Here is a 121,933-nt window from a genome sequence, read left to right as displayed (position 1 = left end):
TGACTATGAAAATGAAATAGCTTTACTACAGCAAGTTCATACTAGAAAGTAACACTCAGCACCCCTGACGTGTTTGGTGTGTGCGTGTGTGTTCGACTCCTCTGTGTATCAGGGGACTTTGTATGTTACTGATTAACATATCTGTTTTTAATGGTGGTTTTTTAGTGCATGCTAACTTTGCATACAATTCTGTCTACGGGCGTGTGCGTGTTTGTGTGTGTTTGCTTCGGTTTATAAGCGCATCTGTGTTTGCCTGGCTGATGCGCAGCACACAGTATGTCTTTGTTCACACTGATAAACAGACTCACCAGATGTATCAGGTGTTCTGAAAATATTTTCAGATTTATTTATTCATCTTAAAAAAAGATATGTTAAGGCAGATCACACACAGATCATGTTTACACAATCTAGTTTTGTTAAGAAGTTTATAAAATGATGTTGCATCTTTGCTGAATATCACAAAAAAACAGAAAACCACAACTTTTATCTTAAGAATGACTTAAGCTCTACTTATAAAGTAGATATTATGTGATAACCTTTTAGATTTACAGAATTTTTTATGCCAGCTGACTTTTCACACATTGCCTATCCAGTGAGTTTGCTTCCTTGCATCACCATCCACATTTCCTGGTCGTCCCTGATGCCATCTCCAGAATGCTCCTGTATCTGCAGAGCACTCTGACCTACAGTGTTTCATCTTCTGGCTTCTCAAATACTCAGTATTTATTTGTTTCTACAGACCACAGAAATAGAATCAGCAGAAAGGAACATTGATGGGACAATGCTTTTCTTTCAATATCCATTGTGCTTATTCTATTTCTCTGCTTATATACACTCTACATCATGCTCCTCACGCAGTGCTACAGTGTCCTTGTAGGCCTCTCAGCGTCTTCTCATCGAAGCGGTAGGTGAGCTTCCTCTTCACCTTCTGAATCTCCCCAGTGCGGGAGTAATTCCTCAGCGCCCGCGCCATCTTCTGGTACGTCATGGTCTTGCGATTACCCTTTCGCCGGCCCCACAGCTGCGCCAGGCGCTCCTTGTTCTGGGACGAGAACTGGAACGTGCCAGCGGAAGACTGGACCCACCAGATGCAGCTCCGCATCGATGGCGTCTGGAGCATCTCAAAGAGGAACTGGAACAGCCGCTCCTTCCTCTTTCCTGCAAAGGAGGAAGGGGATGTAAATACAAATATGAGACGCCTATGACGCACACATGTGTCCGTGTGAACATGCAGGTTTTTTCACTAAATACATAGAAGTTTGGTTTTTAGATATGTCGAAGCTTTGTATTGTTGAGAGTCTTGGTGCTCAAAGTGAAACCTGAAAGTGGGGCGAGAGGCAGGGAGTCTTTCCTGCCCCCTCTGTCAGATGATGGTGAGGGGGAATCTCGGTATTCCTGGTACTGGGAGCTACTGGACTGGGAGTCTGAGTCAGTGTACGCAGGCGCCTCGTAGGAATATGCAATGTGGTCCTGAAGCAGACAGATATAAAAACATATGAATAATTCACAAATTTCTCAAAAATCATGAATAGAATCAATCAGAAGTCAAAATTCAGCCTCAGGATGCTGAAATGAGTCACGCAGTGACGTGTTGTCGTATTCAGACATGAACAAAGTAATTCAGCTTTAATTTACGAAGAGACTGACATCCTTGAACTCACCCATTGGTTGTCATGGGGACTCGGCCAGGCTGGATGCAGGGCTTGATCTTTGTATTCCTCGTTTGGAGTGTGAGAGCGACACTGCCACTCATACGGATGCTGACCTGACCAGCTATTCTCTATGGAGAAGCAGGCAGAAGACACAGTCAGATAAAAGAAATAGAAATATACAAGCTCCTGCATCATTACATTATCATTTTTTATCATCATCATCATCACCATTACTGTCACATTCACACTAACCTATGATTCTGGTGCCCTGGTGGGAGTGTGTGTGCGTTTGTTGCCCGATGGCAGATGAATGTGTGTGTGCAGGCTGGACCTCCAGCGAGTGCTCCTGCAGGTACTCCTCGATGACCTCCAGATCCACCTCGGGGCAGGAGGGGGGAGCCGCTCCGCTCCAGGCCCCCCGATCTCCACTCAGCCTGATCTCGGTCACATACGCCATCTGACAGACACAGGGCAGGACAGCGGCTTTCAGACGTCATACACACTCTGTGTTTTTGTGTGTTGCTGACAAACAGAAAACAAGTTGTGCGATGGGTAGCGTTTGTCTCGTGTCAGCTGTAGCCTCAGGTGTTGTTATCATCAGACTGCACACCTGCTGTTCTTTTTCAGGAGAACCCAACGATGTTCTGATGCACACTATTGTGCCGTGGTGCATCATACAGTGACTAATTTCGCTCTGGGATACTCTCATTCATCAATTTTAAAAGAGCTGTGATCCATCTATGAATCATTCATTTTCGACATAATATTAAACAGCAGTGATCATTCTTGGAAAATGATTAATTTTTTCCATTTATGGTTTGGCGTAGATTTCCAAAATGACACAAACTGATGACGTCCGCATGCAGCGGTGAACTGTTTGATATTCAGCCTGATCGGAGCTGTGTGCTGTTGTGTTTGTGTCTTGAAAGGTCATGTGTGAGCGTGTGTGTTTTAGTTTGACTGGCAAATTTATGCAAGTGTTTGTGCCTTCACCAGCAACGGCTAACAGTCAGGTAACAGTGACGTGCGGCTTACTGTAGCTGCTATTCTTACAAATAACCTTTTGCCCTCAGCCGACACAGTTACAGGTAACAAGATGATATTTCAGAGCACATACAGAGTTGGATAAATGTAAACACTTTTCTCTGCCATTCATCGGCTGACTTGCAAAAACAAACAGCTAATTATAAGAAAATAATATCCAACTCACAGTCTCCATTTCTGCCAACATTAAGGACAATCTGGAAAGAGAAAACACATTTGTGAGACACCAGAACCAAAGCTCCAAACTCACATCATGAACAGAGAAGTGAAAGCAGCTGTCACACACACTTCTCTAACTCATAAAGAGACTGATACACAGTCATATGACAGCAAATGACAAACAGTCAGAACCTGGATGAATGAACACAAGGAAGAGGACATCTGTACCTTGTTAAGTCAGAGGTGTACTCCTGTTTCTGCTTCAGTGAAGAAGTATCCTCAGGCACGAGAGGGTGGAGACATGAGCATGTGAACGTTCACCTGAATGATGCTCCACCTGAACATCCCCTCTCTTATAAGTCTTTGCACACTTTTGGCCAAGCCCCTTTGGAGTGGGAGTGGTTTACAAAATAAAGCTTGTCTTTCTTGTCACATTGTTTGTCTATTTAATATCGCAGCTTTCTGTTTCTAGCTCGTGGAGTTTTATTCCGTGGAATCAGAACGTCTGTGGTTTCTTATCATTTTGATTTGCCGAAGCAGAGGTGCCATGGAAGATAATGATGTGGCTTTACATCCAGGCGGAATCAAACATGGCACACTTTTACACAAAATAATAATGCAGTGATAAGAGAGCGATCTGGAACAATTCCCATACATACTCCACTTGCTCACATATTTGCATGCATCTCACAATCCATTGTAATGTGCCACTTATTTACCCATACCCACCCTTTGTTTCGGCCTCTGTGCTCATCAAATGTGCTGCAGCTCATGAACCTTTCTCCACACATGGGGCACGTGGAGATAACAATTAACCATCTGTAAGCATGATAAAAGCACGTCATAAATAGCTTACATTAGCATTACACTATAATTAACAAGCAGATGGAAGGAAAAGTTGAAGCTGGCGTTTGTTATAATAATCTACAGTATTTTCAATAATTACAACTCCTCCCATTACAACATACCTTATATAATTATAGCTTTGTGAGAGTATATTGTTCATTCATCATCTGTTAATATACTAACATCCAGTTAAAAATGCTTCGCAGGAGGAGTTGAAGTTGATGACACCTGCTTACAGCTACAAAGCATTAATGACACATTTATATACTGCTTGTAATTGCTGAATAAGGGGGGTTAAAATACCGTTAAATCTCCTGCATCAGTTAGTGGTGATGTTTTTTCTTTTTTTTTTTTTCACCCCCCTGGCTATAATGACAAGCTCATTCATCATCAACTTGGCTTGACACGCCACGGCTATAAACCCATCTGACTCACAGATAATCCACAACACTTCTGAAATATTGATTTAGACAATGGCTCAACTAACTGACTAGTTAGTGAGTAAAAGTCACACACAGTAACTCTCTCCCCCCATTAAAAAAATCTCCCAGGCTTAATTCTGTTTTTAATTTTGAAAGTTTTTAGTTCAGTTTCAAAGGCTGCTACGTTAAAATGACATTTGTCTCCATAAACCATTGTGGGGAAGCGAACAACCAGCAACAGGTGTTGCATCACAACCCACATTAGGAACACATGATGTCATTCATAGTTCACTTCTGAGATGAGCTACATTGTGAGCTGCGAGCGAGCATGTTCCTTTTTGCTGCTGTTGCGTGTTTTATTATTTCAGACGTAGATTCCAGGACACTACTGGTAGTGCAACATGTCTTTTTCACAGGGTGTGTGTAGCTGAGGGATTTCCCCAAACCCGTCTAGCTCTGGAACAGACAGGCTCTGGTAGTGAAGTGGAAGAAGAAGTTGCCCACCTGATGTCAAAGAACCTGCTGTATAAACACGGGGTTGGACTGAAATGGAGTCAAAGTTTTTGCCAGTAGCAAAATCTACACCGCATCCAACTGCAACTCCTATATCAACTGTTCTCTCCTGATCAGAGAGCGTATTACGAAAAGCGATGGTTGGAACTGACAGTTTCCTGTCCACTGGTACTTTTTTTGTTTGCTTACTGTCCTTTTTGTGTTTTTGACCTTTTTCAGCTGTTTCTCTGCAATTCATGCTGGGATGAATCATGTACATAGTGACAGATTTAACCTCAAGAAATAAACAAAACAGCAGTGAATATTGTTACAAATGCCTCTTACACAGGTATTTATGGCCTGATAAGCGGCGTTGTAATAAATCTAAATGCAATGCCAGGATAGCCTGCGACCTCCTTGGACTGATGATATATGATGTACATGTAGTAGGAGGTGGGTATTTACACAATGTGTTTTATTCCTCGTCTCAACATGATAAAAATTCAAACTGTGCTTACAGGAATGGCATCGCTAACTTTACGACTTGTAATGCTTTAATGCAGAGATTCATAAGACTGAAAAATTACCACGTATCACAGGAACAATTCAGGGTCATGGGAGGTCCGGATGTCAGCAATTACTCGTTGCTTTCCAGGCTTGAGGAAAACATGGCTCATATGGTTTTCGTGCCACTTAAATACTGCTGATTTCTTTCTCTCTGGTTGTGGATGGTATTCAGAAAAATGTGCAAACATGTACTTGTGCATGTGTCCAATCAAACATGCTACTGTGTTAAACCCTCAGAAAGTTGACTGAAACAGCGCAGCAGCTGAGCAAATAGTGCCAGTGATTTCCCCCAGTGACAGGCTGACCACCTGGAATATTGTGGTCATTATGAACATCTCTCTCTCTCTCTCTCTCTCTCTCTCTCTCTCTCTCTCTCTCTCTGTCTCTCTCTCTCTCTCTCACACACACACTCATACACTTACATGAACTGCCATGCACTGTGAAATGTTAATACTCTTCTTGTATGCACAGTTTTGTTTACCCTGTGCATGTTTGCTCATGTGCAGGCACAAACAATCAGAACCTCCCGCACACAAACATTTTGATTCAGATTCGTCTGATAAATCTCATCATGAATTGATCGTTTCACACAACTTGTTTGTTTTTATCTTACAGCGCGCTGAGCGTTTATAAAGCCAAGTCAGATGCAGTCGGGGGAACCTGTTCTGCAAGGTGGAAAAGTAGCTTCCGTGAAATATCAGGAGAGTTTCCCGTACTTGATGCGCATGATGTCATACACCCTCTTTAACCCTCAGGATGCTAACTGTATTTTTAAAACAGATGAAAGCACATCCATAAGTACCAATTTATTATCATTTAGTGCATCTAACGTTTGCTTACACTGCAAAAGTTGTAAATATAATTCCCAACAAGTTAGATATAACCATCAATCACCATCCCCACAATATGTACGCATGATAATCCTCAGTGACACAAACACAGCAGCCTCTGCAGATTGTTTCCGCATGAAATCATCATGTCAAACATGTTACAAGTGTAATTTCCTTGACACGTCTGTAAACTGAAGTAATTTGTAGCATCTTTTACATCACTTAGCATTTTCACTGGGTCAGCACTAATATGTTTCTCCAGTAGCCCAGAACGGACAAACCAAAAACTGGCTCTGAACGGGCCCTTCACGTTTTTCCCATTTTTAGCAGCCACCATAGGGGAGGGTGGGGCGAGGGGATTTCAGTTGGTCCCACTCTGTAACCTCACCGCTGGATGCCACTACATCCTGCACACTGGACCTTTAAAGGAAAAGTTAGACTTTTTGGAAAACATGCTTAATTTGCTCTCTTGCTGAGAGTTAGACGAGAAGATGAACACCATTCTCATTTCTTTCTGTCGAATATAAGGCTATAGCCAGCAGCCAGTTAGCTTATCTTAGCACAAACACTGGAAATTGGGGGAAGCAGCTAGCTTTGTCTGAAGGTAACAAAATTGTGCCTACCGGCACTTCTAAAGCTCATTAGCTAATATGTCATATCTCGTTTGCCTAATCTCTACAAATATCAGAGTGTAACAATGACATATTGCAGCTTTATGGGAGGTTATGTGCCAAACTATTTCTTGGCTGGGTTCAATAACTTTCTGGAGTCTCTGCTGATTGCTTGGCGACCACACTGCAATGGTAAGACTCCAGTTTCAGTGCTAAGCTAGGCTAAGTGTGTGCTCGGGCTAGCTTCACATTGATCATACAGAGATGAGAGTGATATTGATGTTCTCATCCAGCAAGAAAGCAAATAAAGTGCATGTGTCAAACTATGGTCAGGTCAAAAGTCTGGGAGGAAAGCCCATCTCGATCAATAACAACGTATACAGGTAATAAAAACAGGGGCAGGAGCGACTGTAATGGAAATCAGAGGCAGACTTTACCATTAGGCAACTGTCTGAGCATCCCAAAATTCATCCCAGCAGTAGTAGTGGCAGCGTGAGTAGTAGTGCAGTAGTAGTAATTATAGTATTTACAGTAGCACTTGTAGTATTTGTAGGAGTAGTGGTGCTAGTAGTGGAAACAGTTGAAAAAGCAGCAGTAGAAGTTATTAGGTGTCAGACACTTTTCAAGAGCTTCATAAAAAGACTTGATAAACGTGTTCGGAAAAACCCTCAGTGTTCAGTGAAATGGGTGACCGTTAGGATTCCTATAACTCAGCCTGCACCTGGAGGAGTCAGACAGGGTGATAAGACCAGAGAGACATTGGACCCTCGCAGTGGGAAAGACACAGAGTGAGGCAGGTGAAACCTGAGAACAGCTTTACCCGGACATGCAGGTATTAAACTTATCTGATTGGTGTTTTTGGAACTGTCTAAAAAAATGTTGTCATTCCTCTTTTTTAAGAATGAAAGAGGGAGTTTGAGATAAAAATAAGAGTTTACATCTAAAAATAAACTCGGGACACTGAAGGGATTTACAGAGGGAGAGATTTTGAATCTGAGGCTGATTTCGAGGAATGTGCAGCCATTTGGACCAAACAAATGTCAAAGGTCACTCTTTCTTTCACGCATGAGGCACCGCTACTATCACTGGAGTGAAAGCTACATCACAATATTTCACTATATTACTGTCTTGACAGAAATGATTTACAATATTTTACTGTCTACAGGCCTTGCCGAAAGGACTGCAGTCATTTTGTTGCAATTACTGTCAATTTTAATTACATTTGCGTAATTCTTATGTTGCTGAGCATGTGTAACAGTGTGTGTGTGTGTGTGTGTGTGTGTGCGCGCGCCAGAGAGAGAGAGAGCGATTTGATCATCTGTCTGTCTGCATTACGTCTGAGTCCCCTGTGATGTTTAACGGTCACAGAATGGCAGGTGATTTGGAAAACTGACTTGCGAACGGGCGCACGCACACACACAAACAAAGGTGACCATTAGCACGTCAGGCCGTGCAGCGCTTAAGAAAGGTTTGTACTGGGCTTATCAACATGGTCATCAGTTACTGATGAGTGAGGGGACAAGTGTGTGTGTGTGTGTGTGCGTTTGTGTGTCCATGTGAGTGTGTCCAGGTGTAGTGGGTTTACAGTTATAGCCAAACCCTCTAGATTAGTGAACATACGCAAATCACCTGTACACATGCAGGTTACTGGGAATTCCCCTGACGCCTAGACAAAAAGGTGTGTGTTGGGGTGTGCGTGTGTGCGTGTTTGTCAAGTGATAAAGCCATAATCAGCCCCATGAGCAATCACCAACATGTATCACATGCAGTGGAAAGAAACATGTTAAATATTCAGCGGCGAACACTGCACACATATCTGACTTCATCACACTAAATCTGGGGACACGGATTCATGCAAAGTGTTTTACTCCAATTAATGTGTGTGTTTGTGTGGGCTTGATGGTGAGACCTGCCGATGATTTTAATAATTTGTGAGGAGTAACAGCTTTTTAAAATTCTGTTTGATGTTCACACCCATGGGCAGGGCCCCAGCGGAGGACAGGTGAGCCGGGTGAACAATGTGGCAGGTGAGGAGGCAGTTGGACATGCCGTGGTGTTGGCATATGTGCTGCATATTAGAGAGACTGACAAGTATGCAAAACCTGAGGTTGGCCCCCCAACATTACCACCTCTTTATCACTCTCACACACTTCTGTCTCATTCTTTTTTCTGTTTTTTTTTTTTACCGTCTCTGTCTTATATTTTTGGTGCCAAGCTGTTCCTCATTTTTTATTCCATTACTTTAGTTTTATATTTATTATGAATTATCATTATTTGTTAAATGTGCATTACTCTCTGCAGCTTTATTATTACAGCTATTTTATTAACTGAATATTCTTGAAGTGTGCACATAAATATATGTCATTTGTTATGGTTACTAGCAGTGCAGCAGTCAAGTGGTCCAGGAGGATAATATACATCACTCATATGGGAATGCTGGAGATAAGGAATGGGATTGGGAACTGGTGGGACTTTGCATTCCCACGCGAGATTGTTTGTGTCCTGCAGTAGGCAGTCCTGCAATCTGTGGTCTCAATAAACGCTCATAAACCACACAGACACAGACATGCACACAAACCCACTAGCCTTATCGGAACAACACATAAACTCGAGTGCGAACGCTGTACATAAATCATCTGTTTTCACAGCGAGATAAGCGACAGACAAAGAGAGCCAGAGCGAGAGAGTGAAATTTTATCTGAGCTCAGAGGACAAAATAAAACTTCTCCGTGAGATTTTCCATGCCTCTTCCAAAGAACACAATAAAGGGCCTGAGGGTCACTGATGAGCTATTTTAAAACCAGTCCCTGTTGCACCAAGGAAAGCCCACACACACCACACTCAGCGAAGCCATGCATATTTGTCTGTATTTGTCACAGCTTGACCAGATCATAGTGTATTCCCCTGCTGGAGGCCCGCACCTCCACTCCACAGCTGTTGCCATGAAGGGGGAGTGGATGAAAACAATAGCTGTCTTTTTTTATCAAACTCCCACATCTGAACTTGTTGCCTCATTAGCAACAAACTCACACGTAACATCTGTCTGTTGTCCTGCTTTACAAAGTGCATGAGTCTCTCATAAGGTGATGGTGCTTGATCTTCTTACCATGTTACAGATCACAGAGCATAATGTTTGACTGTCCTCTGCCCTTTGCTGCAGTAATTGATAGTGCCACATGAAAACAACATCTCACACAGTACCACGCTACCAAGTAGTACATCTTGACCCACTCAAGTCCAAAGTCAATTCCCAACAGAGAAATAACGCGGTTTGTAGTGTGTATTTTTTCCGTTGAATGCATGGGCAGCCTTGACAGGGAAACTGGCGTGGAACAAAAACCAAAAACATGTGCGGTTACACATGAATTTGATTGATTTTAAATGTAACAATAAACAAGACTAAGACTCTGCAGCCACGCTAGCAGCTCTGTGAGGCTGTGCTCAGGCAAATTCTGCTGTCAGCATGTTAACACGCTCACAGTGACAATGCCAAGATGCTGATGTTTAGCAGTATGATGTTTACCATGCTCACCATCTTGTGTGCTAGCATGCTAACATTTTCTTATTAGCATTAAACACAATGTGCAGCTGAAGACCATGATGGGAATGTGATTAGTTTCTCAGTATTTAGTCATAAACTAAAATATTGGACAAATTTGGCCTGATGATGACACTAGATTAAAAGTCAGGGGTTGATCCCCTGACTTTAAGGTGATTACAATTCATCCAGAAGATCCTCTGGGCACCATGAATATACTGGTTTATGGCAATCCATCCACTAGTTGTTGAGATATTTCAGGGAACCAAATGGTGAACTGACTGACAGACACTGTCATCCTTAAAGCCACACTGCTAATGTGCTTAAAAAGTCCAGTAGAACAAACACATAGAGGAATCTAACAGAACAAAACAAAAAAACCCCCAGTGTTTTATGCAAAGGTCATCAATCCAAACTATCATCCCATGATCAACACCTTTACCAGTGACCTTTTACCTTAAAGTTACAGTCATACCTTTTAAGGAACATTAAAACAGGTGCTACACTGACCATCAGGCCTTCAGGATATTACAGTATAACACCGCCTGTGAATGTTTCATCATGGCACAGACTGTGAGATTCTTCCACTTTGGGCATAGTGAGGATATCAAGTCTCTCAAGTCAAGTTGATTTGCAGATCTTAAGTCAAACATACACCTTCAGGCTGACACAAGTCCACATCTCTACTTTACGATGTTCTCAAGAGAAACAAAACATTGAACGCAAAGTCAATCTTGGGAAAAAGTCATCAGAAAGGGAAGGAGAAATTCCAAAAGGGACATATCACAACAGAGCACTCATGATTTTATCTGATTAAAGATGAAGCTATGGAAACTACATCCAGTCTGGGTTTTTCTTTGTCTTTTTCTTTTTGGGCTGTGATTTTTGCACCTTTAGAGTTGTCCAGTGGAGTCAAGTGGGGTAAATTAACGTGCATGCGCTGCACTTTGTGGTTAGCCTAGACTGAAAGAGCTTGCGATATTATGGCAGAGGAAAGGCTTCCTCTTTCCACAGAAAACCACGTCATTGTCTGAGTGACTATTGGATATTTATCACTTCTGCTTTGCTAAAATCTTCAAAGGCCAGAGTGTGGTCAGCAGAATGGATGACGGAGCAGTTTGTGCTGTGGAGGGTGATGAGTTCCTGTGGCGTGAGACTTTGTGCAGTGCAATAACACAACCATCACGTCAAAGCTGGAACAATAGTGCTTAAAAAAGTATCAACCCCACTCGGACTTGATCACGTTTCACTGTTTTACAACACTGAATCGCATAATTGGGATTTAGAATTATTAATTTTAAGATTATTGATTCAAATGAAAAACTCCTCAGCTAAAAAAAAAACCTTTTAAAGGACATGTATATAAAGTACACTTGAGGTTGGACTGCCACAATTTCACAACATCTGCTGCAATCTGATAGACTGGAACTCAGAAGGGGCTCCCCACTGGCACAATAGAGTATATCAACTTCTGTCTACGATGCTTCCGAAGGAAAGACCCTGATCACGCAGCACATTAAAACACCTCATCAGCAGAAAGAGATTCAAGCCAACGACAATGAGGATTGTGACCAGAGGGATGCATGAACCACAAACACGCTCTTTGTGAGGAAGGCGTGGACTCGGACACGTTGCAATAGGCTGTTGATCCAAGAGGAGGATACAAAGGCGAGCCAGCCTCTACAGCCTCTACTGTCAAGCTCATCATGGTGGTAAACATCAGCAAGGTTTGTTTTGTCTGCGGTTATAAATTGGATTTATTTCAGAGGCAAGTAGCGCTATTAATGTTTAAGAGTTTAAATAATCTGACAGCAATACAGACAGATATTCTTTTTTTTCCCCCACACAGAGTGACCAGTATCTGCCTTATATATGGTACCTGGCTTCTCCACCTTCTTACAGCATCTTGACACATGTAAAGAGGCAGGTCTCCTTTGAGCTGTTGCACTCACACTGACGATCACTGTGTTTTCCTCTGATGCCGCTCTAATGGACACGCTTATGAAGATCTCTGAGATTCTCTTTGTAGGGACTAACTAACTTTGGCTGAACCTGATTTTTTTCTCTGGTTAAGCGTCTGGGTGTCCTCCTGGACAGCACATTGTCTCTCAAAGCGCACATCAACAATGTTACTCGGTCTGCATCCGTTCATCTATGCAATATTAATAGACTATTGCAATTCTATTCTAAATGCCAGCTGGTCCAGAATCCAAGCTGCCTGTATCATTAACAGGACTCCCTCCACAGATCATGTCCCTCCTGTTAATCAACAACTTCACTGGCTCTCTGTTAAATATCAAATCGATTCAGCTTCTCACCTTTAAGGCCCTTCATAACTTAGTCCCTTTATATTTTTTTGAGCTCCTTCATCTACATATATATATAGCTGCATACATGCTCTCAGACTCTTCTGCTTTTCAACTCACTGCATCATGTGTCTGCTCGACTACTGCGAGGTCTAGAGCCTTCAGACGTTCCCAAGCTGACCACATAGAATTTCTTCCCTGATGATTTTATAGCTAGTTTATGTGTTAACTTGTCATTGTATATTACTGCTTTGTATGATTTTATGATGTCTTGATACATTGCTGCCTGTTTTAGCTTTGTCTTGTAGGGATGTGTGTATGTACGAAACATTTGAGATGGCAGAAAACTTCAAGTTCAAGGAGCTTCTGTATCTGTCAGTGTCTAACCTGATTGTGCTGCCTGTGAATTCAACAGTACATTTGCAAACACTAATCTCATGCTGTACAACTGCAGGCAGTGTGAGACTAGAGGGTTGTCGCCATCAGCTGGTCGTTCATGTTCCTGACCTGCTGCAGTGATGCTGTTACGTCTTTTAGCTGAAGATGGCGCCATTTCATCAGCTAATTCAAACGCCAACTCCGGAGCCCACAGAGAGGAGCTCAGACGATATAATTGTACGATTTAATAAGATTATTGTAATCGTGCTCTCAGTGATGATAAGTTTCACACTTTCCAGGTGCCTATTTTTGTGTTTATACCTGTAATCTTTCAACTGCTGCTATATACTTTTCAGATGACTGGAATTCACTGAGGCTTGTGTGAAACCTGCAATAATAAGGCTCCTCTCTTCACCTCTCACTGCATTGAGTCTCCTGTGAGTCCTATCTCGGTTCTGCATGGATGGGACTCTATGGAAACAGTCCAATACTTTCAGTCACTGTTAACATTCCACATCAGTCTCCCTCCACACTGACACGGCTGATAGTATCACGCAGAGCTGGGTACGACGGCACAAACATTCATCAGTCACACACATGCATGCACAAAGTAGTCTTTCCCACAGCGATCATGACTTTATTTCTAGGTCAATCAACTTTTTATAGGTGGTATTTACAGGTGTAACAGTCACACAGACAAACACACGCACCTATAAACTCACTGGAAAACACACACCCTCTGATTGCAGCGCCACTGGCGTCGCTCAGAATAGCATCAAACAGAGTGCAGCGTCTCTCTCTTTGGCAGTGTGCAGGTGCAGACCTGTCTGCTTTAGTCAGCCTATTTCACCATATTAACCCTCGTATATCACACTGACACTGCAGAGAAAACAAGCAGAGTGGAGATCAAAACACAAGACAGCTTTGTCTTTGTATGACAGAGACACCTTCACGTAAGGGAAAGTGTTTGGGGGTTTAAAGAAATCTACCATCTTAATATCAAGTGGAATTGTTTAGCTTAATGGGCAGATGTATTGTTTGATGTGTGCCAATGAACATTTCACAGCATAATAATCTTGGCTGATACTATGTCAAAATGATCTTAATGATTAATAAGGTGAAAAGAGAGAAAGCTTCACTGTGCAGCTTGTGCTTGCTTACTTCGATTCTGAGTCTCTCCACACTTGCTATAGACTAAATGCTCGCTGATGGGAGAAATAAGTTGTCTCTTTTTTCTGTCACTGCTGATAAGACTTTACCTTCGCTACCTGAAGTTATCTCCTGTGCACAGCTCACAGTGAAGTGTTGGATGGACGCCCTCTTATGTTTTATGTTAGTAATTGCACCCATGACAGGAAAAAAAAATACTCAAGCAGCACTATTACGTTTTTTGTATTTTTCATTGAGATGCTTAGTTACACTGGTAACTTTTGTCGGCATTTCTTTCTGTCAGTAGGGCGATGCTATTAATACTGCTTCTATTTTATCCTTTCGCACTTATAATACTTTTACCATGTGTTATGCAAATATACCTAAATATTAAGGTATGCTAAGATAAAAACATAATCTTCTGAACTTTTTACATTATATGGATGACCATCAAGTCAGAACACTCCCATGAGCCTCAGCTGTGTGTTTAATGCCAATTAGCAAATGTTGTCATGCTAACATGCTAAACTGAGATGGCAAACGCAGTAAACATTCTACCTCTTAAACATCAGCGTGTTAGCGTTGTCATTATGTAGTTTAGCATGCTGACGTTAGCATTTAGCTCAAAGCACCGCTGCGCCTGTAAGCCGCACAGAGCTGCTACCATGGCTGGAGACTCGTTTCTTTGTGCACAAACATCCTTCCTTTAAACTTGTTCAACGTGCACGTCTTGCTGACATGGTGTGTGTGATGTACTGTCCTGTCCTGTTTGTTAAATGCTGCTGACTGCAAATCAAAATTAGCTTTAAGATAATTAAATGAAACAAATAAATAAACAAATTATTCCCACTGAATATTACGGGACATCACGGCTGTTTTCGGTTGCCATTTTAAAGGTTATACAAGGTAACTTTAACCTGTGATATAATTGCAAGTTTATCTGGATTATTATAAAGGAAACAATGCTGACATGCATATGTAAACTATGAAAGCCCAACTGAGCTGTACAACAGCTGCTAACTTTTAATTTGACACGAAGCATCAAAATACAAATGCTGTATCAATAACAATTCTGGAAATGTTTTACAGAATGACACAAACCTCTGACCCCCCCAGCTGAGGTGAGGAGCGCTTACCAGCCTGTGATGGAGTGCTTTGCTAAACTCCATGACTAACCACTTCCCCTCGTCCACTATTCTCCCATAACACAGGGGAAAATACCTCCACCCCTGTTTTGCCCAGTGGCCAGCACCCCCTCCTCTCCACCCACCCTGCCCCACCCTTGCATCCCCATCCCCTTACCTCATCCCCCTTCCTCCGCTGCTCTTTCTTTCATTCATTTCTTTCCTTTGTACTGTGAGATGCAGAGAGGAAGAGAGGGATGGGGGGAGGGACGGAGGGAAGGAGAGGGACCTTTTGTTGGCTTTCAGGTGGTTTCACATGAAAAGCCAGAGTACACACCTAGGTTGCCGCCACTGGCGACTCACAGCGTCTCGCTTGCTTCCGCTGAGTATACCTGAGTTAGCCTTAAATTGCCTCTGCACAGCCCAGGCATGCACAAATACACACACAGACACATTTGTAAGCACATGCGTCCATAGACATCCGCATACAAGTGTGCACAAATACACACACACTTCTGTTGATACCGGTAGGTGTTGGATGTGCAGGGCTAAGGTGGGGAAGAGGCTTTTGCAAGGGGGGCAGTGTGTTTATGGGACAGGGGATGTGGGTGAGGAGGATGGAGTGTGTGTGTGTGTGTGTGTGTGTGTGTGTGTGTGTGTGTGTGTGTGTGTGTGTGTGTGCGTTGGGGGGGTTTGCTGCATGGCGACTTTGTCTGTTCTCCAACTGAATGGACTCCTCTGGCTGCAAGGAGCTCAGGTAGCCTTGTGTGTGTGTGTGTGTGTGTGTGTGTGTTTTATTCCCAGGTAGACCACGGTGAGTGCTCTCAAGTTAGTGTCAGGTGTCAGGCAGCTACTTGTCTTTGTGTCTTCAAGGCTGCCGTCGCTTGGATAGTGTTTACAGCCCAGAGAGCACAGCGGAGAGAGGGAGGCTGGGGGAGGAGATGGGAGGGAGCACCGGCTTTGATCTGATGCAGACTGTTTGATAGCGTGTGTGAGTGAGAGCGTGAGTGTGAGAAAGAAGGAGGCAGAGGGAGACTACGAGTGCACGCATACTTTTTCAGTGGCACGTACAAACGTGGGCACACATGCTAACAGCTGTATGTTTGAGCCATTCAGTCAGCCCAGGGCCGGACGAGCTCTGAGAAGAATCTGATTCCTCCAATCGAAAGCAAACAAACAAACAAACCAAAAAACACGTGAATGGAATATTATTGACACTCAGAGCTCATTATTAAAGTGACACTGAAGTATAACACACCAAATGTGTCATAAATACAGAAGTAGGAGTCAAATAGCTGAGATGTGCCAATCTGGGAGCGAATGTGATAAAAGGAATTGTCAGATGCTGACAAGGCGTGTTGCCGTTAGCACTACTGGCACTGAAAAGCACTGAAAAGAGAGTGGTTTTAAGATACCAATCTGTGCTGACAACTAAATCACATCACACATTATCTATCTAATCATATATAGAGCTATAGATATATACAACTGAGCATCGGCAGACAAAACCACAACATCAACACAGCATATAATCACAATATCCAAAAAGTATTAACCTCAGCAAATAACACCTTGAAGGTGTTTGGACTAGATGAGCCGCTTTTCTTCTTTTTTTAAAGAACTTTAAAGATGCCATGTTTATGTGTCTGTGTGAAGCAAGAAGGCATGCTGAACGTGAGATTAGCTTAGTTCAATTACTCATGCTAACGGATCAGTAGCAGCTCTGCTCAACAATACACCTCCACTGCTTATCTTTAACACGTGAACGTTTACACAAATGCATACAGATATACAGTGTGTATTGGCACTGTGCCTTATCCAGCTAACTACTTTATAAACTAATTCCCCTCTTTGTGAAATCAGCTGCTGCAGTGTTGTATGCAGACACAGGAATTCTCATTCTCCCCCCCACAGGAGAAAACTGGATTACATGGATTCACATTTGACCTCGCACACATTCATCAGAACTGCCAGGACAGGTGCAATCTGAACACATTCGTAGCTTATGTTTCTGACAGCGTAGAGCGCCATGCGTGGCTGTTTGCATGTTTGTGACTGAAGGGGGAGAAGAACAAGAGAGAAGAAGACAGAGAGACCAATGTAAGAGAGACAGAACGACAGCGAGACAGGCAGGAGACCAGACATGCAGGTTTTTACAGTTTGTGTGTTCTAGGGCTTCCCCGGGGCCAGACAATTAAAGAGCATTTAAAAAGATGACAGAGCTCTGCGCCCAAGAAGGGGAGAGGTGGAGTTTGCAGGTGTATGAAGAACATGTGCCTGTGTTTCTGTACGTGCGTGTGTGCCTGTGGGAATGTGCGCGTGTGTGCTGTACGTGGGTGTACTGTAAGATCACATAAGGTGTTCCTCTGAAAAGTATGCGTATCTGTCCATTTGCAGCTCGGGAGTGAACGTTCGAGCAAAGCAAAAAGGACAGGACGAAACATCACTTGAAAACAATTCAGACATTTTTAAACTAACAACAGACACAGAGAGCAGCAGCGGACGTTTCGCTACAAAGAGGGAATAGAGAGAGAGAGAGAGAGAGAGAGAGAGAGACTATGTGAAGAACAGCTCTGAAAGACTTTTTGTGGGGCCATAACAAAGGCCCCTCAGAAAACACAGTGGCATAGGAATGTTAATTAATTAATGAGAAACTATTCAGCCTACAGAGAATGGTGGAGAAAGAAAGACAGAGGAGAGAAATGGAGAGACAGACAGACCGACTGGAGTAGACAAACTCAAACTGGGTGCAAAGACTTTCAGAAGTGTATAATCTTATATTTCAAATAGCATGGGGGGGGGGGGGGGGTCCAGGTCCTATGCAACATTTTTCAAGGCCTGTTCAGGGGATTTGTACGTTGGTAATTTAGATGTTGCATCTTTGCTCCTTGCTTGGCGTGTGTGCGTTTAACAAACTGCCGCTGTCAAGTGAAAGCTCCTCAAGCCTCAGCTTTCCAGGACCTGAGAAAAAGCCCCGTTTTCCACATTTAGTACCAAGTATTTCTGAGTTAATCCAGTGGGGTTTGAAAAGATTTTATGAGCCCAAGTGGTTGTCAGATTTTATCAATTCAAGGAAAACCATGTAATCCCTCTAGTAAAACATGAAAATCATCAAAACTGGAGTTATGGGGTGTGATTTAATGCTAACCCCATTAAGGACTTCCTCTGAATTGCTCAAATGTATCGCAATTATGAATCCGTGCAGTGTTTTATTGTAATATTTTCTTCTGATGGAAAAAATTCATGATCGCCCCTCCCTACTGCAGCTTTTTTACTGCTTGCCGCTGGGAGAATTAGCCTGAAATTTAACAAAAGGACAGAATAAAGTTGGCGCTGCTTTGAATTTCTTTCTTTGATTTGTTATAATTATCGAACGTGTCATTCGGTGGTTTTACAACATCCTGTATTTACAGGTGCACAGCACGTAAAGATTAACTGTGTAACATATGAAGCAGAATCTAATTCGAGAGCATTCTTCTGCAGCTGTATGCAGCTCTCATTTGTCCTCAGTGGATCCGTTTTAATTTCAATACTAAGTCTACACAAGCAAGAACTATGTGTAGTAATAAAAGAAAGGGAGGCCGGATGAGATTATTTTCAAGATTCTGTGGAAAACCTGCAAGTGAGCACAGATAGACTGTGAAATACAGACAGGCTTTAGCCCGAGGCAGCTGACACTTCTTCGCAAATCCACACTCTTCTCTCTATAGACTGGAGTGTGTGTATGTGAAACAGATATGTAAGCTCCTTTGCGCCGGTCGCTCATAATCTGTTATTTTCTATGGGTGGCCGTGTGCGTGTGTGTGCTTGCGAGCGTGTGTGTGTGTGTGTGTGTTTCTGTGACATTCCAGCAGCAGAAACCTGAGAAGGTGTGACTTACGAGACACTGGATTCTGCTCTTTCTGGGGACTGAGGGGTGCTGAAGTGTCAGAATTCCAATTTCCTCCAAACAGTCACTCCCAGTCACACACTCTGACCCTCTGCATCTCTCTCACACCGCCAAACACACGCTGCTGCCTTCGTTCTTATCCTCAAGAGCTTGCTTTCTTCCCTAATCTCTCTTTCAGCTATAAACACTGTCTCTCCTTTTCTCTCAGTTCCATTCAGAAGGTGCCACAAGGAGAAACCTTGTCTCACACCACTGTACTGTACTGCCACCCCCCCCCCCCCCCTCCTCTTTGCTCCCTTCCTCAAATTAAACACTCACTCTTTCTCTTCACATTGAGCTTCCAGGCAAAGTAAAGCAGGGGGAAAGGAAGCGAGGGAGTAAGAGGGGGAAAAGTTTGAGAATCGCGGGCCCCTCCTACTTTCCGGAGATGCTCCAGCCCATCCCTAAATTGTGGGCCAATGAGGGTGGCTCATTCACAACTCATGCGCTCCTTCTACAATAGGTAAGGAGAGAGAGACAGAGAGAGCAAGAGATATATAGAAGAAGAGAGAGAGAGGGAGAGGGAGAAAGAGTGACTGTGTTTGGGGGAGAAAGACGGTGAGAAAGGAGAGGGCAGAGTGAGAGGGAAGACAGGGAAGAGAGGAAAGAAGCAACAACAAAGTTAATGGGATGAAGTGGTGACTGAGAGGCAGGCAGACAGAGAGGAGAGATGAAGAGATAGAGCTTGTGACAGGGACAGATTTGCAGTGTGGACAACCTGCACAGGAGAAAAAGGCAGTAAGAGGGCTTTTGAACAGAGCCAGGAGCCAGGAGAAGAGACTCTGGAACAGCAAAGAAACACTGGATCCTCCTCACTTCACCAAAGCTGCCTCTTCAAACACCAGAGAGGACGAAAGACAGTGTGACAAGACAGAAATCCCTACAGGTGTAGATGCAGACAGGTGGACAGTCAGACATGCTGCCTGTGCTTCTGCTTCTGTGTGTGGCTGCAGGAGTTTGGGGGTCCGCCCCCGGAGTGTGGGGGTACGGACGGGTCCAGGACAGGCAGGGGCCGGCGGCACCACTGTGCCCTCCTCCGTGCCAGTGTGAAGAAGATGGGATCTTCATCATGGTGGACTGCTCGGAGTTGGGACTATCTTCTGTGCCGACCAACCTCAGCCCTCTCACCACTTTCCTGTGAGTTACACAGATAACACACACATTTCCTGTGTGTGTTATCTTGTCATATTTCACCTCCAGGCCTCTCACTGTCTCCTGTCATCCTTTTCTTGTGTTTCCACATCGTATCTCATCCCAAACGTCTTCACTTCCCCTCTCACTCATCATGGTTCGGTGCCAATTTGTTGTATACGAAAACCAAAAAAACTGCCTGCCGATTGTAGAGTCCCAACTGTTAGCCTTGAGCACTCATTTCTACTAAAACTTTAAATTCATGCTGCTTGAATTGCAGCTGGGATTCCTCAGCCAGATGGATGTGTGAGCAGAAAGAGCAGCAGAACCTGCATGTGGATAAAAACGGACAGGGCCGAGTGGGAACATGTGTGTGAGACAGTGTGTGTGTTGACCACTATGGCAAAATTACTGGACCACTTCTTTCAGTATCAGGTTTCTGAGCGCCAACTGGAGACCCAGCGTGAGAGTGTGTGTGTCTATGTGTGCGTATGCGTGTGCCTTCGTGTACATGTATGCAAGTGAGCTTGTGTGTGTGCGCAAGACCATGACACATGCGTGTGTCTGAAAGAGTGTTTGAACGCAGATGTCTAAATGTGTGTCAGATTTAATGAGCAGTTTTATGCCACTAATCTGCGTCTTACTGTTCCCTGGTGTCAAAACTTTAAGGTAAACAGAAAATTCTTGGCATGTGACCCCACAAAAAAGAAATTCTCTATTTTCTTTTCTGAGGTTATTTAATGACCTCGGAAAAGTTCTTTTTTGAAGTCCTTTTTAAATATGATTTGTGAGTATATGTTTGAAAGGCTGGTTGGAGAAGTGACATATGCTGTAAATACAATTTAAAAACATGATCGTTAATATTGCTAATCAAGAGTTTTTACCATAATGAGTTGCAGGATTAAGCTCAGTTCATCACTGGGAATTTTTAAGGGCAATAAGAGAAGCTTTAGACACATATTTCTGAAAAAGAGAAGGAGATCTGAGCGGGTTCTTACACCACCCTGCCGTGGCGTACGGCCAGATCTTACAAATTGCTTCACTGCGTAAGCCTCTGAGGACAGATTAGAGATACTTTGTGATAACTGATATTGAAGTGATAGAAGTCAAATCCAGGAAACAGGGTGTGATAGAGCAGTTGCTCACTAGGGGCTCTACAAGTATTACAAGAGTGGTGGGACAGAATTCAGAGGGAGTGAGGAAAGATCAACAGTTTATGCAGCAGAGGACTCTACGAGACACATAAAAGACAAGTCCACTTGAATGATGCTCAGCTCTTTGGCTGTCATGGGAGCCTGCGGCGGCCAGAGTTCACCATGTGTTTATGGAGGTGAAGAACTGTTTCTAATTCCATCTAAGAATCACTCTACCTATGAGAGCATCGGGCGGTTGGCTCACCAACGCGGCGCGTCACACAGCTAAGCCAGCACACTGACACATACTCACACGCAGGGAGGGATGAACCTGAGAGGCAGAGTGTTGAGCCTGTCAGTCCTCCTCTAAAACGAAAACAGTGACGACCCGAGACTCCCGCTGTGAGAGTCTACACTGCTCTTAACTGCTCCACCACAGCCACACACACACACATGAACAAACACACATCATTCCCTACAAACACAAGAGTAATTGTTCATTTCCCCTCGTTACCTAACAGTGGAACTGGACCAATTAGTGAGTTTGAGGGCTGATTTAGAATAAGATAAATAAACTCGACGACCAACCACACACGCCCACACACACAGTGCGGCGCTGCGGCGGGGAGAGGACGGGAATGTGGGACAGCAGGAGATGCCGCAACAAATTAAGACAGAAGATAGAGAATCACAGATTTCTCTTTTGCCTCGCTGATAGAAATCATCAAACACAAACAAAACAACCTCTCCTTTCCTAACCCTGCCCACATGCATACATACACACACATAACCCAGAGCGCGGCACAACGGGCTACAGTTTCTCATTTTGTTTGGGGGTATAAAAGGTTACAACAGCGGAGAGCTGGTCCAATCCTCACCATGATCTGTCGAACTGTCCAGCACGCCCCGCTGTGCTGTGCAGGCTGGATTAGCCTCCCAGCACATACTGTAGGCTGCTGAGGTCACAGGGATTTGCTTGGGAACCGTCCACATTACAAACCACATCCACACAATGCTGTGAAAGTATATGACATCATTCACCCGTGTCATCTGAGAGCTCTTCAAAGTGAGCGCAACTGTACGTGCTACAGTGGCCGAGAGGGCAATCCAGGCTACGCATGATTCACTCGGTTTTCTAGAGTTTTATTTGCACATTTGGACGACCTCGCCGCGTATAGTTGGAAACGGAATGGAATATGAATCAATGAAAACAATTATATGACAACTCAGAGGAGTACACAGGTTGACTTTGCAAAGGAATTTACAGAAGATGCTCCGAGCAACTCAGAGCAGAGTGGGTAGAGATTTATGACAATAATCATTTCCGTGGGCAATGTATGAAATGAGCTGTCATGTGAGATGCTTTGAAGGACCTTCTCTTTGATATCAGATTAGAGAGGAAAGACAGTGCCCAAGGGTGCGAGTCAGCGTGTGTGTGTGTGCATGTGTGCTAATGTGTGTTGAGTTTGAGAACACTGTGTACAGTACATGCATAGCGGCTCTGTGCCATTTAGCTGCATAAGAGGTAACTTGTCATAAGAGACGTCTTCACAGTGACACAGTAAGTAGCTTGTCTGTCACAAATGCTAGCTGGGAGCAGATGAATTAGCCAGCTGTCCCAGTGACAGACTTCTACATATTTAAATCAAATATCCAATCAAGTTAAAAATACTGTGTTCATGACCTGGCTGGTGTAATACAATATATGTCCATAGACTGTTTCTGAGGTTGTCAGGTTCTGATGTTTACACATCTTGCATCAGCGGTCTTCACTGTGTGCATGTGTGTAAAAGGAGAAGAGTGTGTGTGCAGTGTATGTGGGTCTGGGGCTGGTCTGCGACTGGAGTTGAGCAGCGATTAGGTGATGCTTTGTGGTAGCGGTGAGTGCGGTGAACTTCTAACGGTGTTTTGGCCGAGGCCAGGAAACCACAGCTAGCGCATTACCAGACAGAGGAAAACCAAGCAGTGTGTGAGTGTGTGTGTGAAGACCACCCAGACTGCAGAGGGAATTTTTTTTTTTTTCGAGCCAGTGGAGGTGAAGCAAGAGTGTAAGACAAATGGAGAGGGAAGATGAAGAAAATGGGTGAAAACTGTCAAGGAGAAAGTAAAGGATTAGAAATTGGTGACAGAGAAAAATGTGAATTGGACGACTTTGGAAGACTCAGCTTAGGTTAAACAGGCACACACACAACCACACGCACACACACTGGACGTACACACGCAGGAGACAACATCCTGTCCCTGTACGGTGACCGTGACTGTAACAGTCGTGTGCGTGTCATTTAGCCATTATGTTGATGGAATGATTCCTATCATGAGCGACCGGGGGTCACACTGTAAACATCATGTCTGAGGGGGAGAGAGACAGAAAGAAAGAGAGATAGAAAGAGAGAGAGAAATTGTAAGGGATGGAGGGGGGAGGAGGATTTGAGGAGAAAAAAATGAACAAAAATAGTGTGTTTGTATGTGTGTGTGTGTGTGTGTGTGTGTGTGTGTGTGTGTGTGTGTGTACTGTCAGCGGAGGGTCCTCTATACAGCAGCTATCAGCTCCAGCATCAGTGTCCTGGCTCCAGACGTCTATGGTAGCCCCCCGCCTCAACTGCACTCCCCTCCCTCGCTCTCTCTGTCCATACTTGCTCCCCCACCTATTCTCCTTTCCTCACCTGTTTCCTCTGGCCTCCCTCACATACAACAAGAATCCATACATTAAGTGCTTCAGCTTGTGTGTGTGTGTGTGTGTGTGTGTGTGTGTCTTGGGAGCAGGTGTTGAAGGTAGTCATGCAGGATGAAGTGCAAATGTACTATCACTGATGTGCAATGTGCTTCTTAGAAAATCAAAATGAATGCATATAGCTCAGGGCAGCGGAGGGAGGAAAGTGAAGGGTGTATACCCAAGCCAAACGGTGTAAATGTTTTCAAGGTGTGTGTGTGTGTCAGTTTGGGGAGGAGGTGCTTTGGCTACAAGCCAACTAACTGATTATATAGAGGAAAAAGCAGTGACATGTCATCATAGATAATCTGTTCTGCTAAAAAAAGTTGCATAAAGATGATTTTACTGCACTTCCATTCCTTTCTTTATTCTGTCCGCCCTTCCCTCCCACAAAATTTGAAGTGTTTGCCTCAAAGTGTCAGTTCCTCGGCTCTCTCGTAGATTCTCTGGAGGCCCCATGGTGAGCTCCAGCAGAAAAAAAAGCCACTTGGGCCTGCTACAAAAGTGATATTTATGCCAGAAGGGTGTTGGAGAGAAGGGATAGGCAGTTAGCTTTGGACAGTGCAGTGGTTTGTGGTTTCCTGAGAGCAACCTGGGAGGCTTTTAAATGTCGCTCAGGGACAGACAGCAGGTAGGCAGGTAAAGGACAACAATGGAAACAATGGCAATCCCTCGGGAGCGGCAGGCAGAGAAGACACAGAGGCCATAGTGTGCTCCACTGCTCCATATCCTGTCCTTTAGAAAAAAGTAGAAAGCAATCACGACACAAGATCTTGAGGGGAACTAGAGTGGAGGAGGTGGGGATCAGGGAAGTAAAGTGGAGAATGTGTTTGGAGTGTATGGTGCACATGAGCCTGCATGTGGACAACAGTGGCTGGTATTTGTTGGGGTCAGACCTGTGCCCGCTGACGGATATGTAGATCAGCATGTTTCGTGTGATAGTAGTGTGATGCAAGTATGACACTGGGGCGAGGAATGTGCTCCCTGTGACGTCCGGTTGAGGGGTGAAGGGCTTCTTCTGATTGAGAGGATTCAGAATGCCTGCATGGCCCAGATTCCTATTCAGCCCCTTTTCAACCCTGGGAATCCATGGGAATGTTTGTGTGTGTGAGTGTGTGTGCATGAATCTGTGCAAGTGCACTAGCCCTCTCATTCCACTACAGAGAAGGCATTGTCTAATCCTGGGCCAGGCCATGACAAATGTCCCTAACTGTTCTAGTGCGTGTACATGCATATGTGTAGATCCGCATGTGCATCTGTGACCTGTGACTGTCATCTGTGTCTGTGTCAGTGCTTATGTTAAGATAACACATAGACAAGGCTGATCCTTTTTTTAGTTTCTTCATAAAAGGAGCAGATTTGTTAAAATCAAATATAGGATTTGATTTCTGCACAAATGTTCAGTTCACTGCTGCAAGAAGACATAGTTCACTGTAGCTTTCAGCAAACGAGATCCTTGTTCGCTTTTGTTGCTTGAATTATAGATCTGAACTTAAGATTACAAAGTCACTAGTTTCTTTAGCTTTCTCTCAGTCTTATAACTTAATATACAATGCTGACTCCCAAAAAGTTGAGACACTGTGTAAAATATAAAAAAACCCCCAAAATCAATCATTTGCAAACAAACGGTGTTCACTGACAAAGGTAGTAATATCCTTTATTCAATCATGTGTTCACAAAGTGGTGAACCTCGCTCCATCCTGGCTTGTGAATGACTGATCCTTTCCAGGATGCCCCTTTCACATCCAATCATGATACTATCACCTGTTACCAATGAACCTGTTTACCTGTGGAATGTTCCAAACAGGTGTTTTTGGAGAATTGCACAACTTTCCCAGTCTGTCGTTGCTCCTGTCACAACCTCTTGATGGAGTAAAACATGAAATTTACTGTCTTTGTACTGTTTTCAACTGAGTATCTGTCAAAAAGGATTAGCAAATTATCACATCTGTTTTATATTTTACACAGCGTCCCAACTTCTTGAAATTGGACTTAGGGTTTACATCTCATCTCTTCTTTGTCTTCTTTTTCAGTATTTCACTTTCTCCTTTCTTGCTAATGCTTGTGGTTTAAGTTTAATTAGTTGTTAGTCATGAAAACGACTCTGAAAACATTTATTTATAAAACAGATTCGATGTGCCGATTATGTGCGAGGTCATGTAAGTACAAAAAAAAGTGCAAAGTGGTATTTCTAAAATTAGATTATAGCACTATTGGCCTTTTTTTTATGTGTCCCACCCATCTCTACAATATTCCAAAAAAGACAACAAACCCATTTGTTTTGAATGAACAAAAATACTGAACTGTAGAAATAACAGAGAATGTTTACATGAGTGTTGACAGAAGTGCGTGTAGGACATAGCTCTCCGAGTTCCCCCCAAACCTCAACATGAGTCTGTCTATCTCTGTCTGCCTATCTGTGTGATCGCTGGCCAGGCCTGCTGACTAAAGTGGCTCAGTGTGCAGGTGATGACTAGTAAGAGGTAATGATACTTAATGCCCTTTCCAACAATACACACACACACACACACACACACACACACACACACACACACACACACACACACACGCACAAACCCACAAGACCCCCATGTGCACATTATACACACAAGGAAGCACGTTGCTCAAGCATGGATGTACAGTGCAGTATGTAATGCTTGCTTGTGCGCACACACACACACACACACACACGCACATGCTGACTTAATGATGGTTAATGCCCTATCCAATCCCCCTGTGAAGCATCAAAGCGTCCCACAGAGCAGTGCTGATACAGCGATGCTAGCAGGGATTAGGTCAGGAGAATGGACTACTGGGGCAGGAGTTAGGTAAAGCGAACAAAGAAGCAATCGTAGACACACTTCAATGTCACACACATGTGCACACACCTCAGGGCACACACACACACACACACACAGCACAGCAAAACGGGGGCACTGCACAGGAAAGTCCAGGAAGTGGAAGAGGGGATGTAGAAAACAGAAGGTGGAGAGATGAATGAAGCAGAGAGAGGAAGAATGGAAATGAAACTTAATTTTGGAGGGTTAGGTCAACTGAATGCAGAAACAGCAGTCAGGTCACTATGATGGCATCAGGCAACAGTATAAGTCTGGCTAAGACCGGACACTTCACAGGTGTATTTTCCATCTGCCGTAAAGGGAGGCTGCAGGGAATTCTGCCACTGCAGAGCCTCTGCAACTGCAGCCAGACTTACTCACATCTCTATTACATGTCTGAGAAGGAGCAAAAGAGGAAATCTGGACTTTTTACATGCATGGCAGGAGGCCAAACTAAATCTCTTTAAACCAACAGCAGCCACATGTCCTCATTGGTATGGGGTTAGATTTCATCAAGTGCTGATCTAAGTTCAGGTCTAGATGTTATCCATGGGTACTGTTAAATATATGGAGCAGATGAGCAGATCATAGATCTGTGAATGCAGCAGTAAAGGAGGAGTGAGCCAGCAGTGGATTTGAGCAGTCTTCTAACTAGATCCAGTGTCCTCCTGTTTCTGCCATTCAACCAAATGAAGTCATAATAGAGCCTGACACTAATACTCATCGGGTTTCATTTACTGTTGTATCCACTGCTGAGAATCTGCCTCGAATCAGCGTGCAGGAAAGAACACCTCTCTGTAAGAGATACCTTTTCAGGATGTGTGGAAAAGTGGTGAAATTTGTAACCCTTTTCCACACACCTTTGCCATTACTGCAACAGACTTTAGTGACATGTGTTTGTCCTTTGCTCGTGAAACGTTTCCTTCGTGGAGCATAAAGCGTTAGTTTCATTTTAGAAAGAAACACAAAATGCTCTCTCCGGCACGTGTCATGTAATGTACATATATAAAAGCCAGACAAAATATACATGCCAAAACAACAGATTAGTGGAGTACGGGCAGGGCTGCGAATGCCTCTCCGCCTTCCAAAGCTATATCCTACCCACAACAGCTGCCTGTCAGTTGTGTCCACATGTTGGAGGCAGTTGTATGTTGTGTAGTGCCGACTGTTCCAACACTTCCTGTTCCATTACTGAAGTGCTTGACCTTTCACCCCCCTCCCCTCTGTCTCATGACAGGGTGTGTGTGTGTGTGTGTGTGTGTGTGTGTGTGGGAGGACAAGGAGCGGACATAGAGTGTGCACGCGCACGTGTGTATGTGTGTGCGCAGTATACCGGGGTATGAATAGGTCCCAGAGGGCATGAATATGTTTCCCATGACATGGCCTCAGACTAAACAGCCGCTCTCTCCACCCAGACATCCGCCTGTCATTCTCTCCTAAACCGCAGCGAGCGGAAAAGAGCACAAAACATGGGAACACAAATACACAGACGCATCTCCCTTTTCTGTCTTGTTATCTCCTCTTTTCTCCTCCTGCCCCCTCTCTGTTTCTCTGCTCTTTTGTAGCAGAGTCCTCCCCGTGGCCCTCCTTGTCCAGGTGAAAGACTTCTCCTCGCCCTCTCCCTCGCTCTTTGTGCCCCGTGAATGAGAGAAAGAGAGAATAAGAGAGGGAAAGATAAAGAGAGAGTGCCTTCGGACACAAAGGGCAGTGTACCCCTCCCAGGAAGTCTGGGAGAGAGAGAGAAAAAAAACACATCTTTAGCGGAAGGAGGAGGGGAGGACAGCATTGTACCCTCCTTCCTGACTCTTTGTGTGTGTGTGTGTGTGTGTGTGTGTGTGTGTGTGTGTGTGTGTGTATGCGCAAGCTCATGTGTGACCACGAGAAACTGAATGCCAAAGCAGTCAGTCTATTCAGACAGAAAAAAGCTAACACACTTAGACCTTGCACACAGTATGTATACACACATACACACACACACACACACTCACACACACACAGATTCTACTCTCTGTCATACACACACACACAGACACACGCAGTTATGCACACAACCATTTAGGCCCTCTTTAAGGCGGCGCCCAAGCATTGACTACCAGTTGCATTGTGTGGAATAAAAGATCCCCTTTCATCGTGGCCTTAACTGTTTCAAAGAACTAAGCGGAGAGGATCAGACTGGTTGAATCCGACTGAAGACATTACTGTCATAGTTACAGTAAAAGACAGCCAAGGTGTGGCTCAAGCACCGCTAATGCAGAACTCCTGCACCCCGGGCAAGGCTCAGGTTGTTGATTTCCACTAAAGATCTATTACTCTAATGTTCCTCACAGATAAGCCACCTTCAAAGGCGCAGACTTAGCGCCATTATTGGCTGTTTGTTTGGTAAGAGCCTCCACCTGAGTGAGGGAGAAAGGGATTGGCAGGGAGGCAAGAAGAAAGAGAGTGAGCAGAGGCGGAAGTGAGAGGGAAGACCTCCTGAGGGGATGACTCTTGTGAAGTGATTTTTTTCTGCGTGTGTGTGTGTGTGTGTGTGTGTGTGTCCATATGTATAAGAGACAGAGTCATGAAAAGCATCCCTCTTAAGAGTAACAATGGAAGCCTGCTTGTTTACATGCTTTTGCCTGCTTTGTTATGTGCTCTACCTGCATGCAGTTTCATGCTTGAGCAACATGCCAGAAACTTTTCCATACAAGTTTTTTTTTTTTTTTTAACTCTCAGATAATGAGAGTTCTCCAGAGTGAAATGTATCAAGTCATCTCCACTCAGCCTGCTCCTGCACAGCTTTGTCTGACTGACACATTTCACCAATGATGATAGAAACAGACACCTGACTGCTGATCGCATCTGTCCCGCTCTGAGGGCACATTCACTCCTCAGGGTGGTCCCTCACCCACCCCACACAAGCCACCCGGAGCCTGGAGTGTGTACGTGTGCCTGTGGGTGTAGCGTGGGGGTGTGTGTGTGTGTGTGTGCGCTCCTCTGAACATAAACAGGGGTGCTTCTCATATGATGTGGCCAGTTGTTTTGCTGCGCTAAATCACCAGCTCTTGTCAGAAATGCTTCCAGTTTGAAATTCGCTACAACGGAGCTGGGGGCACATTGACACCCACACACACACACTGCCTTTGATCACAGGGTCGATAACATACTTCAGCAGTTCTGTCGACGGCGAAGAGGAAATATGATAAATCACATTATTGTAACTACTGGGCTGTGTAATCCCATGCTCCAGTTGAAATTTGAACCAGAGATGGGGAGAGAAAGAGTGAGTGTGAGCAATAGAGTGGCATAAGAGAGAGGGGGAGAAAGGGCCGCGGCCGATGAATGGAAATGTACCTCTGCTTCTTCATGCTTCCGTTCCCCCCTTAAGACAAGCTCCTTGCCATGGTTACTCTATCAATCACAGCATAAAGCAGTCAAATATCCAGTGCTTTACCTTTCTTCCTGTGCCAAACCTCCCCCTCTTACATTCACATGCACACAAGTGTACACACAACACACTTCGGAGAGGAAGGACTAAATGAATGATCAGAGCACATTGTGTATCTGCAACTCACGGAACGATGCAGGGAACAGGGATGGAAAAATGTCTTTTCACTCCTCCAGTCGCAGCGATATTAGCTACAATTTCACACACGCCACTGCACTTGAACACGCAAAATTACATGCACGCACATGAAAATCTGACTCCTCTCCAGGGAAGCAGAAAGAGATCACTGGGGGCTTTGTCAGTCAGTCTGCAGGTTCAGAGCGGAGGGGGGATAAAAAGAACAGTTAAGAGGCACATTTGTGAGTGTGTTTGTTGAGGGATGAGCGTGGGTCTCCGTGTCTGCATCCTCTGCGCCTAATACTATTCGGGAGTCCTTAGTTCGTCACTCAGCGGCAGACGGAGATCTGAGGGGAAGAGATGGCCTGTGTGCCTCTGGCGGTTGTCCTGTGAGCAATATCAGGCTGCTTTCTTGACGCCGTGATGGCCAAGATAGCGCAGGACGGTTCCCTACTGAATACTCACATGAAAAATAAAGAAACCACATGAACCTCCATTCTGTCCCTCAGACACACAGACCCACACAGCAATCTGTTTCCATGTCTCGGCAGCGTCCATGTATGATGTGGTGAAAGCGTAACCAGGGACTGTACCCACCACATCTGCAGGCACACTGGAAAACAATAGGGGTGTGAAAATGAGCGACAGACATCTTACCACACATACCGCAGTCACCTATAAATGGGAAAAAAAATACCGTAGCGCACACACAGACGCAGATACTGACACACACACTTGCACTCAGTCTGCCTCTCTCCCACACAGCACTCGCGCGTTAGAGATGCCTGTAAAATGTGGACACAGAAACCCCAATTCTAATTGTGAAACGACCCTACGCTGCAGAGCCTGCAAAATCTTTAAGCGCTCTCTTTCTCATTTCTTCTGCGACCGTTTATTTGCGCTGAAAATATCTGCACGTCGCAGCGCCAGCCGACACAATGCACATGTGGTAGTCATCAATCATAATTATCATGGTTTAAAAAAGCCACAGCTGTTATTTGATTTTAAAAACAAGCCATAGCGGAGCGCCTTCCAACGATACGTCAAGTTGTCAGCGGAGGCCTTGGCCTGCACAGCAGAAATGTCTCTCTCTCTCTCCGGCTTCCCAATGAGCTCGTTGGAGAGCACAGCCGAGCTGAGCTGCATTCAACCTTTCCCCATGACTCACCACTGTGTGTCTTTATTTTTAAACATTTTCTCTCTCCATTGCTGTGTGTTTATTCTGTCTGAGTGAGGCCGCTGTTATGGACTTCACACAACGTTTGTTTATGGCTTCTTTAATCAGGACCAGATAATGGAGAGTTGTCTCCATCCATGGGCGCATCCCCAGAAGCTGGGTGATGTATGTGCGTGTGTGGCTACGTGTGTGTTGCTAAGCTTTAATGATCCCCCCCGAATGTTCCAATACATATTTTTCTCGGTAGAAAATTAGTGCACAGACACTGAAACGGATTAAGGTGTGTATGTGTATTGTTCATGAGGCCCCATGAGGTGATTGTGTGCTTCCTGTGTTGTACGTGATGTCACCCAGTCTTGATTATGTCAGCTGGTTTATTGTTACTGCTGCTTGTGTCATCTCCATGGCAACTTTATTATCACTTATATTTACTTCTGACTACAATCAAGCAGTATAGTGAATTAAACTTGTATGAATCCCCAAATTACGGCCTGAAGCCAGAGCAAAAAATGGGACGAACATGAAGTATCTGATTCACATGACATCATCACAATAATGTTGTTGAGAGGGGGTCTCAGGAAGGCATCCAATCTCAGCAAGAAGTTAGAAATTACACATTATTTGTTAAAGTGCTGAAATTCACTGAATTGTTTTGCTTGTTACCAAGTAATTGGTACTAAATTTTTGAATTAGATTACACCATGTCACTGATATTTTCAATATAAACTGAAGGCTGGATGGAAGAAGAAGATTATATGGACTTATAATTAGGCTATAATATTTAAAGGCATGTACCCTTAAAGTCTGATACCTCCTAAAAATCTGCAGTCTTTTCTTTGAATGTTTTGACACCTGCATTATATACTCTGGCTTGTGGTCTCCTTCTCCTCCTCTTTTACTGGCTCATTGCTACCTTTCACGGTGCATTACCACCAGCAGCTGTCAATATGCAAATGTGCACAGAGGGCTGTCAGAACACAAGAAACAAACAATACACGGACCTGCTTGTGATTAATGAAATTAGAAGATTAATGCCCTACTTTGCTGTTACAGCAATATTATTAGAGAATCACCCCCCCCCCCCACCCCCCCACCCCCAATCAAAAGCGTCTCTGCAGTCAGACCTCCCAGGAGGGGGGATCTGTAATAGGAAATTCCTATGCAGGGAAATTCACATGCCATTATTATGCTTTCGTAAGAATAATATAATCAGTGCCAGCTGAGGCTGTAAAGACGCTACACAAGGATCTGACCTACTCATGGTGAAAGGACACAGCTAACGTTGCAAGCTCATCACACGGTGAAGACACAGCTCCTTCACCCAAAGTGACAGAGGGAGTCCACATCCAAGCGCCCGATGTTAAATATCATACCAGTGTCGGTATACTGAATTTGTCACAACTCCTACATATGACAGCCTACTCAAATAGCCAAACTGAGTATTGCTATGCAGTGTTTTTTTCCAAATCTCCCCTGAATATAGATCATGCCTGCGGATAAAATCATCCAGCCCCCCGTCAGCTTGGCTCACTTGACAAACAAACAGCGAGTGTGTCAAAACTCCCAATTGCAAAGGGCTTCTGAGAGCACAGTTTACACTTGCTAGCCCGGTGGTCTGGCTTTATGAGCAATGGTTAGTGTCATACACACACACACAGACACACACGCACATACAAGCCTCACTCTTGAAGACTCATGCGAGACCCCAAGGGCTGTGAAAGCAAAGAAGGGGTGACGTAACACTTCTTTGCTTTCATTGTGTTTATCAAAGAGATGACCTTACATGACTGAGGCCACGAGGTTATGTATGTTTTCTACCAGAGGCTGACACATAAGCTGTCCTCTTATTATCCCCAGTGTTAAAAAAGTAGGTTAAGTGTGTGTGTTGAATGAGTGTGCGTGTGTGTGTGTGTGTGTGTGTGTACATGCATGCATGTATCCGAGCATCCTGCACCTCTCCCTCTTTGACCGCAACGCAGCTGCGTCAACACTCACCCCCCAACACACCCTCTCACGTCAGAGTGTGTGTCAGAGACGCGGAGGAATGGAGTGTGTCTATGCTACAGCAACGAACAAAGGGGGAGAGGAGGTGGTCTCCTGAGAAACCTGAGGAAGAAAAAAAGAAGAGGAGAAGACAGAGGGGGAGAAACAGTGTGTGAGAGAGAGAGATATGGAGGGAGACTGAGGGGTCAGATCTCAGGGAAGGTAGAGTGAGACATCTGGAAAAGAGAAAGAGTCACTGGGACGAGGAGGAAATTACAGCTGCCCAACAATGATTCATTGGGGAAAATTCTCCTCTACATCTTCCTCTCCTCCCTCCCGTCCTCCAACCTCTTTACCTACCCCTCTAACCTCTCTCTGCACTCCCCGCTCTGGATGATTGATCGAGATGTGAAAAAAAGCATTCAAAACAAATTACCTTCAAACAACGTTGATAAGGAATACACTGATTGCACTTCGATACTGATGCTAGCCTCCTTTTCTCTCTCCAGGGATCTGAGCATGAACAACATCAGTGAGATCCAGCCCAGAGCCTTCCACCGACTGCACCTGTTATCAGAACTGTGAGTACAAAAATCATTCAGCTCACATTCAATTAATAAATCTCCATCGTCACAGCTCACTCATGACAAGAAACAGCCATTCCCCGAGCCGCTGATACGCGCAGACCTCATGATGGGGATTGATGACTCTGGCCTGCCTCTGATCTCTCCTACCAAGAAAATGCCTGCAGCAACAGGCTCGTGGATCCCGGGACTGCTGCACAAAAGAGGGAAGCAAAGGGAACCTGATATTCACTCAGAGAGTGACTATATGGTCGAGTGTTTAGAGAGCAGGTTCTATGCTCGGCATCCAAGCCGCCGCTTTCTTGCCCTCCTTGACTTTGTTTCAGCTGGACGGCTCAGCAGGAGCAGTGCACACACAGACACAAGCTTTTGCCAAGACAAACATACACTATAGGAGAACTTCAGGTCAGGATTGGGGAGAATGAAAAGAGCAAAGATCTATGTTTTTCTTGTTTATCACATTAAGTATAGGTACGACTGGGTATTGTGTTTGATACAAAATCTTTTGACAGAGGTGCCAATGCACTAAGTGAATTAAATGGTGACATAAACAGATATGAGTTATGCTTTTCTGGGCTGGGAACTGTTTTTCTTTTTTGGCAAAAAAATTGAATTCAACAAACTAAACAATATGTTTAAGTAAGCAAACAAGATTAGGAATTCAGTCTCTGCCCCGAATTTCTTCACTGCTACACTCTGAGCAACAGACACACTTCACAAAGTCGACAGTATTGGTTTCATTCTCACAGGGCTGATGAAAGCGCACACGCTGCAGCAAAATCCCCAACTTTTTTCGGTTGACCTGGCTGATATCTGATTTGACCACTCAGCAGAATTCAGCTAAGTCTCAGTTTTACAAAGGCTGCCCACAGATATGCCCTGAGGGTTTGAATGTGTGTGTACGTGTGTAGTTATTCGTAGGGGCTTATGTGTGTATGTCTGCCTTCACCTGATTCTTTTACTTCTGAAGCCTGCAGTGTGTGTGTGTGTGTGTGTGTGTGTGTGTGCGTGTGTCTGCATGGGGTGTTTGAACAGTCCGCTGTTTTCTTTGCTAATTCTTGCAGCTGCGGCTTGTGAGGCATGAGCTAATGATGATGAAAGTAAAAGGTTAACTGGAAAACCATTCAGTTGGTTTTGACTCACAGTCAGGCTGGATCTGAAGAGTAGAATGAAGCTGAACAATGAAGTTTTGTGACACCTTGAAGCTCGGGACTTAAATTCAAGACTTTGATTTATTGTCGTTATTGAGTTGCTGATCTGAACTTTCGCTGTCGTAAAAAAGAACAGAAAAGCTCAGATATTGCTGATGGCGTAATAATCAGAACCACACAGTGCAGAGTGATGCTTAACATCGATGCTGACATTTGCCTGCGTTGGGGAAAAGGGGGGTGGGGGTCTTGGATGCAGCTCCACCTGCAGTGTTTGTCCAGAGACAATCCTCCCAATGTTTTACAGCCCCGTTGATCTTGCTTCCTCTGTATCGCTCTCATGTTCTGACACTTTATGGAGACGTTCTGTTGCTTTGTAACTCGTCCAAGGAGGATGTTCCTGCCCTAAAGCCAATTTTTATAGCCTGCTGACCATTTCTGGAGACATGCTGAGACGACGATAATGTTCCAAGGCACGGAGAAGCACATTTCTGACATCCACTCCCGGCTTAGGGAGATGAGGCATAGAAGGTCATGGTAAACACATTATAATTACAACAAGTTATGACACTTAGAAAAACAAACGGAGGCTCTAAACACAAACACGGTCGGTTTGAGAGCAAGAGCGTTTGATGTGGGTACACAGCACTTGTTGGTAGCGCTAGGAGAGGCAAGGGCTCAGGCAGGTTGTGACTGGTAGAGTGATAAATTGTTTGATGTTGGGCTCTACCTCCCTGCCTGCCCTCCCTCATCTCCCTCCTTTTCAATTCACTTCTACACAGTCCCCCATCTCCATTTTACTGCAGGCAATTGCAAGCTGTAGTCAGTGCCTTTGGTCGTTTTTCTACTCCCCCCCTTTTTTTTTTTTTGGCTCTCTCCACGTTCCTGCGAACCAAAACAAATGTGCTTATGGCAATAACTCCAGCTTTCATCCTGTTTTACACTATGGGGAGGAGAAGGAATAAAATCTTATGAGCCACATACAGAGTGTCCTTCTGAGGAACTGCTCATAAACTGTATCATGCTGCCTCATATCTCTCTGCTCAGTTCCATAGTGTCAAAGTGAAAACAGCTAATCCCTTTGAACTTCAATTGAGGTGATTAAATGTATTCACAAAGCAGGTATCAAACCTCCCTTTGATTCACTGCGGCACTAATATTGATAATAAGATGTAAGTGTAATTGCCCGTCCCTCAAGCCCTTTCTCTACCTCTAACTCCTTATTTCTTAAATCTCACTCTATTGATCTCAAATCCCTCTCATTAAGCCTTCATTTAGGGCTTTGATCAGTAAATCGTCTCTTAATTCAAACACACAAACATGCACGCAACTGACAGCCAGACGGAGCATGAAGAGAGGCAACTCAGAGGCAGACTGCATGTCTATAGATTAATGAGAGGGCAGCAATGCCCACATTCTGGTATACACTCCAAGACTGGTTACTCATCTACCTGACATATCAAAGACATCCTTTCTCTTCAAATGTTCCGCTCTAATATCAAAGATGCACCATCTATTCCTGATCTAATTGCACCTTGGAACGAGCAGAGGGTGGTTTTAGGTGAAGCTGTCCCCCTGAAAGCCTTTCCTGAAAACCACTTTAGAAGGCGACAGTCCCGTCTGCCTATCATCAGTGTCAAAGTCCATGCTGCTCGTACCTCTGGAGATCACATTTCGTTCTGCCTTTTTCCTTTGACTTCCTTCATAATCACCCGTTTAGGTCGAGTCTCTCATGCTCATCTTATCATTATCTGTAGCCATCACTCACCTCCTAAATACAGAGCTGAACTCTGCCCATTCAACATGGCCTGACAAGTAAAACAATCATTGGTTTTATTTAAACCCTCTGTCAATGTTGGCTTTTGCCTCTTTTGACGCACACTATTAGAAGCTTAAGTGAAAGTGTGTGGAATATGGTGCAATCCCCTGCTACCTGTGCAAGACTGAAGTCTGAATCAATATAAGCTCGCCTTCGACAGTATTCTCCAAACCTGGAATATCCATCGAGCCGAGCGCTCTGAGGTACTCTCCGACTATCACGCAAATGAAATCCAAATGTAAGAGGAGGGAAGTGTTGAGTGGAGGCCAGCGCTGCCCTGCTTGTCTTCCTTTTGGTGATAAGATTGTCTGCTGATAGACCAGGAGTATGACGTAGGTGAGGGTTAAGGGGTTACAATATTGGCTGTCTTGGTACTCCAGGTGCACCACACAGCTGGGACTATCTAGGTCAATTAAAACTTTTCCTTTAACTATTGCCAACATTGGTTTTGCTTGCTGCTTGTCTCTTTCTCGCCCACAAACATGTACCCGTACACACACACACACACACACACACACACACACACACACACACACACACACACACACACACACACACACACACACACACACACACACACACAGAGTTTTCCGCGTCTATATTTTACTCCAATAATTTCAGAGGTTAACGCCGGGTTAAGTGGTTGACCCTCAGGCTGGACCTTGGAACAGAAGGAGGGATAACATTTCTATTGATGGACCAGGGGTGAAAAAGGCCATACATGCATATGTACTGACAGACACACCCCCACACAAACTGCCCTCGCTCTGATAAGACCTGTTTATCCTCTCCTTCTTCTTTCATCATCCACTCCAATCAACCATCCTGGTCCTGCTGCCACTATGACGTCCTATCACTACCTGAGATATTATCCCGAAATATGATGCTGTCTAGGTCTTTAATCTGTCTTTTTATTTATTTCTTTGAGGCAATAGAACATGGTGATACATAGGATAATCAGCAGTTGGTATGCTTCAGTAAAACCCTCACTGATCGGCTCTGATATCAGGGTGGTCTCACCTTTGCTATCATCCATCCCACTTCTCTCCTACTCGTTTGAACTACACTGGGCTCTGTTATTTTATCTATGAATCACTTCAATAGAGCTGAATTATGCTGAGGTGGAATTTTTATCTACACAATCCAGGGGCCAAGAAAAATTCTAACCATCCCCAAATCAAATTAACAGAAAAAACAGTTGGAGCCGTGGTTTGACAAGAGCAAGGCGCCTTTCATTAGAATGAGATTGATGTGGAACAACTAGCAGGCTAAGTACGGAACATTCACTCATACGTACGATCATTTACACACACGTACACACATAAATACACACACTGATATCATGGAAACACTTGGTCAATGGCAACTGCCGGTGTTCTGTTGATGTCTATCAAGAATGTCTGAACATTTCTTTCCTTTTTCAATATCCATCTTCACTTTCGAAGTAATTATCCATTTGACAAATGAAGTCGGCAAAAAAAGCATGATTCCACTCTAATGCTGTTTTGGCTCCAATGGAGCAGCTAATAGAGAAAGGCTGGTTGGCAGTAGGACATGGACATCATACCATGGCCTTAACTACAATGTTTGTTTTCTAAAACTCTAAATTACTGCCCTCATCATCCCCCCAGTGAAAAGACATTTATTTTTCTTTGGTGCTACCCATATCTTTTTTCCGTCCAAAGCGTCTGTAACTAATCATTGTGTTTGAACAGGAACCAAAAGAAGGCACTTAGGGGTCTTTGCAGAAAGAAGCTTAGATCTGCTTTACTGGTGTCAGGACCTCAGAAAGGCCTATTGAAACAGTTACCCCTGGAAAAGTAGCTCTTGAAATGGTCCCCGGTGACCAGCTTGTGCAATAGCAAAAACTGAAATGGTATTGAAGTAGCAGGCCTATCATCCTCTAAGGGACAACAAATGGACTTTATACAGGTTTATGAGTGAAAATCATATCTAAGAGCCAACTGAACTCCTTTATCTTGAAATAAGAATGTGGAATTTGCAGAGCATAACAGAAACCTGTATACCGCTGATCACCTCTCTATATTCAGACATTGTGTGGCGCAGTGGAAATGTGAATGAGTTTTAACTGTGGTTTGAGAGGCATGACGAAATGGCACCACAATAGCCTGGATAATGATCAGTCAATTTTGTATTCCAAAATACCGACGGGCATATGCATCTGTGTATACGTGTGGGTGTGTGTGTTTGATAAACACGAGCCCTATAAGAGTTCTAAACTGGGCTGAGTGTGAGATTTGGCAGGCGTGGGTGGGGTCGTGTGGTTTGCCACTGCACAGTAATAAGACTGAGACATGTTGACATGAGTATCAGATGTCAGAGGGAGTTTGCCGGGAGCCCTTGGCCATTACCATCTGGATGATAGTGGCTTGGAAAGGCAGGCAGAGCTCTTTATCAATATTTCAATATCCTGGCACCAATGGAACAACTCAGGGGGAGGCAGGCTGCTTAGCATAAGGCTGAAATGTCAGGCAAATGTCACCTGTAGAGCAACGGTGCGAGGATGCCAATGAGTGACTTTTAACTTGTGTGTGTTTAATAAAAGTGGGTGGTCTCGAGCTGTGAAGACCAAATCTGTGTTTAAACTGTGCTTCCAGCTCATGACCTTGGGAGTTACTCTGTTGGACTGAATGTTATTTATTTGGACATCTTATACACACTCACAAATGACCATTAGGTGCTGTGTTTGATAAACAAACTGATTGGATTGCTTGAGTGAATGTGTGTGGTTTCTCTCCCTCGCTGTCCTCAAGGCCCCTCAGAACGGGCCCAATTTACCTCAAGGTCATGGAAAATAGCACATGCACATTCACACTGCACACACATGCGCTGGTGTGCACATACATGGTATACACCTTATTATACACATAGACATAAACACACTAATTTGCGCACAAGCAAGTATACTTTGACGCTGCACTTGTTGACCCAGTCTCAGTCTCATTCAATTCACTCTTTACTCACTCATCAGGACTCCCAGGATTGGTTAAGGTTTCAGGGTGTGCTTTGGGCCAATAGCAACCACATTGAAGGGAATAGAATATTGTTATTTGCATACTGCCCCAAGAGTAACCCCGAAGCAGGAACTGAAGGCTGAAGGCATATCACAGCTCAATCCAAAAACGTAGGATAAGGCAAAAGGCAAAACTTCTCTTATGAGACTTGTAAAGTTTTTAGCGCATGTGCTTATATTTCATTTTTCACTTTTATATTTCGCTTTCTCCCGTTTGATCTCTGTGTTTCTCTCCTAGGCGTATCTCAGGGAATCAGCTGAGGTATATCCCAGGCCACGCTCTCCAGGGTCTCCACAACCTCAAAGTTCTGTAAGTAACCTCCTCCTCCCTCCCTCCTTCCCTATCACACTCGGGTGGTTCAGTCCTCATCCCAGGTGGGTTGTTCCACTCCAGCATTCTGGAGGGATGGAGTTGTGCTCCTGCCTTGAATAAAACACACAGGCCATGCATCATTAACTGTAGTTAAAGTTTATGGGCTGGGGGAGACCTGCCCTGCTTGCAGTTCCTTCATTCCCAAACAAGCCCTGTTTCAGTTGTAAGCATGCACACACACACATACACACACAAATACACACAGGTGTAATGCAGGGACCTCCCAGTCACACCACCCACCGAGATTACAGCAAGTGACAGAAGAAAATCACTTAAAAAACGCCATTCGAAGCTGTTCTCTTAACACCCCATTTCTCAGACTGTGTGCATAGCCTTATGATCCATGGCCACCAACTGTTAGCACTGCCGTCAAGTATTAAATCACAAAAAGGTGCAAAGCAACCATAAAAACCATGGTACTTTCTGACTTGTGACGCATCTAATGAGTTGCGGCCATATTTCTATTGGGTGCAAGACAAGGGTATTAAGGAGGTTTTCATAAGCCTTGGCAACCATCTCAATTCCTTTTGGACCCTGGCTGACAAGAGTTTGAGAAGCGCTGCCACAGAATATAAATTTAGCTGGAGAATTGCGGTTTGTAATTTGAGGGAATCTGTGGGATTACCAGGCACACAAGTTGATCTTCTTTCACCTTGTGTTGTGAAACTCACCGACACAGAATGAGCGATCCAGCCATGAATCTTGGGCTATTATGTCATTACTGCAGAAGGACACACGTACGCTGAATTCATATCCTGAAGTCTGCAAGCATTCACGCTTCTCACTATAACGCCCTAGCAAACATTGGACAGTCTCTTTGACCTCAGAGCAGCTGAGCTGTTGGCTTCCTTCCTCTATATATTAGTTAAAGTCAGGCTGTGTTAAACACAAATGGGTAACCTCAAGGTCCCTGCTGATACAAACACACACACACACATAGAAGGTTATGAACCCAGAGTGGAGTACAGCGAAGCTCCCCGTAGGGAATTTCTTTGAAACAGGAAAAGGCTGAATTTGATGTATTTATCATGGCATCATCATCCCAATGGAAACATTCTCCTGATCCCCTCGAACCTGAGCAGCATTTCTCCTACACTGAAGCAATCATTGTATCTTACACTTGAGACTATTGTGAAATACGTGAGTGCGAAAGCATGAGACACACTGAGTTATGTAAATAAATACAGCGAACTACGCATCTTGAGACATCTTATGCCAACAGTATAATCATCACTTGTGGCCAAATAAGTGAAAAAAACAGCATTGCAGCTGGCATAAAGGTTATTTCACACTCAAATAAAAAGACAGAAAACTCTTAGAATAATTGTGAGCTCAGATGTTTAACTGTTACGAGCACAAGGCCTTACACTCACAAAGACTGAATACTGTGGTACTATGATGCCACGATAAAGGCGTCACACTGAAGACTATACTCCTGATATTGTCAGACGACTGGTCACGATAAAAACTTTAAAGAAAGAGGGAGAGAAAGACAGAGAAAGCAAAGGAGGGAGAGGAAAGAGAGAGGGCTATTGTTTGCTGCCCACTTCCTCCTCGCTTTTTGCTCCATTCTTCTGAGAATGACATCAGCAGCCCACCCAAGGAGCTTCTCTTTCTCTTTTCTTCATTCTCTGTTTCTCCTCAAGCTTTCACTGGCCCTTTCCTTCTTGTGTCAAATTTCGCTCACGATGGAATTATTTGTTCTGCTTGATGTGCCCTCACGCACACCATATACACTCCATCATGTACAGACCTATTACACCTACAACGCAATAACTGGTATGTCTTTCAGGATGCTACAGAACAACCAACTTGAGAGACTTCCTGATGATGGTCCATGGGACCTACCCAACCTACTGTCCCTGTGAGTCTCTCCCTCATATACACACACGCACGCGCACACACACACACACACACTAATTATGCTGCTCTACCTCATCCTCTGGCCACCCACCCACACATCTCAGCTCTAACCGCAATGCAGGTATAGAGTACCACTGACATATTACAGACCATATCCCAATAGTTCTGCATTCAGTGCTGTACTGCCTGACGTCGGGAGTCACAGCCTGACTGTGTCAGTGTAGTTCATGGTAGCATCTGGAAGCCATGAGGGAAACAGCAGACACTGCAGGCCAGGGAGAGCATCTCCAATGAGCTGTGAAACAACCCCATTTTCCATCAATTCCCCTCTCTTCCTCCTCCGCTCCTCTCCTCCGTTCTTCTCCCACCACCCACACTGCTATCCCCCTGGCTAATGAGAGTGTTTTGTGGCATAATTGTCTCATCTGTGGGGTCAGTGTACTTGTGTGTGTGTGTGTGTGTGTGTGTCAGCGTGAATGTTTGGGCCGGTGCTTGCGGACCACCTCATCTGTAATTCCTCAACCTTAGCCTTCTCTCCCAACTTTGTACCGCACACATACTCCTCTGCTTTCCAAATTAATAATTTTTTGTAAATATCCGTAAAGCCATTTCCTTCATCACACACTCACATTGCTGGGGTTTGAACTGTGGGGGTGGGGGGGCATGCACAAGTAACTATTCTACCACCTACAGCGTTTCCCTGTCTGGTATTAAGCAGTCCTGCTCTTCCTCAACACCAAGCCTGTGCACACACTCACACATCTGTGCACACATGTATAGCACTATGGCTCAGGGTGTCCTTGTGAGAGTGTATGTTCAACCTCACAATTTTCTGTCACGATGATGTCTCTGTCTATGTCTTTAGTCTATGTATGTGTGTGTTTGTGTGCACACAAGCGTGTGAGTGTGTGGTCTCTCAATTTCTTCACACAGAGATAGTCTCAAGTAATGAAAAAACACATGCACACACACACGCATGCACGCACACACACACATACACACACACACACACACACACACACACACACACACACACAATACACACACAGTGCCAGTGTATAGAGACGCACCTTGTCATTACAGTAATGATAAGCCCAGCGGAGAAAGATTACTGGAAAGGCTTTGGAGAGTGAAGCTTGTCGGCGCCTCTCACTGACATAAAACACGCCAGGTAAAAAGAAAGAGAGACAGCATCTCAGACAACACACAGGCTTTGAATTGGTATAAATGTATCAAGGAGGCTTTCATCTGAAATAAATCGCGTCTTAATCTCGGACAAGAATCCTTTTGTCAGCAGAGAACTGAGACTGAGTCAGGAAATTTGTCTCACCATTCTGAAAAGGCTAATTACAACACAGCGCGAGTGCTGTTGTTTAGTTCGGTGCCATCAGAAGCAGACAGACGTGTTTTGGGTCCCAACCCACAGGTTAAGCTGTGTAATCACTACTGAGGAGTTCCACAATTCACGTTAATCAGCTTAACCCTGTTTTTAGAGATTTGACTCGATGCTAGTGAAACATGCTCCTCCAAGTTCTCCCTTGTATAAAGATTTTGGCCATCTGGAGAATTGAACAAGTGGAGGCAGGTTCCACAGATCTCCTGGATCACTTAGGAGAACTTTCTCTTTCTGTCTCTATTTCTCTTTGCCGTAATCGTACCTCAGACTTTGATGTGATGGACAGGAAATAGTTGCTGCTTTATTGGCTTCCGTGGAACATTCCTGGTTCTGTCTGGGCCTTCTGGAGACCTGGCAGGTCCACCCAGAGGAGCAATTATTTTGCCCTAGAGAACAACCAGAAAGTTGAAGGGTCTTCCGCAGCTTTCATCCTGCGATTAAGGTCAGGGACAAACAATGTCCACAGTTGGAGGGCACAGGACGGAAAAGGACGGGGTTTAACACTGGGAGGGGGACAAAAAAACAACAACAAAAAAATGTGAGCTCAGGAAGTAGACAAGATGAAAATTTCTTGAAGCTGTGTGTGCACGTATGCACATTCATGTATATAAACATGTACGCTGGAGGGTGTTTCCCTGCCTGCCTGTGTGTGAGCATCTGCCAGTGTATACAGTGCCTCTGCTGATGGAAAAATTCCCTGGGGAGAAAAGCCCAGAGTTCAGAGTTCAAGTTCAGATTTCACTTTGATGATGCTGTTTGTTTGGCGAAGCCTCTGATGGGTGAGGAGGCTGAGGAGGAGTTGTAGCGCGAGAATCAAAGAACCGCAGTGGAAGATTGATAAGGGAGGATGTTTGAAAGACGAACAAGAGTTAAGGAGTGAGACGGAAAGGGGTTCGCAGCGGCTGGGACTGCATCAATGAAGATGTACGAAACAAAATGTGAGTGCGAGAGGGGCCGGAGGGAGGAAAAGGAGATTAATGAACGAGTGTGAAGGGCCAAAGAAAGAAGAATAGCAGGAGGAAGTGGTCTCAACTTGTCAACTCTGCCCTGAGGGGATCATTCATCACAATGGACAGTGTGTATGCATGTGTGCATTTACGTGGGGTGTGTGTGTGTCACTGTCCACACTCACTGTCTGTAGGGTGAGGGACACAGAGGGAGAGTGAGGACAAAAATTTGTTTGGTTGAAGAGATGAAAGTGCATGTGTGAGAGTATAAATATATATATATATATACATATATGTGTGTGAGTGTGTGTCCGGTGTCATAAATTCATCAGCTGAAAGGAGCGTTTGTGTCTCAGTGGTTGAAACGTCAGGGACTGATGGCGACAGCGGGACTCCAACGGAAAGAGTCAAGGAGGGAGGAACAGCTGAAGACGCATCTTTAAATATTCCTCCCTCCTTCACTTTTTCCCCTTTTCCAGACACTGAGGGAAGTTGGCTTTACACAACATAAATAAAGTGAGGTAGAATAAAACAGACTGGCCGCAACTGTTCCTACACGTTTGTGTCTGTGTTTTTCTCATCTTACATTTCATACGTGTCTGTGCTGGTGAAGTTTGACATGGCTTATTTAGCATGGGAATAAATCATAAATGAGGAGCTTCTAAGAAGCTGCAGCAAAGATGAAAGAAGGAGAATTAAGGATGTGTAATTCTCATAATAACCTTCCTGTAAGCCAAAGTGATTCAGTGGCACAACACACAACCTCTAATGCACACACAAGCACAGATACACATGCACATAAGCAAACATACTGTTCTTAGACTTAGTGATTATCTCACCCTGCAGGCGTCTTGATGCTAACCTGTTGTCTGAGGTTCCGGCTGGGGCCTTCAGAGGGGTTCGCTCTCTAAGACACCTGTGGTTGGACGACAACTCCCTAACAGAGATCCCGGTGACGGCCCTGGACTCTCTGCCATCCCTGCAGGCCATGACCCTGGCCCTCAACCAGATCACACACATCCCAGATTATGCATTCACCAACCTCTCCGCCCTTGTCGTACTGTAAGTGACATCTTGATTTGTTTACTTAAAACTCTCCTGAGTCTGGCTTTCTCAGCTTACCAGGGAAATTATTTGTTCCGTTGACTTAGAACAGGGCGGTGATGACTGCAGTGTGGAAACGTTTTTGAGGAGGTAATTTCTGATTTGTTGAAAAATATTTGTGGCCTTTTTCCAGGCATCTCCATAACAACCAGATCCAGAGCATGGGCGCGAGATGTTTTGAAGGTTTACACAGTCTGGAGACACTGTGAGTATCACACACACAATCACATGCAGGCGCACATGCTTTTTGGGCAGCAGTTACTACAAATCGAATGGAAGACATTTTCACTATTTCATTCACACACACACACACACACATGCATGCACGCACACACGCAAGCACGCATCTTGAAGTGATTTCATATCATAGGCCCAAATGAGTACCTCCTCTGTTTCCCCCAAACACCGATGCAGCCCCTGTGATGACAAAGTATCCACAAGTATCAACATTCATTCAGTACGGTGATGTTTACAACAATCGCATTGCCTTAGAATAACTCTAAGATATATGAAGCACTCCCTGAAATATAACCTCAAAAAAGCAATAGACAGGCAATAGTAAAAGTCATCATCATTCACTCACAGCATGTGCATGACTGCAGCCTTATTTCTTTCTGTGTGTGAAAGCATACTTGGAACAAGCGAAATCAATGTGTTTTTATAAATCAAATGCACCGAATGTGCCAAAGAATAATGAAGTGTAGCGCTAAATCATGCAGTCATAATGATTAATATCCTGGTAATTTCAGCAGGTGCTTGAACGTTTTCAAAACCGCAACCAACAAATGAGCGACAGGAATGCGAGGATGAAAAGTTCCTCTCTGATTACCTTGAAGTAACATCAACAGATCCCTCTGTGTTTCGTAAAAGTAATTGCTAAGCAGCGCTGAGGTCAAATATTATATGGCTCAGCGTGGCCACAGGAGAGTTGTTTGAGCGTACGTGCCGTAGCGTCGATAACTAGATCCTAACCACACACCAATATGGAAACCGCAGGAAACTGACACAGTCTTAGGAAGGAGGTGGAGAAAGAAAGCGAGCGAAATGGTGTCTCCTGCAAAATTCATGGTGGTCTGATGAAAACACCATTTCTGGCATGCTACTTAACAACCTGTTGAGGTGCAAAAAAAATTATGCGTTCCTTTTTATGAGCATGTGTGTGGGCACATGCATGCGTGTGCAGATAAGCAAGCACTTCTGCCTGTGCACCCACAAGCTTAACGCTCGACTTGAAAGCCATTATCCATGCTGGGAAACGTGAGGGAACAGGGTGCAAGTCAGAGGAGCCGTGGTTAAGGGGATGAAGGGAAACTAGAGAATGAGAAAAAGAGGGATGGAGCTTTCTGGACCAGAATAGTGTGTGTTAAAGTGTTTGGGCCGTCAGCGGCGAGGAGAGACAGATGATTCAGCGGGATAAGATGACAGGTGTCATTGACGTGGGGATTGCGCTGGTATGAGGGGTTAATCTCTCACAGCGGCCTCGCTTATGAGAAATACGAGAGACCATCTGCATCACCACCACCCTCCCCAACCCCTAGTGTGCATTATAAAATCATTACTACGAGGAGCCGTCCAGGGGACTGCTGGAAAACGTGACAGCATATGCAAACAAGACAGAGCAGACACAGACAGACAGACAAACATTTCACAACATCCACTGCTGCTCGGGGAAAAACACACATATATATCTTGAAGTACTTCATCAAAGGCATTTTTTTGTTGTCTTATACTTGAAAAGAATAAAAATAAATCCAGTTGACAATGACTTAGTACTGCTAGATATCCTTTGACCTGGACGGCTAAGAATTATCACAGACAGCACACATAGATGCACGCATACCCCGGCACATGTCTTAATATGGTAAAAGACATACCATGTATATACAAACATGCACTCTACACACTTTTTCCCATGTACACCAGCAAATCCACAGTGCATACTCATGTACAGACAAGAAATACAATAAAACCCCTGTTCCTGCCACCTGCGTGATTAGCGGTGTTTTGATACAGCGTTTCCTGGGAAACTAATCAGAGACAGACTCAAATAATCAGGTCAGAGCAGCAAAGGTCAAGGGTCACAACCAGACTTCACACTCTACAGCTGTCAGCCTCTGACAGAGCAGAGGAAATGACTACGTATACATATGCAATAAGACACACTTTCTTGCACACAGAATATCACATGTCATAGTCGATGGTGCTAAATATATACATATATACAGTATAGATATATATACATAATTATGACTGTTTATCTTACTGTCTCGCTGTCAGGGATTTAAACTACAATGATCTGCAGGAGTTCCCTGTGGCCATCAGGACACTCAGCAAGCTTCAGGAACTGTGAGTACACACACAGAGAGAAACACACCTGCCCGACATGACTATCATGGTTGCGTTATCCCAAGTAATCCCGTTAAGTGATTTTAATGTGGCACTCGGATACAATCTCTCTCGCCCTAAGCAGGTGCTGCCTACACACCCACGCACCGGCTTGCCTGCACGTACACACAAACACACACACACACACACACACACACACACACACACACACACACACACACACACACACACACACACACATACACTGTTTTCCCTCAGCTTCAGCAGATGTTCCGCAGCGTGCATATGTGTCACAGATACAGTGTATGTGTGCGTGTTTACATCTCATTTATCCAAAAATGTTTTTCAGCTGTGCAATGGCAGGTGCAACATGAGGACATATGACTTGCCTCTCGCTCACAAGCACACTCTGTCTCTCCTCCAAACACACACACACACACACACACACACACACACACACACACACACACACACACACACACAAAATCAGAAACATATTGACAGACTGCCTGAGTAACAGTACGTTTTTATATTTGCAGGGGCTTCCATAACAACAATATCAAAGCCATCCCTGAGAGAGCCTTCGTGGGAAACCCTCAGCTCCAAACCATGTGAGCTTCATGCTTTATGCTACACTGGTCACATACTGTATTAGATAAACACGTAATTGCTATTTCTTGTCAACATCGTGTACAACACAACTCATTCCCACAAACAAATTAATCAGAATATGTCCAAATATTTTTTTTCCTCTTTCTTTTCTTGCAGTCATTTCTATGAGAACCCCATCCAGTTTGTGGGAAAATCCGCTTTCCAGTTCTTACCTAAGTTGCACACACTGTAAGTATGTGGTCAGTAGAAACCATTCCAGTGAGTTAGCCCAAACACTGTTTAAATCATCTTCTGTCCCCAGCAGTGAGAGTTGAGTGGACATGTGTAATGGCCTACTGAATGATGTTGTGTTAGCGTATTGCTGTGCCGTGTGTTGATGTGGTAAGAGAGAGTGTGTTGTAAGAACATGTTGAATGGTGTGACTTATGATGTCTAGTGAGACGGCCAAAACAGCCTGTGTTGATGTTGGAGGAAAGTTTGATGGCTGAAATGAGCTGTTAGACAAGGTCTGTGTGCACACGCATATGTGTGTGTGTGTGTGTGTGTGTGTGTGTGTGTGTGTGTGAGAGAGAGAGAGAGAGAGGGAAAGAAAGAGAGCGTTTTCTGACACTTTTCTTCCTGTTTGACTGCAGTTCCCTGAACGGAGCAACCCAGATCCAAGAGTTTCCCGATCTGAAAGGAACCACCAGCCTGGAAATTTTGTGAGTGTCTTATACACACACACACACATACACACACAAACACACACAGTATTAAGTCACCTAGCAGGGCATCCCCATGTACAAAAACAAAGAATGCGAAAAGACATAGTGGCTGAGGACAGACATACAATCCCACGGGTTCAAGGACATAAGAGATAAAAGGATGGAGGGAGATACGGATAAGCAGGAGGGAGGCACACACAGAAAGCCAGGAGAAACAAAAAGAGAGCATATGTGTGTTTTAGGATTCAAGGAGAGAAAGGGACAGAACAGGAGACTCAGACAAGGGATAGGGAGGTGTGAGCTAGTTATGCCAGCCAGTGACAGGTTTGGCGAACCTACACAGCTCCCTGTCTGACCGAGTTAGACTCACAGAACTGGGGGATCCTTTCGCTTGCTTGCACTTCAACAATGATCAGAGGATTCTCTTTTTCTTTATAGGACGCTGACTCGGGCCGGTCTCTCAGCTCTCCCTCTGGATCTATGTGAGCAGCTGCCTCGCCTCAGAGTGCTGTGAGTACACACACACATGGGGGGGGGGGGGCGTGTTAAAGAGTGAGAGGTAGAAAAACTGATACACAAAACCCAACTGTGGAGAGTTGTGGCCTCAAGCAATCATTTGTACAATCACTGTGCTATGAAATCCAATCACCCCCCCCCCCCCCCCCCCAAAAAAAAAAAAAAAAAATATTGTCCTGCTATATCGCCTTGCTAACAGAGCGCACTGTTCACCCAAATAATCCTGTCACCCCCATAATTTCCCACGCTATAAATCCACAGCTGGTCACTGTGTTTATGTGTGCTTTGTGTGTGTGCTTCGTGTATTGTTGTAGGGAGCTGTCTTACAATCAGATAGAGGAACTGCCCAGCTTTTACCACTGCTCTGCACTGCAGGAGATGTGAGTAGTTCAAGGCCCGACACAACTGCATGCACATATGCATCAAAATCAATATTTTTATCTGTTCTCCTGCAGATTTTACACTGTATTAATCTATATCTGTATGTGTTTTTTTCAACAGAGGGCTACAGCATAACCAAATCAGGAGGATAGAGTCAAACACGTTCCAGCAGCTCGCCTCTCTCAGAGCACTGTAAGTCAGCCGGCATTGTACATGTTCATTTTCTGGTTCCCAACCTTGGGGGTCAAGACATATCTGAGGTTTCATCAGATGATTAACAGGATGGGAAAAACAAAACATAATTCTGCTGCACACAATTTTGTATATTTTTTTTTCTAAATAAAACAATGTGTGGAGAAATCACTCATAGTATGATGAGGTGTCATGCGTAGCCTTCATTTCAAGTGGTCATAAACCAAAAAGGTTGGGAAGCATTGGTCAAGATCAAACTAGGCCGACTCGTGACCTATTACTGACACCTAGTGGTGATCGAGATGCAACATTTTGTGTGTCGTCACGATTCTTTTTGGCCCATTTAATTTCGCTTTGATTCTTTTCTCCGTCAGTGATCTCAGCTGGAACGTGATCGAGTGGATCCACCCAGATGCCTTCACCTCGCTTCACTCTTTGATCAAACTGTGAGTACGCACAGATACACAACTGTCACTGAGCCTCTTCTCCCTTTCATTTGGTCTTTCTGTAGTGTCACTCTTCTCCCCTTGAAGGAACTCTGAATTTGTGAATCTTTAATTAAAGTTAAGTGTTGTCTTTGGCTGAGTGTACAGAGAGCTCTGATATGCATTTATTGTTTGAAAAACCCCTCTGTGTGGCCGGGAGACTCATTTCAGGTCATGCCAATACAAACTGCTTCTTTGTGTGAAGACTGGCTGCAAGCAGTTAAACAAGCAGAAATACTACATCTGACAGGAAGTGTTATCTGCAGGGAATCTGATAGGGATCCTTGTTTGAGCAGTTTAAAATATCTAAGAGACAAGGCCTTTTTGTTACCAAGGATGACCCACGGCAATATCTGTAATGAAATCACATTTTAAAAACCTGGCCTGATTTGACACCCACCCCCCTCTGTGCCTTTCTCTATGTTTCTCAGGGATCTGACTGAGAACCATCTCAGCTCAGTACCTGTTGCAGGTTTGGGGGGTCTCACCCATCTAAAGCTGAGAGGCAACACAGAATTATATGAGGCCTTCAGTCCTGATCACTTCCCCCGCATGAGGTAACACACACACACTCAAACACACAGCATCATACACTCTGTTATTCTTTCTTCACGCAGTCCTCATTGTGAACTTTGCATCTTAGTTTCTTGCCAAACACTGATTTCAGGTAATAACTTACCCAGGTGTGTATCCTGTGGCTGTAAGGAACAATGCACCACTTCCCTTCCCTTCAATTATCCTTCCTCTCACAATTTTCTATTTATATCACCAATTTACCAAAAGCAGCCAAGGTTGACAATCAACTAATTACACTGTTTCCCTGCAAGCTATCCCTGAACTGAGCTAAAAAATGAGCAAGCATTTGTCAGCAGCAAGTTAATTCTTGAAAAGATGCCTGAAGGCCTGGAAAGGTGCAGTGCAGTAAAAAAAACTGGAGAGTGAGTTTCAAAGACACACTGTGGGAGATGGCAGGTGATCAAGAGGCAACGTCGGCATAACTGTAGTCCAAAACAAAACTCCTGGCAGAAAGCCATTTCAAAAGCATTGTACATGTACAGTAAATGTTTGCATACAACCATCCATACCAAGGTTAGCTGATCTTCAAACTTCAGAAAACTGACAGTTTCACCTACGTTTTCGCTTTTGATGAATAAAGAGATGGGTAATTTTGCTTGATTCATAAGCACTTAAGGTTTGCTTTGAAATGTTAATGTGAATATACCATTGTAATGTGAATCCTATCCTAATGTGAATATCCAATATTGTATCTAAAGGCTAAGCTGGTAATGGTCAAACATTACCACACTGAAATGACCATTTATTGGTGCATTATTTTTCCTGGTATATTGTCAATGCTTTTGCATCTGTTTTCATCTGTTTGCTACAGGGTAATAGAGATGCCTTATGCCTACCAGTGCTGTGTGTATGGTTCCTGTGATAGCTACAAGCCAGCCAGCCAGTGGGACACAGAGCAGAGCAACACTGACGAGGACCTACACAAGAGGACTGTAGCCATGTACCCGATCCACGCTGACACACACTGTAAGAAAGCACGCAATTACAATATCTGTGGTAGCATATATAAAATATATAACACACATGGTATACAGCCGGGATGAAGGGTAAAGCAACGCATGGAAATCTGAGGCCCATATGTCTGAGCTCATTGCCGAATAACTGACACAAGCCCAACTGAAACAAGTCAGAGCCTCGATGAAACCACAGCTACCTGGCAGCTGACACGCACGAGTGTGTTGACCCTTTGACGCATTCCTGCGGCAGGCATAAAATATAAACACCAATAAACCAAAATTAAGTTGAAATTAAAACCATTAAACCTACACCATTAAAGATAAAAATAAACAAGTGCCGCGTGTACCAAGGGGTAACGATAACAAAAGATGATTAAACCATGACATATCACTGATTAAAATTTATTCACCTTTAATTGTTAGAAAAACAGTGCTAATGATCAAATTTCACACGTGCCAATTATCGTCTGCAAACAGTATTTTCTTTCACTGCAGAAGAATCTTAGATCACCAACCTTATTGCACCAACCTCCTGTAGCCCAGTGCCACACACAAGCTAGTGTGAATATACTGTGGATGCAACATATACTCGTGCAGAATAAGCTGTGATAAATCCTCACACAAAGCTTATAGAACAGATGGGCCCCAAGGTGTTGGACCTCTGATTTTTCACCCTGACCACGCTTTATTCCAGATGATCCTGACTTGGAGGAGTTCCAACTAGAAATAGAGGAATCCAAACTACAGACCAGTGTCCAGTGCACACCCACTCCAGGTAAATGAAGTTGCACCTTGAACGATAAAGCTGTTATCAACTGGCTTGCAGATTTTTTGTCACTACTACAGTCTGAGGAGACTGAGGCATGAGTTCACCATTTACAGTTTATCTACAGCTGATGATTTGTGTGTTCGCAGGTCCTTTTCGTCCCTGTGACTCTCTGTTGGGCAGCTGGCTGGTCCGTGTGGGCTTGTGGTCCATCTCCTTGGTGTCTCTTCTGGGGAACTCTCTCCTGCTCCTGTCCCTCTTCAGCTCTCCCGGCTACTTGTCACCCCTCCGCTTCACTGTGGCCTGCATGGGTGCTTCCAATCTGCTGACGGGCGTGTGTACATGCACCCTGGCCCTTGTAGACGCTCTAACGCTGGGAGAGTTTGGTCACCACGGTGCCCGCTGGGAGGGGGGTCCTGGTTGTCAGGCGACGGGATGGGTCTGGGTGTTTGCGTCTGAGGCTAGCGTACTGCTGCTAACTCTAGCAGCTGTGCAGTGTGGTGTAAGTGTGACCTGTGCTCGTGCCTATGGGAAGTCCCCATCCCTTGGGAGTGTTCGTACATGTGCACTTTTCTGCCTCACTCTTTCGCTCACCCTTGCTTCTCTCCCACTGGTAAGAGTTGGGGAGTACGGGTCCTCACCTTTTTGCCTTCCCTCGCCTCTGCCGCCCCCATCCTCTCGGCTGCCATCCTCCTTGGGCTTTCCCTTGGCGCTCATTATGATGAACACCCTGTGCTTGCTTATAGTCACAGGTTCATACATCCGCCTTTACTGGGAGCTACTGAGGGGAGAGTGTGAGGGCCTGTGGGATTGCGCTATGATCAAACATGTTGCCTGGCTAATATTCACCAATGGCCTCCTCTATGTACCAGTAGCTTTCCTGTCCCTTTGCTCCCTCCTTGGTCTCCTCTCTCTGGGGGAGGAGGTGCTAAAATCAGTTCTCCTCCTTCTCCAGCCTCTGCCTGCTTGCCTCAACCCCCTCCTCTTCCTCCTTTTCACACGAGACCACTCCCAGTTTTTCTTCTGGCCTCACCCCAAAGCACGTCCACAACTACGCAGGGACCGCACCCTGGACTCACTGGTCTCTGTGGAGACAGAGAAGAGCTCCTGCTCTGATTCGTCGACACAGGTGTCACTCGCTGATGCCGATGCCCTGTACAGCGGAGTGCCCCCTCTCCAACCCCGACTGGATCCAGTCAGGTTTTCCCACTGCTCCTCGACATCCTCTGTTCCTCTCATCCCATGCCAGATACCCACTCCCACCGCCAGAGATAGAGACAGGGTGACAGAACTAGGGAGCCTGAACGATGATGAATGTCTGAAGAGCTTGGATCAAGATGTGATTCATAACACTTGCTCTCTGTATCACTCTTCCATGACTCCCTCTCTGACCTCTCATCCATGAGCCTCCAAGCTAGCTGTCTGAATAGCTGGGACACTATGGACACTCGAGGACCATCATCATACAGCAGCAGAAAAACCAGTTCTGGGTTATCAATCCTCAAGCACCTCTAACTGAGTCCACACAGAGACTGTAGAGTACTCTAGAGAAGTCTGAGAGAACACAACAAAGTGCCTCTGAGTGCAACTAAAGGTTCCCTTCACAGTAAAGACTATTCAAGGAAACAACATGACTGTTACAATAAAGGACAACTTCAACTTCAGACACTACCCAGTGGACTGCATCAGTCATGGACTTACATGACAAAAAAAAAAAAAAAAAAAAAAGCTCAAATAAAAGCTGTTAACTACATGGAAAAGCTAAGCATCGGACAAATCAATGGTTTAGCCAGGGGGGATTTAGGTAAAACCAGTAGAATTTTAAGTGTAAATGTTCATACCGAAATGTGATAAGACATGCAACTTAGAGGTTACAGATGGTTTGGTTATATTTTAAGTGGAGTTATCATTTTTTTTTCCTTCAAAATTTAAGTTCTATCCTATTGCTAAGGTCTGTTTCAAAGAAAGGGAGTCATCATCAGACACACCAGAACATTTTACCAGAGTAAGCTAACATTTTTTCATTCACAGAAATGTTATTATCTGACATATTTCTTTGCAACTGTGTAATAGTCGTGATAAATATTCTTTACGTGGCAGTAAAATGCAAAAGGAAACAGATCGCACATTCAGTTTCATACGGTTTACATGAGTTTGTCACTAATATGCAACTCTGCCCCACAAGAGGGAAGCAGATACACAGACTGAATGGGATGTAACTATCTTTCTACAGACATTAGAGTAGGCTAGCAATATGTACATACAATGTAACTACCTCTGAACTAGCATGGTATTGACTCACTACAGCCTTATGATGTTTGTCTCCCTTTTTATATGATAAACAGCAAATATATAATTTTATATATTGAGAAATAAATCCTTAGTTTGTAAAAAAAAATCTTCCTATTTAGGATGTACATACTTTGTATACAACTGGTAAGCATATGTCTGAATAAAATTATCTTCATTCTGTATCAATCACTCTGCTTATGCTGCTATAGTGAAACACTTCCACACCACACACGTCATTGTTTGCAAGAGATTAAATAAGTTGAATGGTCAAGTAATGCTCAAAATAAACTTTTATGTCACAACATAAAAATTATACATGCACTATAAATATGTAGATAAATCTGAATTTAGAAGTGGAATACATTCAAAGTAAATGGAAGTAGGTATTAGCACTGAATGGAAATTTAAAATCATGCTCTTTACTTGTAGACAGGTGTACACAGCAAGGTGGCTCTGGAGAAGAGAGAAATGTGGATCTAACGAGAAACAGAAACTACATGCAGGTTCTCTTTGCTGGCTCCTCTGCATCCTGCTGTGCAGCAAAGGCCTCTCTTTTGCGGGACAAATCTTTCTGATCTTGAGAATTTTCTTTGCTGCCCTGCGTGATACCCTGAACAAAAACAGATAGAAACTATTTTTGACAACGGCAGCATTGAGAAGTGTGAAATGTGGAGGTCACATTTGAGTATAAATCTAACAGTCTGCATCACTGAATTCATAAACAATACTCTATTGAGGGAGCACAGCACCACCTTGTGGGTAAAATATACTACTACGCATAACAAATACAATAACAAACAGTGTCGTGGAGCAAGTGACATTAATCATGTCAGAGTAACAATAATGCAGTCTGCACAAGACAGTTAGTATGAAATGACATTACAAAGGTTAAAGAGAAAAACTGCTTCAATCGTAGATCAGAGTGCCTTACCATATTCTTCTGAACAGCATGTTCTTGTGTCCACTTCCTGGCTTTCTCAACGAACAGCTGTTTGTTGTACTTGAACTCCGACGACTGCAGTCGAAAAATGTAAGTGTCTCTTTACAAGTGCATATGGTGGACGTACACCATGATGACAATACACAATTCAAATGTTCCCGAGTGTAATTTTATCAGAGGCTGTACTTTTGTCACAAGAAGTAAAGGTGTTGTAGACTGATATCTTAACAGGTCATCCTGGCATATAGCAAAATCTCTGTCTCATGCATACTGGAAAGAGTATTCACTTATTTTCCAGGTAAAAATTTTAAGCAAAAAGTTATTTAGTTCTCTGCCATTCCAGTGTCCAATAAAGGTTTTTGCAAAAGCTCTATTGTCACATATCTATACTTATATTAGAATATAAAAAAGAGATAAAACCACCACAGTGTGATTAGGTATCAAAGCTATTCTGCTCTAACCCATAGCATGGTATTTATGAATGCAAGGTTATGTTTGACTCACGATATCAGCCATGAGTGGGTCATCTGGATTGGGCTCAGCCATGAGCAGCTGAATGGAGGTGAGGACAGTGGAGATGTTCAGGGATGGCTTCCAGGCACCCTGAATAAAATGGACAAAACAGCAGAAAATAACTAGCTCGAATATCGAGCTACTTGTCTGTTGTTTATACGACAACAGACAAACAAAAACAGATGATGGAGAAAAACAGAAACACTTTTATATTTTGTTTGCAATCGGTTCCAACCTTTGGTGGGAGTTTGAGAGCATCATGGCAGATCCGTCCTGAATTGTCAATGTTTGGGTGGTAGATGGGGGTCAAGAACCGCATTTTGGGAGGCTCAAATGGATACCTGTGAGAGGAAAGCTGCAGGTCGGTCTTACTAGACTACAGCAAGTGATCTGTAGTGTAGAAATGGAAGAGATAACACATCCATCAATATTAAATCTTTGAGAAAATGTACCTCTCTGGGACCTTGATCTCTAAGGAGAAGAGTCCACCCTCATATGGAGTCTCTGATCCGCCAACTATCTCTGTAGACCAGAGGAAGGAAAGACATGATCAGATACTTAGCTTGACATAATACATGTGCGGTATATTTTAGTTTGAAAGCCTTGACGCTGAGAAGCCTTACGTGCCCGGAGGTCGTCCATCCGCTCCTCGGTCTGCCAGCATGTAATCCCTGGAGGTGGCTCGGTGCTCAGCATCTGAAGTTCACGCTTCAAACGGGAAGTCCTCTGCATGCTGCTAAGCGGAGAATGGATATGTACTCATGAACTCGTTTTGACCAGACGGACAACATTCACTCACTGTTTAGCTACCTTAGCTCTGGGTGTGCAACCGTTGTTGCTTGTGACACAATTTAACACCTAACCAGTAACCAATTTAACCCAACTTTGACGTTAGCTTTCTTGTTAAAAGCTAACGTTTTAGCCTGCTAAATTATGTGGCTATGAAAACACGTTTGTTATGAAAACATGTCTGTTTTCATCGTGTGTTTGTGAGTCCGATAACCACACCGCGGCAAAATAAGTTGTTGTTTACTCCATATTAAAACACAATCGCTTACTTTTCGCCGGCTTTAAAAACTGTCGTCCACTGCACAGCCACAGCTTAACTTCCCCTTTTTTAACTTTACTTAGTGAGCTATTTTGGATTTCCCTCTCCCTACGTCACTAACATCCGCGGACAATTTCTTCTTCTTCTGTTTTAATGGCAAATTGCAACAAACCGGAACACGACCGCCACCTACTGTTGAACTGTTAGTGTTGTCTTTATTTACCGCAGTTTTAATACGAAACGGCATCTCCTGACTTGTTGGAGATGTCTGGGAAAAAATGAAATGCGTGTTTTTGAGCCACTTTGAGTTTCAGCTTCTATGCTAATGACACTGTTAGACTTGAATATTTTCTCCACATCCAGTGATTTATGACAAATGACATAAGACAAATTCAGTTTCGTTCATGTCAAAACAAAGCATCTCGAGAAACTTTATCAATCTAACTACATCACAGGGATAGTTTGGAGCGGAATGCTGACACTGATAAAGGATTATTATGATGTATATATTATCATATAGCTCAAACTAATTTCAATGTTCTTAATCCTATTGTTTTTATCCCATATTTTACTTCCACTACAATCACCCTTTCATACAGCTCATATGGTATTTTATCTTTTTTCATTTTCCATATATACTGTATACATGCTCGCAATCTTCAACATTTGTAACACAGATGTACTTTTATGTCCAGTTTAGTAATTTCTTGTCATTTGTGCCCCACACTTTCATTAATGCATTGCACTGATATTTGCACAAAGTATTTCTCCACTTTGTTAATAAAAAACAAAGGGATAATTAACTGTTACTTAACATGTTTTTCATTGTATTGTATGTATATTGTATTTTGCTTCATTTCCATGTTTGATTTGTTGACATTTAAGCATTCAGGTCGATTTCAGTTTCATTTTGAGGCTGTGGCATAGATGGCCTGAAAAGTAAGGAGTTTGTGCTGTTTGTCTTCCATTCTGACGTCACTGAAGCCAGATTCTCTCAGAGCTGCCATGTAGGCCTCCGGCCGCCAGTTCTCCCCTGGCATCACTTGTTTTTTTGCCATAGCAGCCACAGCTCTAAGCCTCATTGTGGTCACCATCAGGCCTCCTGGGACATTTGTGCAGAAAAGCAGAAAGTCAAAACTAGCAGTAAGGTAGAAAATCACCAGACCATCTGATACAGGTTTATTTTGGATGATAAAAGTGCCTTGAAAGTAAAGACTGTCTTAGTATAACAATGTCATATCCTACCTGGTTTCATTACCCGGTGTATCTCTGTGGCTCCCTTCCTCAGGTCAGGCCAGAAATAATAGCAGTTACAATGAAATACTTTATCCACAGTGCTGTCTGCCAGGGGCATCGCTGCCACATCACAGTGGTGGAGGGTCACTTTCCCACTGGCCACAAGTTCCTTCAATGTGTCACTTGCCATCTGTCAGAGAGGACAAAGAGAAAGGTTCCCATTTTGTCTGTCTGCATATGGTTTCTTCTACTTTGCCCTTTTAAGACACGCTGTAACAAAACTTCAAAGGCATGCATGTGATGAACAAACTCAAATACTTAATTCATCTCTGTCAGTTGTTCACACTTCACCTGATGCATGTACTTTGAGAAATCCACCCCTATAAGGTGGCCTGTGGGCTCTGTGAGCAGTTTGGCTGCAGACTGTAGACCCAGTCCCGGGCCATGACCCAGCTCCAGCACTGTATCCCCAGGTTGGATTCCACTCAGCTGCACAGCGTTTTCCTCAAGGACCCGGTTGTACGCTATGAGAAACCTACTGACCATCCATCCTATCAGTGATCGTGTTGGTTTGCCAAGCTCTTTGCCCAACTTTTCAGCCCACATCACTGAAAAAAACATGATGGATGAGTATGTTGTGATGTGTTGTAAGAAGATTTCTGTGTTCTGAGAAGAATCCTTTTTAACTGTGTGAATGACTTTGTGACTAATTTGCTTGATTGTTTTATCTCAGGCTTATGTTTGCACATGTGTTCTTACCGATGCTTTTGTATTGTAAGGTCTGGTTGATGCAGCAAATCCTTTCTCCAAGATAAATTTCTCCTATGAGAGAGAGTAAAGTAACCATAACAAAGTGAACTGCAGAAATATACAGATTTTCTAATCTTGTTTATTTTCCCAAATCCAAAATCTAATCAAAACTTGTAGATTTTCAGTGAGATTTTCAAATAATCAGCAGACAGGACAGGTATAATATAGATCATTCAACATCAGGGGTCAGGGGTTCAGGTGAAAAACTGGGGCAGTTGAGCTTCTGTTTTCAGTTGTTTTAATGTTTAATTTAGTGTCATTCTGAGTTGGATGGTGTATACTTCAACTCCTTACTTTGAGATAATGTTTAATCTGCTGCATGACCAATAGGTAACTCATATAAAAAAAAGGGCTTTCAGAGGGACTATTTGTAGAATTAGACTGTTGAAACGTGCATAGTATTATTGTTCTTGTTCTTGTTGTATTTTCAACACTTTAACCTGCACTCGGTTTACTGTACCTTTATGCATTATAATCCGCAGCATGAAGCTGCCTACCTGGCCAAAGTCAGGACCTCTGATCTCCAATCAGAGGACTTCTTCAGGGTAAACAAAGTTCTCTCATATTTATTCTGTCAACCGGCAGTGCGCCTCTCATGCTCATGTAGGAACTTCAGCTGTGCTATTCATTATCACGTCGTCGCTGTGTCTGCCTTACAGACGACGATAAAGTTAATTGATTCGATACAACCAATGTGACTGCTTCCTACATAAACGAGGCTTAAAATAAACTGCACTGTTGAATGAGTGTTCTGTGGAGAAGCATCTTACCGTACTTGACTTCAGCAGAGTGATCCCACGGGCAGTGTGTCGAGACAAATGATACGTTTGTTATGTTTACTGTTCTTACAAAAGCAGAGCAGGAGGAAGAGGAGGAGGAGGAGGAGGAGCTCCGATGACTGGTTCTGCTTTAAAGGCGCACGCGCTGTTCTGCCCCGTGGCCTGTCATTCACTTATTCACACTCCCACTGTTTTTTATTAGTTTTTTAAACTTTCACTCACTTCCTGCAAATCTCATTTACCCCCCCCCCCCCCCCCAACACACACACACACACACACACACCCACCCACCCACACACACACACACACACACACACACACGATAATTCGGCATTCTGATACCTACAGCATGAGAGCACGCACAGTGTTTCCTCATAATGAATGAATATGGGCTAACAGATCATTTAAGATACAGTCATTAATGTTTTAAACATGCAGCTGAGTCGCGCTCTGTGCAGGCAAATGTTTTTGGAAATGTCTTCTGCGGTCGCTTCCTCCAATCAGCCTATTCCGCACACACCCCCAGCGAGGATAGTGTTTCTTTCGTTTTCATTTCCCGGAAGGATCGAATGTAAAAATAGTGCAGTTTTATGTCTTCGAAAGTTATCTTCTTTATCTTATTTAAAATGGAGTTTGGGGAGGTTTGACGTGCACTTCATCTCATTTATTGGACGAGCTGTATGTTTGCTTACAAGGAAATCAGACTCTTTTTTCGTACAGTCGAATAGATAAAGGGCACTTCCATGGAGAACATTCCCCCGTCACCTTTGATCAAGGTAAGTTAAGGTCTCAGGAGAAAACCGCTGATCAGTGTATCGTCTTTAAGAAAACAAACAGGCAGCCCAAATCCATTTTTTTGTCCTTTGGACACTGACAGCTTTCACTGCTAGGGCTTGTCCAACTGCTATTTTTAGACTTCTGAAAAAATAGCCCGTAAATAAGATGTACTTAAATGACTCTGTCACTAACTGGTGTGCATGTGCACTCGGGTTCGGGTGTGGATGCTTTGCAGCAAGAAAACAGAGCAAACAGTCCTGCATCCATGATGCATGGGAGCCAAGTGAACATTCCTGTCAGCGTGCAGCACTCCCCACCTAACCAGCTTCCTTTAGTCAGTTCTCCCACTCAGGAAGACCTGTGGCATCTACCTGGACGGCTGCGTGAGTCAATCTGCTTCACATATGCTGTTTACCTGAAAGATACCACTGCATATATACTACTAGTAATAATAATAATAATAATAATATAAACAAAGTAGATACAGCAGCATCTACTAAAGCACAAACACCATGTATAGCACTGTATTTTTGAATAATATGCATCTGTTTTCCAGGAATAAACCCCTCTTTGTGGGATAAGGAGGACGTTACCCACTGGCTTCACTGGGCTCAGAAGGAGTACTCGCTGCGCCGGCCTGAAAAGGGGCGCTTTGAGATGAACGGTCGAGCCCTGTGCCTCCTCACCAAGGAAGACTTCAGACGCCGCTGTCCGAGCTCAGGTAGAAATGAATGCGTACGCAGAAAGAGAGAACGCTGATTAGTTTTGCACCTGAGTTATTATATGCACCCCTTGTTTTCTACAGGTGATGTTCTGTACGAGATTCTACAGTGTGTGAAACAGCAAAGGAGGAGTGTTGTTTGTGGCCCCCCAAATACGTCTCCCTCCCTTGCAACTGGGATCATCCAGAGCCCGGTCAGCTGCCAGGTGCCACCTCAGAGTGTCAGAGAGCCCCAGCCTCCCACAGTGAATGACCAACAAGGTCAGTAATGTCAAGGAGTATATTTTTAAACAAGCAGAATCAGCTGAAATCACGTTTATGTTGACATATGGAGGGAATTTGATTCCAGTTCTCAATATAATCAAACAAAGAAAAAAATGTAAAAAAAAATACCAGGATAATACAGCTAGACAAATAGAATCAACCTTCAACAGACTGTACAAAAAAGATCAGGACAACAAACTGGAGTACAGATGTGGGTGCATGGCAATACATAATACACACACACACACACACACACACACACACACACACACACTGTGCATATACAGTGCACACACAAAGTTGATCTGGTTGGATTGTGGGAACAAATACTTCCTGATCAGCCACTTGAAGTGTGCCTCGTTTAACCCTGCAATAAAAATGGTGCTTTCCATTACAGGGAGTAAGATGTGTGCCAGCAGGTGTGCTGTGGTTACCTGGTAACCAATTATCTTACAACTCCAAAGTCCAAATCACTGACTTTGTTCTGCATGCTGTATGCACGGAGTGAAATGGCCTCTTCGTGTTAAATGTTACATTCGCCATTACAATGTTCAAGCTGCTTTAAAATCACTTTTGCTTTCAGTTTAGCCTTTTTTCACGTTTCCTCATATTTCTCTCAAACAGTTTCCCTCGCTTTCACAACTGCTGTACCGGCAGCTGTTGTATCTGCTGTGACCAGCCAGCCAGAGCCGATGTCACCTCTTAAAGATCATCCCATGATCTTTTACACGTACCCTGCTCCACTCACACATACCAGTGGGTATAACAAACAACAGCATTAACAGTACACTGCCCTCCAGTTATAATTATCCACTGTGATGCCTGATTTTCTGTTCCCCTTGCACTTGGTTGCTCTCTGTATCTTTCCTTCTCTCTCTTAGATGGTTCAGCAGCAGTCCCCACATTGCCCCACAGCCAAGTTCAGTATCCTCCGCAAACAGAGAGCGTCACTCAGGAGCCCCTCAACCTGTCCAGCAAAGAGAAGCCAAGGAGCCCGCTGCACAAAGCCAACGGCCGCATCCCAGGTAGTGTGAAGTTCATTTATTGACAGTTGTGCTATAGTATTCACCTGTAAAAAATATACAAAAACAAACATATTTTGTTGTAGAAGGTGCACAGATATATGAAAAAGTGGACACCCTCTTAAAACTGCATTAACCAATTTTGACCACTAAGGAGTAGAAAAACCTCATTTAAGACATCCATAAGCTTCACTAAGATTCACTCTCCATGTTGCTGTGGTTTTAGTCTGCTCAGGAACTAAACATTGTTTTCCAGCCACATTTGTATTTCAGCTGCTGCTTTGGTTTCGTCTGGGAGGCAGAGCAAAGAGCAGCACAGATTAGGAAACCCGAAAACATCTTAAAGGAGCTTTAAGAGTGACAATCTTACACATGTAGACATGCTTGGACATGAGAAAGAATTTGAGATTGAGTTGCGTTTGAAAATGCTAAAAATGAGCCCTGTGCATTATACTTAATAAAGCTGTAAACACTAAAAATTGATGGTAGTAGCACAAGTTTTTGCAACATGTGTTCTCCTCTGGTTTTAATCATGGCCAAGACTGCAGACTGCTGTGGGACTATGTGTATCAGCTACTGTGTGACGACCGTTACCAAGAGTACATCCGATGGGAAGACCAAGACAGCCTGGTGTTCAGGGTGGTCGACCCAAATGGACTGGCACGTCTCTGGGGAAACCACAAGGTGAGCACCCGGGTCTGTGTGGTTCATCTCACACTGAAAATGAACACACAGAGCAGTAAAGACAGTAGTGCCTGTTGTACCGCCATCCCTTAATGATGTGTGATCTCTTTAAACAGAACCGAGACAATATGACCTATGAGAAAATGTCCCGTGCTTTGCGGCACTACTACAAGCTGAACATCATCAAAAAAGAGCGAGGACAAAAACTCCTCTTCAGGTCTCTGTCTCTGTCTCATCTTTTTCCTGCCCCCCCCGGCAACACACACATTTATTTTTAATGCCTCTTCTCTGTCTGCCCTCAGGTTCCTGAAACTCCCTCAGGATACCAGGAAACCGCCTGCAGACCCTGCCCAGTCCCCAGACCACACGCTCCCTCAGGACGGGGACTTTCCAGACAGCAGTCCTTCACGCGACTTCAGTGATGACCATTTTGAGGTTTCCCCTGATCGTGCTTCTCCACAGCCTCCTCCATAGAAGAAAAAGCGTATCAAATGACCTTAAAACGATACAAGAAAACAAATGATTACAGAAGACTGTGGTGTATTTATCTTGTGTTTTTTGAGCTTGCCCATGCACATACAGAACAAAAGGGACTGTTTTGTATGCATCGTTTGGAATTCTTGCACTGTGAGACTGCTTTTCATTTTGCTGTGAATCGATATTTATATCACTGTGATCAGAGCAAACACTAACATTAAGGGATGAGGAAATGTGAAAGAAATCAAATCAATATTCAAACAGCCAAACAATCAGCAGACCTAAAAATTCTCGTTTGTTTTGTGGTTGTTCGTGATCACACAATAAGGTTTATGCTGCAGGTTAAATGCCAGTTTGTACAAGTCATACATGTTTTTGTTTTTTACAAATAGTTTGCTTTATCAACCTCAAGTTGAGGTATTCGTGAAATAAGTTTCAAATTTGGTACATGTTAATCGTAAATGTTTTTCCTGCTTTGTAAAATAAATGTTTTGTATGGAATGTCCCAAATTTGTTTATTTGAACACTCAAATGTCATCTTAGAAGATGTATCACTGCATTGTTATTTCATCACAGATGACACTGATAATGACAAAATACTAACAATTAATCATTCATGCCTTGTAAATCCAGACCAAAACCACATCAGCAACACACAGACTTCTCAGAACTCCAGTACGCAGAGCACTAGCAAGGTCATAAAATAAGAAACATGTGAGGAAAACACAAACACATTGGCAATAATCTGTCTCAACTGCAATTTAACCGGAGCATCTCTGCCTGCTGACGGGGCTGTGATGGGATAACCACTGCATCACCTGTTGTTTGTTTACACATGTTGACTAGACTACCAAAATGGGCACATTTAATTGACTTTATATTTCTGGAAAGGATTGGTCAAGAAAGGGGAGCGTTCACCTCTTGCTTTTTAGCAGGAAGCTCCTTCTACAGGTATCCCAAAGCTAGCCCATAACCACTTAAGATTATTAACATTTCTATTTAAAAACACTCAGCCCGGCTTCCCTCTACTCTAAAGCCAGTTGGACGCTCTCACTGCATGTTTGACAGTTTGGAGCCTTGACCAGAGGGTGATATGGATGGATGGGTCACCAAAGTTTTGAAGAATTGCAAAATGAAACCATGAAAGTCATTAACATCATTTTTTAAATTTGTTTTTTCATTCAAAACTATAGCTCCTTTATGTTTACTGTATGAAAACAGTGACTGCTTTCATGGAAAAATAAACAAGAATCAGATGAAGTTGCTAATGACAATCATACTTAATAGCTTAATTCTAAATATAATACTTCACTTGTCTTACTGTGAAATGCCAAAAAACCAATTTCTTGTAATCTTTGCTAAAAACAAAAGAAGGGGCTTGTTCAGTTAGTTTTTGTTGATTTGTACCTTGTACATTCATTTGTTCAGCACTGCTAGAGATCCGGAGTTTTTTGTTTCTTTAGTCACATCACATGGAAACCAGCCCGAGACAAGCAAACCAAATCATGTCTAAAAACAAACAGAAAGTCACTGAGAGTGCTGTATGCTGTATCACATGGGCATAACCAACATGGTATGTCTAATTGAGACTGGTTAAAAAACACTGATTGTGAAAGAGTCATCCACTTTCCACTCCACAGCTCATCTGAGCCTGCTTCGACTCGCCCACTTTTAAAAGAAAGAAGATTTCTTTTTTCACTTTCATCGTCTACAATTGAAGATATTGAAATTCAAGGCCTTTAGAAAATGGCTCCGGGAGTCTCCAGCTGTCATTATCGAGAAGTTCCTCCTTCTATCTCCTTTTCTGGGTCTGGATTCCTGGCCACCTACCAGTTAGGGGTTGCGCAGTGCTTCTTAACTTATGCACCCTGGATACTTCGTACGGCGCCTTGTGTCCTGGGTGCATCTGCTGGGTCTCTGGTCGCAGCTGCTGTAGTTTGTGAAATGAGCCTGAGTGAGTGACAATTGCTTTTCTTTCCTTATAAATCCACTTCTGTTGAATTTAATGACTGTTTTTGACCCGAAGCTCTCTCTTTTACAGCTACAATCCGGGATGAGATGCTACATTTTGCCAAACAGATGAAGGCTTTTACACTTGGACCACTAAACCCCTCAATAAATGTTTTCCACTGGTTAGAGATAATTCTAAACAAATACCTTCCTTCCAATGCGCACCAACTGGCCAGTGGGCGTCTTGCTGTGGCTTTGACCCGCCTGGTTGACAGCAAGCAGATTATGATGTCTGATTTCCAGTCAAGAGAGGATTTACTACAGGTGAGTTGATACTGTAGATACACCCCTCAATCATCCTTAAAATCATTTCTAAGCATACTTTAGCACAACTTACTATCACCATGTTGTGTGGTGTCCCTAGGCCTTGCTGTGTAGCTGCTTCGTGCCTGGGTACTGCGGTATACTGCCTCCATCCCTCAAAGGAGTAGTGAGTATTTGATGGCCTTTTCACAAACTCACTTTGACACCGTTGTTTGGTCGTTGTGATAATGTATGTGATCTTACCTCACAGCATTATGTGGATGGGGGTTTCAGCAGCATGCAGCCAGTACTGCCTGTACCCTGCAGCCACATCTTAACGGTGTCTCCGTTCTCTGGGGAGACAGACATCTGTCCCGCCGACACACCTGCCATATTGGACATGGTAGTGAGTGGAACCACCTTGAAGGGCAACATGGCAAACAGTGTCAGGCTCATCAATGCTCTCTACCCAATGGCTTTAGAGGTCAGACCCCTGTTGTTTTTCACTAGATGCTAAACTCTCCATGTGCAGACGTTTGTTCTCAATCTGTTATATACAGTATATGGGTAGCTTCCTGGATGGGTACAAAGCTTACTTAAAAAGGAACATTTTTAGAAATGTAGTGCTGGAAATCTAATTTGTGTTTAATAACAACTGAACGCTCTCAGAGGGGGAGCAGCCAGAAGAGTGTCGAATCCAATCCTTACTGAAAATGCAGACCAGGCAAGGCACGAACAGAGACATGTAGGGATTAGGCATCTGAGCACAGTCAGGAAGGCAGGGAGCAGACAGGCAAAACATTGATCCAGTGCTAAGGATATATTCAGACAGGAGACAGAGGGAGAGAGGAAACACCAGACACAATGGGGAAAAGGAGGGAAACTGCATATCCACACAGTAATAAGACCTCGATGGGACAACCCTTCGCTTCACACCTGTTGATGAATCAATTTTTAATGAATTAAGGGCACTTGACTAACAACAACACTGTAAAAAAGACTGTCTAAGGGATGATTTTGTGACATTCAATTCGATTTGTGTGTCATTCTTCCTTTCGTCAGACTCTGGAACAAGCCTATGACAGCGGCTACAAAGATGCTATTCATTTCCTTCAGAGCAACGGTGGGTCAGCTGTACCTGCGGGCAAACAGAAGCAGAAATTCAAGCGACTGTAATTTCTCTCTTTAGCACAGACTCAAGCTGATCATATCATCTCCTTGTGTGCAGATCTTGTCCCATATTTGATGATACACAAAGTGTCCCAAGAGCCACTTAAGTACAACCAAACTAACATGGGGATGGACACAGAGGAAGAGGAAGAGATGAAGTCGGAGAAGGAGACCACGAAGCTGACATCTTTTACAGACAACAGACGCGTGGAGACAGGCTGTTCTGTTGAGCTCGAGTTGACTGGAAATAGACCAACTCAAAAACCTCTTCTCAATTTTGACATGGTAAAGAATGGTATGGCTGGCGCATGCACGCACACACACACACACACACACACACACACACACACACACACACACACACACACACACACACACACACACATGCACACACACTTCAGAGGATATTACGTTGACCTACATTAATTTCCTGGAGACTTACTCACACCATCACCTTAACCTAAACCGAACCTTCTCATAACCTTAACCCTGTGTAAACATGTCTGTGTCTCCACAACATGAGTAATACAAACCAGTGCTTACACACACACACACACACACACACACACACACACACACACATTGAGCAGGCAGCTTATAGCAGCCTGTTCTGATTTCTTTTTCAGATCTATAGAACATGTAAATTAAGTAATCAGTCTGCAGTTTATCATGTTATGTATGTTGTATATCTATGTGCTGTATGTATGTATTTATGTGTTTAAATGAAGATACGAACAGCTGTTACTGTCACTCACTGCTTTGTAGGTTACATCACGTCTTCTGAGCAAAACGTTCAGATTGTTTCACTAAGTCTATCTAAAAAATTGCTTTCTTCTACAATTGTGTTTCAGTCGTGCTGGGCAACGTGGTGGCTTATGTGAGCATGTTTGGACACCCTACGAGAATCTTGTTCCACCTGCTTCTACCTGTCATTCTGTTGTTTTACACCATACACGAAAGCAGGCAGAGGTAAGAAATGCACTTAACACACAGTACATAACACGGACAAAACCACTGAGGTTGTGTGCTCAGAAACTGAAACAACTACTTCTGTTTGTAATAAAAACATGTTATGTTTGGTTATGTCCTTATGCAAATGCATTAAATAAAGTAGAAATGAATTGTAATGTGGTGTGTAGTGTTTCAGTGAGTCTTTTCTCTCTCCCAGACTGGAGTTGATGTTCAGGCAGGTGCCTGAGTTGATGTTCTGGGCTTGGCATGCTCTGAGACACTTTACATTGTTCTTTTTCAACATATGTGTCTGCACCCTCCGGAAGAACATAAAGAACCGGTAGGACTGCAATTTCTGTCTGATGTTTTCATAATTTCTGTTTACTTATTTTGCTACCATTTTTTGGGATCTGTTGCATATTATTTTTGCATGCTTCTCTTTGTACTCGCTTCAACTCGTGTCCAAATCAACCTGACTTGACTGGATTCAACTGAGCTGGACTCATCTCTGTGTTTTAGGGTTGTACCCATCATGGTGCTGTTGGAGTGGATGAAAATTCAACATGAGACTCCATGAGGCCACATAAGTTTTCCCTCTTCTGCCGATGCAGAAGACGACAGGTGTGGGAGTCTACACAGACGATTCGTCGCTCCATCTCAGGAGACAACAATGTCATAGTATATGTAAAGAGAGTCACTGACTTTTTTTAATTAAGTTAATCAAGCAGAAATGTAAACACTGTTTTATTGTTTTATTTAAAAAAGGCTTTATTTGATGTGAAATGATTAAAATGCTTCTATCGGTGCACACTTTTTACTATATCAGAAGAGTGCAAGACCTAGTTGTAGTAATTATTGATACTTTAGTGGTAGAGTATATAAACTAACCAAACACACATCGATTAACTACCAACATAACATTTAGCTTGACAGAAAGGTTCTATGAGGATGACCAGTGTTTACTCTGACAATGGTATACCGTGAGAAGTCAAGGGCTTATTGTGTCCTGCTGGAAGCTTGAATGTACAAATATTGTTATATCACAGTTAAGTTGTCATTAGATATGCTTATTTTGAAATGAAAAGCTTGACCTTATGCAGCGTTAGGTCATAGGGGTCCAACGATCAGTTATTCAAAATTTCAAAGGAACATCCAGGAAAAATACTTCTGGCTTCAGTTAAGTTGACGGTAGCTCCACCATGCTTATCTAGCATGTTCCTCATTTCTTTTCCACATGAAAGGTGACAACTAGTCCTGTGATGTGTTATTTAAACACTGCACTCTTTCACTCCTCGAGCCTTTGACTGTTAACATTCAGTCCTTCATGATGACTACTCATTAATTTGATGTCTCGGTGGCTTTGAGCATTTCCTCATTTCCTCTTCAGAAGCAGCTGCAGGGAATTCTGAGAATTCTGGCACATGGTCTGATGATGTGGTTATGATGTGGGAACGCTTTTCATGACGAAGAAGCAGAAGCCATTAACTTCCTTTAGTTCCACTCTGACAAACTGTAACCACAGTTCAAGTACTTTTGGAATCCTCTTTTTCTGTACACTTCATTTAATAAATGGTTCCTCTTATTTGTTTTGTGCAATGTCTTTTTATCATTGTAAGCTAATGCTAATGCTAAAATTGGTTTGATTATAATAGGAAGTCAAACATCTGACCAACTACATATCAAGTCATGGCATTACATGTAATTCTTATTCATTTATATTATTTTATTTTGATATATTGGGAGGATGGTAAAGTAGTTTTTTAATGTAGGTCCAAAGATAATGTTAATAATGATGAGGAGGGTCTTGCTTCTTTATAAAATGAAACATTACCTTAATAATGTTTGCACAGTCCCTAATTTAAAGTGGCTTTCTCTCATTAGTTCACTCTGTGACCTCTTGATGATGTTGACAATAACTGTCAGGACATGTGGCATTTCATAAAATACCCACAAGATGGAGCATTGGGCACAAAGGTGGAGCACAGTGCAGTTGGGCTGAGTGGGAATTGGACTTGCTATCATCGAAAAGTCTTCCAGATCGCTCAGTCATTCCTGGGCCTGCAGAGTGCAAATCAGACAAACATGAAAAACAATCTTTGTCTTTCACATACTTGAACAGAAGACGCCTTTCAGATGGAAGTCTTCATCAGCTCTCTAAAGGACATTAAAAAACCCTCTAGTGAGGTGATTTAGACTCTACTTTTTACGTTGCACATTTGCACAACCATGTGAAACACTCAAATTAAATAAAAATAATTTTAAAAAGTCCTCCATTGATACCTTGTTTGTGAATCCTTCATAAGTTGTTCTATAAATAGAAAATAGTTGATGTGTTGACCACAGTCCCCCACATTCACAAGTACTTTTGGGGCGTTTTCATGCCTTTACAGACAGTAAAGAGATGATGGAGAATGAAGGAAGAGAAAGATACAACACAGCACCCCAGTTAAGCTTGAACCAGCAATGTTGCAGTGTATGCTCAGTATGTTAACCTCCAAGCTACACCAAATACAGTACACACTTTATCAGCTAATCCACCTTTTACCTGACATGTTATCACAGAGCTGGAACAGACCATTTGATCGCTACGCTCCATGTCCTTTTCATACAGATGGCCTGTTACCTGCAGAGAGATCCTCTTATATAATGAGTGTGGATGGATCATACGGATAACACACACATCTGCTGCTGTCCTACACCAGCCACTGATCCAGCCAGTCAGCCGGCAACCAGCTGGCTTCGTAAAGACAGAGAGGAGACACGGTGCGGTGTCTGTACAACTGAGACATGTACAGTGCAGCAGGGGTTCATAGAAAAAGAGCAGATTCTTTTAATTAAAAGAAGACAGAGGAAAGTGTCATCTCTTCTCCTCTCCTCTATCAAAGGCCATAAAAATTTGATTTTTAGGTAATAAATGACACGGCTAAAATTAGATCACAGGCTGCTCCCTGTCTCTTTGGTGATCATACCTCTAAAAGTACATGACCTTTTCACTAATCTGCCCAGCAACAGGGCAAACAGAGCATATTTAGGTGATGTGACAGAGCACTGATATTTGTTTGTGGGTGTTTGTCACAATTTTTGATTGTAACAAAAAAAGTGTGTGTGTGTGTGTGTGAGAGAGAGAGTCATGCTGACAGAGAGCCACCGCCTCACTGCTCATGATCAATGGAAATGGAGCAGGAGGAGTAAAGAGGACGGCCTTTGAGACGATGAAGAGGGGTTGTGTCCTTTACTGCCTGACAGACAGACTACAGACACTCTCCATCACATTCAGTCTTAAATGAATAGACCATGAAGGAAAAGTGAAACAAAAAACAGATATTGCTCTCTCGGTAAGATTTCATGGTTGCTTGAGTAAGAAATGCTGATAGATTGGGATCTGAATGCAGTCCAGTCACTGAACATTGGCCCTTGCAGTCCCGTGGGGGGATTTTGAAACTTAGCATTATCCACCACCGTCATCATAAAGACACAAAATGAAAGAATATCTTTTGGAAGAAAGTCTCTCGGACTCAAATCTATGGCATGGAGGACTTAAGTGGTACTGGAGGCTTGTGGTGCAATAACACCTAATTTACATAGGCTTCTCCTTTCATTTGTCACCCATCTGTATCTAAAAACACAGAATTTAAGTCCACACTTGCTTTAGGCTGGTTTGAAGTCAGTCCTGCTAACGATTATCTCAAAAAATATATGTCTACATACACATACCTGTTCTTGTCAGATCTGTCTGCATCTATTCAAGCCTGTGCTTTCTACACTTAAGAGCGCTTCAGGTATCAAGAGGTATGTTCTGTAACCAGCTCAGTTTGTGCGTGTTTGCATATGTGCAACATTGTATCTCTTTCTCTTCAAATAACTTTGTTACTGTATGCCGGTATCACAATTGTCTCTGCTGTTTAAACGAACAGAATTGCAGGGGGATTCATTTAAATTAAGTTGGTCCAACACCGAGAAATAGGCTCACCTGCAAAGCTAATGTCACTCCCATCAGACTCAGCTGTACTTTGTGTTGCTAATCAGCGAATACCAGGTAACATGTTAAGCTAAGATGGTGAAAAATGGAAACAGTATACCTGCTACACATCAGCATGTTAGCATTTAGCTCAAAGCACTGCTGTATCTAAATCCAGTCTCACTGAGCCACCGGAGTGGTGGCAGACTCCTGTCTCCAGTCAGTCTTAGGCCAACAACACTCCCAACCAACATTGGGAGTGCTGTTGGCCTAATTCCACTTTTTTTCAAATTTAATAACATACTTCCTTAAATTTACTTGGGCTTGTCACTTTTGTCATCAGGAAATATGAGCTTGCTTTTCATCACAGTGACTGCAATGTTTCTAACATAACAGTGAAGAATCAAACATTATTTATTACTTACTATAACAAAACTCATTTTAGGTCTTCTACCAAACCCTGCTGTCTAACCAAGACAATACAGGTGTAGAATTCAGGTCCTTGTGCCCTCTGATGGTCAGGAGTATTTAGTGACAATGGGTGCAATCCCCCATTGTGCCACAGCAGCACTAAAGTAAAACAGCTGTGTATGCATTAGTAAAAGAATACAAACTGATATTTTAAAGTAACTGAGTCCTTCAAGTACTTTTCAGCTAGCTACTGTAACTAATTACTAATTTTCAGTAACTTAAACACTAAATATGACAATATGAACGTCATCTCAACAAATCTGTATAAAGATATGTAAGTCCGAGAAAGTTCTTCACCTTAAGATGACCAACTATCACTGTGAGTTTGTTTGTCTATTTTGAAGATGGTTAATCTGTTGGATCTGGAAGGGATCATTTAGATTAATTCTGTCCACTCAATCAACAGACCTTAACAGATGTTGCCAGGTTTCACTAGGGAGCACAACTTGCATGTTTTAATGAATGAATGAATGTGTGTGTGTGTGTGTGTGTGTGTGTGTCCTATGTGGACCCTCAGCAGGCCCTGTGAAATAAACAGCAACAGATTGACAGTTTTCTCCTTCTAATCCTCTCCTCCTCCTCCTCCTCCTCCTCCTCCTCCTCCTCCTCCTTCATCCTCCAAATTTAGAGTCCAGTTGATAAGATGAAGGAATACGGTCTTGATGATGATGCCAGGCGTATCTATTCCTTGTAAAACAGACTGGCAGCACTCCATTTGTCTTAATTCTGACTGTCTTCATGTCTTCGACTCACTCCTTTCTTGAACTTGATCACTTCATCATCCTTTTAATTTAGAAGGTATTTTCTCGGTAGTAGTGCAGTGTAATGCCACGTCCACAGCTTAGTTTTTTTTTTAACCTACCTTTGTTATTCAATGATTATTAGTGATTATAATTTTTGTGAATATTGACAGTATGGCAGTAATAAATCTAATATAGAATATAATAAGGAAATTTATTATGTGGAAACTATCTTAAGCCCTGTGAGACTTTCTTGAGAGAAAAAAAACATACCCCTCCTTTCTTATAGCCGTTAATCAGTAATGCATCTACAAATGTAGCGTTGTTCAGCTGTTTTTTATGACTCTTGACTTATCAATTTCACATTCACACTTTATGTCTGTTACATTTGTGTGTCAAATGTAAATGATGAGACTCGGGGGGTACCACTTCAGTGTGGGCTATCCCATGACTGGCTGCAATGAAACGCAGTTCTGTTCTGAGCTGGGGGGATGATTTAACCAACCCCCGGTGAGTTATTCTCTCATGACTGGCAGATGCGTGCATAAGATGAAGAACTGTTCCAGAGCACAGTTGAGATGTTAGTGTATGTTTTCTTCTTCTTCTTCTTCTTTTTTATTTTTTAAGACAGGGCACTTTCCCATAACACAATGTTCTCTTTCTCCAGGGAGCCCTACTAACCCAGTCATTTACATAAACAGTCAAACACATTCATACTCAGCACAACCACATGAGTTCTTAAATTAAATTATTCTCATAGCAATTTTGGCAAATTACAATTTAGTCACTGATGAGGAAATATTGGATTTGATCAAAATATCAACAGTGTGAAAAGAAAGTGAAGAATGACATGTTGTGTTTTTGTCTGGAGCCAAATAAACAAAACTTTTTTTGTGTGCGTGTTTATTGTTCGAATAAGTAATAAAATAGTGTTTTATTCATTGCGCCATTAAAATCTTCAATCTGGGTCTTTCCTACACTGTATGCATGCGCACAATGACAGAGGGCTATTATCACACACACAGACACGCAGCATGACGCCCAGAGGAGGGAACCCATATAGCTTGAGCAGAAATAAACTGTGTGCCAGTTCTTCTTCTGTGTTACACAAACTCTCTCTCTTTCAATCCCTTGTCTATATTGTGTTTTCCTCTGTCGGTTTTTCTCTCACTCCCTCCGCTGTGGAACTTTCCATCAAAGCGTCTCGTTAAAGATGGAGCACTCTCATGTATCTTTAAGCACTTGACAGGGATCTTCCACTGTGCAGTTTCATCCCCGAGATCACACACATGTACACCTTCTGAAAAAGTCAACAGTGTCGTTTACTTCATTGGCACCTGAATAATAAAAGAGAAAAAGGTCAATCAGGAGACTTCAACTAAAGCGGATGGGTAGGCACTCTGAGGAATAACATAGATATCCTTTTTTTTTTTTTTGGCCAAAAACTGTATTTATGTAATATGTAAATGTGTTAAAGTGTATATTTTTATTTAGTTGTGTGTGTGTGGGCCTTTGGAAGGCCAAACAGTTTAATTTTATGTCTCAGATTAACTTCAGACACTGCATGCAGCAGATAACACTCCTCCTGTCACCTCCACAAACAGGATCATGAGCATTTGACAAGAAAAATAAAAAATAAAAATCCTTCTGAACCACACACCTGCACCAGTGTATGATCCACACTACTGCTGCTGGCTGCACTCAGGCTCATCATGTCTTTAATTTCCAATGCGTTCCTATTTTATATGTATGTGTGGGAGTGCTGTGTGCATACATAGCACAGTGGAGAGTATAGTGCATGCAAGTGTGTTGAAGTTAGGTGACAGACAGCCCCCAAAATAATGAAGTGCAATGCAGTTTGTGTTGCCTACAACAGCTCAAAAAACAAATAAGATAAAATCATAGCCTCATTATACATTTTAGATTGTGTAGGATTACTTTGGGGACAGTTTTCAGGTGAGAGTAAGAAATCCTCTACTCAAAAGAAATACAATGTACAATAAATACTATTAAGATATTTGTGAGAATATGCCATTTCAGATAAAATTAGATATGTCATACCTTTTTTATTTATACAACAAATCCGGAAAGTCATCTGGAAGTATCTATTATTGAGTTTGGGTAATCCCTTGGATTACATTACCGATTACAATTTTGATGAGGTATCTAGTGGCTGTAATGGAATACAATTTTAGTGACCTACCCAACCTCGTCAGGGATGCAGTCGGATTGACTGGCTGTGGTTAAAACCCCACAGTGCCATGAGAATATGGGACACACACACACACACACACACACACACACACACACACACACACACACACACACACACACACACACACGTGATGTTTTCATCACTTGTGGGGACACATAGACTTACGTTCATTTCCTGGAGACTTACCCTAACCCTAACCCTAACCACTATTTGCCTATTCTTAACCCTATAAGTAACCTGACCTTACCTAACCTGTAACCCTATCCTCAATCTTTACCCTAAAAGTTAATGATTTAAATTGTGGGGACCTGTATTTTGTCCCCACAAGTGAGGTGAGTCCCCACAGTGTGACTGTGTAAACAGGTTTTTGTCCCCACAATGTGAGTAATACATGGGCACACACACACACGCACATGCACACATATTCTGGATAAATCACCAGAAAGAGACACCAGGATTAATATCAAAAGCTGTTTTAGCCCTCAGTGATACGATGTGATATCTGGATTTAACATTTCAGATGGGTACATCCTTTTCAAATTTGAGGCTCAGCAGTGTTTCTAGTGAAAATACAGCTGTTATTGCAAGCTTAAAAAACCTGGACCATCTTCACAGACAAAGATCCTATCTTGGAAAAGTCTGCCTAAATCTGTTCAATTGTCTTTGTAAATTTGTAGATTTAACAGGAACAGTAAGAATTAGTCCTTTAACAATCGTTAGTACCTGTCCGTTGTATGCAGAAAAACAATGTTCGATGGCATGAAGGATTTGTGTTTATAGATGACACTGTGTATTTTGAGTGACAGCAGCAGAGACAAAAGGAGGGATCTGGAAAAACAGGTGGAGGAACAGACTCTGACACTATGTCTGGGTGCTTAAGTGGCAATTCCAAAATCTTTTCCTTTATGCTTTCTCCCAAACTGTGACGTTTTGACTTGTCATAGCAGGAAGAACCACTGGTGGAACTGATAACATTAGCAATGCCTCCTGCCCAGCAATTAGCACAACACAATGCAGTGGTTGCTGTTATTAGTTGCACCTGTGTTTGACAGACGCCAGTTTGGGAAGCACTCCCTTAGAATTTTTATGGTGTTACTGTGTCCAAATAAAACTGCAAATACAAATGTACATCAGCACAGTTGACATAACATGTTAAAGTGTCCATTCTGCTTCCTGCTGAACTCTCAATGGACTTATGTTTTAATGAACACACTTTGTTTCTGTGGCGCGTTGTCTGCTGAATGAGGGGATCTCTGGAGAGTCATCATAACTTCCAACTATTTCCATTTGTTGTGTGTTTGTGTCTGTGTGTTTGCGAACATTTAGGTGTGTGCCAGAGATCGATTTCAATTGTAACCCATTTCCGCACCCACTTGTAACCTATCTAAGTGGCTGACAGTCCATTAGCAGAGCAGGTAGTGTGTGAACTCCACCCTCCTCTTCTGCCTGAAGTGTCATTCATCCCTCTTTTCTCTCTTTTCATCTGCAGCTCTGTTTTCACTCCTTGTCCTTGGATGACCCTCATTTCCTACAGCCATGTAGTAATAATCTGGGTCTTACATCCATTCATAGTTTAGGGTCACTGTTATCAGGTCATCCTGGAGAAAATATAACCAATTTTACCACAACGGTTGGGACACAATTTGGGTAGAGTTATCAGATAAAACCCTAGAGTCTGAAATGTGGGAAATGCTGTGTTTGTGTCATTGTTCCCAATCCTGCATAATAACACAACAGCTGCCGTGTGACACAAAATGAAATTCAGCTCCAAAGTTGCCTGTGAGTACATATTCATTTGCATTGCTAATTCGACATTTCTTGCAGTTCAAAAGTTGTTATGAGAGTTTTATTCTATGTCACCAAACACCCTGTAAATCTAATCTGCTGCTTAATTTTCATCTTCTGCATGAACATAGAACGGCATCCTATCATCTCAGGAATGAGAATTGCCCATCTTTCAGACACATTTCCTCACTATAAACTGCCATCCAGACTTTAATATCTAAAACCAGAACTTAGTAAATATTTGGTTGACTATGGCTTAGAGTATATATAATATGTATTTGCAACAAGCAATTATTCTTACCATCTTATTGTTCTGTTTTCTTGCATAAGAAAAAAAAGGACCTCTGCTGACACCATCTTCTTAGTGCTCTGATTACTATTTTCTGCCCAAAACACATCTTTCACTTTGCCCACAAGTTTCCTGTTATTAATATGCATAAAACATTTTTTTGGGATGAAGAAATCTGATTTTACTTTTTGCACCATAAGGAGTCTGTTGCTTTTTCACACTGCATCACACGTGAAGGAAAGAATGCTTATTTTAGGATCCTGTTGGCAACTGCAAAATGATGATAAAAAAAAAATGGGGAAATGATTACAGCACCTTCAGGTATTTACTGAATCCATATGGTCAGATTAGAGGAGTGTTTCTCAGCCTGAGACGAGGTGTTGAGGTGAGTCCAGAGAGAAGAGTATCAGGTGAGGCTAGTTGGCATTGATAGCTAGGAGACTACTCCATGTCAACCAGAGACTGGCATCCTGTTGTTGTCTGGAAGGCTTCCAATTATACTGTCGCTGCACTGTCACACAATACTTGTTGCTGTGACCTCTATCTGAGTGTTGTGTGTATGTGTGTGTGTGTGTGACACTAACATTGCAGTGAAAGCAGGTTACTGGTTACTGAAAGTAATGACGGAATCTTCCCTGAAGGGGAACACCAATGGAGATAAGGAGAAAATACACAGCAGCTGTGCTGAGGAGAGGAGGACGCAGAGCCCAACCCGTCAGCCACGCCCTGTGGGGAAAAACGCTCATGTTGTCTAAGGGATGTCTAGCCCTTACTTTAAGTCTTCACCCTTAAATGTAATGATTTACATTATGGGACCTGCATTTTGTCCCCACAAATACGGTGAGTCCCCACAACATGACTGTGTAAACAGAGGCATGTCCACACAATGTGAGTAATACAAACATACACACACACACACACACACACACACACACACACCTTTCTATAAATGCATCAGAGCACATAAAACATGAGAAGGCATGATTTAAAATCCCAGAATATATTGCATACATAACAGTAAATTGTATACTGAAATGTTATCATACATACAAATACAAATACAGTGTAATGGTCTTGTTGGTGTAATAAACCTGCTGTGGCCATGTCAACGCAGGTGATCACTTCAGGCCAGTCTGCCTCTGAACTTGATGTACAACAGTGACTTAACAGGCGAGGGGGTGACTGTATCATAAAAACTGACATCATACTGTATAATCATCATCACCATGAAGCTGACTGTCAAACACACAGAAAACACATACATATAATCTTTGATAATATGCTCAACCAGAGATTCAGACATTATGTGAGTCTACAGTTATTTTGAGATGAGATCGTATTTCTGGAGCCCAATTAATGTCACTTATTCTACTTTCCAGGATTTCTTTTATAACAGGAAAATACCTTGTAAAACAGAGTCATGAGACCTACCACCAGAACATCACACTGACACAGCATAACTAAAGTTACTCAAAATAAGATGACTACTGGGGCATTTTGGCTTATAATGCCCCCTGGCCCTGTAACAACTTCCCTTTATTCCCTTTTATTCAGCAGTTATCTTTGGCTTCTTCCTTCTCTCTTTGAGTTTCTCTGTGCTATTTTCTGATCATGGTGTGAATGAAAGGTTTATCTCAGTAAGATATCCACTAGCTGACTAAAATGAGGTTTGCAACATGAAATCCACACTTTTGAAGGATGTTATGTACCTCATAAACAGCTGGAATCCACTTTGGATATGTTCAATTGTATTTAAGGTCAGAATGCGTTTCTTTGTTGGGAAATAACTCTCACAAACAAATGCTGGAATGGAGAGAGGTTACAACGTCTACATTTTCAACCAAGCTGAAATCAAATATATTGAGCATATATTCATGATAAACATAGGTATAACTGTCAGATTACATATGGCAGATTCAACAGTATCCCAACATTACATAATTTAAGGCACTCCATTATAATACATAGTGTGGACTGTTTACAGTTGTGGAGGATTCTTACCCGCGCTACTCATCAGAGAGAAAGAATAAATACAATAGAGTCATGATACATCTTTAAACATATAAATACAGCAGAGCTATAATCTAGAAACTATACACAAGTTACCTATTCACAACACTTAGAGGAAAACTGTGTTTATGTTTTTTTGCATGTTATTTTTTTACAACCTTGGTCTTATTTGTGTAAGACTGGCCATCATTCCTATCAGATATGATTTTTCACAGGTATGCGCAGACTGTGGCAGCTTCCACTGGGTGCCACCGAAGATTTGCCTCAAGCAATGTTTTCGAAAACCAAAAAAAGTCCAGTTGTGCTGTTGGGTGCTACACATGCACGTTCGCACGCACACACGCATGCGCACATTCTTCTTCATTCTAAAATTTAATGATTTACATTGTGAGGACTTGCGTTTTGTCATAAGGAAGGCTAGTCCCCACAATGTGACTGTACATACACACACACACACACACACACACACACACACACACACACACACACACACAGGGTTTTCATCACTTGTGGGGACACACAGACTCATTTCCTGGAGACTTACCCTAACCCTATACCTAACCTAACCTTACCTAACCCACAACCCTATCCTCAGTCTTCACCCTAAAATGTAATGATTTAAATTGTGGGGACCTGTATTTTGTCGACAACAGAAAGGTGATCACTGCAAGCTGGACCAAGAAGTAGCTCTGCAATTCATTTAACAGATACAATCATATTAACATTTCAGGTTGTGACTTTGATTTAACTTTTCTCTTAACCTGACCTGATCTCTAAATCTGAGTGGTTGAAACTTTATGGCCCCAGAAGAAACTGTTAAAGCTGTGTTAAGAGTATATGTGATCAAAAATCTTAGTGAAGACGGTCGCAAAATGCTGTAAGGAATGAGATTAATGGCCAAGATAACGGAAATAAGACCAAAATTATAAAAAAAAAATCCTGAATTTTCTGCTGAGTTGTGACAATGACAGTTTTCTATGCAACTAAAGGTAGAGTCCTAACACAAAGTAGACTTGAAATATGTTGACACACAATCCTGAACAAAATGAATTCTTCCACTTGTCTGTTATTTCATGTTAGACATAAGAGGTAAATACAGCACATCCTGTATATCGTTTTCGCTAGGTACAAACATTTTATCTCATTGATCCCATTAGATCATCACTTGAGGGAAATCATTGCAGTTAATTTCCCCCATACTCTGCTGCTACAACTGCTCTAATGTCTCTTTCGTGCTTGTCTCTCCGCCAAAATGTGTCCTCCAACAGTTATTTCCCTTTACCACTCTGCCAGATGCCATTGGCTTTATTGAGTGAGATGTTGCTACCTTCTTTGGTACTTGTCTCAGCATTCATGGCTTGTTCAACAGCATCTGCCAAGGGCAACTTGTCCTCTGCTTCCGTCTCTCTGTGGTAGAAGTAGTTGAAGTTGGAAACAATGACGGGAACGGGCAAAGCAATGGTCAGCACACCTGCGATGGCACACAAGGTGCCCACCATTTTACCCCCCATGGTAATGGGACACATATCCCCGTAGCCAACAGTGGTCATGGTGACCACAGCCCACCAGAAGCCATCAGGTATGCTGACAAACTGTGTGTTAGGCTCGTCTACCTCGGCAAAGTAGATAGCACTGGAGAAGAGGATGACTCCGATGAAGAGGAAGAAGATGAGCAAACCAAGCTCACGCATGCTGGCCTTCAGCGTCTGTCCAAGGATCTGCAGCCCCTTGGAGTGACGTGAGAGTTTGAATATGCGAAACACCCTGACCAGTCGGATGATACGCAGAATGGCCAAAGACATGTTCTGTCCTGAGCTCTCTTGTGGCGTTGTGACCATTTCTGTAACCACGGTAACAAAATAAGGGATGATTGATATAATGTCAATCATGTTCATGAGGTTGTGGAAAAACTCCTTTTTGCTAGGGCAGACCAAAAATCTCACACACAGCTCAAAGAAGAACCACGCAATGCAGGCGGTCTCAATGATGAAGAAGGGATCAGAGAAAGTTGTGGGCTTTACACCAGCAGGCTTCACAGAAGTGTAAACTCTAGATTGGTTGAAAGGCTGTACCGCTGTGGGCACAATTGGGTCAGTGTCATCTCTGAATTCTGGCAGTGTTTCCAAGCAGAAAATAATGATGGATATGACAATAACAAAAACAGACACCAGTGCTACACCTCGGGCTGCATTTGAGCTCTCTGGGTATTCAAACAGCAGCCAGAATTGCCTGTATACATCATTATCAGGTAGAGGGATCTCAACGTCCTTTATGAATCCTTCATCTTCTCTGAACTGCTCCATGGCATCACTTCCAAGCTCATAGAACAAAATTTCATCTGCAAACACATCCAGGGGAACATTAGCTGGACGTCTGATCTTACCCCCTGACTGGTAGTAATACAAGATCCCGTCAAAGCTGGGTCGGTTGCGATCAAAGAAGTACTCGTTCCTCATTGGATCAAAGTAGTCCATCCTCTTCAAAGGATCTCCTAGCAGCGTCTCTGGAAACTGGTCCAATGTTTTGAGCTGGGTCTCAAAACGAAGGCCGGCAATGTTGATGATGACTTTCTGGTCTCCATCATCAAGCCCTCGTTTATCTACAAATAGATCCTCACAGCACTCCTTTGCAAGCCGGCTGAAGATGGTCTCACTCTCCTTAGTGCCCTCGCTGCTTAGCAGCAATTTCCAGTTGGAGATCATACTGGCACAGCTGCTGCGCCCCTGTCTGCTTGGAGTTGGCATTGTGGGGGACTGGGGTACTCCGAGTGTCTGTGTATGTGGTGTGGGCGAGGATGAGGTGGATTCCCACATGCAAGTGGGTACTTGACTGTGGTGGGATGGCGTAGAAGAGAGCTGAGCGGCTCGCAGAAGGTAGTTGCTGCCTGGGCTGCTGTGCTCTGGGGGCATGTCCACCGTGAGAGCTGTGGTCTCATCAGCATAGGTGTCCACCTCATCCTCCAGGCTGCCGTTGAGGTCCAGGCTCTCAAAGTCTACCAGGGCAACCTCCATGGCTGCGGTTCAGCCAGTGCAAAGCCTTGGGACCCCAGGTTAAGACAATCACACACACACAGATGGACAGATGGGAGGCTCAGCCACCAGACTCAGCAGCAGAGTACCAGAGCAGTTAGTCCTCAGCACAGGACAAACTGAAAACCTCTTCTATTCTTGTTTCCCTCCAGCACCTGTAGAGCAAGAGACAGAGACAGAAAGAGAGTCAGTGTATTTCTGCCAAGGGTTAAGGGTGTCATCAGGTGACATGGATATGACGTCGGAAAGCACGTTTTATCATGACTCCTTGTTTCTTAGATACCATCTCTCTGGAAACCAGCCGTGAGAGAAGGACGAATGAGGGAGGGAAGGACAGAATGAGGGGAGAAAGGAGGGCAGGGCAGCTAGAGGATGGAAAGAAAGAAGAGATTGTCATACTAGCAGGAGACAATTTTAGTCTTTTTGAAAGAAAATCATAGTAGAAAACCCCTTGCTACTTTTTTCCACAGTCTGTTATTGTGGAGGCACTGTGATGAGTCATGTAACTGTGAAAAAGGAAGACAACAAACACAAAACTAAACAGTCAGTAAGTATTTGGATGAAAGTGTAACAAATGGAGGGATAATTTGTCACATGTTTAAATATCTCTAACTGTTCTAATCACTTTGTCAAACTGTTGCCATAAACTTGTGATATTTTCTTCCAAAATGATGAAACAAGCTCTTCCAACTCCTCATCTAGTATGCATACTCAATGTCTCTAATCAACTAGTTCATACACTCACTGGCATACATGTGCACACACATTACTTCTCTTCCTCACACACACACATAAGCACAAATATAACGCCCTGTAATGACCCTAATGCAGGTAGAAGGAGAGGATAGGGCAGGGTAACTGGGGCTGTGCATACATTAGTGCATAATTAACCGTCTGTACAGTGATAGCATGGGCCGGGCTTCGTCCAGACACCAGGGCACACATTGAAACTGCACTGTGCCACTGTGCTGTTTCTTCTAGAAACCCACTCTGCTCCTATTGTGCCAACTGTTTCTGCACTCAAATTTACCAGAGCTTGTGGGATTTAACTTAAGATAACGCAGCTCTCTGAGGTGAGCACGCATCAGTATGAATGCATTTGTCCAAATGTGCATATGACCGGGTGCTGACGCCTGCAGATGTTTAATTAAAGACTCCAGAGATGAGTCACCACCTAAAACCAATGCTAGTGATACCAATCCTGCTGGGAGGGAGAGAGGGAGAGAGAGAGATGGGCCAGCTGAATGAATAAGGAGGATGACATGAAAATTGTTGGGAAGACAGATGTGGGTGGAAGGACTGGGTGGGTGGGATGAGGACGGAGTGAATAAAGAAGGAAAGTGACAATGAGAGAGAATGGGAGTTGATAGGTGGGTGGATGGATAGACAGGATGATGAGAGAGCAGCCATGACAAGGAAAGAGGGCTGGTTCATCAAGAGCAGAGGAAACAGATGATGATGAGGGATAAAAGAAACAGAAACTGTGAAGGTTTGTGCACACAAAACTGGGAATGTCCAACAAGACGAAGTTGGAAACAGAATTAGCTGGGGAGTATTACAACACTTGATGAAAGCCACAAAAAAGGGAAAAAAGATAAATCAAATCCTCCTCTCCACTCTTAAATCACATGACCAGAATGACATCATTTGATCCTTTGAGCCACCAGAACTTTCTCATGATCCTAAAATAGAAGCAGCAAATCATCAGAAATAAGCCAATAATAATCTTCTGCTTGACCAGTTCTTACATTTTTTCCAATAACTCAGTATGGCATCAATATTTCAGTTTGCCTAATGTAACATAAAGAACTGCCAACTCTTGAACCTCCAAAAGTAATGGAGAGACGTATGACAATTTCCAAAAACAAGATGATCCCACTGACTCAGCTATTTAGCTTTGGTTACAGTAGTGCCCAAGTCCCGTTCAGAGTGATATATTTAGGTTAAGATTCTGCTTTCTCTTACAAACAGAGTGAAATCAGTGACATGTGAAATGTGCTCTCTGGGTCAGCAGAGACTGCAGTCCAAAATCTGCTCCCAGGACTCTGGTCTCTGCTAAAGGAAGAAACACGGTAGTTGTAGACAGTATAAACTGCAACAAACACGCAAAAAAATACCTTACCTTCCTTAGCAAGTAGCCTGCAGACCATGTGTGTACAATATGCTACAAAAAGCAAACACAGAGGAGCCACTGCAAGTTCCTCCTCAGTTGGCATCAGAATGACTAATCTATCACAGACTACATTGGGTAACCTTATGCTGGAGTAGAAACTAGAGCTGGGGCAAAGGCCACACACACACACACACACGCACACACACACACACACACACACACACACACACACACACACACAAACAGAAAATCAGTAAGAGAAAAGTATTGCTTCACTTACATTTTTTTTTACAATACACAAAAGTGTTTGTGTGTGTGTGTGTGTGTGTGTGTGTGTGTGTGTGTGTGTGTGTGTGCATCTGGCCATGTGTGTCATTTCTCTCAGTAATCTCAGTGCTGTGCTCAAGGCCCTATAGACTGGAACGGTGTGATTAGATCCTCAGATCTCGCCATGCTTCAGTCACCCTACACACACACAAACACGCAGGCCGTATCCATATCTGACTTATTTACAGTATCACAATAAATAATTGATGCTTAACAACTCCATCCACATGTTCAACACGACGGGGAAGAACGAATGATGAGAGAGTGACATGCGGGCACAGGAGCCAAAGCTGCCCTCCTCACCCAACACGGCGCTACGCCTTTCACTTTCAACTTGTCAGAGCTCCGATATTATCACCTCCCTCAGCTCTTTAACTATAAGCTCTTTCTAAGCTGAACACCTTGAGAACATGCATTTTTAACGAGTCTGTCACTAGAGCAGGAAGAAAAGGAGAAACGGATCATGTCATAGGTGATCTTCCATGGCGAGATGCTCAGGCACACTCGACCTTATCACCCAGTCTGCATGCTGTAAATTTGTACACACAGCAGGCATGGAAGGAAGCTGCCACTCCACTCTCATAATTCTTAGAGCATGCATGAACAACTACTGTGGAGAGTCTTGTCAGCGCTGTTTAATCAACATGTCTTGCTCTATTTCCATTAATATTTTGTGTAATTGTGAGATTAACTCCTTCTCATGCCCTTCAATTTGACTTGTGACTTATGAATTACAAGTACCCACGCAAGAATAGAAATTTTTATATCTTTCTGCCTCAGTGGAGTCATAATGAGAACTGTCATGAACAGTCTCCTAAAAATGACTCATGATGAAGCCCTTCCGGAAGCAAAGTGCTAAAGTACCTCTAAATGAATGAGGCAGTCATACGAGATCATTTTTCATTCTTCCTGTCAGACTTTCTTAATGTTCCGGTCACACTTACAGTAAAATCACTGTATTATATTGTGATTCTCTATTAAAAATATTTTGACTGCAGACATTTGACCATGTGTTAATGGATGACAGCATGTTGTCACATATCTGTAAATAGTACACTTAAACAATCTAATCAATAGGTTTGTTATACTCTTAATCCAGACATTGTGCATCTAGACAACCCATGAAAAACTTTTTCTAGATCCCATGACTCATGCATACTGTTCATTTGTTCACAGTATATCAATTACCGGATAAATATGGGGAAAAATACTTAAAAATACAGCTGTTTTAATCTGGATCACATATGCAGTAGATAATGTGTATGGATGCTTAAATGCTAAAATGCAATGAGATTGAAAAAACTCTCAACCACAATCAAACCAGATGTTCTTTTGTTGACATCAAGGAATGAGAAAAAATCGATGTATATGACTCAACATATACAGTACATCACACACTGCATTCACATGCATGGAAAAAGACAGCAGCAGCTGTGCTGTGTAGCTGTGAGTACAAAATGCGTCTAAGGAGACCGTGTGACCTTGACACGTTTTAGATGAGAGTAAAACAGAGGTGTCATATGGGGCCCACGCCAACCCATGGTGCTCCGGCTATTCTTGCCACGCTATTAATACACAGGGGGAGTCATAGTGAGAGAAACCCATGAGATAACAACTCCTGCACCATGTCATGCTGTAATGCTCACAAACACAGGCAATACACATGTGGTAGGGAAAAAAAACCTGTCGGACAATATGGAGATCTACATCAGAAATATGGTATTGCATGCTGTGCTGAGCTACTGTACATTTTAGTAAGCTAACCTCTGCGACTTTAGCACATGTGTGTAAACATGAACAGATGTTCAGGCAGATCTAGCTTAACTACAAGCCAATCCTTTGCTAGCTGGTCAGCAAGAAATGCATGTATATGTCCAATATTTACCATACAAACCAAAACACTGCATGCAACCTTTTTTTTTAAATTTACCTTTTCTGCTTTAATATAAAGATAATTGCTTTATAAACGCACTGTCACCGTCTCAACATGCATCATGCACTGTTTCCACATGACAAAATAAAGTAATTTAGGCAAAATGAAAGTTAATTCATGTCATCGTTCAGTTAGGTAGCATTGTGTGAAGACTGATCTACTTTTCCACTCCTGTGCAAAGGTGCGAACACGCAATCATGCACACAAAAACACTGACACACTGTGTCTTTGTGACCAAACTGATTTAAGTCACATTTATACCCCCTCCCCATGAGGAGACAACACATTATGTCCATTCTGTTGGTGGACTCTGAAGCTCTTTGTTGACTGAGGAGGAGCAAGATGACCGACTTCAGACCTTTTAAAGCATAAAAGATTTAAAAGCTACAGAGGTCAAGCTTGTGACAGATACGGTTTATTACAGCCATTATGTCTCCCAAACCTTCAGCTCTGACATCAGCCAGAAGGTTTTTTATGGGTTTTAAGTGTGTTTTTTGTCTTTGTGTGTGTGTGTGTCCTCAGTAATTCCACTCAGGCTTGAGGCTTCAGAGGTTTCATTAAAGTTTCAAATGATTGTTTGCTTGCAGCTGATCCTGGTGAAAATCCCACATTTTAATCTAAGTGGAGCCTTTGTTATATCTGGCAGGTATATGGTACCCTGCTCTATTAAATGCTTTGCTAAGCTTTATAATATAAAATTTATAGACTGTGCTGTTAAACTCTGATGCATATTTGCTTAAAGGCACCTCTGCTGCAGCTGTTTTAATGCCCCCCGCTTACAAAACAATAAACTACGATAAAATGATCTCCTTTAAATGGCTTTTCGCTTCGCTCATCACACACTGAAGTCCAAATTCCAACATACTTTTCTGAATAATATTCAAGAGTAAATCTGCAGTGTGCCAGATGTTTGCAGCTGAGCACAGTTGGTGTGTCTGTTAAGTGCGCTCCCGCAAGCGTGCAGACATTATGCTCGACTTTCATTCTGTGTCAAGAACCCACGGGCCACATTCTCACTTCAATTTGCAGTAATTATGGTATGGTTGACCTTGTGTGTTTGGACCCTTTGTTATGCTCCTGCGATGTGGTGTGGGGTTTCTGGCTGTGTGAGGGCATTGGTTGGTAGAGCTGGTATTTTTGGACCAGAAGTTTACCCTATTAAGCAGATTAATACAGGCTGGGCAGCTCAGTGCTATAAGCCGAGGGATCTCTTCTGTCAGATCAACACAGATATGAGCGAGCCATCACAGATAGGCACACAAGCACAGAACACACACACACACACACACACACACACACACACACACACACACACACACACACACACACACACAGATACACACACGGGGAAAATATGATGCTGCTTGAGTCATATTTTCTGATGTATCAGCCAGAATGTGGAGATTGAACAAGCAAAACTGTTAGCTCACTGTTAATGCCTTCCAACTGCTACATCTTTAAAATCCTTATGGAAGCTAAACTTTATTTCAAGTGAAGGTTAAATAAATAAAACCACTTGTGGAACTTCAGGGAAGATTAAGGCCCTAGTTCAAGAATAAGAATTAGAGCTGCAATGATTAGTTGATTAATGGATTAGTCTGTTAACTGTTTTGATTGTATATTTTTCATTTGAGTCATTTTGAGTCAAGCAAAGATGGAAAGCGTTCCCTGGTAGAAGCATCTTAAGTGTGAAGAACTGATTGTTTGCTGCGTCACATACTGTATGATAACAAACTGAATGTCTGAGTTTGTCTTTCGAGCTATTTCAATGCAGCTGTGGGAAATTATCAGGCTTTCTCTGCTATTTCCTTTAATTTAACAGACAAAAAGATTAATCGGTTAATGAAAACATTCAGCAGAATACTAAAAAAAACCCTAGAAATGAAAAAAAAACTCCATGACTTTGTGCTGCACTACAGGAGTGTCACACCACTTCTTCCTGTCATATGATATTAATAATGTTTCCATTGATCATAGATTGCTAATGCAGAAAAGTTGTATGACTATAATTCACACAGTAGGAGACAGAGGCCTTGTTCTCCATTTGCACCATGACTGTTAACTCTTTTTTTAAAAAAGCACATGCATATAGTGCAAATGTTTACATGATGTGCAGATACACAAGCATGCACACTGACAAACAAGCATACTACACACAGTCAGTCATTTGTATTCAATACACACACACACACACACTTTTGGAAACGCTTTCAGACAGTACTGCAGATGGCCATTGAGAGTATATTTTTAATTATCACACGTCTATTATCCAAATAACAGATTTTTGGAATATCATAAGGTTATCCCTCTCTTGAGCTTTTAAATCACTTACTGAAATGTGAATTACAAATGTCCATTTGGTAATGCAGTTCACACGAGCAGAGCCAAACGCTGCCTCTCATTAACTTAGCCAAAAATAGATGCAAAATGGACCCTCGATGATCATCAGTGTGAGCCAGTTATATGAGGTGACACTCTATTGTATGTTTGTACTGTAGCGTGAACATGTGTGTGTGTGGATGTGAGCGTGTGTGTGTGTGTGTGTGTGTGTGTGTGTGTGTGTGTGTGTGGTGTGTCCTAAGAGAAAATTCAACAAAGATCTGCAGTAAAGACTTCATTCTGCATGAAAAGCATGTCCAGGTGGTGACTGTTTCTGTAACTTCAATAACTTACATCTTCTTTTAGCTTGATTAGCCTTTAATCATTTATGTTGTTTCGCAATAAAAAACATTGTGGCATATCATATAGTTTTAGAATAATGTATATGGGATTAATTTATAATAATGATAATTAATAAAATCAAATTTTTTTGTTAATACAGACATGAGTTTGAACACCAAGAGATGGAGGTTTGGGGTCTTGTGTTGTTTGTGTTGTTACTGATTAAAGCAGATTATTCCAAGAGAAACTGTAGCTTGATTCTTATGCACAGCCCAAATCAGAGTGGCTGAAGTATGTTAAACATCAAGAATTCATGGAGTGGAAGTTAAAACTGTTCATTACGTTATTTTGAATTACGCACACGGGCACAGAATTAAAGATACCTGAATTGAAATATCTTGATAAAATGCTAGAAATATCCATTTTTGCCCATGTAACCAATCCCTCCTCCATATGGTCGTCTAGAGCAGATTTGTGGTCTACGTGCAGCCTCCGCGAGGCATTCATAAGATGTAAGCTGTTGATGCTGACATGGGTGTGTCTCCAGGCTCCAGGCCAAGTCCCAGTGCACAGCAGCTGGGACCAAAATCCTCCCTTGGCCTTTTGACAAGACACACATACACACACACACACACACACACACACACACACACACACACACACACACACACACACACACACACACAGAAACACCCGAACACCAGCATGAGCAAAGTACAGCCAAAATCACTTCCTAATGAATTAAAAACTTCCTGTAGAGCATCTAGTAGGCACACTTCAGACCATGACAAAACCGAAGGCTTATCAACATTCATTCAATCTTCGGGCTGTTTTATTCATTTTCTATGTGCCACTGAAGAAGCCCCCAACACACCTGGACCCAATCACGGAGCCCATCAGCTGAATCTAACGACGATTTAGCCTCTGGGTAACCAGCGGACATCCAGACTTGACAACAACTCGACATTCCGGCTAATCTCTGCTTTGTTTACCTGATAACCTGGGTTTGAACAGTCCCCAAAATACTGCATTCATTATATTCCAGATCTACAGTACCTGTCTCTCAGTCAGCACTAAGCAGAAGTCGAACATCTAATAGTGATGTTTGATGGAATCAGGCTGCAGCATGCTCTCGTTTTACATTATGTCTGATGTACAAAGTCATTCACTATACATGCATTAACTGCAATGCAGTTACGTTGCTTATTGCTTCTTGTGGATATGGACAAACACTGAGCGTGGCTCCTTGGTGTGTTCGTGTAAACAGTCAGCCAAGTCAACTCTTGTTGCTTTGACAGGACATCATCACTCACTGGCACCGAGGCTGACAAAAAGACTGACGTGCCAGCATGGGTCTGTCTGTCAGGATGAAACTGTCACACACCCACCGCACATACGCAGACACCTCGCCAAAGGCCAACCATTAGAAAGCAGAGCTGTACACCAATGCTACAACTCTGTCTCTATGATAAATGTATATGTAGCACATCAGTTCATACACAGAAAAAAAGTTACAAAAAAAAATTATTCATTCAGACTGTGCGAGGTTTGTGTGATCACATTTGACTGACAGTGACCAAACAAGTCAACAAATCATCAGATTTTCCAACTTAGCCCTACTAACCTATAACCAGTAAGAAAGCACAGAGAGAAAAAGGAAATCTCTGACGTGAAATAATGAAAACTGTTCTAAATTTGGCAGAAAATGGCACATTCCCATTATTAGAAACTGATTGAGGAAATGGGTTTTCAGGGCCTGTAAGAAGTCGTCTTGTCATTGTGAGCGTTAAGATATTCTCAGAACTCTCCCCCCACTGCGAGAAGAAGGTTATTTGCTCACAAAAGGTTCAAAAGGTTAAATATTGTCATTTCATAAAAGCAGACACACTCTCATCCCTCCCACTGTCTGCCCAGCCCACCCTCCTCCTCCCGCCCTGGCATTCCTCCTCCACAGTGGGGATTAAGTCCGTCTCATTTACAGGAATATTACGTTGTTTTTTTAGAAGCCTTTTTTTTTGTGCCAGATCCAGACGAGGAAAATATGGCCATCTGGTCTGACTCTCTATTACATATCACTAATCTCAGGTGGCGCACAAACAAGAGGCACACGTGCACGACATTCAGACAGCCACAGATGCTAACATTCACCATGCATATTGAGCGATAACCGTATGACACATACTGTACGGCTTTTGATCCCTAAAGACTTCTTTTTCTAACAGCAACAGCTTGATAACTTGGAGCAACAAGTCTACAGATATTTGCATACCAGCTTATGAAAATGTAACTGCTGATGGTGTTCAATAAGACAATAGAGTACATCATGACATTCAGTTGGTGATTTACCTCAAGTTAAAAACTATCACCACCAGAAAAAAGAGACCATATTTTAAGAAAAATGCACACTTACTATATTTAAAGTCACCATGAAAAGATTTCTTATTTGTTAAACAAAGTTTCTGCTCCACATACTGTGATTAACAGGTATCGATGGATCACACAATGTGTGCCGTGATGGGGGGTGGAGGATGGTGGGCAAGCTGAGTTTTGAGGGGTTTTCAATTCAGATTAATCGTAGTTTGAACTTTAATCAAGGAGGATACATGTGGAGATGGCTGCATGGAACCCTGCACCAGACAGAGGAAAACACAACATAAAGTCTGAAGTCAAGCTGCATCACCCACTTTACAGATCAAGACTTTACTTAAATACATACGATGTTTTCAGTCAAGCTGAGGTGTTACACCAAATTCTGTGACCGATCCGTCTGTGACCCCAATAATGTAGTCACAGAACGTGGTGTATACATGGAAAAGGGGGAAATGAATGCACAGGAGAGTTCTGCAGTAATGTGAGTGAAGTACTGGGTACAATGATGGACATAAGAAATAACCTACTGAGAAATGCTTTTAGAATCTTTTTCAGCAAATCCAACTTTTTATACTTAGATTAGTGAGGAAAATATAAGTACAGATTTATCCAGAGTTAGGGACGATTTTATCTTGATCTGTTTGCCCGAATGTTAACTTTCCCTTTTTCCTTTCATTCAGAAACAAAGTCTGCTGAGAGAGTTTAGTAAAAGATGTAAACTGTGATTTCTGTGCTGTTCCGGCCACAGACAGGCGTAACGCTCGTGCAGCTCGAGTGAGCAAGTCGTGAGTTGAATGAGAAAAAAAAAAATACTATAAAACGCACAGTGAACAATCACTGAGGAACAGTTTTTACTTGTTGTAAAAGGTTGTTCGAGGAGAGGAAAGCGGCCTACCTTCAGTGCCGTCACGATCCTCCAAACTTCCGGGCGTGGTTGGTGAAAGTTTGGTGCTCCGGGCCGTGCCGGCGGCATGGTTAGTGCGCACTGGATCGACTGACCGCACCGCGCGTCCTCTCACCCCCGGGCTGACCGCGCACACAGCAGGCACGGCGGAAGTGCCCCGGCCTATCGCCCTGGGGCCAGATGTGAGCGTGACATAACAACAGCATGCCTATGCTTAATTTGGCCAATTCCCCGCTTGTAAAATCCCTGTTTTTCTTCGTCCTCCAACCAAAGCTGTGTCGCTGTAACTCCAGGGGAGGAGAGAGAGAGAGAGAGAGAGAGAGAGAGAGAGAGAGAGATTAAAAAAAGGTTTGTTTCCTAATCTCTGCCAGACTGCTTTATGCTCTCTTGACCACCAGCAGTCATGATAACTTTCTCTTCTCATTTCTAATCACAATGCTAAAGCAAGGAGCACTTTTTTTTTTTTTTTTTTTTTTTTGCCTTCGCAGGTTGCCTTCAAATTATAGTCTCACAAAACTGACATGCCCACATGTATAATGAAAGCGTTTTTGCTCACTGTAATTGTTCCTTCTGAGATTCCTTCCTATAAAGCGACACCAGTGTAAGAAATCGGCCTCAGCCATGTTTCTGAGCCAAAGTGCATTTTAAAGTGCAGCTGAAGTTAATATGAGGCTTCAGCAGTCTGACCAAATTACAGTCTTTGTGGTGTGAAATTCCCACTTTGTGCTTCCATGCAGAGTGTTTTCCTGCTGAGCCGAGAAGGAGGTGTGGTAAATCAAGGCAGTACGTTTGTACTTAAAGGTCTTAGCATTGCACTCATACAGAGTTGTTGGACTCATGAAAGAAATATCAAAATCAAATCTGCAGAACCGTGGATCTCAGGGATATCCTGTGTTATTCAAGTGTGTTATTCTGGAAATGTGGCCTCAAACCGCAGCCTAAAGCAGAGACGAGGAGTGACCGACTTGATTTGACTGCTGAACTGTACACAACGAGGATTAAGGGTTTTGTCCGCCATCTCTTACACTGAAATGTATTTAAGAAGAGTCCTTTTCACTGTATGTATGGACAGGAGGAAGTGTTACAGCCACTCACAACTGTTTCGATACACATGTGGGCATGTATATTGAACTTATCCTTTAACGCTCACTGTCTCCTGCATTAAATATCAGCATTTTACTTTTGACTATTCCACCAGCAGCACTTTATTATCTAACATAACAGCAAGTACCTATATTGCATTTCATAAGGGCCATGCAGGTCAAAAGGGTAAATTCCCGATAATTAAATAAGATTGATTCACTGCATTGCTTGCTGTCATATCTATCTGTCATCACTACTGTTTTAATGGATGAGTATGGCACAGATGCTCCCACTGGCTGACCCCCGGAGCCTGGGGTGAGGGAGGAGATGCCACTGTCTGGCTCCTGACAGACTGAGCCTGGATCAGTACAGGGCCACATGGGGTGTCATGCAAAGTATGGATAGGCTTCCCTCTGCAGGCTTCTGGTGGCACTGCATTCATGCAGTTTTTGGTTAGATTTGATGTTGTTTGTGTGACCGTTTGCCTTCATTTGTAAATGTGACCTGTCTAACTTTGTGCGGGACGTTGCCCAAATGCTCTTTTAAGATGTAAAACTCCTTCCCATCAGGCATACTGAATAATTGGCCACTGTGTTTGCCCATCATAATGGACATGGATCTGCAGACTGCAGTGAATAGCCACAGATCAGCTTTGTAACGAATCACAATTGTTCAAATTTGAAATGAAGAGCCGGTTCCATTTTTATTTTTTTCATTGTTGCCACCGTTCAATAAACATGAAATACCCATTTCCTATTTTTAATGTCCTCCTATACACGTTCTAGTCTCAGGTCTGAGCTATACCCTCAAATTTATTTAGCCTTCTTGATTCTCAGTCTTCTAGGACATCACCTCATTTATAGATTAGACATATTCAGGCACAAGTATCTCACTGTTTTTACTGGCAGCACAGCCACACAAATCTGGATAATTCTGAGTGTTTATATGTGTGTGCATCTTATTATTAGTGACTTATTAATGAGTAACGCTGTCTTCTTCCAGGAAGCCTGTTACGTGTCTCAACAGGCCTGATCTCCTGCTCTTCTCTCACTCACTCACACTTCTGTGTTTTTCCTTTTTCTCTTAAAGCTGCTGCTATCAACACACTGTTTCTGCTCTGTTTTCCCATTAGAGTCATAAAAATAGGCCAAAGAGAGCAGGGATAGGCAACCAAAACAAAGCAGACAAGGGGGAAGAAAAGAGAAGGATTTTGCTGTTTAATTAGGTTTGCAGTTTTTTCTTTGGTGCTTTACGTCAGCTAGCTTTGCTTCTGCTTAATATTATTATGTCTTGTCAGGAAAAGAAAAAGTCTACGTTGGCCTCAATCTGGTACAAATACCTTTATATTGCTCCAAATGATTGCTGGTGTTTTGAGCCTCTTCTTCCCTGCTTGGTGGTTGCTTACTCTTCAGCCACAGATTTTCTTCTAGTTTGTGACTCATTAAAGGATGCTATGATCCTAATCTAATGCTTAATTAAATGAAAAAAGAGCTTCATGAGTTGGGTGTTTGAACACAGGAGACCAGACAGATGAAGAGAGAGTAAATGAACCCTTCAGTTAGAGATACAGTTACTAAAGCTAAGTAACCATCGACTGCTAATGCTCTCCAATCAAAACCCCATTATGTAATCCACTTCTGATGCATACTTGATCAATGCACTAAGAGGTAAGAAGAACAAAAACAAAGAGCTGATTAGTGTGTGTGTGTGTGTGTGTGTGTGTGTGTGTGTGTGTGTATGTCTCCAGTGGGTCTATATGCCTATCATTGTTTTGCAGTGTTCTTGCATAAAGAAAAGCAGGTAAAAACCATTCATATAATGAATCAAACTTGAACCTGAATATACCAAAAAATGAGGAAAAGGCAGAAAAGCAAAATGGAGACCAGGACGGATTGTTGAAAATGGTTTTGAGTTTATGAATTATTTATACGGGTGGGATATTTTAAGCCCCCTATATCATGTCTGTGAGCAGTGAGTTGGTGGAAGCACAGAGAGGAGAGGAAGTGGGTATCATTTGCCTGTTTCCTCACTGTGGTGACTATTATTGTACTTAGCCACACACACACACACACACACACACACACAAACAGCTCCACATGAGCTCATGCAAAGAACGCAAAGAATCCTTGATGTTCATCAACACACTTTAACATCTGAGGAGAACATCTCTCTGCCCTCTCGTAAATTAGTTTATTTTGGCAAACGATTTTTTTGGTGTTGACGTGTCCAGGCTGTCCAAGGTTTTTTACTTTCTGTTGCAGAGCTGCTGACGTCTTTTTACTATAATAAAATTTAAGCAAAATAAGAACAATGTGTGATTAATTTGCTTTGTTTCTATTGTTTCTCCACTTCTTTCTTTCACTCTTAATTTCTTTATTTTTGATTTGATCATAAAGTCATGAAATTGTTTTGTTTTGTTGACATTCTTCCCTTTTTTTTTCTTTTTTTTTTTTTAAGTTTTCTCACTGTTTTAATTGATACCCTTTAGCTGGGATGTCTCTGTTTTCTGTCTTGGAAGTCTTTTTTTCTGTAAAGGTCACTGCTGTGCTTGCTAGGTTAGGCTATGTAGATCAGCTTTTAATGCCTCTCAACATGTTGCACTGTACGATGTATTTGTTTTGCTTCCACATGCTTAATTTTATTGGTAGCTGAGATAAAACAGATGGAGCTCAGTAAAGCAACAGCAGGGCTGGAAATACTGAAAGCAGTAGCTTTCCTTCCTGTTAATGGGAAACGCCTCCTCATTATCCTATGTATGGCTTTATTTATGTATGTGTGTTCTACTGGATTAACTGACAGAACTCTTAAAATTAGCTCACCTCAAACAGTTAATCCACATTATAAATGCATCTGACTGGGACAATGGACAATATTGAAGAGTCTTGCATTGCTGTGTTTGGCTGTAAGTAAAGGTAGCCTATATGATGGAGAGCAGCAGAATGTGGACCAAACGCATAAATCAATTCAGCTCATTAAAAACATCGACAGGATGGAGCTCCCCAGTGGTGTTCTTCTTTTCTCATTTGTCCACGTCCGCCTCTCCTCAAAGTCTAACCCCTGCTCCCACTCCACCCCCACTATTATTCACTCCACCATCCTGGTATCTGAAATCTATGTTTTTTGTTTTTTTTTTTAAATATTTCTTTTTACATGCGTCTTGCATTCATCTTAATTCCCCTCTACACTTACAATGACTATAAACTATGCAATGTACACAGCCCTCTGGCACTTTAACTATTTAAAGCAGGAAAGAGAAATTCCCTACACAGAGAGTAAACCTGCTGTATATGCTATTAATAGAGGCAGTTAATATAGGGGGCTTCCGCTGTTGGGACTGGAGTGATTTACAATGGGCTTTCCCTCCTCCACACGCGCACACACAAATGTACAGATGTGCACACAGTACATACGCAGGATTCCCATGTGGAACCTGGTGTGCTATAAAGAAAGTTCAGGTTGACAGGCCATTAACTGGGCTGTGTATTAGGCTACAAATCAGCTCATACTGCTATGGGCAAATGTTCACAGCATGTGGGGCATTCATCTATTGGATATTGCCTCATACAATGTGCAAACTCAAGTGCACTTGTGTTCATCAAAATGACAGGTCTTAGGAGAGAAACTGGAGGGGAAAACCTATTGACAGTATATTCATTTTATTATTTTCTTGTGGCCACTTTAAATCATTTTGTCAATGTTGCCGACAAAATAAAAGCGCGAGTCAAGTGGAACGCGGAGCAATCTCACACATATTGTAAGATGGGATAAACCACAGATGTGTGATATAGTTGAAATATTGGTTGTCTGGCTGCCTTAAAGAGAACTTGAGTGAAGCTCCTGTTTAATACATATCAAAGAGCAATCAGTGGATCAATATCCATCAGTTATCTGGAAGGCTGTCTGGCTACTGTCCTCAGCTGAGGTACCGGAACTCAGCCAACTGAGACGGCCAGAGGGAGCATTACGCTGCTAATATATGTCTGAGAGAAGAATCAGATCACCCACTGTGCATTACTTTGAGCGCTGCTGGAGAGGCAGAGATGTGTGGGAAATGAAATACGAGAGGGGCAAATAATAGAGAGGATGCGAGAACAAACTCAAGCAGCAGTGATGAGAGCAGAAGGGAAAGGCAATGAGAGGAGGGACAAACATTTCCAGCTGCCATAGGGGAAGTGCTCGACTCTATGAAACGGCACTGACAGCGAAAATGTTTGTACTTGTCCCACTTCATGTTGAACCAGGAGTCAAGTGCGTTTTGCTCCCCTCACTCTTCCTTCCTCTCTCTCTGCCTCACTTTCTCCATTGCTGTATTTATAAATAGAGCACTTTGCTTCCTCAGTAGACCGCAGAGCACAACATTCACTTAAGGAGAAGAGCGGGACACAAAACCATCGAGGAGGTGAAGGTCAATAGTCGATTCAAATATGCCTTCTGTAATGGGCATGAGAGCGGGCGCTCCAGCGGTGCGTTCATCAATTTATATTGTATATGGAGTGGTGAGATTTTCTATCTCCAGCTTGCTTTGCTTTATGACACCACAGAAGAAGTGGATATGATGCAAACTGTGTGCTTGAGTGACTTTTACGATATTTTAACCCAGGACCTGCAGTACAGTAAGTTGTTGGATTTCATGTAACAGTAAAGGCTGTGAAATAGCTTTCCGCGCTCTTCTGGACAAACAAAGTATTTTGTTATGGTGGAACACATTAAAAAGGATAATCACTGGCCCAAACAGCTGGTTTGGACTGGTATGATCACAATGAGACAAACCGATCTAAGTGTCTGCTTATCTTAATCATTACAAAAGGTCCTTTTGTGATACGTATTGCATCAAATGAGAAATACACAACAGTAGCTTGAGGTTATCATAAAGATGTTATTATTGATACTATCATCAAGACCATTCTTATTCATAATTGTTTTACAATTTACAATTCTTTTGAATGATAAAAGTATCTCTCTGTATTCTCTATTGATCAGTTTATGTTCACTGGTCCTTGTGAAGGGGCGTGGCAAGCGTTCAGATCCATCTTTCCTTTGTGGAAAGCAAAACAATGGACATTTAGCTCAGTCTTTTTCCGTACAATGGTAGAACAAAAACACAGGCTTTATACAGACATTTGAGTACCACCATGACTACAGTACAGTGAAGAAGCTGAGGATTATCTCAATCTGATACACACACATTTGAGACTGGCCAATAGTGGAAAGAGTTAGAGGAAGTAGAGGAGGGGGAAGTCTGAGGGTAAACATGCATTAAGACAGTGCAGACAGAATGCATTTGACCAAGGCCTGCATGTGTATTTCAGACAAACCTCAGCCCCTGCACTGCACGAGGCAATAATAACATTCAAATAGAAAAACATAAAAAAACAAAACAAACAACGGTTCAGTTACACAGTGTCTGATGACGCAAATAAGTTAAAATTCTCATAGAAATCATATTTCCTTTTTGATTTCTCAACATACTTCCATCCTTAGTCCCTGGAGCATATTAAACTGAAGAGATAATTCACCTACTATACAACTTTAGTTTCTTGGATTAACTCAGCAAGCATACACTTGGATTCCCTGCTACACAGGAATCTGTACATGGCAGAAGCTTGTTTTAAAGCTGAAGCTTTAGGCATTTTAAGACATCATTGAAAGCAGCTGTTAGAACTCTTACATACATTGTTTACATGGCTGCCTGTGTTCACCACCAGCAGCGGGTTTAAGTCCATTTAAGTACAGACTCACAGGTCTCTGTCCTGACAGCAGACATGGGCATAAAGGTGAATGTTCACAGGCAGTGTGTGTACATCAGCTGTACATGTTCAAATGTCCAGTGTGCATGTGTGTCAAGAGTCCTCCTGTCTGTGTTGTGGAGTACAGCAAAGACATGTTTTCCTTGGTTCAGATCGTCCTGATGTGCCATCCTGTTGGTTTCCCCAAGAGAGTGTTTTTGTCTCGTGTCACCTCAGTAGTGTGCTTGGTAACAAGAGTGGAAATATGGCAGTACAGATGAAGCTTTCAAATAGAGTCACATAGGTGTTCCAGTACAGTGACAGTTTAGAAAAATACAAGTACACATCAGAGTACACAGCAAAGGAAGTAGTGGGCAGTGTTTATCATACCTTCATTATTACATTTCCTTTCCCAAAGTTTCCTCTCTCCACTTTCCAGTAACTGGCCCTGGTTGATACTGAAGCTTATCTCAGAAGTCAACACATGCTCGTAGATCTCATCTCTGCTGAGTGAAGCAGGACATTCCTTTCGGTTGTCTTTGTTTAATATACTATATGCATGTGGTGAATTTATACACAGGCAGTAAACAGTGTGGTAGGGTGGGATGGAATATACGGAGCACCACAGTCGTTCTGGCCTGGAGTCGAGAGGAACAGCGTTTCAGATTGCTGCTACCACGTTGTCTCGAAACGCTACATGCTCATCTTGTGTGTATCCAGAAGCTCTCTATGTATTTCTCGAGCAATACCTTTGTCTCACTCTCTTACTCTCTCTCTCGTTCTCACTCACACACGCATACTGTACACATGCACAGACAACACTACACACTGAGCGTGATGGACCTATATATCAGAGATAAGGGCACTCAGACAGTCCCCTGGAGCTTTATGATACACTTGGCTGAGCAAAAAGTCTCACTGACTGACTGTCTGAATCTCTGTGCATCCAGCGGGCTGGCAGCAGATAGTAGCTGTTGTGCTTTCACCATGAGACACAGTTACTGGGCTGTGACTGCTGCTGCTAAGACTTGAGAGCTGAAGGGAGTGGGACACCAGTTGATGTCTGAAATGTAGATCATAGGTTTTCCTTGCATTAGCGACAACCCTCGCTGGGTAAATACTTCAAATGGATTGTGAGTCAACAATATTTCAGATAGCAATGGCAAGAAAACGCATATACAAAGCATGGCACATACTTCTACAACAAGACACAAGCCTTTCTTACAGCATGTTGCACATAGTGCCAGTACCTCTACAGATATAGGAATATACTTTAGTCAATTCGCTTTTTTCATTATTCATACTAATTCATGCTACAGTGAATACTTCAAAGGACATGCAGCACTACAATAGCAGAACAGCATCTGATAAAAAGCTGATGAAGGACTCGTAGTCAAGGCTCTGCATTGTGAGGACAAAATGCGGCAATGGAATGATTGTTCAAACTGCACCAGTACCGATAAAACAGAAGATAAATACTGAGACAAAATTAATGTCATTTACAATCCAAGATAAGGTTTGCCAGCCAGCTGCACGTTTGTCTTCGGCTACCTGATGTTTGAGCTAGAAACACTAAAAAACCTAACAGTGAAACAATATAATTTTGTTATTTATGGTCCAGAGGCAGGCAAAGTTGACTCATTTTGATGTAGCATTCAAGGGGAGAATTACATGGGGAAAGAGCTTTACAGGCTAAAATGATTTATCAGTCTGACTAGGTAAGAGCAATCACTTTTACCTGGAATGCTAACGAGCTTCTGGGTCTCAACAGTGAGCTTAGAGCAGACTTAAACGCTGACATTGCCTCTTAGCACTTATCCAGCACATCTGAATAATACAAAGCTAGCATTGCTGGCATGATAATGGACCTTAAAGGTGTCATAGATTAATTTTAGTTGATCACTGAGCTCTTTCTTTGGTAGAGGGCATTTAGAAAAACTTTCAAACTTTTCATTAATTTCACGTAAACTAGTTCATTTTGCTCCCATGAATCTTAAACTGTGTTGAAATCAGATTCTGACAAAAATAAATAAATAAAAATCTGAGCCTAGTTTGCTCCTTAATCTCATTTTGTCTGTTTCTACAAACATGGAATGCTATGAAGTCAAGAACAGCAACATTTATGCTGTGCAAACTGAACACTTGGACCCCGGTAGTAGCTAAAGAGACACTTAAAGGTGCAGTTGAGAGGATGGAGAAATAGGCACTCACTCAGAACGCTACAGAGAAAATACTCACTCTCTTCCTACATTACCATAAAAAATGTAGGTGAGAAGCAGACATTCATCATACGACTAAAAAAAGCATACATTTCAACAAATCAAATGAAGACACATGAATAAATAAAAAAATACATTCACTCTGTTTAGAGAGACATTTCTTCTGTCCATCTGCTCGTCCGCACTGGCTGGAAACAAAAAAAAAAAAAAGAAGGCAGGATCATGGTGAGAGTGTACATACTGTAAATCCACTTGAGTTTCATCAAGGAAAAATGGCAGGAAAGAGAAGGTGGTGTGCTATTGTGGTCCAGAATTACAGCACAGCACTGTCATCCATCTATTGGTCTCTACAGAGGCCACTGGTTTGTACTAGACAATATCTAGCGGGGTCCAGGGAGGGATGTGAGTGCTTTCAGGCTTCTTCCCTGACAGAGGAAGCAACAAATGACCATTTGGCCAAAAGCATATTAGTATCGCTCGCTCTCTGTTGCTCAATTCAGTTTCCCCTGGCAGAACAGCCGTGATCTTGGAGATGATTTTGTTTTTCTCTGAGTCAGGACCTTGGCAGTTAGAGCAGCAGATTAGACTTGCTGATAATATGGCCTGTTTTTAATCACACGTTAATATGTTACGTTACAATTAAAAGTAAAAGTTAGGCTGATCTAAATTATGTTGTTGTGGCAGTTTGAGCAAGAAGATACAAACTATTGATCCCTTTACACTGTTAATATTGATTATTACTGGTTAGGCTACTATTTGGCTACTGTTGCGAGCAGGACGACTACTGTCACATAGGTAAGACTAACTCCATGCAGACACTGACAAAGTCCTAAATAAGATGGGTGGCAGCTCTACGATATGCACCATAGGATGTGGAAGAACATGAGGTTCTCTCTAATGACCTTTTCTCCAAGTTTATCTCGCTTATCTGCTCTGGACTCCCGTACTGGGCGCCATACGTCGGTCAATACAGGGAATCATACCTTCATCCTCCCTACTACAGTCCCTGTAGTTGCCATCTGGAGTTAACCATCTGCAGTGGCTCACATTATACGTCTGTACGCATCTTAGTGATGTTTACATAGTTAGTGTTGGCCAGGGTGCAGTTTCCTGTTTTCATGCCCTCTGGTCTGAAGTCCTCAGTGCTGTGGTTCACGGCCTCCTGGATCTCCACATAGTCAGACTTACTGAGAGTGGATCCACTGCCGCTCCGACCACTCTTCTTCAGATCGTCAGCTGAGCTGGCTTTAGGCACACTTGGGATATTCAGATACTGTGCCTGCTCCTCGCCCTCTGTCTCTCTGTGGTAGAAGTAGTTGAAGTTTGACACAATGACAGGTACAGGCAGGGCAATAGTCAGCACACCGGCAATGGCACAGAGAGACCCCACAATCTTTCCTCCGATGGTGGTTGGGACCATGTCTCCATAGCCCACGGTGGTCATGGAAACCACAGCCCACCAAAAGGCCTCAGGGATGCTGCTGAACTGGGAATGTGGCTCGTCTGCTTCTGCAAAGTAGACAGCGCTGGAGAAGAGGATCACGCCGATAAACAGGAAGAAAATGAGGAGGCCCAGCTCACGCATACTGGCTTTCAGGGTTTGTCCCAAGATCTGCAGCCCCTTGGAGTGACGTGACAGTTTAAAGATACGAAATACCCTGACAAGACGGATGACACGCAGAATAGCTAAAGACATGGCCTGCTGGCCTGCCTGGCTATCCTCTGGCCTCTCTGCAAGCTCTGTGCCCAGGGTGATGAAGTAGGGGATGATGGCCACAATATCAATGATGTTCATGATGTTGCCAAAAAATCCAGCTTTACTGGGACAGGCAAAAAACCTAACAAGGAACTCAAAGGAGAACCAGATGATGCAGAGGGTCTCCACGATGAAGAAAGGATCTGTAAAATATGTCGAACCATCATAGGTAGAGGTGGTGTTGGACAAGGACTGGAATGGATAATTGTACATCTCCTCATCGTCATTACGGAAAACTGGAAGTGTCTCCAGACAGAAGCTGACAATAGAGATAAGAATCACCATGACAGAGATGATGGCAATGATGCGAGCAGGACCTGAGCTCTCTGGATACTCAAACAGCAGCCACACTTGTCTCTGAAACTCGTTCTCTGGCAGAGGACGCTCCTCTTCCTTTATGAAACCTTCATCCTCCCTGAAGATCTCCATTGCCTCCTCACCCAATTCATAAAACCGGATCTCCTCAGAAAAAATGTCCAGCGTCACATTAACAGGCCGGCGCAGCCTCCCTCCTGATTGGTAATAATACAGAATAGCATCAAAACTGGGTCGATTCCTGTCAAAAAAGTACTCGTTCCGGAGAGGATCAAAATACCTCATCCTTTTCTTCGGATCCCCCAGCAGCGTCTCTGGAAACTGAGAGAGGGTCTTGAGCTGCGTCTCAAATCGTAAGCCTGAGATGTTGATGACGACCCTCTCGCAGCACTCATGATCCGGCTCTGGGTCGTACTGGTCATGAGGCTGACCCGGATGTGCTGCTGTTTCGTCCGCAGGGTCGCTGGTAGCAACCGTCATGTTGGAAGGAGATGGGACCTGCAGGTTTCAGACAGGGTGGGGCCACGTTGGGCCACGAGGAGATACAGCCTCCACACACTCGTGGGTTCGGGTACAGGCAGGTATAACTGCAGAGAGCTGCAGGAGGAGAGGACAAAAAGCAGAGGAAGGTGGCAATAATGAACGTGGTAAACAAGAACACTTTTAAACTGATTCATCAATTTAGATTTTGAGCATGCATATTCAACGTCACTCCTGTATACTTTTGAACCATTCCTTTTGTTAAATGTAACATCAGACTAAAATTCAAAGTAATTCCCAGAAATGCAAACAGACGGGGGGAGAACCATTTGAGGGAACTGGCTCCATTGTGTCTATTAGGTTATGAGTCCCCTCTCATATGAACACAATGCAGGATCAATATGCTGTAGCAGCTCTCACAGGGTGCAATTACAACCAACAAATCTGATTACATGCTGAGTGCCTTATACAATCTCTGATGAGTTTCCTCTCTCTCTAAGTGTGATGTGAACATTCCCCCCAAAGCCAAGAAAAACTTAATTGAGTCACTGATCAAATTAATTAATTATCACTATTTAACTTTACAGACAGCCACAAATGCGTAATTTGGTCGTAACAACAACAAAAACAACAACAACAATATCTGACTAAAAACAGGTCCTACCTACTTGCACTGGCACTTGTGAGGCTCGTTCACAGTGTCCTCTGGTGGTACTGCATAATGGGCCGTGCAGACGCGTCCGGTCAAAAGTCAGCCCCCGCGGTCAAAGCAGCTCCCTCCTGCCAGCCATGTATCACCCGAAGCTCCGGCTCTGCAGCAACGCAGCAGTGGGAGTGGGAGAGGGGACATTTGGGCGTGAGGATGCAGGAGTTACCTCCCTCGCCTCAGTAACCGGGAGATACATGTTGCGATGCTGCTAAGCTACAGGTTGCTGGTGGGATGATATTGTGGTGGGAATAAAGTGATTCGCGTTTAAGTAAATCTTAGAAATGCTGGCACCAGCAAAATATAACGCCCCTCACTTCAAAACAATACGCCGCCTGCAGCAACAGCAAAGGTAATCCTCTAGGCAGATATCTGCAGAGACTTAGTGGGGATGGGAGGTTGCAGGAGGCGCTGCTGTCAGTATTTCTACTCGGAAGCGCCCATGCTTTGGCAGATTTCGTCTAAAGCGAAATCTGGTTGGTCCCCAAACAGGTCCGTATCCCGCTAATAAAATGTTATTTTCTAATGTATCTCCGCGTAAATTCCACCATCTTTTTTTCTGATGGGGAATATCCATATGAATACACCGATGATGCGCATGAGTAACAAATGGAGGATTGTGTTCACAACCCATTCCATGGAACAACGCAGCTCCTTTAATGGAGTTTTTAATAGGTAAAAAAAATCTTTTTCATGTATTTGAGACAGAGCAGCCAAGTTCATGCACGGAGGTGTTCAAACATTAAATGACAGGGTTGTAGTTGATTGCTGGCAAGCGCGAGTGAGTTAGTTTGGAGTGGCAGGTGCCAGACATGCTCAAGCCATTTGCAGCCCTCTCCTGTGTGGATCATGGACAGCCACAATAGACTCCATGCACTAAACAAAGCAGCAAAGCATTATCTGTCGAACAACAGCATAATTTCAGATAATGGCATGCAGGAATTCACCCTGATTCTCTTGGTGCGCAGGCGCATGTATTTTTATCCAGTTTGTCTCCTCTTAAAAGGTGCCTTGAGGTCGCGAGTCCATTCCTTCATATCTCTCCTTCTTCCCTTACTTGACTAATCTGTCAAGCGGCTGTGTCATCTCATCACGACCGACTGTTTTGGGGCTGCCGGTTCTTCCCATGTCTCTCATATTTCACCATAATTCACCATAGTTGAGACGCGTGGGCTGCAGTAGGGCATCGCGGCGCATACTAACAGCTTCTTGCGCGCCTCGCCCCATCCCTCTGCTCTCCCCCCTTCGCCGACACTCCTGTCCTTAGCGCTCCACATTAAAGGGGAAGCATCGCCCACCACAGGGTGGAAACGCTTTTCAACAAAACACGCGCGTCTCAGAAGAGGAGATAGCACAGAACTACATTTAAAGGTAGAATAGTTCTTCATAAAAAGTTCTGATGTGTGCCCCTGACGCACACAAACGATATCATGATGTTTTTTGGTCTGGAAGGATGAATGAAAAATGAGAGTAATGAATTGAGGGTATGAGGGATAATGAGCCTGGAGCCGCCTGCAGCATGTCTGTGACCACAGTACGAATAGGTCAAGTCCCAGGTCAGCCTGCCTGGTAACTCTTTTGAGTCATTTTAGCATCATTTTACATATCTATGGGTGCAGGTACAGATGTACAGATTTTAACAGCTGCTGGCAGTGCCCCCGTGCCTGCTTTGGAATAATCAATGCACTTTTTTTTTATTTTCATCTGGATAAATGTAAAGTGTAAAGTAATAAAGTAAAATGTGTACGCCACCCGTGAGACCCTCAGTATATTCAGGATACAGAGGCAGGCTCTGCAATTTGCAGAGCTGCTGATTATGCTCTGATAATTTACAGACCTGCATACTGTATCACAGTCCACTAATTACTGTCTCATTAAGCACATGCAGACACACACACACACACACACACACACACACACACACACACACACACAGAGGACTGATGCTAACTGCTTTTAATGCAATTCTAAACTGTTCACTAATGCTGTGATGTTTTCCTGCAGACAGTCTTCCCTCCACGGTTTGAAAGTGGGCCAGGTGAAAACCCAGATATGTCTTCAGGCGGAGAGTGGGAATCACACAGGAAAGAAAAAGAGGCTCCACAACTCCATGGAGAATACATGAGGAAGACCACATGTCCTCCCCCATGCATTCTCCTTGTTCTGTCATTCTCTGCTGCCCAAGGACAGGTTCAACATGATATGCAATCCTTTTCCGATCAAAATGTCAAAATACTGATTAAAGGAATTGGACCACAGGGACCGCAGCAGTAACTCACTCTCTGCAGAGCTGATAACCAATTTGCCACTGTGGCTGAAGGTCTGAATGAGGAGCTATCAACACTTTTCCATAAGCAGGATGATTGATGGCCAGGAACTCTTTAATCCTCATCGTTGGTGAATGTAAATGAAGAGGGTCCAGCTCTAAATGGAGGGCAGCTAAGAGCCCAGCTGCCAATATCGAATGCTGGGTGTCAGCAGTGTAATGATTCATCGTCCACCACCGCATTCACAGCAATCATCTATAGCAGTTTTACTAGCGAGACGGGCACTTAGAGTATGGGATATGGGATTAGCTTTGTTGTGAGTGGGGGAGGAGTGAGTCCTCTGTTGACTATGTTTTATTTCATTCTTACAATGATTTTACATTTACAATTTTGCATACACTGGCAACGTTACTTTTCATATTACAATTCAAGCTTTACCTTAACCTCAACCATCTGGTTTTCGGTGGTTAATCTAAGCCTTACTGTAAACCTAACATAAATTTAAGTTACAGCTAAACCATATTCTAATATCTGCAATCTGATACATTGAGGAGAAATGACCAGGGAGCATTGTAATTAGTCAAAATTAACATATGCATATGCACATAATTTGCAAAAGATACTGGGGATGATGTTGAGCTCATTTCCTTAATTCCCTACACCATCTATCTACAGGAGGGGTTGTCAAACTGGGAGGCACGCCTCCCCGGGGGGGGAAGCAGGGGGTCAAGTGAGCCAAGGATGTGCATGCTGGTATTCTGAACACAACGAGAAATTAGTTGTTATCGTTTTTGCCAGCGATTTGGCGGGTTTACCAATGCCTTCAGCAGCTGGAGCAGCAGGCTGTGAAACACAACTCATGGAAGCAATTAAAGATATTTTTTGACCTTTAGCTCTCGACTGTCAAAACTAAAAGTAAGGTAGAGGTAAAAATCAGTACTCAGAGTCATACCTCAGTCAAATCTGAACAGATGTGATACACATATTTTTCGATTCGGTGTGACTTACACTTTCAGATCACACCTGATATCCATCCAGTAAATAAAATCATAGAAAAAAAAGCACAACTGGGGGCACAGTTGTCTTGATTTTGTCTGAGGGGAGCCCCACAGTGTCTGACTTTGAAAACCCCTGATCTATAGTATACTGTATTAATAGTTTTGTATTACTGGCACACAGTTGACTTTAGAAGGCCATTAACCCTCCAGCCACTTCAAATCTTGCTTTCTGTCTCCAGTTTCCTCTCACCTTCAGGTTGTGCCAAGTCTCAGGATGGAACCATTGATTCTGTTTTGTGTTCAGCCAGGCAGACCAGATGGAACCTCACAGAGAAACTTAAGAATGTTTTCCTCCTAATGACTCCACACGACTGCCATAAACCATGCCCGAGCACTTCTTTAATTTAACTTGGCCTTTGTTAAATGTGACTCTCTGTGCCTGCTGACGCACTGTGGTGGCAAGGCAGTGGCCTAGGAGGGAGCCCCAAAATGTCTAGACAGACATGTAAGAGTTTTGTTTGAACTGTGGATGAGAAAACTGATTTTTATTTTTGTAGATGGAATAATAACAGACAGGAATGTGCAGTGAGTGCCCAGAACTCCATAATTCCTTTGAGGTATACTGTGAGATGATCAGCGTATTTGTGAATCCGTGTGTGAGTCAGCAGACATGCACACCTAAAATCTCCACCCTTTTCTATGCAGCAGAACATGTGGGAATGAGAGAGGGAGGTGGAGAGTGAGTAAGAAACAGAGTGAAGGAGAGAGGAGGGTGTTGATCCAACTTATGACAGCAGACTGCAGGGGAGGAGCTTTGTCCTGGGTGACCTCAGCTGGTGCTGCAGCAGGTGATCACTCACTTACAAGCTACATCACATTCACACACACACACGCACACGCATGTAATGAGCTACTGTATTTGCATGTGCATGCACACACACACACACGTGCACACACTGAAGAACACATTTACACAAAGTCATACTGACATGAACTATGGACTACATAACTATGAGACGAGAAACTTTAATGGAGAATGGACAAGCTAAATCAAGTACATGCGTAGAAATGCACAGACAGGACACGCACATAATGATGCTAATGATAATACATGCTCTACTACACAACTTTGCTGCTTTGTCTCTGGTGTGCCAGTATTCCTGAGTTACTGAATGACAGCTCCACCTGCCACTTAACCTTTCATTTCTCTGTGAACCATGAAATCGCTCTTCCATTACTAATTGATTATGGCATGTGGGCCTCAAAATAGCACTTCTCAACGGGCACCTGCTAGGAACTTAATTACCACTAAAGCTTATTTTGACCCTTCATCCCTCTTTTTTCCTCATTTTCTCCCCTCACGCCTCTGTCTCTCCCTGCATGTCTCCCTCGGGGGTCTCTCTATATTTAGACACTGACCTTGGAAGTTCTCTACCTGCCTGTTGAGAGCAGCCAGGCTGATGATGATCACTGCTTTGATGATGAGATATGTCCTTACCTTCAGAGTAGAGTACTCTACTCTATTGATTCTGTATGTGGTTTCACTTTCTGTTGTTTTTCGGCCCTTTGAAAAACAAGGAAAAATCAATGACCTTACTCTGGAGGTGCGGCTGTAGCTTAGAGAGGAAACTTTGGAGTATATTAATGATATCTATACTGCATGACTAGGTATGCACTGCTGAACATGTATGCTAAAGCAGAGATCTCCTTTGCAATGAGGCTTGGCAGTGTGACATTTAATTTGCAGTGATGCCAAGGAAATCTCCTCCAGCAAATGGGAGGAAAGAGAGGTCGAAGAGGGAGACTAACATAGTCAACAGGACGTAGAGGTGTGTAGAAAATGAAACTGAAGAGGACGGATGGAACAACAGAGGTGGACAGGGGAGCAGATAAAGGTCACAGTGACAGAATGATGAGTCATCCAGTGGAGCACAACTCTCTTTCTCTGTATTTCACACTATCACCCTCTTCACCATCTCTGTTTGTTTTAGCAGCAGTAACTGAGATGACTGGCAGCAGATCAGCCCTTCCAACAGCCAGAGAGAAAAAAAAAATTAATGTGTGTTAACATCTGGGTTTGAATGTTTTTGTTTGTGTGCCTGCCATGTGTTGACCAGCGTGTATGTGTACGACTGAGATTGTTTTGTTTTGTGTGTTTTGTACGTAGAACATATGTCTCCTGTGCTTGAGGCTAAAAACTGGAAACGATCAGCCAATCAGCATCCAGAAATAATCAGATTTTTTTGCGGAAGCTCTAGCAACAGCATCATCCTCCTTAGCAACAATCCTTCCCAGCTGCTGGTGATGTGGCTCTGCTCGTAAACATGGAAAAATCACATGCTTGAATTGTTACACAGATAGAAAAGGTTGCAGGTGATCTTATTTTATGTTGTTTTAGGTATGTTGGGAAAATATGTAATGATTACTATGCTTTTTTTTTAAAGGTCTTTGGAGAACAACAGATTTTTAGAATGTTTTAATGCAGCTGTTTTTAGCAGAAAACCTCTAAAAGCCCACTGTATAGTACTTTGTCTGGAGTTGGTAGAGACCAAAAGCAGAGCTACTGCAGAGTGAATATTGGACTCATTCACCAGGTGATCAGAAAGGTGACACTATAGGGATTATAATGTTGCTTTGTATCTGCTGGATGTGTGAATACACAATTAGTTGCTACCACCACATCAACTTAAAAGGTGAAGATGTGTCATTGTTGTGTTCACAACTTATTTTTCGTTGCCACCAAGTGGCTAAAAAAGGAGACAAATCTGTTATTGTGCACAAAATCTGATTTTGGCTCGTGACTGGGTTGTGTTGGCATTGTCTTAACTCCACTTTGACCTGCTGTGGAGTACCTGCATGGTGAGACCCAATCTGCCTGTGGCACAATGCACTGATCCTCTGCCAGAGACAGTCAGGCACACACGCATATAGACTGACCCAAAAGGCACACAACATAACATACTGCCAACCCCTTCCCTTTCTCAGCAGCCTTGTACATATAAATGCTGCAACAGTTGATATTAATACAGACAGCTTAAGTGCTGACATCTTCCATGCACCTGTAGACGGCTGAGTCTGCTCTATAGGTCCATTCTCCATATCCTCCAACAACCCTCCCTTGTTGCTATGGAGATTTCTTGCTGTATCGCCAAGGCCGGCGGTGAGCTTTGATGACGTCATAGGTGTTTTTGTGGTCTCAGTTGGATCTTTCACTAACATGTTCGGTAACAAAGACAGAGAAAGAGAAAGAAAATGAAAAGAGCCAGAAAGAGAAGTCACTTGAGGGGGTTTTGCTGTAATGATAAACATTTAGTCTAGAACTGATGCTACATTTCCAATATGCCTTAGACAAAGGCAGTTTGACACTTGTGGACACGCAAAAGCCTAGGGAGATGGCAGAGTTATTAGAAAGCTGGTGGGCTCACTGGAGCAATAAAGCACACTGGCTCATACACAGGATGACAGTGTGATGGCTGCAAACCTCTGGTAGAATGTTAATATTTACCTCCTCGGCTCAGGCGTGATATGAAGTTTTCCACTGGCCTCACACACAGTTGAGTTCTCTCTAAGGGCCAATCAGGCAGTTCAGAGATTAGCCAAATCTGTGGCAGCTTGAGATAATGTTCTCTTAAGACTGGGAATCACTATCTCTTGTCCCAAGCCAAACATAAATCCCTAGTGCTTCTCTCAGACAAATATTTTATTTTATTATGCTTCTGTTTCATTGTGTTTCAAAGAGATGCAGTGTGTTCTCATAAAGGACTGGCCCAGTCACCCTGTTACTGAGAGATTTCTGTCTGTTCAGCACAACTACAGAGGAGACTTCTGTCGTACGAGTGTCTTTTTCTGTACCCAGGGCTGCGAGCCAAACACAGTTGATCGCTTCTAAAAGACTATCACTGTGTGAGGCTCTGCATGGCAATTTTTATTGATATTAATGCTTCCATTAACTTCAGAAATTACCACTATATTGAACGATTAAACAATGAAAAATATGGCACCATTTTTTTATCGTGTGCAGAATCACATTTTTATACTGTAAAAGTATTATATTGACTTGATTTAGTGCCTAAGTAGAAAGTATTGGATGGTTTTGCTCTGCCTTTATTTCACCTTTATCATGTAATAAAATTGAATGGGTTACTCCACATCTGTCATAGCATGAGAGAAGTGGATTAACTGCACAGAAACATCTACAAAAGAGAAAGTTATTTTGTTATGTAATGTCTCTACTCATATTTGCCGTAACAGAAATATGCTGTATGCACACAGTAGATAATAGGATCAGTAATTGAACCTAGATATTCTGCCAGACATAAATGAGTACCATTATGTCAGTAATTGAGTCAAAGCAGGCTGCAGCCCCTCTCGAATAAAGACAGCACAACTCATAATCTCTTTATATGGGTCATGTTTAAGACAGCACATAATAACACAGAACAAATACTGGTATACACAGCCATCCCCTGACAATAATCTGCCCTTCCCAAAAAACACACCAGTGCACTCTGGGATACAAGAGAGCCATTCACAGGCATGTGTATACGTGTGTGCGTGTTTGCGTGTCTGTGTTTGTGTGTACGTGCATGCCTTTGTATTGTTCTCCATGTCAAGGGAATAGCTGCAACCAGCACACATACATATGTGTGTGTTTCACATAATAGCAATACAGAGCACACAGAGCTAAGAAAGGCATATGGCTAACAGTCTTTGATTCGTATCACAGTTTCATATCAGCAAATCACGATTGGCCTCGGTTTCTGCCACTTTTGACTTGAAGCAAAAGCTGTTTGTCAGTTATTGTCCGTAATAAATATCACTCGCCAGAAATATGAGTACAGAATGTAGAAATCCGTGTAAAGTCCAGGAATGGCATGTGCTTTGCAAAGTTGCTGGCTGTTTCCTGAATCTGTCCTTTTGAATTTGACATAGAAAGCGATGCGGAGAAACGTCAGAGTCCATAGCACAGTTCCAGCTGAATTCTGTCACTGCCTGAATCACTTTGAATCTTGTGATGGTTCCACTCACAATGTGTTTACTCCAGAAAAGAAGCAGTCATAAAACCGCTGCTACAAAACTGTAAGTGGAATAAGTTATACATCTGTTTTTTTTTATTTCATTCTTGTGATTGCATTTCGCTGCATTTTGGATTGAGTGGTGATCCACCGGAGGGGGAGATCTGCTAGGCACCGCTTGTTAGAAGTCCACGTTGGAGGACACAAGTCAGGAGGAGGGTAGGAAAGAAAAATTGATCCAGTGGGAGTTCTGTCTCAACTCTTAGCTTTGGCCCATCGAGCCCAACAGGAAGACCAGAGTCATTGCACTCCTAAAAGGAAAAAAAGGTCACTGCAGGTTATGGGGTAATCTACACAGCTGTAAAATGAGACAGCCTTTCTAGGAAATTATGTGTGGATGTTAATTGAAGTTCACCCATGCCATATTTTACTGTCCTAATCAAATACAGTCTATTTACCTAAATGGGAGGCAGTCTAATTGGGATCATCAGGGGTTCCAGGAGGTCTGTGCAAAGAAATGGAACAACTTTCACCTGAGAGAGAGAGAGGAGGAGGAGGAGGAGGAGGAAAAGAAAAATTGTTAGAGCCACACAGTGTAGCCAGACCCATCACACAGCTTGGTGGTCTTATTAACAACGCAAGGCTGCTCCTCTTCTCCCTGCTGTCTCATTAGCACTCATGCAAAAATCAAACTGTAAACACTGTTAGTTCAGGAGGAGAGAAAAGGAGAGGAGAGGAGCCGGTAACTCTTGGATACGCCTGTCATGTGACACAAAGGGCAAAATTTCCTTGGAACCTTCCCCACTGACAGCCACATTCCGATTTGGGTTAAGTAGATGTGCATCTTAATAGCCCACTTACTGCAATTTAGCCTGTATAACAGCATCAACTGAATGTCTACACTGTTGTAAAATTCAAGAAAGAGGGGCAGAGGTAAGGAGAGGTAATTAGAGTCTGTGACAGAAACAACTTGAGTGAACTGCGCACTGCTGCACCGTAGAAGAACTGAAAAGACGAGCGTGCGTTGTACAAAACTGTATTATGTCTGTGTTTTTGTCTCTAACAATCCATCCCACCTGTGCCCATGAGAGCAGCTTCCAGACTGACCAATCTAGTTAGATGATAAACTGCCGTCTCCTCCTCCACCATATATCCCACTTACTGATCAATAGAACGGTGTTTCCCTTAACAGGAGCTTTTATGTGAGCTGAGAAATGAGCCGGCCATTTAACTGATGACTAACATGGAGGTTTTCACTGACAAATATATGAAGTCAAGGTCAGGGGTCAGAATGGAAAGCAACAATCAATGAAGAGGATGTTCTGTGGGACCTCCCATTTTGCCTTTACGCTCAGCCAGTTAATGAGACTGCCCTGTTATCACTCAACCATGACTGAAGAGGTACACATATAATTAGTGTACAACATGTGCACACATAACCACACTAAATACATTCAGAACAGGGTTTGCTTGATAGAGTCCCCATCCTGCCTTTTTAAGATTTCATAGTAATCACAGTCAGGGAGGACGCTGAACATAAACCTATAGGAAAATCTGTTGGGATAGCAGTGCAACAGGACAAGAATATGGTACAGCAAATGCAAGGCAGAAGCCAAAAAGATTTTCAACAGGCCTCACAATCCAAATTCACAAACTGAGTCAGTCTGCAATGTTGACTGTCGTCAACATCCAAATGATAATTTACTGTTTTAGCAAATGAATACTCAATAAACCGCCTACAGAAGAAAGCAATCTCCATTCATCAAGCACTTGATAAGAAACAATACAGATTTTATTCAGCAATACCACTGTCAGACCTGCAGCTCTCTATCTGCTCTTACTTTCTTTTATCTCAGGTTATCTGACCTCTGACCTCTTTCATATCACTGGCAAACAAAGAGCGAGGACACAAGGCAGGTACGAACCACCTGGTCTGCTAGTATGAGATGATGGCCACCAGGAGGCAGCTCTGAGACGAGCTGGGTGGGTGCGTGCTGTTGGTGCCCTTATTCTTTCCATGGACAAAGTCAGCTGAAGGTTAAAGACAGCCTTGGGAACACTGCAGGAGCATCGCGCCCATTACACGAAATATGAAAGCCCACACACTGAGGCTGATGGATGTCTGAACATGCACATACCTGCAACTGGTGGGACATTGCTACACTGTTAAGCATCAATAAAAAACAATATCAAAAAAACAAAACATTGACCGTTCACTTACGGTATGTTGTGTTTTAAACTATAAAACCAATGCAAGAATTACAAGGTGCTGTTTTGAGCTGCACCTGTGAGTGAGGATGTAATTTCAACAGGGTACAATTCTCTTCAGATTTCTAGATTAGACCGACCTCCTCGAACTGAGAAGTCAATAAGTCACTTATGTAAATCTGCAAACGGTAAACACACTGGTCCCGTGGCTAAAGATAAAAGGATAATTCACAAGGAGAAAGAGGCATGACAGTGCTCAGAACTCACCAGTTTTATCAGTGGGAGAACAGCAGCCTCTGCTGAGCACCCGCGGTAGCGCACTCCAGACAGCCAGACACAACGTGCTCCCAGTCCATTCATAATTCCTCACGCGCTCCCTCTCCTTTCGCCTCCTCCCTCCTATCACCTCTTTGAGTCGTGCCTGGTTCATTTTCAGTTCATGGTGGCAATTTGTAAACAGACCTTCTGAGTCGAATTTGTTTTGGTGTCACTGTTAGAGTCACTGAGTGAGCTTGTTGATTGGCGGTAGTGGCGCTGGGCACGTTCGGGCTTGAACTTTACGCACGCAAATCGTGGCGTCAAAACAGTCTTCTTAAAGACTGAAGACGAGCTTTTCGATGAGAATCTTCGATATAGCTTCCAAGCCATCTGGGAGGTTACTGTGGAAACTAGGATGCCATGGCAACGGTGACCGGGGTTACCGAGGAAACGACCGTCACCATGGAGACTGCATCACAGCGGGCTATATTTGAGGCATCCAAAGAGAAGCACGCGCCATCTTTGATCGCTGCGTGTGTGCGTGAAAGAGCACTATGTTTTCCTCCCTCATGTGTGTCTTACACCGCTAATGAGACACTGGCTGGCCCCCGTGTTTATAAGGTGCCGTTTACGCATTAAATAGCCTGCCAGGACAGTTCATGTCTAAGGGACTATTGTTTTAAAGACAGGAGCATTTGGACTAGACTTTAACGCACAATAAAGGCATAGCACAGAACGGTCTAATTGAATAATATAGAACTGTGTTTTTCAGACATCACATGTGTTTTTACACACACACACACACACACACACACACACACACACACACACATATTTAAATTATTCTGAATATTATACATAGGCTATGACTGACGAATCACGACTCGTAACGCATGTTAATACAATGTGAGTGTCCTTCGAGTAGCATACATTTGTACTCATCTTTCACATTTATAAAGCTCTATTACTACCTGTTGTGCTAATATATTGGCTATTGCACAATGCACAACAGGTCAATTCCCTCACTCAGAGAAGAATAGTAGGCCTAAGACGTTAAGGAGCTCATTCTCTCCAAGCGCGAATGGAACCATACAGAATTATGAATTCAGATCACTGAAATGAAAAGTCCTGAATCTTTGAATGGAGCACAAAACAGCGTCTCTGAACATACAGGTTTTGCTCTTTCTCCCTCTCTTTCTTCATCTGATCTACCGCTGCTTCCACACGCTGGTGCGTAACGACAGAGCCATCTGTGTGTTGACACACCACCTCCTCCTGTGTTCAGGGCCATGACTCTTAAATTGGCTACACGTCGGTGAAAATCTTTTTGTTTATATTCACACAATTCTGCGAGTTGTTCTGCGTAGTGGTGGGGAAGTTGGGCTGCTGTTTGAAGGCGCTGTTGATCCCGTGCTCCTCTATCACCATATACTCGCTCTTGCTGAGTGAGGAAGAGGAGCGAGTCTTCCTCAGCTCCTCTGTGTCTGCCAGGGGCTGACAGCTCCCCACGTGCAGGTACTGTGCCTGCTCCTCGCCCTCCGTCTCTCTGTGGTAGAAGTAGTTGAAATTGGAGACAATGACGGGTACAGGCAGAGCAATGGTCAGCACACCGGCGATGGCGCACAGAGACCCCACAATCTTTCCCCCGATTGTCACGGGGTGCATATCCCCATAGCCCACGGTGGTCATGGTCACTACAGCCCACCAGAATGCGTCCGGGATGCTGTTAAAACCCGAATCCGGATCGTCTGCCTCTGCAAAGTAGACAGCACTGGAGAAAAGGATGACTCCGATGAACAAGAAGAAGATAAGCAGGCCCAGCTCACGCATACTGGCCTTCAGAGTCTGTCCTAAAATCTGAAGCCCCTTCGAGTGACGTGAGAGTTTGAAGATGCGAAACACCCGGACAAGCCTTATTACGCGCAGAATGGCTAATGACATGGCCTGCTGTCCATTTCCCTGTCTCTCTGCCAGCTCTGTGCCCAGGGTGATGAAATAGGGAATGATGGCCACAATGTCAATAATGTTCATGATGTTCTTGGAGAACGTGGCTTTGCTCGGACATGCAAAGAAGCGCACCAGCAGCTCGAAGGAGAACCAGATGATACACAAGGTCTCCACCACAAAGAACGGGTCTGAGAAGGGGCTGATTAAATATGGGAGTGTGCCATTTATCAAAGGGGTAATGGTGATCGGATCCCTGTTGTCGTCCCTGAACTCCGGCAGTGTCTCTAAGCAGAAGATGACAATGGAAATGAGAATGACCAGGACAGACACTATCGCTATGCCCCGTGCGGGACCCGAGCTCTCGGGGTACTCAAAGAGCAGCCACACCTGTCTTTGAAATTCATTCTCCGGCAACGGCCGCTCCTCCTCCTTTATGAATCCCTCATCCTCCCTGAACTTCTCCATAGCCTCCTCACCCAGTTCATAGAACCGGATCTCCTCAGAAAAAATGTCAATGGGCACATTAACGGGTCTTCTGATGCGCCCGCCAGACTGGTAGTAATAGAGAATGGCATCAAAGCTGGGTCGGTTCCGATCGAAAAAGTACTCGTTCCTAAGAGGATCAAAATACCTCATCCTCTTCTTGGGGTCCCCCAACAGCGTCTCTGGAAACTGGGACAGAGTCTTGAGCTGTGTCTCGAACCGTAACCCTGAGATGTTGATGACGACCCTCTCGCAGCATTCGTGGTCCGGTTCATATCGGTCCAGAGAGTGGTGCCCCGGCAGAGCCGCAGACTCTTCTAGCATGTTGTCACACGCCACAACCGTCATCACGTCGGCCTCTGTCTCGGTGTATCCGTGGTTCACCAGATTGTCGCCCCGGGTTTTAGTTGCGCTCGGCGGGGGTGATTGAAGGAGGCTGAGGTGGTCGTCCATGCGCGGTTGAAGACGCATACAGGGGCCGCCGCCTCGCCCCCTCTGCGAACCCCGGTCAACCACAGCCGCCGCCACAGCCTCGTCTCCTCCACCGTCTCTCTCACTTTCTTCCTTCACTTTCACTCTCTACTGTTGCTCTTCCCGCCCACGGGGGGAGATATGGGTTTATAAACAGCCTTCCACCCGCCCACGGCGCGCAAGCGCCGGGTACCTTTCCCTGCCCTCCGCCAATCGCAGGACGCACCGATATACACAAGAAGCAACAGACGGGCGTCATTCAACACCATCGTCTGGGCGTGCCCGCCTCTCTCTGCCCCTCTCTCTCCGCCTTGTAGACACGCGCTCAGGCACACACACACACACACACACACACTTACTAGACAAGTCAAATCAGTCTTCTTTTTAAAGAAGGTCATTGCCCACAGACAGGACATTTTCAAATAGGCTACTCAGAAATGTATCAGAGCCTTTGTTTCCAGAACAGTCTTAAAAGATGCACCAGTATTTCACGCTACCTGTAATATGTTTTCTTCAGCCACTACATCATCAATAGAACATTGAAACGTTAGTTTCTCAATTACGCACAAAGAAATGATGTTTGGAATGACTGCAATCCCGTCTGAAAGCTGAAGCACAAGAGACGTCTGCGTGCCAAAGCGGCGATGGTTACAGTGAAGAGGAGCGAAAAGGGAGGGCGGGGATTGGGAAGGACAGAGGAGAGGTCGAACAGGTCGATGCGAGAGAAAGAAATGGTTGTTCAAGGAACAGAAATTTGAAAAGGAATATCAAATATGTGGTTCACCCCATACATACATATTAGTGAAACACTAAAGATCTTGACATCAAAGGGCACACACAATCGTTCCACATGCACACGAGCCACATATAATATTTAAGGGCTAATTTGGTGAATGTCAAAAGGGCAACCGGAGCACACAGCATGGCAGGTCATGTATAATATAATAATATCATCAGAGAGAGAGAGAGAGAGAGAGAGAGAGAGAGAGAGAGAGAGAGAGAGAGAGAGAGAGTAATACATGCCTTTCCCACCTCAACCTGACCAGTTTTCAGTTTTTACTCACAGATTATCAGATCCCCTGAACTCACCAGTAGTGTTTAGCCTCTTCTGCAATTATGTGTTGAATGTTATGATATCCAGGCCTAAAAGGGACCAATTCTAGCAACATTAGACAGAGAGTGATGTAACTCATCAGAAGCAGATATCGCGTGATAAACTGACTGAAAAATATTTCCACAGTTATCATTTATTTCTCCAGCTGTCTCCTCTTATCCTAATTTCCCTGTCCAGTGACATTAGCTGCAGGGATTTTCTATAGGGACGCCCCTGGGGGCTGCTGTCCGAGGTGCTGAAATGAAAAACCAGTGAGAGTTACTTGAGACTGAAAGCTTTATTTTTCTATTTACGAAAAATGTATCTGTGGCAGAACGCTCCTGCAGGCAGAAACAATATCATTGATTAAGTCAACCTGAGTGGGAGGAGACGAAACTCTGCAGGAACCACACTGGAGCTTGGTGCAAAAGACGAGAGGGGTCAGAGAAGCCTGGCACAACCACTAGCTGTAGCTTCCTAGCCAAGCTGATCACAAATGCATGTAGTTTTGAATTTATTGGGAAAAAAAATCATTGTTGTTTCCATTTTTGAGTGCTTTGTTTTGCTAAGTTTGCCTCTATCGCTATATAGTACTAAAAAGCTGTGTGTTACTGGCTCCACTTATTAAGATTTAACTCAATTATTGATTTATGTTCAGGTGCCTTTACTGTCCAGGCCAACCAAGAACAGCACCGGTCAGCGGTTCAAGTCCAGCTGCAGACCTTTGTGGCATTTCCTTAAAAGAGGATGAAATAATTCATGCAGACAAACGTATTGCTATACACATGCAGCCTGCTCCTTTA

At 43.2% G+C, this 121,933-nt stretch overlaps 7 protein-coding genes across 15 annotated transcripts; 2 read left to right on the top strand and 5 right to left on the bottom strand.

Moving 5' to 3' along the window:
* Positions 1 to 315: 315 nt before the first annotated feature.
* On the bottom strand, positions 316 to 57,844 carry LOC143326805 (uncharacterized). Of its 7 annotated transcripts, XM_076740739.1 has the most exons (10): positions 57,732 to 57,844; positions 57,561 to 57,630; positions 57,344 to 57,449; positions 57,100 to 57,198; positions 3,585 to 3,674; positions 2,863 to 2,893; positions 1,905 to 2,109; positions 1,662 to 1,780; positions 1,320 to 1,470; positions 316 to 1,158 (listed from the first exon to the last, which is right to left on the bottom strand). In XM_076740739.1, the coding sequence occupies exons 4-10, from the start codon at positions 57,120 to 57,122 to the stop codon at positions 851 to 853; spliced, it is 927 nt and encodes a 308-aa protein (XP_076596854.1). In that variant the 5' UTR covers positions 57,123 to 57,198; positions 57,344 to 57,449; positions 57,561 to 57,630; positions 57,732 to 57,844; the 3' UTR covers positions 316 to 850. The 7 variants fall into 7 exon arrangements, with proteins under 7 accessions (XP_076596854.1, XP_076596857.1, XP_076596856.1 ...); XM_076740742.1 differs by lacking the exons at positions 57,344 to 57,449; positions 57,561 to 57,630; positions 57,732 to 57,844 and adding an exon at positions 56,587 to 56,670 and having other exon boundaries at positions 57,100 to 57,116; XM_076740741.1 differs by lacking the exons at positions 57,100 to 57,198; positions 57,344 to 57,449; positions 57,561 to 57,630; positions 57,732 to 57,844 and adding an exon at positions 49,862 to 49,996.
* On the top strand, positions 19,529 to 55,103 carry lgr6 (leucine-rich repeat containing G protein-coupled receptor 6). The gene is made up of 18 exons (XM_076740737.1): positions 19,529 to 20,183; positions 34,071 to 34,142; positions 40,385 to 40,456; positions 42,312 to 42,383; positions 45,572 to 45,787; positions 45,963 to 46,034; positions 48,107 to 48,175; positions 48,715 to 48,786; positions 48,944 to 49,015; positions 49,420 to 49,488; positions 49,930 to 50,001; positions 50,322 to 50,387; positions 50,509 to 50,580; positions 50,955 to 51,026; positions 51,497 to 51,622; positions 52,453 to 52,607; positions 53,292 to 53,372; positions 53,513 to 55,103. Exons 1-18 carry the CDS (start codon positions 19,939 to 19,941, stop codon positions 54,766 to 54,768), a joined length of 2,931 nt encoding a protein of 976 aa, XP_076596852.1. The 5' UTR covers positions 19,529 to 19,938; the 3' UTR covers positions 54,769 to 55,103.
* On the bottom strand, positions 57,836 to 61,096 carry LOC143326807 (putative methyltransferase YdaC). The gene is made up of 5 exons (XM_076740746.1): positions 60,973 to 61,096; positions 60,152 to 60,214; positions 59,744 to 60,000; positions 59,402 to 59,582; positions 57,836 to 59,258 (listed from the first exon to the last, which is right to left on the bottom strand). Exons 3-5 carry the CDS (start codon positions 59,996 to 59,998, stop codon positions 59,062 to 59,064), a joined length of 633 nt encoding a protein of 210 aa, XP_076596861.1. The 5' UTR covers positions 59,999 to 60,000; positions 60,152 to 60,214; positions 60,973 to 61,096; the 3' UTR covers positions 57,836 to 59,061.
* A 436-nt stretch (positions 61,097 to 61,532) lies between these two features.
* Positions 61,533 to 65,431, top strand: etv7 (ETS variant transcription factor 7). Its single transcript, XM_076741528.1, has 9 exons — positions 61,533 to 61,757; positions 61,994 to 62,141; positions 62,315 to 62,479; positions 62,564 to 62,740; positions 63,368 to 63,499; positions 63,625 to 63,768; positions 64,307 to 64,449; positions 64,566 to 64,666; positions 64,752 to 65,431. The coding sequence occupies exons 1-9, from the start codon at positions 61,725 to 61,727 to the stop codon at positions 64,921 to 64,923; spliced, it is 1,215 nt and encodes a 404-aa protein (XP_076597643.1). The 5' UTR covers positions 61,533 to 61,724; the 3' UTR covers positions 64,924 to 65,431.
* A 15,809-nt stretch (positions 65,432 to 81,240) lies between these two features.
* kcna10a (potassium voltage-gated channel, shaker-related subfamily, member 10a) lies at positions 81,241 to 94,332 on the bottom strand. The gene is made up of 2 exons (XM_076740738.1): positions 94,097 to 94,332; positions 81,241 to 83,952 (listed from the first exon to the last, which is right to left on the bottom strand). The coding sequence occupies exon 2, from the start codon at positions 83,777 to 83,779 to the stop codon at positions 82,037 to 82,039; it is 1,743 nt and encodes a 580-aa protein (XP_076596853.1). The 5' UTR covers positions 83,780 to 83,952; positions 94,097 to 94,332; the 3' UTR covers positions 81,241 to 82,036.
* A 5,712-nt stretch (positions 94,333 to 100,044) lies between these two features.
* kcna2b (potassium voltage-gated channel, shaker-related subfamily, member 2b) lies at positions 100,045 to 107,627 on the bottom strand. Of its 3 annotated transcripts, none has more exons than XM_076741116.1 (3): positions 107,338 to 107,627; positions 106,349 to 106,496; positions 100,045 to 105,801 (listed from the first exon to the last, which is right to left on the bottom strand). In XM_076741116.1, exon 3 carries the CDS (start codon positions 105,682 to 105,684, stop codon positions 104,182 to 104,184), a length of 1,503 nt encoding a protein of 500 aa, XP_076597231.1. In that variant the 5' UTR covers positions 105,685 to 105,801; positions 106,349 to 106,496; positions 107,338 to 107,627; the 3' UTR covers positions 100,045 to 104,181. The 3 variants fall into 3 exon arrangements, with proteins under 3 accessions (XP_076597231.1, XP_076597232.1, XP_076597233.1); XM_076741117.1 differs by having other exon boundaries at positions 106,353 to 106,496; positions 107,338 to 107,608; XM_076741118.1 differs by having other exon boundaries at positions 106,353 to 107,627.
* Positions 107,628 to 114,049: 6,422 nt separating this feature from the next.
* LOC143326868 (potassium voltage-gated channel subfamily A member 3) lies at positions 114,050 to 120,270 on the bottom strand. Its single transcript, XM_076740880.1, has 3 exons — positions 117,146 to 120,270; positions 115,129 to 115,203; positions 114,050 to 114,981 (listed from the first exon to the last, which is right to left on the bottom strand). The coding sequence occupies exon 1, from the start codon at positions 120,035 to 120,037 to the stop codon at positions 118,442 to 118,444; it is 1,596 nt and encodes a 531-aa protein (XP_076596995.1). The 5' UTR covers positions 120,038 to 120,270; the 3' UTR covers positions 114,050 to 114,981; positions 115,129 to 115,203; positions 117,146 to 118,441.
* Between the last annotated feature and the right edge of the window lie 1,663 nt (positions 120,271 to 121,933).

Source organism: Chaetodon auriga, chromosome 10 (genome assembly GCF_051107435.1).
Source record: "Chaetodon auriga isolate fChaAug3 chromosome 10, fChaAug3.hap1, whole genome shotgun sequence".
NCBI classification, from domain to species: domain Eukaryota; kingdom Metazoa; phylum Chordata; class Actinopteri; order Chaetodontiformes; family Chaetodontidae; genus Chaetodon; species Chaetodon auriga.
This window is presented reverse-complemented; position numbering and strand designations above follow the sequence as displayed.

Excerpts from the sequence above, each read along its gene's own strand:
- lgr6 (XM_076740737.1), top strand. The coding sequence starts at position 19,939 with ATGCAGACAGGTGGACAGTCAGACATGCTGCCTGTGCTTCTGCTTCTG. Across the intron at positions 20,184-34,070 it reads AGCCCTCTCACCACTTTCCT|GGATCTGAGCATGAACAACA; the intron begins GTGAGTTACACA and ends TTCTCTCTCCAG. Across the intron at positions 40,457-42,311 it reads CTCCACAACCTCAAAGTTCT|GATGCTACAGAACAACCAAC; the intron begins GTAAGTAACCTC and ends TATGTCTTTCAG.
- LOC143326805 (XM_076740739.1), bottom strand. The coding sequence starts at position 57,122 with ATGACCCACTCATGGCTGATATC. Across the intron at positions 2,894-3,584 it reads CACAGAGGCCGAAACAAAGG|ATTGTCCTTAATGTTGGCAG; the intron begins GTGGGTATGGGT and ends TTCTCTTTCCAG. Across the intron at positions 1,471-1,661 it reads GTCCCCATGACAACCAATGG|GACCACATTGCATATTCCTA; the intron begins GTGAGTTCAAGG and ends TGTCTGCTTCAG.
- LOC143326807 (XM_076740746.1), bottom strand. The coding sequence starts at position 59,998 with ATGTGGGCTGAAAAGTTGGGCAAAGAGCTTGGCAAACCAACACGATCA. Across the intron at positions 59,583-59,743 it reads TCTCAAAGTACATGCATCAG|ATGGCAAGTGACACATTGAA; the intron begins GTGAAGTGTGAA and ends CCTCTCTGACAG. Across the intron at positions 59,259-59,401 it reads ACACCGGGTAATGAAACCAG|GAGGCCTGATGGTGACCACA; the intron begins GTAGGATATGAC and ends CAAATGTCCCAG.
- etv7 (XM_076741528.1), top strand. The coding sequence starts at position 61,725 with ATGGAGAACATTCCCCCGTCACCTTTGATCAAG. Across the intron at positions 62,741-63,367 it reads CACAGTGAATGACCAACAAG|TTTCCCTCGCTTTCACAACT; the intron begins GTCAGTAATGTC and ends TCTCTCAAACAG. Across the intron at positions 64,667-64,751 it reads GGACAAAAACTCCTCTTCAG|GTTCCTGAAACTCCCTCAGG; the intron begins GTCTCTGTCTCT and ends GTCTGCCCTCAG.
- kcna10a (XM_076740738.1), bottom strand. The coding sequence starts at position 83,779 with ATGGAGGTTGCCCTGGTAGACTTTGAGAGCCTGGACCTCAACGGCAGC.
- kcna2b (XM_076741118.1), bottom strand. The coding sequence starts at position 105,684 with ATGACGGTTGCTACCAGCGACCCTGCGGACGAAACAGCAGCACATCCG.
- LOC143326868 (XM_076740880.1), bottom strand. The coding sequence starts at position 120,037 with ATGCGTCTTCAACCGCGCATGGACGACCACCTCAGCCTCCTTCAATCA.